Source organism: Schistocerca cancellata, chromosome 1 (genome assembly GCF_023864275.1).
Source record: "Schistocerca cancellata isolate TAMUIC-IGC-003103 chromosome 1, iqSchCanc2.1, whole genome shotgun sequence".
Classification (NCBI taxonomy): Eukaryota; Metazoa; Arthropoda; class Insecta; order Orthoptera; family Acrididae; genus Schistocerca; species Schistocerca cancellata.
In genome coordinates, this window is record NC_064626.1 from 826,792,336 (window position 1) to 826,936,514 (window position 144,179).

A 144,179-nucleotide genomic window follows, 5' to 3' on the forward strand; every position below is an offset into this window, starting at 1 on the left:
GTCATGAATTACCATTAGGAGCAGATATTGGTACAGCAACGTAGGGAGGAACTCGGACTCATAGGATCAAGGACATTCAGCGTGAGCGGCACAAGTTATTGTGATCTGCTTCGCCAACATGTGATCGCTGCTCTACGGGAGAGAGATGCTTTGGAGTCAGCTGTTCTGATGATACTGGATTGTAAGGCGTACCCAGGAGCAGATATAGACTCAGATCACAGTTTAGTAATGATGAAGAGTAGGCTGGGGTTTAAGACACTAGTCAGGAAGAATCAATACTCGAAACGTTCTCTAAGGCTATAGATACTGCGATAAGAAATAGCTCAGTAGGTAGGTCAGTTGAAGAGGAATGGGCATCTCTAAAAAAGGGCCATCACAGAAGGTGGAAACAAAAACAGAGGTACAAAGAAGATAGCTGCGAAGAAGTCGTGGGTAACAGAAGAAATACTTCAATTGATCGGTGAAAGAAGGAAGTACAAAAATATTCATGGAAATTAAGGAATACAGAAATACACGTCACTTTGGAATGAAATAAACAGGAAGTGCAAGGAAGCTAAGACGAAACGGCTGCACGAAGAATGTGAAGAAATCGCAAAAGAAATGATATTCGGAAGGGCTGACTCAGCATACAGGAAAGTCAAAACAACATTCGGTGAAATTAAAGACAAGTATAGTAACATTAAGGGTGCAATAGGAATCTCACTGTTAAACGCATAAACGCAGAGAATAGAGCGGGGAGGTGGAAAGATTACTTTGAAGGCCTCTTTTAGGGCCGGGGAGGGGGGGGGGGAGAAGATTTGTCTGATGTTATAGATGAAGAAACAGGAGTCTATGTAGAAGAAATACGGGATCCAGTGCTAGAGTTATAAGTTAAAAGAAACGACTATTTATGTTGGTATGTAGAGTGTATGAGTCTGGCGATGTATCATATGACGTTCGGAAAAATGTCATCCACACATTTCCGAAGACTACAAGAGCTGACTAGTGCGAGAACTACCGCGCAATAGCTTAACGGCTCATGCATCCAAGAATAATATACAGAAGAATGGCAAAGGAAATTGAAGACTGACGATGATCATTTTGCCTTAGGAAAGGTAAAGGCACCAGAAAGGAATTTCTGAACCAGTTGATAATGCAAGCAAGACTCAAGAAAAATCAAGACACATTAATATGATTTGTCGACCTGGGAAAAGCGTTCGACAATGTAAAATTTTGCAAGATGTTCGAAATTCTGAAGAAATAAGTGGAGAGCTGCAGGGAGAGACGGGTAATATACAGCATGTATAAGAGCCCAGAAAAAATAATAAGACTGACAGACCAAGAACGAAGTGCTCGGGTTAAGAAGGGTGTAAGACAGCGATGTAGTCTGTACATTGAAGTAGCAATGATGAAAAAAAAAGGAAAGATTCAGGAGTGGAATTAAATTTCAAGGTGAAAGGGTATCAATGTTAAGTTTCGCTGATGACTTGCTATCCTTAGTGACAGTGAAGAAGAATTACAGGATGTGTTGAATGGAATGAACAATCTCATGAGTATAGAATATGGACTGAGAGTAAATAGCAGAAAGATGAAAGTAATGAGAAGTAACAGAAATATGAACAGCGAGAAACTTAACCGAAGTCAAAAAGTAGGTGATGTTACGGAATTCTGCTACATAGGCAGCAAAATAACCCAGACGGACGGAGCAAGGAGGACATAAAAAGCAAACTAACTCTGGCAAGAAGAACATTCTTGGTCAAGAGAAGTCTACAAGTATCAAACATAGACCTTAATTTGAGGAAGAAATTTCTGAGAATGTACATTTGGAGTACAGCATTGTACGGTAGTGAAGCATGAACTATGGGAAAACTGGAACAGAAGAGAATGGAATCATTTAAGGTATGGTGCTACAGATGAACGTTGAAAATTAGGTGGACTGATAAAGTAAGGAACGAGGAGGCTCTGCACAGAATCGGAGAGGAAATGAATATACGGAAAACACTGACAAGAGGAAGGGGCAGGATGATAGGACTTCTATCAAGATATCAGGGAATAACTTCCATGGTACTAGAGGGAGATGTAGAGGGTAAAAACTGTAGAGGAAGACAAGGATCGGAATCCACCCAACAAATAATTGAGAACGTAGATTGTAAGTGCTGCTCTGACATGAAGAGGTTGGCAAAGGAAAGGAATTCATGGCGGGCCGCATCGATTCGATCCGAAGGTGATCAAAATAAAGAATAACAAAAAAACCTAATGCATAATGGAGCTACGCCTCACATTCCATAACACATTTAGGGAAAACCGAATCATTGGCCGATCGTTCCAAATTGCGCGGCCACCAAGGTCATCAGATTTAAACCTGTGTGATTTCCTCCTATGGGGTTACCTGCTTTATCAAAAGGACACGCGTTGCATGTTGAAGATGGGCAAAGCTAGGAAGGTGACCGACATTCCATCTGAGACGCTGCGAACAGCAGTAGAGCAATCTCTAGTGAAGTTCCAGGCTGTTGTGGGTACAGATGGTCGTCACATTGATAAACTTCTGTAACCTTGAATGTAAACACGGTACACAACTAACAGTTACGTTACCCTCTTATGTGGAAATTAAAATGTCTTTCTTTCAATGGTTTATTCGTTATTTCTCTTCCACTTCTCCTTACAAATGTTTCACTGTGCTACGATGACACAACTTTCGTTGAGGCCCTCTCGTGTAGCGAAAGGTAACTTATAATCCCGCTGCATTTTTGAAGGTACATTTAGTACTATTTGTAAGTACTGTCTACAAATACAGTTAGAAGTAAATAAGTAATAGTTCGAAACGACATACATGATGCGGCAGTTTTACTGCCTGAGCAATGGGAGTTGTCAGCGACAAAAACGTCGCAAGGGTTTGATGTTACGTATAAAGTTTGTAGAACTCACCCGTGGTGCATGAACTAGTAAGGGCGTAGCAGAGTTGTCACATTTTTTGTACCATTTGACGAGCAGCTAGACTATTTTACTGCGCGAGACGTCCTGTGGTTCACACTTTGCGAATTAGTTGGGATCATTGTGTACACACCCTCCAGAGTATTTGGGTGTACAGGGCATGAGAATAGATTAAAGGTATAGCACAGGTTGTACTGACGAGAGACCTCAACTGTAATTACAGAAGGCACCTTACAGCCAACCGATGTGTTCTCCACAAAGCTACCTTCATTATATAGCTGTCTTGAATGAACTGTGATAGAAGCCTGAACAACATGTGACTGACATACCGGGACATGTGTTGAAACTGTTACTGAAATGGCTAAGTACTAGCCGAAATCTAGATTTGCTTTAACAAAACCTGAAAGACAAGGACGACTGATTGCTGTGCTCCATCATTTTGAAAGGTGTCTAAAGTACCTGACACCATAGGCATATCAGAACAAACTGTTTAAGTGACTTCCACATGCTTGTACTTCTGAAGGAAATTCTGGGTGGAAAATCTTTTTAGTCCAGTGAAAAGGTAATTTGCAGACCTTCCAGAATCGTTCATTATGGTTGGAATATGGTCACTGGAAAAACGTTGGGCAAAGCGCGTTGTCCAAAAACAGGGCTACTTCAAAAATAAGTGATTTGATTATTAAGGTACAACATTTTACAAGTAGAATAACGACTTTAATCTGGTCACTGTAAGTTACTTGTAAATTCCGCAAAAGAAGGTCTAATCTAAGTAGCTGTTTTAGCTGTTTCAGATTTTATTTATTGCCTAAATAAGTAAAACAGACAAATGGAATTGTCCAGATTCAAACTAATTACTTTATGTAGACGAGGCCAGATTGTAGACTGTTAGAAAAGCTAACCTTACCTAGTCATGAAGCTTGTACTATTAAGATACTAATTACACATTATTGTATCAGAAAGCTAAGGATACTACACTGAACTCCTTCGTACATGTACTACCAAAATTCACTGCACATTCATTCTTTATATCTATATTTTTCACCCTCTGCTGCTGGGGGGCTCCGAATTGTACCGTGTAACAGGACGGTGTGTAACGTAACTAAGTCGTTGCGTGAGAAACAGTGTGCTGTAACCGAGCCTCGAATTCGAAGAGTTCGTCCACACTTGGAGTAACCCTTCCCTCCTTTTTCATGACAGTGCTAGGCCACGTACAAGAGCTGCGACATCTGCAGTAAACTGTCACCTTGGATCCACTGTCAACGGTCATCTTCTACAATGTCCTGAGTTGGCTCCATCCGATCTTCATGTGTTTCCAAAACATAAAGAGGATTTGTCTTTGATAGTGACGAAATGTTGCAGGCAGACGTGAGGTCGTGGCTCCATAAAAAAAATCTAACTGTACAGTGACGGCAGGCCTAGTGGCCGAGCAGTTCTAGGCACTACAGGATGGAACCGCGCGACCGCTACGGTCGAATCCTGCCGCGGGCATGGCTGTGTGTGATGTCCTTAGGTTAGTTAGGTTAAAGTAGTTCTAAGTCTAGGGGACAGATGACCTCAGATGTTAAGTCCCATAGTGCTCAGAGCCATTTGAACCATTTTTTCTCCCTTTTGAGTAGAACACACATTTCGTTGCACTAGGTTTCCCTTAAAATCCCCTAACTCCTCTCTGTACTCATTCTCAAGAATGCAGGCACCGTCCCATTGCACAGGCGTACATATCAGCTATCCATTGGCTGCAGTTAGTTTTCCATTTGACACGTCTGCAACTGACCTCAAGAAGACTTCCCATAAAATCTAAGGAAGAAAGCAATGGTAGATTATGTGCTGCGTCATAAGGAATTTTTTAACAGCCTTAAAAAAAGAGTTGCGCGTTCTTGTAGCGCTTACAATTTTGTAAAGTTGTTGCGTGTAGTAAAACAACTTTACAATCAAAGAGCCCTTAAGTGAGTATACTATAGTTTTATGGACGGAAGGATGCGAAAAGAAGGATAGCCTAAATACAATAAGGATGCATACATTTATTTCATTCTGGTGTTGTTACTGTGTAAACAACTAGGAAACGAAATCAATTAAATTAGCTACACTCCTTATGCACTCATAAAGTGTGGATGTATCTGACAACAGCTTTGTATAGTAATGCTCATAGGAAACAGTTGTCGTTGCTACGTGTCGCCCCGTGGCCGAGATGGCTGTGGTGACTACAGGTCATTGTAGTCGAGGGTGCCCTCGGCGAACTTCCTGATGAAGTCGGCGTGTCGTTCCGGCTTCATGATGGACGCCCGCACCGCAGGGTCTTCCTTCATGGCCTCTCCCCAAGCCAGCTGTGAACAAAACGCACATCACAGCGTAACAAGATTTTCTGCAGAGAAACTGTCTTCTATGAAAGGAGACCACTTTGGAGTAAGATAGGTTAAAGTATTCCAAAATTACGTTTTCATATCGCATTTGGAAACAATTTCATTGAATATATAGTGACCGTGATCGAAGAAAAATAATAGTTTTGAAGTTCAAAATGACAATATGGCGTCGCTCTCACACCTCCAACAATGACGTAAATGTTTAAAAAACTTAGTCCATAAACTCTGTGATTTGCATATCTTACTCTCCAGAACGTTTTCCTCTAAAATTTAAAAAAAGAAAAAAATGGCAATGTATTGTTCGATGATGCAGGATCTCCTCAACGTTTTACCAACCATCTTTTGTGTAAAAAACCCTCTCCAATAAACAAATCACTCAAGCGCAAAAGTCCGGAATCACAGGGATAACATATTAGCTAAAAGTTTCAGTTGTGTTCAAAGAACAGTTATACCCAGGCAACAGTTATACCCAGAAAAGCTCTACAATATCTTGAATGCAAAACACCGATTTATCATGATGATAATACTAAGAGGGTGTGCTGAAGAGGAATACCTCCGAATTTTTAATGTGAAAACTCTTTAAAACTTTTTAAATAAACCAAGGTTACTAACATTCCACATCTTTACTCATTATGTCTAACCGTTTATTTCTCAACGTAGTAATCCTGGAGACGAACACATTTCTAGCAATGAGAGACCAGTTTGTTGATGCCATCGCTGTAGAATGTTTGAGTCATACGTTTGTATCTGTACTCCCCATGCCATCGTACGATGTGTGATGGCAGCTACGTGATGTACCAGGATCATCGTTTACCATTCGCCTAAGCTACGCTGAAAGAAAATCTGGTGAGGCCCCCCATGATACTCGCTACACACTACTGAACCTAAATTATCCTAAGGACAAACACACACATCCATGCCCGAGGGAGGACTCGATTCTCCGCCGGGACCAGCCGCACAGTCTATGACTGCAGCAGCGTAGACCGCACGGTTAATCCCGCGCGGCGTTTCGATAGAAATACATTTTTTCATTCGTTATCGGGTATCTTCAGATCACACAGATAAAGCAGATCATCACTCATCAAAACAATGAGAACATCACATTGTCAATGTAAGACTGGTCCGCTTTTAGATTATCGCACTGTATTATAACGGTAGTACAATGCGCGGGATGTTGGAAAAGCCCCAAAGTTTAAGAACATAAATAACATTATAGTGCAAAAAATCGATGTCGTAATAGTATTGCATTTGTACACTTCATGTGCATTGATCATTTTAATTTAAACAATAGTTCTAAAAAGAATAATATTTCTTTCTTTCTTTCCACGTTCATCTGATGTATATACACTCCTGGAAATGGAAAAAAGAACACATTGACACCGGTGTGTCAGACCCACCATACTTGCTCCGGACACTGCGAGAGGGCTGTACAAGCAATGATCACACGCACGGCACAGCGGACACACCAGGAACCGCGGTGTTGGCCGTCGAATGGCGCTAGCTGCGCAGCATTTGTGCACCGCCGCCGTCAGTGTCAGCCAGTTTGCCGTGGCATACGGAGCTCCATCGCAGTCTTTAACACTGGTAGCATGCCGCGACAGCGTGGACGTGAACCGTATGTGCAGTTGACGGACTTTGAGCGAGGGCGTATAGTGGGCATGCGGGAGGCCGGGTGGACGTCCTGCCGAATTGCTCAACACGTGGGGCGTGAGGTCTCCACATTACATCGATGTTGTCGCCAGTGGTCGGCGGAAGGTACACGTGCCCGTCGACCTGGGACCGGACCGCAGCGACGCACGGATGCACGCCAAGGCCGTAGGATCCTACGCAGTGCCGTAGGGGACCGCACCACCACTTCCCAGCAAATTAGGGACACTGTTGCTCCTGGGGTATCGGCGAGGACCATTCGCAACCGTCTCCATGAAGCTGGGCTACGGTCCCGCACACCGTTAGGCCGTCTTCCGCTCACGCCCCAACATCGTGCAGCCCGCCTCCAGTGCTGTCGCGACAGGCGTGAATGGAGGGACGAATGGAGACGTGTCGTCTTCAGTGATGAGAGTCGCTTCTGCCTTGGTGCCAATGATGGTCGTATGCGTGTTTGGCGCCGTGCAGGTGAGCGCCACAATCAGGACTGCATACGACCGAGGCACACAGGGCCAACACCCGGCATCATGGTGTGGGGAGCGATCTCCTACACTGGCCGTACACCACTGGTGATCGTCGGGGGGACACTGAATAGTGCACGGTACATCCAAACCGTCATCGAACCCATCGTTCTACCATTCCTAGACCGGCAAGGGAACTTGCTGTTCCAACAGGACAATGCACGTCCGCATGTATCCCGTGCCACCCAACGTGCTCTAGAAGGTGTAAGTCAACTACCCTGGCCAGCAAGATCTCCGGATCTGTCCCCCATTGAGCATGTTTGGGACTGGATGAAGCGTCGTCTCACGCGGTCTACACGTCCAGCACGAACGCTGGTCCAACTGAGGCGCCATGTGGAAATGGCATGGCAAGCCGTTCCACAGGACTACATCCAGCATCTCTACGATCGTCTCCGTGGGAGAATAGCAGCCTGCATTGCTGCGAAAGGTGGATATACACTGTACTAGTGCCGACATTGTGCATGCTCTGTTGCCTGTGTCTATGTGCCTGTGGTTCTGTCAGTGTGATCATGTGATGTATCTGACCCCAGGAATGTGTCAATAAAGTTTCCCCTTCCTGGGACAATGAATTCACGGTGTTCTTATTTCAATTTCCAGGAGTGTATATCTATCTATTGGTTCTGTCAAATGTAACTTTTCCTACATTATTTCATGTTTATTCCAAATCAGAAACATGTTCTTCATCGGAACATTCACCAAATATTGTAACCATATGAGTTAGACAGTTTCTTTACGCATTTCACACAGAATTTCTTTTTTGTTTTCACGTCTGTACTTCTTGGGCACTTTGTTCATCCTCCTTTCGTGTTTCCTTTGTAGTACACATTTCTGTTTGCAACCACTATTCTTCCTGCTGAAAATCCTTGGTTTTCATTTTAGTGTGTTGCCATATTAGCCACTTTCTGGTACATGGATTGAGGTAGAGATGTCATTTCTGCTCTGTTGTGTATAACTGGTTGGATTAGCTGAACTCTTAGTTCTCGTAGGAATAGTCTTCTGCCATATTATCAGGCTCATTATTTCTGCTAAATATTATTTGAGAACTTACGTCAGAAATATCCAGGATACGAAAAAATATTGCACTGGGCCAGCGTCTTGTTTTTCTTGACGTGGAACTGATGGTGCACATTTCATTTACTGTACCGAAACTTGTTTTTGTGGAATTTTACATTGTGATAATGTCAAGGCTTCTTTTTTTTCTCCTGTGCTGGCGTGGATTTTATTATCGAAGTGCGTAGATAAAAGGAGTTTAAGGTTTCTGTTCTTTTCGTACATACTCGACGACTGTCGAGTGCTTTTGAAATCCAAATAAGCTAACGTTTATTTCACGTTGCTTCATATTCAGAAATTCAGGAGGAAGTTCAGGTTTATTTTTACAAACCGTTGCAGCCAAAGAAGTTTTCTTCAGCAGGAGCTGTTTAGACAAGCTGCAACTAGTAAACCAACTGTCCGCCGTTATATTACGGCCATACCCCTCAGTTCTCTTGCTCAGGCTAGTTACCACATCTTGCGGCGAGTATATCTCCAAAGCATGGGCGCAAGAAGTCCTGGCATCAGAGAATGTTAGAATTTTCAGACCATACTTCGGTGGCTTGCTTGGAATACACTGGCTAAAACTACACTTCCGTTTGAAAGCGACTAACTTTTCATTTACTGAGGTATATTCAGAGACTGTGTAGTTCTTGTTGAAGTTCACCTACAACAGTTAAAATAATTCCGTAATAAATGCAAGCTTATCTATTTTATTTCTGTCTTGCCAGTAAGTTTATGTATTTTCTTTTCATATTGCCTGCTTGAATATCATCGAACAGTATGCATGTCAACAGTAACAGCGACCGCAAACTCATCGTGGTGTGAAATACCTGTTTCATAACCATTTGTTTCCCACATGTACCTAGAGTGATAAAAACTGACCAAAGTAACTCAACAAAAGCCTTAATTTCAGTCTCGTCTGTGTCTTTGGCGCTTCGTTTCAGGGCAAAATTCCACGAAAACTTATTATGAATTCGTAGACATCAGTTCATCCACATATACGTAAGTGCATTATAACGACGTTAGTGTATCCACATTTTTTCGAACATGCCTTCATAAAAAGCAACTGGAAGCATTCTAATATCGATTTCATAACTCTTGCTGCACCTATAATAGCTGTGAGGTGAATTATAGGATTCTGAGGTCGTGTCCTTAAATTTCTTGATGGAGGGTTCTTTATCGATTTCTTCGATTTTTGTCCCCAAGTTCACATTATATTCAAAACTTATTTCATTATCGTCACCATCTGTCTCTTTATCAGTGGCATATTCCAGTTTTCGCACTCATCAAATGATTCTGAATCTGATTTATCTTACGTTTCTTCTGCTTCTACTTCCAATAGTTTCGGTATTCGTCTTTCGTTTTCTTCATACGTACAATCTACACTGTAGATGACTTGTTACTATACAGTGGCAGAAAACAAACCGACTCCAACACTTTTATTTCACTTGGAAAGCAATTAGATTAGCGGTGCTAGAGGATAATGGATTCACTTAAAATAACATGAAATTCGGCAACAGATTTTTTTTAAAAAAAATGGACATTGTGTGTTATTTTGATTTTTGTTTCATTGGGACTGATGTGAGATGTCCTGTACACCTCAGTGTATATTTTTGCCAACTGAACAACAATCATAACTGAAATTTAATATATTCTAATTGAATTATTTACATAACAGTCAGAAAGCTAACAGAGTTTTAAACAATGATGAAAATTTGAAGTAATAATACGAACGATTTTTAATTGTAGGCCCGAGCACATCGAGCCAGCAGTAAATAGTTACGATATGATGTATTTTCGTTTCTGTAGCAGCTGAAGGTGAAACATCACGAGACCATCTAAAACAATATATTCGTCACGCAGTTAATTTTCACACCTTTTACGGCTTTTTTCGCTACTAACTTTTTCTACAATACTTTCGTTAAATAAATGGTGCCTTCTATAAACACGTTAAATAAATTGCAATAAGATGGGGACGTTCTTGTCAGATACTTCTTCTGCTGTAACTCATTTCTGAACACCGATATGTCGGCCGGGGTGGCCGAGCGGTTCTAGGCGCTACAGTCTGGAACCGCGCGACCGCTATGGTCGCAGGTTCGAATCCTGCTTCGGGCATGGATGTGTGTGATGTCCTTAGGTTAGTTAGGTTTAAGCAGTTCTAAGTTTTAGCGGAGTGATGACTTCAGAAGTTAAGTCCCATGGTGCTCAGAGCCATTCGAACACCGATATGTCTACTTCCACTCTTTGTTTTTGTATAAATTGTTAATGAAAGCTATATATCTTTGTCCATTTGTTTCAAACAGTACCATGCAGGTCTTTTCTAGGTCAGTGGGTGTTGCATATGTATTTCTATTGAACTACAGTACTATTTCTAAAAATGTAACGTCTCTATTTATTAGGGTTTCCATAAAATTGATCTTCTCGTAAATGGGGATTAGTCTTAGCTTCAAAACTTTAACATTCTTTTATAAGAAAGTGAGGTGGCCAAGGTTTTACAATTTGAGCAACCACAAGCATTTTTTAAAGGTGCGGTATTTGTTGCACATTTGTTACATTCCACTAATTATCATAGTCGATTCAGGTAATCTCACACAGCTGTTTCACTGGCATTCTTTGACAAATCGTCAGAAGTACCAAGCGTTTCAGATGTTTTGTTGGTGCTGATGAAGATATTGTTGAATTGAAGGTCCGACTAATTTGCTTTCCATTTCTACGATACTTGTGTGAGCTTAAACATATGCAATACTTCGCTATATGATAACTTTCTATGTATTGTTTTCATTTTGTGTGTCACTTTTAAACATCAACGAGAACTTAGTGTGACTGCCTATTCTTCTGTCTTCGACAGCTCTTGTTATCACAGGTGGCGAAAATGAGTGGAGCTTTTTTCACTTTCCGGTCGTGGTAAAAGTTAGCAAGGCTCCGGGATTTCAATCTAATCTCCTGTTCAGTGTCCGACCGTGTCAGGCTTCAGCGAAGTTCCCACTTGCAGCAGGTCCCTGATTTGTTTGGATACTGGGAAAGGTTGGAGGATATCGCAACAGAAAGGAGAGTAGCATAATTATTAGTTTATTCTGAAAGCAGAATCCATCCAATGATAATATATTTAGCCGAGGGCGGCATTCACAGATGTTATGCATGAAAAATGACAGACCATATGTACTGAAGCCTTAGCAGTAGAGTAGAGTAGTGTGACGGATGGGAAGATTCCGGTGAATCTAACCAAATGGCTGGCGGCTTTGGTTTGCGGTTGTGGCACGAGTTACTTGGTCTCGCCGAGGGAATGAAGCGGCGATCGCATACTAACGACACTGATGCGTTCTGTTCACTGTAATGGGCAGCTAAGCTGTTGCTAACAGCAAGACGCTAGCCGCCTGTAACAACATGTGTCCGCAAAGGTAAGAAAATTGCAGCTGCCGGTCCAGCCGAAAGCTCACAGTGAATGGCCGGGACAAGGCGTCGGCAATACATTTCATTTCATGGCTTGGTCTGCTCCACACTCCTGTAGGATTCCTACTTCAAACATACGGTCCAGTGATGTTCATGTGACTACCGTCAATGTTCGACGTCAAAGTGCAATAAACACTCACAGATGGCAGCACTAGCAGCGTGTCAGAGGGGGCGGGGCAGGGGGCACTCGGAAAACAGTGTAGTCGTCGTAGTAATGCGAAAACGGAGAGATCTATCTGATGTTCAAAAGGGCTTGGTCATTAGCTTTTGGACCAAGGGCAGATACATTTCCGATATGGCTAAGTTTGAAAACAGTTCGCGTGCCACGGTTACGGTACACAAAGCGTGGCAAAATGGCGCTATCCAAAACCGGCGCTGAGGTAACGGTGGTGCATCACAGTCTGTAGATGGCAGGGATGTGCACAGGCGGACGGACGTACAGCTGTTGAGCAACTAATAGATAATATGAACCAAGGGGCTACCAACGGTGTCTCCTCAACGGCCGTTCAGTGTGTTGCTCCGTATGGGCCTCCGCAGCAGGATTCTGGTTTATGCACCCATGATGACTGCTGTTCATCACTGACGATACCGCAACTGGACGACCACTGAGTGGCAACAGGTGGCTTTTCCAGATGAATCACGTGTTACGCTCCAACGGACAGTTGGCCGTTTTCGTGTACGGCGTGAAACATCTGACAGCTGTAAGTAGGCTGTTTAGGTCTTCTTATTGGTAACGCCACGTAGCGCTCTGTATGAATATCACTGGCTGTGCTGTGTGCAGTCTGTGGCTAGTTTGCATTGTTGTCTGCCATTGTAGTGTTGGGCAGCTGGATGTTAACAGCGCGTAGCGTTGCGCAGTTGGAGGTGAGCCGCCAGCAGTGGCGGATGTGGGGAGAGAAATGGCGGAGATTTGAAATTTGTAAGACTGGATGTCATGAACTGCTACGTATATTATGATTTTTCAACACTATTAAGGTAAATACATTGTTTGTTCTCTATTAAAATCTTTCATTTGCTAACTATGCCTATCAGTAGTTACTGCCTTCCGTAGTTTGAATCTTTTATTTAGCTGGCAGTAGTGGCGCTCGCTGTACTGCAGTAGTTCGAGTAACGAAGATTTTTGTGAGGTAAGTGATTTGTGAAAGGCATAGGTTAATGTTAGTCAGGGCCATTCTTTTGTAGGGTTGTAGGGATTATTGAAAGTCGATTGCGTTGCGCTAAAAATATTGTGTGTCACTTTAGTGAATGTTTGAGTACGTTCAGTTTTGATCAGCTGTTTGAAAAGCCAATAATGTAAGAGGTTTATCAGCACGGTAATTCATAAATTTTTCTAAGGGGACGTTTCACAGCAAACATCCTGCAACAATAGTCGGAAGAGTCTAAGCCGGAGGTCATTCTCTGGCTGATCTCGCCATTCTGAAAAGCACGATGGATCAACCCAAGTACGCATCTATGCCTGGGGACCATTCCCACCCCTACACGGAGTTTGCTTTTCCTCGACATCCTGGCATCTATATGCAGGACAATGCAACGTGTCACACAGTTCACAGTGTACGTGCGATGTTCGAAGAGCACCAGTTTACCGTACTTGCCGTACTCCACTGGATGTACTACTCGGATGTAAACCCATTCGAGAATCTGTATGACCACCTCGATCGGGCTGTTCGCGGCATGGATTCTCACCGAGAAGACTAGCGCAGCTGGTGACAGCAGTGGGCTCATCCCTGTTGCTACTTCCAGAACCTCGGTGACACTCTTCTTCCACGTCTTGCAGCGATCCACGCAGCAAAAGGTGGTTAAACAAGCTTTCGAAACGTGGTCACATTAATGTGACTGGGCAGTGAACGAGGGAGAGCAGTGACCAGGGCCTTCCTGCAGAGACACAGCGGTTGACCATGTCTTTTTGTCGACACAGGTTTCCTTTTCTGGCTGAGCTCCAACCGTCAGAAAGGTGGTTCCAATGGTACTCCTAAGCGTTCATCAGGATAGAGGAAGATTGTTTAAAATTTGGTCTGTCGTTTTGAGTAAATTATCAACTCCTCTCTAAATGACATCAGCCGAAATCTGTTTTCAGATGTTTGTTGCTCAGTATGTTAGGAGTCATTATCGTAAAGTTTTTTTCTCTCGAAAACTTGGTTGATAGTTTAACCCGCGACTGTAATTTCTAGGAAATTGAAATAAAACTCATAGCGAAATTATGGATACACCGGTAAGTTTTTCACCATTAAATGCTCCTGGATCTGTCACCTAATCGATTGCTTATTATTTCCTATTTGACTCTTTCTTTGTTTGCGACCTTGTGCGTCCGTAGACTCGTGCATATCGTCACGTAACGATACCGGAAAGGTCAGTTGTGTTACATACGGTGCTACAAGTTCGACATTTAAATTTTGGTGATTCAATAATTTTTCGGCAGCCTTGTATATTCCTGCTTTTCTCGTTACTTTAGGTGATTACTTATCTGGCTCAGCTTGTTAATTTTTTCATGTCGCTGTTGTTGATCGATTGGCTCTTAATTTTTTTGAATCTGTTCCCACTCGATATAATTAATACGAGAAATTGAGTCTACGGCTGATATCGAGATTGTTTTCAGTATGTTTCGTCACTCACCAGTTGTGGAAACTCCTCTGTGGGGAATTTGAGCTGCGGGTACATGGTCCGTATGGCCTCGCAGCGCTCTGCCCACGGCCATATCATATAGTCCAGCATGCCAGGGCGTTCCCCTGAAAGACAAGTGTGCTCTTTAGAACGGTATATGTACAGCGAAAATGACCAGTAAAAGTGGAACAGATGTACTACACAGTTTACAGCTAGAAAACTTAGCGAATTCGTTACTGTGTAACTGGGAGCGCTTAATTTCTAAAATTTTAGACGCCAGAACGCGCCTCTTGAAGTATACAACTTCTGATCCCCTCCGAGCCATAAAAATCTTAGTTTGACACACATTTAGTACCTTGCTCCACGTTCTTTCCCGTCGCATCAGCTTGATCAACGATTGTTACGTTCGCCGGTGCGGGCGTAGTGGAAAATTATAGTTACGTTGTAATGTAATACACTAATACACGTGTACTATTTTAGATAAACAATGCCGATGTGTTCCAGTGACTTGTAGAAAAAAGGACATTCCTTGAGAAGTAACTGCCGGCCGGAGTGGCCGAGCGGTTAAAGGCGCTACAGTCTGGAACCAAACAACCGCTACGGTCGCAGGTTCGAATCCTGCCTCGGGCATGGATGTGTGTGATGTCCTTAGGTTAGTTAGGTTTAAGTAGTTCTAAGTTCTAGGGGACTTACGACCACAGCAGTTGCGTCCCATAGTGCTCAGAGCCATTTGAGAAGTAACTACAGTGCTGGTAGAATTCACAACGAGTCGCCGGGTAGAACGTTTGGGGTTTACAATTTTTGCAATGAGCAATTTTATTTATTACGGCAATACGTTTTGGAAAGGTTACTACTGTAGTCACAGAACTTAGTTCAGAAAAGTCTGCACTCTAAATCCTATTAAACAGTAATTCCTTCTAACTTCATAATAAAATTATCAGGAAAGTTAACCTCATATTGTTTTGCCTGCTAACTGTTACTATTATCCAGAACCGTTTTGTTCTGTTTATCAGGAGACCCACCTGGATCCAGAGTGATTCGCCAATCAGTGTATTACCGAAGTGATTAGTTAAAAATTCTGTCTTTCTTGTGGCTCGTTTCATTTCAGTTTTCGGTTACATGATATATTCAACGACCTCACATATTTACAGACAGAAAGACATATCAGTGTCAGATTGCAGCATATACAGCACACAATTAATGAAATATTATCATTGCTCTTGATTCCTCCCGTGTTGTGCTGCGACTTGGATGTGACATCATGCGCAGAGAACACTACGTGGCGCATCTGTCAGTGTGATGAGTTCTAAGTTATCTTTAATTGTTCTTCTTCGAATACAGTCGTCTTTTAGTTTTGTTCTCGTGATCTCGCTACTCCGTACCACAGCCGTGCGCAAACGTACTCATCTTGACTCCGTATCCAGGCAAGGTGATGCTGTAAGAGTGTGCGTCACTTCACTACCTACAAGTGTTAAATCACGGACGCGTCTTCAAAGATACTCTTCTTTATTTGCGAATTTAGATTTTCTCGGCGAATCTCGATGATGGGGTCTTCTCGGTTTATAAGCCGAGTCAAGGCGTCATCCTGCGGGAACATTTCAACAAGTTTCCTACTTCTGATCTTCAAGCGAAGACACAAATAGGAAACTTGTTGCAATGTTGGCGCACAACGACCCTTTGACTCAGCTGAGAACCCGCGAAGACTTCATCAAGTCTCCTTTATTTTTCCAACTATTTACATCAATTATGAAGACAGATCAAACAAACACATTGATCAATATGTCCGACCACATCAAACTCGAGTTAGGATCGAAGATTTACAGTCTTCATTTGTCTTGAGTGTTTACACCGTAGTATATCCGTTTTCTCTGAGGTGTTCATGACACCTCCAGGGGGCGTCACCACCAAATAAACGCCCACGCTCATGAAAGTGCTATCGCGCTCATCACGCCGCGCCCTGCTCCTGCGGTGTTACGTCACTGCAGACGCACCATCTGCACAGATTACAGATTGGAGTGCGCACAGTGGCTTGAACCAACTACATAAAATGTTTATGAGAGACACGACCATCTTTCACCAGCACGAGCATTTTCAGTAGAACATAGGTCATTGCCGCGAGTAACCCATGATACACTACATATTCCCCCACTGAAACGAAAGACGTCATGCAAAACTCCTTTAACACACTCGCTACAATTGAATGTACCATACGTGGTATCCTATTACAATTTTTTATCCGTATCATTTATCCTTACTAAATAAATGGAATGTTTTCTTTAAATGTTCATATATGATTATTTATTTTGGCTCGAAGAGTTAACATGAAAGTTGTCTCTAGTTGTTAAGCATAAAATGGTGTTCGTGCTCTGTCGTTACACATTGCGAAACATTATGCTCTTAATGATAAGAGCGTGGGATGTGTTTTCTTCATTTAAATTGAAGTACATTGTTAGTTAACATGCTTAATTTCATCCTTAATTGCCCACATCTTATATTTGCATACGTAAATGTACACAGCAGTTTACCACCCATTGGTATCTGGGTAAGTTTGTTTGCTCCCAGTTAGTTTGGATACTACTTCAACAAAGTGATCAATTGTCATACAACACGTCTTCTTCGACCTCAGTAATTAAGTTCAGCCCTTTCTATCGGCAGATACTGTACAACCATTTTTTCTTTCGGATGAAGTGTCCCCCATTCATTCCCTGCTAAAATCGGTTTATGTTATCCCTCTGTGGATTCACCTGACCGAAGGACTAGGACTCTCTATTTGATATACCTATCCCCAGACTCCTCTACACATGCGGTACAAGCCATTTCTTTCTTGAATGCACCTAACCTCAGGCGTAGGAGAGCCTCTCTATACGCCTGCCTACCCATTTCAAGTCACTCAACCAACCCAAAGCAGGATGCACTTCACCCTATACAATCTGTCTGCACAATACCTCAGTTTCATTTCTCACATCCTGATAGGAACGGGTTCCTTCACTTCTCACGTGTCTTTACCCCAGGTTTAAAGCATATAGCACCAACTTCTTGTACAAAATTCCTTTAACCTACACATTTGTTACTGTACAAAGACACACCTGCGTTAACTTTGGCTGACGATATTACCACGTCCATTTCCTTTTCCACCACTATGTTTGTATTCAAAATTATCTAAGCCAACAAATACTACTCAAGTTCCACAAGACATAACAAAGCGAGGACTAAAACTGCCATTTTCATTCTTTGAAGCCTCAACGAATTTTATATGATGATAAAATCTGCTAAAGTAGTCGAGAAAACTCCAGTGTCACTTATTTTATAAAACACTTGTTAAATGCTTTACGGTTTTCCTTCGTTACTTCATTGTTCTGTTCCACAAATAATCTAAACCATTTCGGTGCTTCCGCTGACATTTTTATTGTCCACACAGGCATAGGCTACAATTTAATTTGTCCAGTTAGGAGTTCAGTTAGTTTCTTCACTAGGAAACATCAATAACTATTCCTGTAAATTCCTGTACACACAAAAAGAGACTAATTAAAAAAAAAACTACTGTCGCAAGGTCCACCAGCTGCTATCCCGTCGTTACTCTTCCTCGCCAACCCGGCCCAACTCTTCCGTGGCGTAACTGATACGTAGGTGCGTGTCGCTTGAATAATGTTTTGTATACACGCACAACCGTTGTTTTAATTAGTGTAGACGACCACGATTATTTATTTTTGGTTATGAAACTTTCCGATTTTCTTCTTGTTATTTAGAATATTGTTACCTTGTTTTCGTTAGATAGCTTTATTGGGCACTACACAGCGTGTTCTCACTCGAAGCGCGAAAGGATAGGCATGCATATTCAAATACAGAGATACGTAAACAGGAAGAATACGACGTTGCAGTCGGCAACGCCAAGTGTCTGTCGCAGTTTTTAGAATGGTTACTGCTGCTACAATGGCAGGTTATCAAGATTTAAGTGCGTTTCAACGTGGAGTTATAGTCGGCACACGAGCGAAAGGACACAGCATCTCCCAGGTAGCGATGAAGTTCGGATTTTCTCGTACGACCTTTTCACGAGAGTGCCGTGAATATCAAGAATCCGGTAAAACATCAAATCTTCGACATTGCTGCGGTCGGAAAAAGATCCTGCTAGAACGGAACCAACGACGACCCAGAGAATCGTTCAACGTGACACAAATGCAGCCCTTCCGCATATTGCTACAGATTTCAATGCTGGGTCATCAAGAAGTGTCAGCGCGCGAACCATTCAACGAAACATTAACAATATGGGCTTTCGGAACCCGAAGGCCTACTCGTGTACCCTCGATGACTGCGCGATACAAAACTTTACGCCTCGCCTGGGCCCGTCAACTGCGACATTGGACTGCTGATGACTGGAAACGTGTTGCCTGGTTGGACGAGTCTCGTTTCAAATTGTATCGAGCGGGTGGACGTGTATGGGTATGGAGGCAATCCTGTGAATCCATGGACTCTGCATGTCAGCAGGGGACTGTTGAAGCTGGTGGAGGCCTTGTAATGGTGTGGGGCTTGTGCAGTTGGAGTGATGTGGGACCTGTCTAGATGCAACTCTGACAGGTGACATGTACGTAAGCATCCGTTTTGATCAGCTGCTTCCGTTCATGGCCATTGTGCATTTCTACCGACTTGGGAAATTCCAACAGGACAATGCAACACCCCCACACGTCCAGAATTGCTACAGTGGCTTCAGGAACACTCTTCCGATTTTAAAAAATTCCACTGACCACCAGATTCCCCAGATATGAACATTATTGAGCGTATCTGGGATGCCTTGCAACGTACTGTTCAGAAGAGATTCAAATGGTCCAAATGGATCTGAGCACTATGGGACTTAACATCTATGGTCATCAGTCCCCTAGAACTTAGAACTACTTAAACCTAACTAACCTAAGGACAGCACACAACACCCAGCCATCACGAGGCAGAGAAAATCCCTGACCCCGCCGGGAATCGAACCCGGGAACCCGGGCGTGGGAAGCGAGAACGTTACCGCACGACCACGAGATGCGGGCTTTCAGAAGAGATCTCCACCCTCTCGTACTATTATGGATTTATGGACAGCCCTTCAGATATTATAGTGTCAGTTCCCTCCAGCACTACTTGAGACATTAATCGAGTCCACGCTACGTCGTGTTGCGGCACTTCTGCTTGCTTGCGGGGGAGCTTCACGATATTAGGCAGGTGTACAAGTTTCATTGGCTCTTCAGTGTGAATTTCGATGCTGATTCTTGAGTTGTTTCTGCCAACGAAGGATTTCTTCGAAATAATTCAAAAAATTTTACCAAATATCTCTCCTTTTCAGCACCACAGTTTTTCCGTCCTTCAGTAAGGTTGCCGAATACTGCGTTTCCTCCCGTGTGTGTGTGCGGTGATTTGGGTGTGACATCATGAGTAGTGAATACTACGTGGCGCATCGGTCAGTGCGTTGTGGTCTAAGCTACGAGTACCTTTGATTGTTCTTCTTCCAGTACGGTTGCCTTTTTGCTTTGTTCCTCGCGGTCTGGCTACTAGGTACCATGGCCGTGCGAGAACATATTCCTCTAGTCTTCGTATCCAGGCAGAGTGATTCTGTAAGAGAGTGACTCACTACTTCCAACAGCTAAATCACGAACACTTTTTCAAAGATCCTCTTCTTTATTTCCGAATTTAGACTTTCTCGTCGAATCTCGATGATGAAGTCTTCTCTAGCTATAAGCCGAGTCAAGGCGTCGTCCTACGGCAACGTTTCAACAAGTTCCTACTTGTGATCTTCAGGCGAAGACAAGTAGAAAGTTGTTGAAACGTTGCCGCAGAGCGACGCCTTGACTCGGCTGAGAACCCGCGAATACTTCACCGACTCCTCTTTAATGTTCCAACTATTTGCATCAATTGTGAAGACAGTTCGAAATATCTGCAACTCATAAACTCAAACACATCGATGAATACGTCCGACCACATCGAACTCGACTTAGCACCAAAGATTTACAATCTTCATTTGTCTTCAGCTTTTACATTGTAGCATATCCGTCTTCTAAGAGGTGTTAATGACACCTTCAATTTGCGTCACCAGGGCATTAACGTCAACGTCCAGTAAGTACTATGGCGGTCACCACGCCGTGCCTTCTCCCTGCAGTGTTACGTCACTGAGACGTACCATCTGCACAGATCACTAATCGGATTGTTGCCGCTACATATAATGTTTATAAGAAACACAGCCATCTTTCGCCAGCGTGAGCGTCCTTAGTGGAATATATGTCATTGTCATGAATAACCCATGTTACACCGCACTCTAAAATCATTTCTTGAGGCGTTAAAGACTCCGCCACTCACTGCTACACATTAAGAATGCAACACCACCAACGGAAGAAAATAAGAACATTTTACTTATAATATGTGTACAGTATAATAGGGAGACTACTTGATTAAATTTTTGGATGATTTGGGAGTAAACAGAGAGCGAAATTTAGTACACAGAACCGCCGCCTCTGGCACCAAAAATATCTCCAGCCTGGCTGCACAAATAGTCTAATTGCGCGTGGGTGACAGAAACGAGCACAACATTCCTCGTTTTTCACCCGCCAGAATTCAGAAATCGTAGTGGCTTGCTAGTGATGGCGTGAAAGTCTCTCGCATACCAATTGGCGGCTTTCCTCAGTAGTTGCGAGATCTGGATAACGTGCTGGCCGCAGCAACAGTCTCACACGCTCTGTATCCAGCTAGGCCAGGCATCATTGGCAACATTCAGTCTTGCGTCATCTTGTTTAAATACAATAGCAGAGAGAGAGAGAGAGAGAGAGAGAGAGAGAGAGAGAGAGAGAGTACGACGAGCGGCCTTTATCACGTCTAAAATGTGACGGCTGCTGAATAAATTGCTGGCTAAGAGACCCAAAGGTGATCGTGCAGAATACCCAATGGCCCACAAGCTGCTGCTTGGGGCCCCAGGCTGAGATATGCTCCAGAGGCGCCACAATTGTAATATATATATACAGGAGGTTTAACTCTATTAATAGCGACCGTTTGGGGCACCAGGCTCACAAGTTCGCCGAACTGCAAGATTTGTATACAGTGCATATCACAATTAGTACTGAAAACTGACACGGGTGGAAGTGTACTACGGGAAAATGGGGAGGGGTGGGAGTGCAAAGCAATAAGCTGTTTGCTTGGAAAAAAGGCTCTCGAAGTGGTCCTGCGAGTGGTACTCCGTAGTGCAACATCAAGTTCGAGGCTGGTATGACGGTGACATATGCAATCTGGCAATGTTCGCTCTCCTCAGAGCCACCACGCGTGGATACGTCTGTTGTGTTGCTGTACGCAGAACCGGCACTCGTCTGAACAGAAGGCGTGGTGCTTTTCCGGTGTTCGTCGCTGTTGACGGGTGTCACAATGTCGGCGCGACTCTCTCCGTTGGTCCTCAGCTCGTGATCTAGTGGCTAGCGTTGCTGCCTCTGGATGACGGGATCCCGGGTTCGATTCCCGGCCGGGTTGGGGATTTTCTCTGCCCGGGGACTGGGTGTTTGTGTTGTTCTCATCACTTCATCATCATCATCATCATCATCATTCGTGGCAGTGGCTGGACTGGACTGCAGAAAAAAATTTGACTGTGTATACATTGGGAATTTGTACGGGCGCTGACGAACGTGCAGTTGAGCGCCGCCCAAACTAAACATCATCATCTCTCTCCGCTGCCGCGTCAAGAGAATCCGCAACTATGGTCGCCATGTTCACAGTCCTTGGTGCTCCAGACGTCGTCGTACTGTCTGCGTGGACACTTGTCTTGTCAGCCCATTTCCTGATTCAAGTTTCGTGTGGTTCCTGTGCGATTCCCAACAGTCAAGTGAATCACATGTCTGTCTTCTCGGACGCTTTGTGCATGGAATAGATAAAATCCTGAATGACACTGAACATGGCCCTCTTCAACCGATCGATTCCGTATTCACACGGGAGCCTAAAGCTCGTGACCAAAGCGAGGAGCAATACTGTCTGTTCATAAACAATATTCTCGATAGGCTACGATCGTGCCGTCGTCGAATTCCGACACATGCTGGTAGACGCTTCTTTTTCTTGCTCCAAGCATAACAAACTTCCCATGAACAGCCAAAATTCATATGCGACTTCTGAACATGAAAGCCACTGCGTGATCTTATATACAGAATGTAGGCGACATTGAACCTGCCTGCTGCGTGCATTTCCACTGATATGCTAACTGTTAACATATCCAGCAAATACAGGGTGTAACGATTACAAGTGCCGATATTTCTGTTGGTAACTGAGGACGGTCTACTAAATAACATTACGTCAGTATTCACATCATTTGAATACTAATAATTACAAGTCGGATCTTTTTAGGTTGGGTAGTATTTGCATGTACAAGTGGCAAGACTAAGCCATTAATACCATTCATACTTATTTTCACTTGGGCAGCAGGTCAGGTGTTGAAACGCTGATACTTGGCCGCAAAATGGTTACTCTAGGCTGACAGGTGTAGTCTACTTAGTGGTGCAGCTACAGCCATGCAGAAAACATTAGGTCGTAAGGTTTGTGACATTTTTTGTGGGAAAACTGTTTGACGCAAGGAAAATAATGTGTGTGTACATATTAATGTAAAACATAAAAAAATCTGCATTTATATTTCCTTGCACACTATCTTCATGGTGATGCAGCTTTAATAACTAGTGACCTACATCAGGTCTTTCTAATAAAGACTAGTGTAAAATAATATATACAAATTTCACTAGTTTCAAACGAAACGAAGTCTGGGCGGCGTGGTCTAAAGTGCCTTGCCACGGTTCGCGCGGCTCCCTCCGTCGGAGGTTTGACTCCTCCCTCGGCCATGAGTGTGTTTGTGTTGTCCTTAGCGTAAGTAGTTTAAGTTAGATTAAGTGGTGTGCAAGCCTAGGGACTGATGAACAGAAGTTTGGTCTCATAGGAACTCACTATAAATTTCCAAAAAAATTAACTTTAGAGTGAGATGTAAGTCAGTTTCAGAACTTCCAGTTCTAATACTGTCCTCATTACGTTGTAACATACAAGAGAAAGAAGACGACGATCTCCAATAATGACACACTCGCAGTTGGAGGTTAGACTCCAGTGAAAGCATTAAGGGGAATGGTGGAAGTTCTTATCGTTAATTCGTGGCCAGGCAATTTTCGCTATGAAACTTCGGCTAGACTTCTTGCAGTCATACCACAAACAACTGGGGAAAGCAGGTAGAATGTTAACTTTGTGAATCTTCGTTATTAAAACATTATAAGTGCTCACAAGCCACGAGTTCATTTTTCATGGCTGGAAGTGTCAAATAGTGTCTCCTCATATAAAGGAAATTGAGTTACATGTCACACAAATCCATAATTTTAAAACTCAAAAAGTGTGAATTTCAAAAGAATTATTTAGAATTACTTATTGTCAACCTGTAGGTCGAAGACTTATACCCCAGTTGCAAAATTTTTCTATTAAATAGCAAAATCATATCTCAGTCAAATATCCTATTAGGTATGATTTTCAGGAGAAAGGAAAAATTTTAAAGTAGGAAGAAAGAGAGTGTAAATGGGAACGTTCAGTATGCCACGTTACTTTAATAATTTGAAAATTGTGGAAAATCTGGCACGATGGAAGTTTCATTCAATTTTTATAACACATAGTGTAAGTCCTGTGGAAACGTCCATACTTCGTCCACCTCGCTATTAAGGGATATTAATGTATCTTCTATGTTTGACGAATGCCCTTTATTGGTGCAACGTCATTAATATGTTTCTTTTAAAGTTGTGATGACACAGAAGAAATGGGAAGTAAGACGGAAGAAAAGTCTGTATTACTTTGCAAACGAAGTTAAGCCCAAAATGGTAGATTGCCAACGATTTGACTAGAAGAATTATTCATCAGTTATAAATCAACACTTTTAAAGGAATATGATGTAGAAACAATCAAATTATCACACTATCACAGTATCTATTTTCCCAATATTAAATTGAACAAAAAATTATTTTAATAAGATTTTAAGTTTTCTACATGATGTCAAAAATAAATTCTTTAGTGTTACCACATGTATCAGACACAAGTAGTAGATGTAAATGTCGAAGCTCATTTAACTACCCCAAAATGACAGGTTTAGTGTTCTATCCGAGTAAGCATATGTTGCGACGTTTATCGGTAGTTTAGTCGACTAAAAGATTGTCATTACGTCTATTTCTACATGAGGAGTGCCGTTCGTTTCATGAGAAAAGCGTTGCTACAAATCAGTTTCTAAGGGTATCGGAGTTGAACAGATTGAACAGAATATATAATCTGTCTTTCTACAGTTGTTGTGGAAACAGAAATTCTTGCTTTTTGTATACTCACAGGCTCTTTGTCTGATAGATGTATCGAGTTCGTCCATTTGCATCATCTGAACAGAAAACTTTATCCGTCAAGCTGTAACTACCCGTTGGAGTGCAATATAGACTATCGACTGCAACTGAGATACAATGTGTATGTTTCACCATCAGCTCCGCAGAATGCCGATTTAAATGCTTGTTATTGTATGTAGAAGAATTAAAAAGCCAAACCAACCTTAAACGACCATTCGCTGGTAAGACGGTTTGTAGCTTGACTGTAGCCTAGGATATGTTACAAAATGGAGTCACCAACAATTTGTAAATGCATAATTATCAATCAACATAAGGATTGTCACTTTCACAACAGATATTCTCGTAACACTTTCCACGAGCTTGTCAGACGTTTTGGCGTCACCCGACATCGGCTGTTCTCCTTGATACCGCTTGTACCACTCGTAAAAATCCGTCTGCACTCCACAGCGTTCGGAGATGGCACTAGTGTGCCTTCGGTGAAGAAACGTTTCAGGAGCTTGTGGGGTATATTGTTTTTTAGATATTTCCTTTCCATCCTTTTACTTATGCATCGCTGAATTAAGAAAACAGATGAAGAATACAGGGCTACAGTTGTAAATTAGTCTTTATGCCTTTCGTTTAAAATGAATGGTGAGTTATGAGCTCATCGAGAAGTACATAAAAAAAAAAGAAACTGCACAACGCCCGATGCGAGAAGCTCGACAGAACATTCTGATACTGTAGCGGATGTAAGTCATCCCATGGCGTACTTTCGAAAAACATTTTTGCGTATAATATAGTCAAAAAGGAAACATATTATCATTAATTTGTTACATCTGTACTTCCAGGTAGAAATATACTTTGCAGCAAATCATCAGATTCCTCATACGCGGAGACCATTGTGCGAAGTGAAGGGTGGTCCCGCGAATGTGTGGCGTGTTGGATGTTCTTTTGTGTCGCATTGTTCATTATTACTTTTCTTTGCTTCATGATCCGTACAGAAACACTTTTTATGGGTGCTGAAAACTCAGAAAAAATTTCTCTTTCAGCCTCCCGCGAGTCAAACACATTTATAATCATTGTGGCCCTTGTGTGAAGACATTCGTTGCCCTCCCGCTGTTGTTTGACGAATGTTACACATACACTCCTGGAAATGGAAAAAAGAACACATTGACACCGGTGTGTCATACCCACCATACTTGCTCCGGACACTGCGAGAGGGCTGTACAAGCAATGATCACACGCACGGCACAGCGGACACACCAGGAACCGCGGTGTTGGCCGTCGAATGGCGCTAGCTGCGCAGCATTTGTGCACCGCCGCCGTCAGTGTCAGCCAGTTTGCCGTGGCATACGGAGCTCCATCGCAGTCTTTAACACTGGTAGCATGCCGCGACAGCGTGGACGTGAACCGTATGTGCAGTTGACGGACTTTGAGCGAGGGCGTATAGTGGGTATGCGAGAGGCCGGGTGGACGTACCGCCGAATTGCTCAACACGTGGGGCGTGAGGTCTCCACAGTACATCGATGTTGTCGCCAGTGGTCGGCGGAAGGTGCACGTGCCCGTCGACCTGGGACCGGACCGCAGCGACGCACGGATGCACGCCAAGACCGTAGGATCCTACGCAGTGCCGTAGGGGACCGCACCGCCACTTCCCAGCAAATTAGGGACACTGTTGCTCCTGGGGTATCGGCGAGGACCATTCGCAACCGTCTCCATGAAGCTGGGCTACGGTCCCGCACACCGTTAGGCCGTCTTCCGCTCACGCCCCAACATCGTGCAGCCCGCCTCCAGTGGTGTCGCGACAGGCGTGAATGGAGGGACGAATGGAGACGTGTCGTCTTCAGCGATGAGAGTCGCTTCTGCCTTGGTGCCAATGATGGTCGTATGCGTGTTTGGCGCCGTGCAGGTGAGCGCCACAATCAGGACTGCATACGACCGAGGCACACAGGACCAACACCCGGCATCATGGTGTGGGGAGCGATCTCCTACACTGGCCGTACATCCAAACCGTCATCGAACCCATCGTTCTACCATTCCTAGACCGGCAAGGGAACTTGCTGTTCCAACAGGACAATGCACGTCCGCATGTATCCCGTGCCACCCAACGTGCTCTAGAAGGTGTAAGTCAACTACCCTGGCCAGCAAGATCTCCGGATCTGTCCCCCATTGAGCATGTTTGGGACTGGATGAAGCGTCGTCTCACGCGGTCTGCACGTCCAGCACGAACGCTGGTCCAACTGAGGCGCCAGGTGGAAATGGCATGGCAAGCCGTTCCACAGGACTACATCCAGCATCTCTACGATCGTCTCCATGGGAGAATAGCAGCCTGCATTGCTGCGAAAGGTGGATATACACTGTACTAGTGCCGACATTGTGCATGCTCTGTTGCCTGTGTCTATGTGCCTGTGGTTCTGTCAGTGTGATCATGTGATGTATCTGACCCCAGGAATGTGTCAATAAAGTTTCCCCTTCCTGGGACAATGAATTCACGGTGTTCTTATTTCAATTTCCAGGAGTGTATTTGACCAGTAATCCAATGTGTAACACGATTCGTATACTTCACATGCCAAGTAGGTCATCGACTTTATTCCGTACCCACATAAAGAAACACATTTACACTTACCCTAGCCCTCACATTGTTTTGTCTACGACATATCTTCCCAGAACTGAATTAAAAACACTTCCCATCTACAGGTTCTGGCAAAGTTGTCGATTGGTGTCCCTTTGTCTAAGGAACTTGAAACTCCCCTCGCAAACATTTCCAATTGGGTTTCAGCCTGTCCCGGTAGCAACTCGTCTGGTTCTTGACTTAAAAGTCACTGTCTCTTCAATGTGTCAATGCTCTAACTTTTAGGGATGGGACATGAAAAGTTTAAAAAAATTAACATATCCCAAATACACACATATTTTAGTGTTACTGGATGGTGGGCTGTGGGACCACAGTTCAAATTTCACGACACGAAATAATTTTTCCATTTAGTATTTCTCATTTCTTCCAGAAGTTATGGATACTAAATGGAAAAATTACCTGTCACGTTTGAACTAACGTCTGACAGCACGGCAACCAGCAATCCAGACAGATCCGCGACACTGCATGCAACGCCACTGGTCGCATTGCTCCCTCTTCTGGAGAAACACCAACTTGATGTTTCAGAAAGTCTCACTGAAGGTGATTGCAGCACCCTGGATCTGAATCATGTCAGTTATCATCTGTATGGAAGCGCTAGCGGATCCTCTCATTCCGGTCGTATTGTCAAAACCCCTTCACTATGAGGAGCGTCGAAGATAGTACTTCCAATTGTAACTTCGCTTCTCTAAAGCGGGTCTTCAGATTCGTGGGAAAGAGGCCCCCATCGTGGTACCGCGACTCAGGCCTGTAGTCAGGTTTCATACGGAGGATATGGACAACTTCTCTGCGAATTTGTCTTACTGTGGATGGCTCATTTACTTCGGCTTCATCTGTAACGTTCGGCAAGCAATGAAGGATACGAAACGTTCCGAAGCAGCACTTTAGTAACTTTTCCGATTGTCTCAGTTTTTGAAAAGGCGTACAATTCCGTACTAAGTCTCCCGGGCTATACCAGCTTAGCCAGCGATTGGCATTGTGGTGCTCTTGCCTTTCTCCTGGGCATGCAGGGTCCGTTTGAGAGGCGTCCTGCTTCTTTGATGCATCAGGTGTTCCAATTAGTCATATTGAGTATCGTCCGGTAGAAACGGAAACAATCTATCTATCTACTGTCTCTCGGACTCGTGACCATGGAGCATGTGCAATTTTCGCATCATAACAGTGAGGCTGTTAATGCAGTGAATAGCGTTGGAAGGTACTGGAGAGTTTAAAGTTCAAGTAATTAGGGCATGTTAGGTCTAGATGAGGGGCATTATATCCTGTTAGTGCTGCTGGAATACAGTTACACTCTCTTTCCAAATTATTAAAATGTTGGTTTGCTGAGAGAATTGCTTATGATATTAGTATTTAAATGATGAAACACTTTTTACTGTGCCTATTTTCTTTTGTGACAGAAATGTTATTTTTCTAATGTGTCAATTATTTCATTTCCAACAACTCAGCTTTCGTGTATGCTTTCATACGATGAACTTCTGACAACTGTATGGACGAGCGGAACATGTGGTTTGATAATGATTTAGTACTTTGTGGTTCTGATCTTAGCACAACTATTCAGTGTTATAAAAGTAATAACTGTTACAAATACCACTCATTAGCACTGATTGCAGTTACTATGTTTATCATTGTGCATACGAGCGGACTCTGCTAATGTGTGAAGTAGTGCTGGAGGGAACTGACACCATGAATCCTACAGGGCTATCCATAAATCCGCAAGAGTACGAGGGGGTGGAGATCTCTTCTGAACAGCACGTTGCAAGGTATGCCAGATGTGCTCAATAATGTTCATGTCTGCGGAGTTTGGTGGTCAGCGGATGTGTTCAAACTCACAATAACGTTTCTGGAGCCACTCCGTATCAATTCTGTGCGTGTAGAATGTCGGATTTTACTGCTGGACTTGCCCAGTCCGTCGGAATGTACAGTAAACATTAATGGGTGCAGGTGATCAGACGGGATGCTTGCGTACGTGTCACCTGTCAGAGTTCCATATCACTCCAACTGCACACTCCCCACACTATTACAGAGCCTCCACGAGCTTCAACAGTCCCCTGCTGACATGCAGGGTCTGTGGATTCATGAGGTTGTCTCCATATGCGTACACGTCCACCCGCTCGATACAATTTGAAACGAGACCTGTCCGACCAGGCGACATGTTTCTAGTAATTTCCAATGTCAGTGTTGATGGGCCCAGACGAGGCGTAAAGCTTTGTGCCGTGCAGTCATCAAGGGTAAACGATAGGGCCTTCGGCTCCGAAAGCCCACATCAATGATGTTTCGTTGAATGGTTCGCACGCTGACGCTTGTTGATGGCCCAGCATTCAAATCTGCAGCAATTTCCGGAGGGTTGCGCTTCTGTCACGTTGAATGATTCTCTTCAGTGGTCGTTGGTCCCGTTCCTGCAGGATCTTTTTCCGACCACAGCAACGTCGGGGACTTCATGTTTTACCGGATTCCTGATGTTCACTGTACACTCGTGAAATGGTTGTACGGGAAAATCACCACTTCATCGCTACCTCGGAAATGCTGTGTCCCATCGCTAGTGCGCCCACTATAACACCACGTTCAAACGCACTTAAATCTTGATAATCTGCCATTGTAGCAGCTGCAACCAGTCTAAAAACTGCACCAGACACATTGAAAGTCTACCCCTTGTTTGTTAAGCCGATTAATTTTCATGTAAGAAGTATCTTCCTTTAATATAAGCGGGCGCAGTGCTCCATAGTTCCCATTTCTTCCGCTATGTGTCTGATTCTTTCAATTAGGCCCGATAAATTGAGATGTGGGTAATCAAACCCGCTAGAAAAGATAGTATTCTAATTTAAAAATAAAGCAACGGATAACGCAACATCGGTGAACGGCCATGGAACAATACGTGCACATTAAGGACGGTAAGACTTTCTTTTTCTGATACAATGAATTCAGTTAGTCGCATGAAGTGCATAATGCATACAATGGATATGCCTGGATTGAAAATTCATAGAATGTAGCCATTATCTCAGTGGTATGGATGAAGGATACTAAATAACACTAAGAGAGAAATTCAATCATCATTCTGATTTATTTCGGTAATATTTAACAAAACTGTTACTCTCTGTGACAAAACATTTAAGAAAACTATTACTCCTTGTGACAAAACATACATGAAATCTATTCACTGTCTCTTGCATCTCGTCATACCAGAAACATAGACAACACTTAGTCGCCAGTTACATCTACTAATGATTAAAATGGGTGAAAATGAACGTTACTGAATGGTAGCCTCTTAAAACGATTTAGTTATTGTCACACCTATCTATTACTTGTGTTACTACACATGCAGTACCATGCAGATATGTTCATGCTGAAACCGCCTATTATGCAACCTCAATGCAAAGTGAGCAAACCAGCCCAGGCTTCATGACTCCACATTATTCATACTATGATTAACGAATGGCAAATCCAGTGACCTACCGTTATAAATGCTGGCAACACGTGGCCAAGTTCGACAACAAAGAAACGAGTAAAATAAACCGTTGAATCATGAAAAATTTATATTGCTTATATCCAGAACGAAACTATGCAACAAAGGAAACATTAATGAACCTATCCGCTATTGACCTAAGAACAAGAACCGTTGGTTCATGCCCTCAATCACCTCGCGCCTAAGTCCGCTAGTTGAAACACATTAATCTGAAAAATTTCTACAAATAAAATATCGCTGAACGTTTCCCGGTATTAATTCACAACCGAACATGCTTCATAACAAATGCTACCCCATAATCAGTGTTACTTTTCTCAGCAATAATGACGAGCGCCGCACCCCTGCGTCCGTCTCGTTCAATCGGCGGTCCCAGACTGTCCTAACATGGCGCGTTCCAGGACCAACCGCCAACCGTTCAAAAAAACTGGTGGTGAGAACCAACCTCACAAACTCTGCCCTGTTCATCCCCACTATGTTTGAAATCACGAACACTCTACCGAATCTGCTCACGTTGTAATGCTGGTGCTAAACTACCCTATTGCTACCATCTTTGACTAACCCATATTACTATATATTCCATGCATAATTACGTTTATCCATCCACATACATCATGGGATCAAAGGATGAGAGAGGAAGCATTCTTGAATCCAGAGGTTAATTAGCTAGACGAAACATTGAAAGGACGCTCTCAGCGTAAAATGAATTATTAAACATGTAGAAATTAATCAGTCAGTAAAGTGAAGCGTAAACCTGTGACGTTTCAACATGTTGTCTTATATAGGCGTTCCCGACGGCAGCGCCGTATTCTGCCTGTTTACGTATCTCTGTATTTGATTACGCAAGCCTACGCCAGTTCTTTGGCGTTTCAGTGCCAGCCAGTGACGCAAGCAACATGCCACACTGCATGGAGTACGTCTCATATTTATATTAGCCTATGAGAGTATTTCAAAATATAAGTTATTTATAATTGTGGCCACATAACTTTTAATGACTGCTGCAGACATTCCATGTGACACACATACAAGACACTACTTTTCAGCATAATAACCAAGTCTCTGTGAACACTGATCGGAATGTTTTACGAATCGTTCAGTTTTCTCGACGATATATTTCGCTCTTTCACCTCAGAGCTTTTTGAGAACTCCTTTGTGAAAGTCTTCATCGTGGGAATATCTGCAGTTGCTGCTAATCAGTTCCTCGACTGCATGGACATTGTCGTCTGTACCTTAAATGTATTCGCAATTGCGAATAATGACAACCATCAGCTGTAGAATGAAATGACGACAGTAAAAATTTGTGCCGGTGCGGGACGCGAACCCGGATTTCTCCTCTTATCGCGAGCGGTCGCCTTAATATTTGGCTGTCCGTGCACGACTCGGGGCCGAACCCAAACTTCCATACTTCGTCAAACATACGTCTATGACCTGGACTCGTACATAGGTTATGTATATTCCCATACAGACGTTGTACTTGAAAGTTGCTTGCCTGGTATCGGCAGAGAAATACGATATTTTAGTGCCTATGTTATTGTGATTACGATGCAAAGTTCTTTTCGACACACGTGCATGGTTGACGACATATGGAAGTTTGGGTATGGCCGTGAGTCATGCATGGATAGCCGAATGGTATTACCGGCTCGGTACCTCAGCGTGTTCGGTCAAGTCCTTTGTGGAAAAAAAAGAACAAAAAACAAAAACCGATGGACTTCAATGGATGTCATGTGACGTCCGCTACGACGAAATACAACGAACCGTAACGAACAAAATGCAATGCAAAAAAGAAAAAAACAAAAACGGTAAGGCGACCACTCACCATAAGTGGGAAATCCGTGTTCGAGTCCTGGTCCAGCACATTCCATTCTACAACTGATGTGTGCCATTATTCGCAATTGCGAATACATTTTATGCATTTCATAACGGCTGTAGTCGCCGCAGTGTCTGTTCCTTTGGACATGGATGTATGGAATGATGACATGCATGCATGCATGTCCAAAAGAACTTTGCATCGAAATCAGTATAACACAGGCACTGCAATATCGTATTGTCGTCTGTGATCGATTTCGATGGTGCTCAAGCTTAGCATCACCCACGTTTGTGCGACCTCGATCATATTGTAGGTACCATTTCACTACAGATGAATGCGACACTGCGTTTTGGCGAAATTCCGCCTCAATTTCACGGTGAATCTGTGTGCACGAATACTTCAACTTTTGAGCACGTTTCCAGTTGCCACGCCATTCAGTCCCTCATTGTGATGCAACTGTTATCCATACTGCAGCAGAACTGTGTCTACAGGAAAACCGCAACACGTACTCTCTTCTGACGATGCATCGCAGTTGTTGCGCGATGGTCTTACCTGGAGACGACATGGGTAATTCACTTTATGATGTCTAGGCTCCTGATTTTCGCCTCAACTAGCTTCACTGATACACGAACGTGACGCTACCATGTCTTATCCAAAGAGGCGTGCACGTAGATAAGTTGCTATCGATGCTGCTGTGCCTCGCGTCGCTCTTTGGAGCTGGAGTTAGCAGGATGCATGACACGTCTCACACCAGGCTCTTTGGTTTACAGCGGCCAGTCGGACGCTTGCCACGAGAATTAGTTTGGCATCGCGTGAGCACAGTTACAATTGCGTCTGTCTTGGCACTGGTCGGCTATGGTTGGCTATGCGGTTGTCAGTTGCGGTGTTCACATCTGCTGGTGAGATCGCTACGTGCTTTTGGCTCAATCAGCACGCTCGAAGTATAATAGACTGCAGCCACGTAACACGAACTTGCTTTCTGATGTCATGGTTAAGAGCGGTAAATCTTTTACTTTCATTGCCATTCTGTATGAAAATGGAACTTCGTTCTTTGCGGACAAGTCTGAGTCGTGTGCCCACATGGACTAGGATATCCATGGCTTCTATTTCCAGCCATCATTGTACTAGATACTAAACCGCGCTCCCATTCAGTAACAAGTCAGCTCGATTCTTTGACAACATTATTTTATGTATATTATTTCTGTTTTGATAAAGTTAGATCTATCGTTTAGACCTTTATCGCAGAGGATCAATGTCGAAACAATAGTTCTAATTACATCCAAACAAAAGTAAACCTTTCAGTTGCACGGCGCGTTGATCCTTAGTTTCATTAATAGTGAGTGTAGAGTCCAAACGCTATAGGGAAATAAATGTAATTTCTGAAATGAGAGTGGCAAACTTAAGTTACCTTTATTTTATTGCCACTCATCAATACCCACAACCACAAATGCTGGCAACTGACTGTCAACCTTTACCGCCGTATTTAATTGCCACAAAATCTACATTTTATTAAAACAAGCAATGATAATCACACAATAGCCTATTTATTAAAACCAGTAATGACAATCGCATGATAGCCTATTGGGACATCATCAGTTTCATCACAGCTAGTTTATATTTGTCATACATTTAAATTAATATTTTACTTGCTACGTCAGCATAAACTGGTAAAACTAGTGACGACGATAATTAGAATTAAATATTTATTTTCGAGAAAACCACCAGCGATCTGCAACTCTTAAACAGTGGTCGCTGCGCCCAACAGAGCCCCTGGGTGGTCCGGAGGGTCTCTGGGGCCTCTAGCGATACGTAACAGAGGGTGCAACGCAGGAGCCCCCTAGTCTGTTCCACTAACGAATAAGTGCTTTTATTATGCTTGTCCCCCCCATGAACCATGGACCTTGCCGTTGGTGGGGAGGCTTGCGTGCCTCAGCGATACAGATGGCCGTACCGTAGGTGCAACCACAACGGAGGGGTATCTGTTGAGAGGCCAGACAAACATGTGGTTCCTCAAGAGGGGCAGCAGCCTTTTCAGTAGTTGCAGGGGCAACAGTCTGGATGATTGACTGATCTGGCCTTGTAACATTAACCAAAACGGCCTTGCTGTGCTGGTACTGCGAACGGCTGAAAGCAAGGGGAAACTACAGCCGTAATTTTTCCCGAGGACATGCAGCTCTACTGTATGATTAAATGATGATGGCGTCCTCTTGGGTAAAATATTCCGGAGGTAAAATAGTCCCCCATTCGGATCTCCGGGCGGGGACTACTCAGGAGGACGTCGTTATCGGGAGAAAGAAAACTGGCGTTCTACGGATCGGAGCGTGGAATGTCAGATCCCTTAATCGGGCAGGTAGGTTAGAAAATTTAAAAAGGGAAATGGATAGGTTAAAGTTAGATATAGTGGGAATCAGTGAAGTTCGGTGGCAGGAGGAACAAGACTTTTGGTCAGGTGATTACAGGGTTATAAATACAAAATCAAATAGGGGTAATGCAGGAGTAGGTTTAATAATGAATAAAAAAATAGGAGTGCGGGTTAGCTACTACAAACAGCATAGTGAACGCATTATTGTGGCCAAGATAGACACAAAGCCCATGCCTACTACAGTAGTACAAGTTTATATGCCAACTACCTCTGCAGATGATGAAGAAATAGATGAAATGTATGACGAGATAAAAGAAATTATTCAGGTAGTGAAGGGAGACGAAAATTTAATAGTCATGGGTGACTGGAATTCGTCAGTAGGAAAAGGGAGAGAAGGAAACATAGTAGGTGAATATGCATTGGGGGGAAAGAATGAAAGAGGGAGCCGCCTTGTAGAATTTTGCACAGAGCATAACTTAATCATAGCCAACACTTGGTTCAAGAATCATAAAAGAAGGTTGTATACCTGGAAGAAACCTGGAGATACTAAAAGGTATCAGATAGACTATATAATGGTAAGACAGAGATTTAGGAACCAGGTTTTAAATTGTAAGACATTTCCTGGGGCAGATGTGGATTCTGACCACAATCTATTGGTTATGAACTGCAGATTGAAACTGAAGAAACTGCAAAAAGGTGGGAATTTAAGGAGATGGGACCTGGATAAACTGAAAAAACCAGAGGTTGTACAGAGTTTCAGGGAGAGCATAAGGGAACAATTGACAGGAATGGGGGAAAGAAATACAGTAGAAGAAGAATGGGTAGCTCTGAAGGATGAAGTAGTGAAGGCAGCAGAGGATCAAGTAGGTAAAAAGACGAGGGCTAATAGAAATCCTTGGGTGACAGAAGAAATATTGAATTTAATTGATGAAAGGAGAAAATATAAAAATGCAGTAAATGAAGCAGGCAAAAAGGAATACAAACGTCTCAAAAATGATATCGACAGGAAGTGCAAAATGGCTAAGCAGGGATGGCTAGAGGACAAATGTAAGGATGTAGAGGCTTGTCTCACTAGGGGTAAGTTAGATATTGCCTACAGGAAAATTAAAGAGACCTTTGGAGAGAAGAGAACCACTTGTATGAATATCAAGAGCTCAGATGGCAACCCAGTTCTAAGCAAAGAAGGGAAGGCAGAAAGGTGGAAGGAGTATATAGAGGGTTTATACAAGGGCGATGTACTTGAGGACAATATTATGGAAATGGAAGAGGATGTAGATGAACACGAAATGGGAGATAAGATACTGCGTGAAGAGTTTGATAGAGCACTGAAAGACCTGAGTCGAAACAAGGCCCCGGGAGTAGACAACATTCCATTTGAACTACTGATGGCCTCGGGAGAGCCAGTCATGACAAAACTCTACCATCTGGTGAGCACGATGTATGAGACAGGCGAAATACCCTCAGACTTCAAGAAGAATATAATAATTCCAATCCCAAAGAAAGCAGGTGTTGACAGATGTGAAAATTACCGAACTATCAGTTTAATAAGTCACAGCTGCAAAATACTAACGCGAATTCTTTACAGACGAATGGAAAAACTGGTAGAAGCCGACCTCGGGGAAGATCAGTTTGGATTCCGTAGAAATGTTGGAACACGTGAGGCAATACTGACCTTAAGACTTACCTTAGAAGAAAGATTAAGAAAAGGCAAACCTACGTTTCTAGCATTTGTAGACTTAGAGAAAGCTTTTGACAATGTTAATTGGAATACTCTCTTTCAAATTCTGAAGGTGGCAGGGGTAAAATACAGGGAGCGAAAGGCTATTTACAATTTGTACAGAAACCAGACGGCAGTTATAAGAGTCGTGGGGCATGAAAGGGAAGCAGTGGTTGGGAAAGGAGTAAGACAGGGTTGTAGCCTCTCCCCGATGTTATTCAATCTGTATATTGAGCAAGCAGTAAAGGAAACAAAAGAAAAATTCGGAGTAGGTATTAAAATTCATGGAGAAGAAGTAAAAACTTTGAGGTTCGCCGATGACATTGTAATTCTGTCAGAGACAGCAAAGGACTTGGAAGAGCAGTTGAACGGAATGGACAGTGTCTTGAAAGGAGGATATAAGATGAACATCAACAAAAGCAAAACGAGGATAATGGAATGTAGTCGAATTAAGTCGGGTGATGCTGAGGGAATTAGATTAGGAAATGAGACACTTAAAGTAGTAAAGGAGTTTTGCTATTTAGGGAGAAAAATAACCGATGATGGTCGAAGTAGAGAGGATATAAAATGTAGACTGGCAATGGCAAGGAAAGCGTTTCTCAAGAAGAGGAATTTGTTAACATCGAGTATAGATTTAAGTGTCAGGAAGTCGTTTCTGAAAGTATTTGTATGGAGTGTAGCCATGTATGGAAGTGAAACATGGACGATAACTAGTTTGGACAAGAAGAGAATAGAAGCTTTCGAAATGTGGTGCTACAGAAGAATGCTGAAGATAAGGTGGGTAGATCACGTAACTAATGAGGAGGTACTGAATAGGATTGGGGAGAAGAGAAGTTTGTGGCACAACTTGACTAGAAGAAGGGTTCGGTTGGTAGGACATGTTTTGAGGCATCAAGGGATCACAAATTTAGCATTGGAGGGCAGTGTGGAGGGTAAAAATCGTAGAGGGAGACCAAGAGATGAATACACTAAGCAGATTCAGAAGGATGTAGGTTGCAGTAGATACTGGGAGATGAAGAAGCTTGCACAGGATAGAGTAGCATGGAGAGCTGCATCAAACCAGTCTCAGGACTGAAGACCACAACAACAACATTATGCTTGTAGCAAAAGTGTAGGTGCAGCACGTGTTACTTAATTGGCTCTTTTGTGGCAAGCGAGGTCAACACATAAATTACCTCCGGAAGAGGGCAGGTGCTAGAACAATTCAAAAATCGAGAACCTCGGCCACGAACACGTACTAGAGTGACCATATGGTTCAACGTGTTGGTCTGCCAGATTCGATGGGCGAAATACGTCTCGGACAGAAAGAAGGTCGTTAGTTTCGATTGTGTCTGCCAGCCCTATTGCAGCCTCATCTCCATCCAGCCAACTTGGGTTGGTTAGCGGTTTTAGTTAAACATTTTACAATAAGTAACAACAAGGAAAATTTATACTTTGACAGTAAAACTACAATAACTGCCGTTAAACGTAATCTGATTTTCATATTGACGCAAAATCGCGTTAATAATGATAAAGGAATATGCTCGTGTGTTTCCTTTAACCCTCTCTCAACACATATATCATTATCAGTAGCTTACTGACCCACATCCGTATGCTGTATTTGGTGTGGTCAGTGTAAAACATGGAGAATTAGCAATGGTCGACAGTTTATTGTGATGTAAGATCCGTTTCAGTACCCAGTGTCAGAAATGTTTGATTAATGTGTCCAAACTAGCGCATCTCTAGTATTATTGCTAACTCCGTTCACTGAATCTGCGATGGTAGACAAGTACAATGTGATGTGTCAGTCTTGAACAACTTAAAACACTAAAGAAATGATGAAATTGTAAAGCAGTCGAAAATCCGTTTACAAGGTCCACATCGTGCCATTCAAAAAAAGAGCGCAGAGTGAGGAAGGTTGTTATAACTGGCTCTGGTACTTGTAGTCGATTGCTTCCCTTCCACTGTTATGGTAAAACAATACTGACCTGCTTGTTTGACTCTTATTTCTCGAATATTATCTTAGTGGTCCTTACGTGCCATGTTTGTTGGCAGCAATAGATTCGTTTTGCAGTCAGCTTCAAATGCCGGTTCTCTGAATTTTCTGAGTAGCGTTTCTAGAAATGAATGTCATCTTCCATCCAGGGATTCGCATTTCAGTTCCCGAAGCATCTCCTTAACACTTACGCGCTGTTCGAACCTACCGCTAAAAAATCTAGCAGCCCGTAAGGTGTGGTAGGGAAGACGAAAAATCCGTTTTTTGTTAACTTCTAACATTGATCCAGTTTCCATACCACTAAATATTTACTGCACTCTAAGCTTGGGTCATATGCCATTTGATAATACGCTGTTAGTACTTGTTCTCCTTGCCTGTCCTGATGCATAACAGACAGTAAAGCTTTTCAGATCAGCAAAACGAAAGACATAGAACTCTATCCGGAACTGTAAGTGGTGCGATTCAGAATTCACTGAGCAGTATATACTACGGAAGACATTGCCTGTATGCGATATGCCAAGGCCAGATAAGCGTGAAGAAAACAATGTTAGGGTTTTCGACTTGAGAAAAGAGATCGAGTACAATTAAGTGACCATATCGACTGGGTGTGAGGAAAACTTCACAGAAAATTTTCAGGCAAGAGATGTGAAGTTTTTCGACGCATTAAGACGAGACAGAGTATGTAGGAACATGTAAGACTTATCACTTACATGAGACCGATTGTAATTTTTTCTTTCTGGTACCGTTCAAAAACCCTCACTCTCTCAGGTTATACTAGTCGAAGGACAGATGCTGTGTAATTGGATGATTCAGTTTAGTCAGTGGTATAGTAAACTGGAGTTAATGAATTCTAAATGTAATACAAGTTAATCCTGCAGAAGAGAAGGCAAAAAGTGTAAAAGCTCTTTATACTCGTCTGTTCGTAATACTGTTGTTTTTTTTTATGTTCGCACCACTTGCAGGTCGCTCACCTAAATAAAATCTTAACAGGTTGACACACGTATATGTCATTTTATGTATTGAGTGGAAAAGAAACATTTTGTACCTCGAAGTGTCATCTACAGCAAAGAAGCACCATAAACCTAAACGGATTAATCAAGCTCTTTCACTATCGAATACGGGCCAGGCGCAGCACTCACCTCCGAAGAACTTGTGTCCGTTCTCGGCGAGTTTGTCCTCGAAGGGCCGCATGGCTGCCGCTACAGTGGGCACCACCTCCATCACTGTCTGGGGCTCGGTGGCCCTCATGCACTGCACGTATGGCATGTAGACCTGTGCAAATACAGGGAAGCATGTCAGTGGTCGAGTCTCAACAAGTGTTCTGTGAGCTGATTAAACCACGAGAAACATCTTTCGTTGCGTCCTTTTCCAAGGATAAAACTAACGCATTCATATGAAAATAGGACAATAGGAGAAATGTTCTCACGCCGGAGCAATATCCCTCAAACCGCCACCTGCCCATTCCACTCAGACTTCATGTGGTTTCCTTCAATCATTCAGGCAGATTCTGAGAGAACTGCATCATCAAAGTCACAGATCTTTGCCCACGTGAGACAGTATCTGTATTCCGATACATAACAGACATAAAAGTAAATATTCGTAACACAATTTTCAGAACGATTTTTCATCAAGGCTGGAAAGAATTGGAGCGATGAATGGTTTAGCAGGCACAACGATGATACACAACATGCGAGTACTAGAGATACATTCGGCACATTTATCTTGAATTCTACACTGGCTCCCAACATAGAATATCATTGTTTTAAACAGCTAATCACTTGTAGTCGTCTAAACAATCAAGGATTAAAACAAGGTTGAACAATTTGCATTCTTTCATCAGAGATATACTTATAAAAGTTGATTTCTACTGATACGGGATTCTCTGTTCACCTATAGCCTGCACTCCCTTCCCCCTCCTTCAAATACCACAGATACTACAATCATTGACAAAGTCATGGATAACTCCCGAGAACAGAGTTACCTGTTGTCTCATCATCAAAACCAGCCACCTGAGGAATGTTACACCACATAATGAGTTAAAAAAGACTATATCATACTCAAGTTGTATAAATAAAAAAATACATTTGTTTGATTTTTATCGTACCTCGAAATATAGCTATCACTCTTTTAAATTTGGGAGTTATTTGGGTTACACACAGTCTGCGAAACTCGGGTGTTATCTACTCTCTTATAAGGATTCGACAGTTACCGGCACATTAATTAGCTACGTTTTTACATGTCCCATATATCATCCGAACGATATCATTTACTGAAATGATTTAGAGCGGGTCAGTTTATAGGAGGTCTGTATTTGATTAACGTTAACATTAATGAACAAATTATTGTTTAGTCCTACTCATGCAACTGAACTCAAAATCTAGGGAGTTTATACAAGCTACTGGTTTCTTCACAAAAATTTATTCATGGAATAAGAGTCGTCCAGGATAATTGATTTTAAGTTAGTTTAAAAAGTTGCTTTACTAGCTGTCAGACTTTTATGTTATTGGAAAATGATCAAAAATTTTTGTTATTGTATAATGGACTCGTTTTTGAGCTAATGACAGATTTAAAAATGGGTAATAAAGGTTATTTTAACACTTTTTATTAGGTCACTTTCTTGTCTGTTCCATACAAACTTTGCAATTGATTTTAAACTCATTTCCCAATAAGCTAGAGACCTGAGACTTTCAACGTAGGTCACAGCTGGGTGACAATGAAATATTGACTCACTTTCTGCTCTGAGGTGTACCACTGCTATTTCCCCCTTTTCTTGTTCCATTTAAGTGTTTCACGGTAAGAATGGTTGCTGGTAAGTCCATGTGTGAGCTCGATTCTCTCTAAATTTTACCTTCGGGGTCTTTTACCACATGTCACCGTTGTAATCTCATCAAAATGTTTCAAATCGATTGAAAAATTTGACACACACAGGACAAAAAAGCAGAAAATAATTATATAAATAAAAATTTGTCATATAACACGTTTTTAAAACGAACTGAAAAGTATAATTTCTTCTAACTCATAGAGGTAGTCCTGAAAATTTGTTCTTGTGAATTTTTAATATCTATGGAAATACTTTTGGAATTTAGAACGAGAAACTTGGGAAGCATGCAGTACATAATTGAAGTTCATTTCATTACTGTTACCTATTGCATGCGCCTCACGGTTTTCTTTTTAAATTCTAGTAGAATTTTCACAGCTATTGAAAGTACACAAGTACAAATTTTCAGGACCACCTGAATGGTGTTAGGAATCTATATGAGGCTAGGAGAAATCATTTTATACTTTTTAGTCCGTTTTTAAAACATGTCATATTAAAATGTTTCTTATTTACACGACTTCGTCTAGTGCTGTAGTTTTGGAGGTCGCTATTCTTCTTGAATTATGGTAGATTATTTATGATGACTCTCATTAGAGCATATATGTATTTCGATGGTGCATTTAAAAGTTCAAAGTCCTTGGAGATGTACCTACTTGACGGTCGCGAGTGAACACCATATATTATTAACACTCGCATTTGTGCAATCGGTACTTTCTTTCTATGGTAAGTGACCAGTTATCCCAAAAACTTAGTCCATACGGCTTTATTGAGTGGAAATAAGCAAAATATGTCAGGGGGTTGATTTGTTTATCCCCAAACCCAGCAATTACGCGAAGAGCAAATCGGCTGTACAGTTTAGTAATATGCTTCTTCCAGATCAAGTTTTCATTAATATGTACACCCAAAAGGTTTGAAGCATTCTGCCCTCTTTACTGTCTCCTGTGCATGTGCTACGTCAATTGTTGGCATGTTTGCAGAACTTAATATAATGTCACAGAATACAGGTTTTCAAGGCCGCTATTTGCATTATTGGTGATATTTGTTTTATTGGCATAAGTCCAAGGTCCAAGGCATCGTCAGAAGCGCAGCCAACTCAGAAAGTTATTACAGTTTAAAGCAAGCATAGCAAGCCGAACTTGTTGTGCTTGTTTGAATCTGCAACAGTTTTGCGTGCTGTTAAAGATTCTGACGAAGTCTCCTGCTTGGGCAGACGGAACTTTAGGCATAGAGTTATGCCTTGGACCACGGACTTAAGCGCGTAACACAAATATTAACAATGTTGAGTAGTGTGTACTTTCTCAAAATATAGAGGTAGTCCATTTTCAGAGAACCAGTTTTTGAGTAGGATGAACCACAAAAGTACTAGCCGTTTTCATTAAACGTAACTAAGCAAGTACGGAATATTTTTAAGCGATAGGTGCTAGGGGAAGATGGAGACAATTCATTAACCTCTAACGTGCTAGATTACCATAGGTGTTAAAACTTTTCAAGGACTAAAACACAAACATCATGGAAAGATGAAATTAGTAAGAGTTTACCGAAGCCACATGAAACATTGTCGATAAATTTTGCTTTCTATTAATCTAGTAGAATTAGTCGACGAAGAGCCAGTACATTAGAGAGTTATAATACATCAGTTTTTAACTATCTTTTGCCAGTGTACCTAACTTACCTTTAAATACAATTAAGTTGTGAATAAAGTAATTTGTATTCTCGGCGCAACAAACGTCTTGCGACAGATTAATCGAGCGTACTTCACTACTACATTTATTTTTTATATTGAAGAGACTAATTTTTTGTAAGGTATTTGGTCTTCGCCCTAAGGCGGTCTTTGGAAATTTTATATTTATTAGGATTTTATTCCTTGCTAAAAGGAATGGACATGTCATCGGATGAAATTTTACTGCACGGGTGTACATATCGGATGGTTATAATTAAACTTTCCGTATTTTAAACGTAGTAACACGGAAACTAATTACCGTAGGAGGACCAAATTCGGTAGCATTAATGTTAAGAATATGAGGAAGATAAATAATGCAGAATCAATTCAATTGAAACACTTTTAATGTACTGCTACGGTACATCACACCATTACATACCGGTACCATTTCTGCTGCAAAAGAGGATCAATATGGCGCTCATCACTGTCCATAATAGACTGAAAGAGCAGGACTGCAATCTGCACAGCAGAACGAAGCATGTCCGTAGGTATGCTGGCTACCTCTTTTAATATGCTGCCCAACAGATCAGCACATGTGTGGATGTTCCCCTGGTAAACCCTGTCCTTCAGGTAGCCCCACAACCAGAAATCACACGGAGTGAGATCAGATGATCACGTCGGCCAAGCATCTGGAAACGATCGGCTCACAACTCGATCGTTTTCAAATGTGTTTCGGAGGAGCAGGTGAACTTCACGAACGGTGGGGCCCCATCTTGCATGAAAACTGTTGAGTTCAATGGGTCTCTCTGTAGGGCGGATATGATACGCTGGCGAAGCACATCGCAGCAACGCTGGCCAGTCACACTGCACGTCTTTGGTCCTCGAGCGCCAACTTGTTAAAAAAAAATAAAAGGACCATTGATGAACGTAGCCATGAAGCCACACCATACTGTGACCCGTTCACCCATGCACAGTGACTGGAGCTGAAGATCCCCATAGTCGGCAATTCTGTGTGTCCACCTCACCCGTCGGAGGTAAACGAACTTCGTCTATCCATAGGATGTTCAAGGGCCAGCCCTCGTCAACTTCAATCCTTGTGAGAAAGTTGAGCCGCGCGGGATCAGCCGAGCGGTCTAGGGGGGTTCAGGCATGGACTGTGCGGCTGGTCCCGGCGGAGGTTCGAGTCCTCCCTGCGGCATGGGTGTGTGTGTTTGTCCTTAGGATAATTTAGGTTAAGTGGTGTGTACGCTTAGGGACTTATGACCTTAGCAGTTAAGTCCCATAAGATTTCACACACATTTGAACATTTTTAGAAAGTTGAGGGCGAAGTCAGCACCTCATTGTGCGTCCTATGGTGCAAGCTGCTGTACGATATGGATCCAGCATCTTCCGTACAGTGGTCCACGGGATGTTCAACTGTCGTGACACAGCATCCGCACTGCATGACGATCGGGAATTGCGCGCAGCGTTGTCTGCCATAGCAACAGCGATATCATCAACCACCTGTGATGCAACCTGTCGTCGACCTCTTCCCGGAGCGACGCAAAGTTCTCCAGTTGGTTCGAACTTCATCATGCTCCGCGCAGCAGTTGGAGAAAAAGGACACTTCCGTAATCCTTTCAGCCGGCGATATTCTCGAAGTGCAGCTGCAGTGTTACTGTTGTTTTAATAATAGAGCTTCACCAATAATGCGTTGCTCCTTTCGTCCAAGCTTATGTTGACACGTCAACAAGTGCGTCTGTTCAGGTGTGTGAGACTATGAACCACGATGACTGATCACGGCACCTGGTGGCAATAACTGGAATTGGACGGCGACGCTGTGACGCATGGAAATCATGCACCCATACCCTGGACATTAATGCTATCAAGTTTGGTACTTACACGGTAATTAGTTTCCGTGTTATGACGTGTTAAGTAGGGAAAGTTTAGTTATAACAACCCAATACGTTGACAAAAGATGCTACAAAACAGTTGTAGCGGAAGCTGAAATCTATATCGACCTGGGGCGTTTTTCTCAAAAGCTGTAAACCAAAATAAGTGCCGGCAGCCACGGAAGAGAAAAACACCATTCAGGCAACCAGTAAGACGGTATAAAACCTTGTAAGTACACATGATCACTTCTTTATCTTTCTTTGAAAAGTTTGGATTTTGTCTTTTAGGCAGTTTAATCAAGGCTCTGTAATATATTTGTTCCATCACTATGGAAACATACTGCAGGTAAATACTTGGTCAAAGTACCTTTCAAAACCACAACAGTTTGACAGAAATGTGCACATCAAAATTATCAGCGAAACTGGATAAAATGTTATCGTAAAAAAAAGGCCGTAAGGTCGATAGCTTTAGTAGTAAAATGAAAAGAAGAAATCAATATACGGGGTGATAAATAAATTAACTTAATAATTCGAACCTCACTTTCTACGCCCTACCTTTCATATTAGGGAAACATTTAAGAATCTGTGTTGATTGTAGCGCAGTCATTAAGGCAATAGACTCGTATCCACAAGACCTGGGATTCACCAATGCAACTCGTTTACATTGCATAAAGCAAACCGGCGTGATGGGTCCTTTGAAGACGCCAGGATCGATTATTTATCCCTTCCCTGTCCAGGCTGAACTTTTACTCAATCCCTAACGATCCCATGTTGTTGGACAGTATGTTAAACCATATGAAACTTCCTGGCAGATTAAAACTGCCAGGAAGTTTCATAACAGCGTACACTCCGCTGCAGAGTGAAAATCTAATTCTGGAAACATCCCCCAGGCTGTGGCTAAGCCATGTCTCCGCAATATCCTTTCTTTCAAGAGTGCTAGTTCTGCAAGGTTCCCAGGAGAGCTTCTGTAAAGTTTGGAAGGTAGGAGACGAGGTACTGGCGGAAGTAAAGCTGTGAGGACGGGGCGTGAGTAGTGCTTGGGTAGCTCAGTTGGTAGAGCACTTGCCCGCGAAAGGCAAAGGTCCCGAGTTCGAGTCTCGGTCCGGCACACAGTTTTAATCTACCAGGAAGTTACATAACAGCGCACACTCCACTGTAGGGTGAAAATCTCATTATGTTAAACCATAATTCTCTTGTCTGAGGTTCAATTACTTCATCTGACCATATCGGGTGTGGTCTAATGATAAAAAGCTTGAATTTTCGCAATGGCGCACTGGTTAAAAACAATTACAGACGCTTCAGAAACGAAACATGTATACATTGCAACAGTATTTTCATACGGCACACATTACTTGTCTTTAAAAATCTTCTGCTAATCTCGTGTGAGCTCTGTGATAATGAGGATAGAACTCTTACCATGTCAGTTTGCTACTTATTGATGTATTATTTGATGCGGAATTTTCGGAAGAAACAGGCATATTTAATATGATTATTGCTAATTTTTGTATTTCAGTTACGACACATTAGAGAACATAACTGTTGCGCTGTCCTGGGAGATGGTAATACAAAAATATGCTGGTTGATTAACATTTCGGCGCGTCACCTTCACAACGTGATAACGTCTTGTAACTGGTTAAACGATAACGAATTGCGAGCTTAAGCATTTCGAAGTAATACTTGTTGAATTATGTAAGATAATGCAAAATATGTAAGCCATTTAAGTAAACTGTTACTATTCGAAAACTAAGCATATCTACCAATCATTTGATCTTTTTAAGAGGCATTCACGTCGGCAGATTTGAGCAATTAAGTGATTTGGACGGAAAACCCATTTCTACTTTTTAATTTTTGATTAATTTGTATAGATCTGCTGCTTGGGAAGTAAGGCATACCTTAAGGTTTTAGTTATTCAAACAATTATTCTATACAATGAAGTTTTATATTCTTGGTACTTCTGTTTTGTGGGAAACAGGCCGTGGCCTGAGGCCTGGTTCTGTACCCGTTGTTTTGTCTCCTAATGCTGGAGACGTACTCAGAGGCTATAAAGTCGTATAAAGTAAATTTTCACACTTCAACAAACCTGACAGCATATTTATGAGTTTAATTTTGGAAATTATTACTAACAGGTGGAACCGAAGTCAGAGAAACATACCTTAGGTCACGGCCTAGTGTCGATTATCGAGAAATCACCGAGGATATTATTATATAATTTACTTTGACTAGCATGGAGTGCTGCATCAAACCAGTCTTCGGAGTGAAGACAACAACAACAATTTAACTTAATAACGTTTTTTCAGAGAAATGTTATTTTTTCAGGTAATCAATAATTTCTACACTAATATTGCTTACTGACTAAAGTTATTTACATCCTACCTTAATTACTTACCAGTTAATATTTTCGTGAGTTCTTTGGTTACTTCGACTGCTACGGTCGCAGGTTCGAATCCTGCCTCGGGCATGGGTGTGTGTGATGTCCTTAGGTTAGTTAGGTTTAAGTAGTTCTAAGTTCTAGGGGACTTATGACCTAAGATGTTGAGTCCCATAGTGCTCAGAGCCATTTGAACCATTTTTTGGTTACTTCAGTTTCCTGCAGCCTTGGTTACACGAATGTTCGAAGGGTTCAAATGGCTCTAAGAGCAATGGGACTTAACATCTGAGGTCATCAGTCCCCTGGACTTCGAATTACTTAAACCTAACTAACCTAAGCACATCACACACATCCATGACCGAGGCAGGATTCAAACCTGCGGCTGTAGCAGCAGCGCGGTTCCGGACTGAAGCGCCTAGAACTGCTCGGCCACAGCGGCCGACTACATGCATGTAATAATAATAATAATAATAATAATCATAATCATAATCATAATAACAAAAGTAAACCCCACTTAAAGCATTGCCGCGCGGGATTAGCCGAGCGGTCTGAGGCGCTGCAGTCATGGACTGTGCGGCTGGTCCCCCCTCGGTCATGGATGTGTGTATTTGTCCTTAGGATAATTTAGGTTAAGTATTGTGTAAGCTTAGGGACTGATGACCTTAGCAGTTAAGTCTCATAAGATTTCACACACATTTTTGAACTTAACGCATTAGATCTTAAGCCTGTTTCCACTGGTCGGCTCTTGACTACAAGGCAGTGCGAGGAGCGATCTTTGATCATGGGACATGTGGTCAGCATGTCGCCAGTCTCTGCGGCCGTTATTGGATGTAAATAAATCCTGATGATTCCGCTGTTTCTTGTTCAAGCAGCACCTTTCATTGTCTCATAGGGTTGCGTGGACCCCATGCCAGACCTTCCTAACAATAATCTGAAGACGTACTGGGAATCGAACCCAAGTCCTTCCGTACCGAAGCCAGCGACGCTAACCATATTTTGTCTGCTTTCTTTCGATCTTTTTGTTCGTGGTAAAGTCTTCAGTGGTTCCTTGTGGATGCCACGAGAGTGGTCTCGATGAGAGGTTCACTCAGAATCTTTTATTACAGAGTATGGCCAGTTTTCAGACCGAACCCTCTGAGCTACCGTGCCTGCGCCTTTCCCCATGTACCCGTATGAGTCACGTAACCCGTAACACACCTTTTATTTCGTAAAAGGTTACAAATGTAATGTCTAGAGGCTCGTGTTTTTTGTGCGTTTATTATTTTTAGCCCTGGTATCAACGGAGATATTAAACTAAGTACATTTTTCAAATAGGAGTGAATACTTTTTACGACTGGACTCGATAGCTCTTCAGAAGAAAATTACTGTGATATAGGGTTTCTTAATGTTGGCGTTGAAACCTGTAACAAAAAATTCGAGAAATGTCTCAGAATTTGAGAGCACGGTGGCCGGAATCGGTATTATCTGTGCAAACACCGCCAAGTAGAATCTCAACACATTTGCCTGTTTACTTGTCTGCACTGCATGCCGCTTATTTCTGCTTCAGTATTCGTTGTGTGCAGAGATTACACCAATGAGAAGAAGTTAGATGTACTATTTTTATGAGGTGAATGTAAATGCGGAACAGAGCTATCTATCCGGACCACCAATGTCGGACGCGCCAGGCAATTGCACGAATTATTAAGATGCTAGTGCGGACAACCCCCCATGAACCATGGACCTTGCCGTTGGTGGGGAGGCTTGCGTGCCTCAGCGATACAGATGGCCGTACCGTAGGTGCAACCACAACGGAGGGGTATCTGTTGAGAGGCCAGACAAACGTGTGGTTCCTGAAGAGGGGCAGCAGCCTTTTCAGTAGTTGCAGGGGCAACAATCTGGATGATTGACTGATCTGGCCTTGTAACATTAACCAAAACGGCATTGCTGTGCTGGTACTGCGAACGGCTGAAAGCAAGGGGAAACTACAGCCGTAATTTTTCCCGAGGACATGCAGCTCTACTGTATGATTAAATGATGATGGCGTCCTCTTGGGTAAAATATTCCGGAGGTAAAATAGTCCCCCATTCGGATCACCGGGCGGGGACTACTCAGGAGGACGTCGTTATCAGGAGAAAGAAAACTGGCGTTCTACGGATCGGAGCGTGGAATGTCAGATCCCTTAATCGGGCAGGTAGGTTAGAAAATTTAAAAAGGGAAATGGATAGGTTAAAGTTAGATATAGTGGGAATTAGTGAAGTTCGGTGGCAGGAGGAACAAGACTTTTGGTCAGGTGATTACAGGGTTATAAATACAAAATCAAACAGGGGTAATGCAGGAGTAGGTTTAATAATGAATAAAAAAAATAGGAGTGCGGGTTAGCTACTACAAACAGCATAGTGAACGCATTATTGTGGCCAAGATAGACACAAAGCCCATGCCTATTACAGTAGTACAAGTTTATATGCCAACTACCTCTGCAGATGATGAAGAAATTGATGAAATGTATGATGAAATAAAAGAAATTATTCAGATAGTGAAAGGAGACGAAAATTTAATAGTCATGGGTGACTGGAATTCGAGTGTAGGAAAAGGGAGAGAAGGAAACGTAGTAGGTGAATATGGATTGGGGGTAAGAAATGAAAGTGGAAGCCGCCTGGTAGAATTTTGCACAGAGCACAACTTAATCATAGCCAACACTTGGTTCAAGAATCATAAAAGAAGGTTGTATACTTGGAAGAATCCTGGAGATACTAAAAGGTATCAGATAGATTATATAATGGTAAGACAGAGATTTAGGAAACAGGTTTTAAATTGCAAGACATTTCCAGGGGCAGATGTGGAGTCTGACCACAATCTATTGGTTATGACCTGTAGATTAAAACTGAAGAAACTGCAAAAAGGTGGGAATTTAAGGAGATGGGACCTGGATAAACTGAAAGAACCAGAGGTTGTACAGAGTTTCAGGGAGAGCATAAGGGTACAATTGACAGGAATGGGGGAAAGAAATACAGTAGAAGAAGAATGGGTAGCTCTGAGGGATGAAGTAGTGAAGGCAGCAGAGGATCAAGTAGGTAAAAAGACAAGGGCTAATAGAAATCCTTGGGTAACAGAAGAAATATTGAATTTAATTGATGAAAGGAGAAAATATAAAAATGCAGTAAATGAAGCAGGCAAAAAGGAATACAAACGTCTCAAAAATGAGATCGATAGGAAGTGCAAAATGGCTAAGCAGGGATGGCTAGAGGACAAATGTAAAGATGTAGAGGCTTGTCTCACTAGGGGTAAGATAGATACTGCCTACAGGAAAATTAAAGAGACCTTTGGAGAGAAGAGAATCACTTGTATGAATGTCAAGAGCTCAGATGGCAACCCAGTTCTAAGCAAAGAAGGGAAGGCAGAAAGGTGGAAGGAGTATATAGAGGGTTTATACAAGGGCGATGTACTTGAGGACAATATTATGGAAATGGAAGAGGATGTAGATGAAGACGAAATGGGAGATAAAATACTGCGTGAAGAGTTTGACAGAGCACTGAAAGACCTGAGTCGAAACAAGGCCCCGGGAGTAGACAACATTCCATTTGAACTACTGACGGCCTCGGGAGAGCCAGTCATGACAAAACTCTACCATCTGGTGAGCACGATGTATGAGACAGGCGAAATACCCTCAGACTTCAAGAAGAATATAATAATTCCAATCCCAAAGAAAGCAGGTGTTGACAGATGTGAAAATTACCGAACTATCAGTTTAATAAGTCACAGCTGCAAAATACTAACGCGAATTCTTTACAGACGAATGGAAAAACTGGTAGAAGCCGACCTCGGGGAAGATCAGTTTGGATTCCGTAGAAATGTTGGAACACGTGAGGCAATACTGACCTTACGACTTATCTTAGAAGAAAGATTAAGAAAAGGCAAACCTACGTTTCTAGCATTTGTAGACTTAGAGATAGCTTTTGACAATGTTAACTGGAATACTCTCTTTCAAATTCTGAAGGTGGCAGGGGTAAAATACAGGGAGCGAAAGGCTATTTACAGTTTGTACAGAAACCAGACGGCAGTTATAAGAGTCGAGGGGCATGAAAGGGAAGCAGTGGTTGGGAAAGGAGTAAGACAGGGTTGTAGCCTCTCCCCGATGTTATTCAATCTGTATATTGAGCAAGCAGTAAAGGAAACAAAAGAAAAATTCGGAGTAGGTATTAAAATTCATGGAGAAGAAGTAAAAACTTTGAGGTTCGCCGATGACATTGTAATTCTGTCAGAGACAGCAAAGGACTTGGAAGAGCAGTTGAACGGAATGGACAGTGTCTTGAAAGGAGGATATCAGATGAACATCAACAAAAGCAAAACGAGGATAATGGAATGTAGTCAAATTAAGTCGGGTGATGCTGAGGGAATTAGATTAGGAAATGAGACACTTAAAGTAGTAAAGGAGTTTTGCTATTTAGGGAGTAAAATAACCGATGATGGTCGAAGTAGAGAAGATATAAAATGTAGACTGGCAATGGCATTGAAAGCGTTTCTCAAGAAGAGGAATCTGTTAACATCGAGTATAGATTTAAGTGTCAGGAAGTCGTTTCTGAAAGTATTTGTATGGAGTGTAGCCATGTATGGAAGTGAAACATGGACGATAACTAGTTTGGACAAGAAGAGAATAGAAGCTTTCGAAATGTGGTGCTACAGAAGAATGTTGAAGATAAGGTGGGTAGATCACGTAACTAATGAGGAGGTATTGAATAGGTTTGGGGAGAAGAGAAGTTTGTGGCACAACTTGACTAGAAGAAGGGATCGGTTGGTAGGACATGTTTTGAGGCATCAAGGGATCACAAATTTAGCATTGGAGGGCAGTGTGGAGGGTAAAAATCGTAGAGGGAGACCAAGAGATGAATACACTAAGCAGATTCAGAAGGATGTATGTTGCAGTAGATACTGGGAGATGAAGAAGCTTGCACAGGATAGAGTAGCATGGAGAGCTGCATCAAACCAGTCTGAGGACTGAAGACCACAACAACAACAACAACAGTGCGGACAGGCTGCTTGAACGTCAAAACGATGACAAGAAAGAAGGCTGCAACTAACAGAGAACACGAGCTCTTCTGACTATGACGCTAATGAATCCGCGCAGTAGTACGGCACATATTTCCAAGGAATGTGGAATCAGCCACACGAGTGTCATTCGCATCCTACATCGAAAGAATTTATATTTCTATTATCTTACTACCACAGGCACTCGTCGATCGTGATTTACAACGTCGTACAGAATTTTGTCGGTTTTCCCTTCAGCAACTGAGAGACGACCCTACGTTTTTCCGACGTGTGCACTTTACCGATGAAGCAACGTTTACTGAAAACGCTAATGGAAATTTGCATAACGTACGCTAACGGGCAGCCGAAAATCCATACCAGCTTCGTCAGGTGCAACATCAGCGGCCGCGGAGCGTGAGCGTATGATGCAGAGTCATAGGATATTACATTGTGGGACGTCACTTCATCTCAGGCGTTCTAAATGGAGATTCGTGCGCACTCTTTCTGACGAACTCTCTGCCGGTTCTTCTAGAAGAGGTACCACTGGGTATGTGACAGTGTATGTGGCTGCAACACGACCGTTGTCCAGCTCACTCGTCCCGTGTTGCGAAGCAAATACTGAATGAGAACATTGCTGGACTCTGGATGGGACGAAATTCTGTTGTAAAATGGCCTACGAGATCACCCGATTTGACCCCTCTCGATTTATTTCTTTGCGGAGAACTCAAAGATGCAGTCTGTGACAAAGCCCCAGTTCGCCAGAAGATATTTGTCGTCGAATCACCAGTGCATGCTCCACCATATTATCCACTATAACTATATCTGTTCATTGTTCTTTCGAATGGCGATTGCAAATGAGCCTTTCAATCCATGGTCAACAGTATGCAAACATGTCCTTAGTAAAAGATGATTTTTTTTCTTGGAACAGAAAATTTGTATTATGTGATTTTGCTGGTTGCCAAATCATTGTTAGTAAATTTTTTATGTCATTTACGTGTGTGCGAAACTGCACTGCAGTGTCATATAAGTCGGCAGCGTGTATAGCACGTAGCTGGTACCACTGTCATTACGCGCTTACGCTCAGCATGAAACGACGTTTCATTAAGAAGAATATTTACCTTACAGCGTACAGGTGGTCATCAAAGTATTTTTAATGAAATGTTTAGTTCAACGAACGTATCCCATATGATACAATTATATAATTTAGAACAGTGTAGGTAGAGACAGTTATCTGACAGCATGTATTGTACCTCTGTGAAGTACACAGCCACGTACAGGGAAAGAGACGTCAAATATTCCTTCTGACATTTAGATATTTAATACAGTAGTTGCTTTTTGCAGCGTATAATACCACTTTGTTTTTGAAGAATGAACAGTTGATTTCTCTGTTTCATCTCACGTAAATCTGAAAGGATAAACAAATGTGAAATTTCCTTAGCCCTTTGTGATATGCTGCACTCTAGCCTATGTTGTATTTCCATATACAGTATTCGTAGGTGAAACAGCATCTAGGTCGTAAGTTGGCCCAAGGGGAAATAAAGCTTTATTCTCGTGGCGCAGGTCTACCTTACGGTGTACAACTACGCAGCCTGATCCGGGAAGCCTGCTTGGCAGTGTTTGCACCGCAAATGCCCTTTCCGACTACCGTGCCTTCACGTTCTAGGACATTTCTCGAGTTTTTTACGACAGGTTTCAACGTCAACATTAACAAACGCTATATCACTACAATTATCTTCTCAAGAGCTATAGAATGCTGTTATAAACAGTATACGGTTCCATTAAAAAAAAAGTACTTGCTTCAGTATCTCTGAGCCAAGGCTGCCTCATGCTATGCACTGGATTAAACATCCGTTGCGATTCTGTGTTTAGTCTTCTACGGTTATCGCGATTATGCTGTTATCCTCTCCTTCCGCAGGTGGCAGTAGCGGTGCGTATCGATATCCGCACCTTGGACTATCTTTGACCTGGCGCTTACGGTTTCCGGCTGGGCGGTGTGCGACCAGTCGGTCGGTTGGCGTAGAGCAGCGAGGATTTCTCCGCAGGACGTAGTTTAGCCGGGGATGCTGGCAGTGTCGGAGTGTGTGGGGCTGTTCCCATTGCTACGAGGTACCGACTCTGGACACGAAAATTCAGTTTTGATTTAATCTACCAGCAACTCAAAACTGTTCACATTTTGTAGTTGTAGTTCGTTGTCGGCTGTTGGGATATTCCCGCGAGCAATAACGTGGTTTTCAAGTTGGAAAATTCTAGCCACACACCGGTGAAGTTCCACTTTATTTGGTTATTTGAATTGAAGTGCACCAGCGTAATCTTTTGCCTTGTGGCCGTTAACGTCCCGGTTACCTGCCCTGGCCGTTGATGTAAATTTCAGGCAGTGTAGTTTCCTCATCGTGTTGTTGAGGTCCAGCAAGGTTCGTAGTTTGACAGCTCCATGTATGACTGGTTGTGGGCGCCAATATCTTCTACGTTGTTCCATTGAACTCCCTGTTGTGCCCTAGTCAGGTGAAGTGGAAGTTACCTTGTCGGTGGGTCCGTTGACTGTTGGTAGGTTGAGCTGTCGCCGGATTGTGAACGGTTGGCCCGACTGCCTGTCTCACCTAAGCGGGAGTTAGTGTTTGAAGTCCAGGCCGACCCTCGAACATCTGAGTGCCCTTGGGTGTACTGCCTTTTTTTATTTGTTCTTGTTGTTTGTACATGTATGGCTTCTAGCCGATTTTTTTTAAAATTAAGGTTGTTTTGCCCTTAAGGCGTAAGATTATTTAGGCCTGCAGCCTAATTTAAAGAACTGTTTCACGTAAGACCTTTGGCATTTTAAAGGTTTTAGTGTTGTTGTATTTTAAGTGTTGGGCCATCAGCCGATGTTGAGTTTGAGTTGTTTTGCTCTTCATGCATTCAGCCTAGTTCAAGAAACTGTTTCATGTGAGGCCTTTGGCATTTTAAAATGTTTAATGTTGTTGATTTTAAGTGTTGAGCCTTCAGCCGATTTTGAGTTTGAGTTTTGCTCTTAAGGCCTTCAGCCGAAATTAAAGAAGTGTTTCACGTAAGGCCTTTGGTATTTAAAAAAAATTAATGCTATGGAGTTTTACGTGTTAGGCCTTCAGCCAATCTGAATTTAACTTGTTTGCTCTTGAAGTGTCTCATTCTTTGGACCTTCAGCCTAAATAAACTGTTGTAAGATAAGGCTTGCTTTTTAAATTTATGATTATGCTTGAATTTTAAGTTATTGGCCTTCAGCCGTTTTTAAATTAAAGTGGCTTTCCCAAGGATTAAAGCTGTGTGTTTAAAAAAATTTTTTTTGGGCTCTTGTAATGTATTATCAAATAATAAAGTTGTATGTTAGAGTGTAACTGACAGTCCCTTATTTTGACCCCTTTCCACAATTCAAACTACCTGTCCTGTCTTGCAGGTTAAGCAGGGCATCTCAATCTCTGTTGATACTAGAGTTATAAAAATTAATCAAACAACCAAACTAAGGCATATGTACCCATGGACGTTCTAGTATTTGTGGAAAATCTCGTTTTGATATTTGCAACTGTTCACGAAGTAAAAGGGATGTTACGTCTTACGTGTCTCACCATATATGGGGCCGTGGCCTGGAATATACATGTAATGATGGGAGTAGGCTAAATGCACTACAGTGTCGAAAATTATGCGGTAAGCAGAAATCTTGCTGATACCTCTGACAGTAGAATACATGACCATTACTGTTGTTGCTAAGGTCGTAGGGGTTGGTAACTATCAGAAGTGGTAGTACGAGGGTTGACTGAAAAGTAATGCCTCCGCCTTCGTAACTCTTCAACAGTTGGCAGCATTGGTATGCGGCAGGCACTGGCTTGTTCCGTAGCCTCTTCTCTACAGCTCCAGTTGGCGGGAAGCCTTAGCATTGTGCTGTTACAGTGTAAAGTATGAAACCCTGCGTAGACGGTCGGTCAATGCCATTTAAGCAACGTGCAGTCGTTAAATTCTTGACAGCAGAGGGTGTCACCCCAAAGGAGATTCAGCAGGGAATGTTCAAGTGTTCAAGTGTGGGTGAAATGGTTCAAAATTCAAATGGCTCTGAGTACTGTGGGACTTAACTGCTGTGGTCATCAGTCCCCTAGAACTTAGAACTACTTAAACCTAACTAACCTAAGGACATCACACACATTCATGCCCGAGGCAGGATTCGAACCTGCGACCATAGCGGCCGCGCGGTTCCAGACTGTAGCGCCTAGAACCTCTCGGCCACTCCGGCCGACGTGGGTGAAATCTTATGGGACTTAACTGCTAAGGTCTTCAGTACCTAAGCTTATAAACTACTTAACCTAAATTATCCTAAGGACAAACACACACACCCGTGCCCGAGGGAGGACTCGAACCTCCGCCGGGACCAGCCGCACAGTCCATGACTGCAGCGCCTTAGACCGAGCAGGGAAGGTAGGTAGTTTATGGTGACTGTGTTGATGTGAGTACTGTACGTCGTTGGGCGAGTAAGTTTAAAGATGTTGAGGCGGGAACATCCGACCTGCGTGACAAACAAATAGTTGGACGTCCTGTGACCGCAACCACCGAGTTTCACAAACAAAATGTTGACAGATAGATTCAGAACGATCGTCGTATCACTCAGAGAGAAACTGCAAGCACATTCGGCATTTCACAAGAACGTGTGGGTCGCATTATTGCTTTGCTTAGCTATCGGAAGATCTGTGCACGATAGGTACCCCGGATGCTGACTCCTGAAGTGAAAGCACACAGACTTGAAATTTGCCAGGAACTCTTCTCGCGTAACGAGAATGAAGATGACGCCTTTCTCCATTGTCATGAGACATCATTATACTTCTTCCATGACGGCTTCAGAAAACTTGTTCATCGTTGGTCAACGTTGGCAGAAATGTATCCAATTGGCTGGTGATTATGTGAAAAAGTTAATATTGGTAATTAAAGCTCACATTCTAAGGATTATTTCTGCGTTTGATTTATTAAAATATTCCCATGCAAACCCAATTAACAAAGCTGGAGGCATTACTTTTCATTCAACCCTTGTACGAATCAAAACAATAAAACAATGTCCAGTAAATATGAGTTCCAAAATACGGACCTCAAGAGCTATGAGCATTTGTTCATCTTCGCTAATCTGAAACACACAGCTCATTTACTGAACACGTTACTATGGCTCTTAAAGAGATTTTCACGACATAGCGGGTGTAATTATTTAATACCCAGGTACGATAACACACATTGAGCCATGGAAACAGACACTTGATAATGTCATCTTGAGGAATATTTGCCACACTTGCAACACATGCTAGGTCACTTAATCAAGACTGCAAGCTGGTTGCTTGTATGAAAGTAATACATTTCCCCACTGCATGCTAATTGTGGTCTATGGGTGATAAATGAGAGGAAATGGCCAACGAGAACGACAGTGCGGGATCTCGAAATATCCTGCTGGAATATGCTACTTGATACACTGGTCATGAAATGTATGACAACAGCGTTTACTATCCTTGCCACCTAGCGGCATCATTCCAGGAGTTGGAGGGGCATATGGTGTCGAGAACTGCTGCTTCCTGTGGTCTTTCGCCAGATCGTCTACGGATACATTAATATCGAACTAAAGGACACAAAAAGAAGCGTTATTCATTGCTGAACACCACAGTAATGCTAGTAAATGTCTCAGTTGAATCGCTAAGTACCACTAAGTCTCTGTTGCACGTGGTGTGGTGTCAGCAATAAACGATAGAAAGCAACTCCAGATCTCAACACAGTTAACAGTTTGTTTTCTCAACGGTTTGTGGTGGTGCTGTCAGTAATCTTTTCTCGAATTTCAGGTGTTGACATTTGTCTGAGAGCCATAACCAATCTAAGCATCTCAGAATCTTCTCGTGGTGTAGCCACTCTGGAAGGATGCCTCTCTGTTTTACTGAGTTCAGTTCTTGACTACTCGTTCTGCAGTCATTGCACTACATTAAACTCTATGTGGGATCTTTTGGTATGGTTCTCTCATGTCACTCATGTTAATGATTCCATCTTTCTAAAAATTCTGAAGTTGGTGATAAACTGAACTTGCACATCCTCTCAGCATGTAGTCTTTCGATCTCCGCTTAAAAATTCCCAGCAATTTTTGATACATGAAACTCCATGTAGTTACGTCATATTTCATTTCTAGGAATGCCTTCTGCCTGTGCTGCAAATAAATGGTACAAGTACAAAATTTCAGTCAACATATCACACAGACACGGAAATACCAAAGTATTATTCATGAAATAATTTATACTGCTTCAGTCACTTTTTAACTGATGTTTTGTTAGTACAACGTGTTTCAGTGGCAAGCTGCCATCATCAGCTGCATTGCAGTTGGATATACATTACATTAATCTGAAATTTGATTACATTTGTTTGCTGTGTGTGTTAGTGAGATGATGTATCGATAAACAATAATGTACAGAAAGATACATGTATTTTAGTGTGTACATTATGTGATTTTCATGTTTAGATCATTTCATTAATGCGTTTATTTCCATTTTTTAAAGCTTTAGTTATCTGAGGCAAAGAGCACAGTGACAATCACGTCACAAAAATGGTTCAAATGGCTCTGAGCACTATGGGACTTACCATCTGATGTCATCAGTCCCCTAGAACTTAGAACTACTTAAACCTAACTAAGCAAACACGTCACAGTTTAACACTTTCACGTATAGGCGTTTACATAATTCCAGAGAGGCTTAACTGTTAACATAAACTAGTTTCAACTGCTAAGATTGTAATATACAGTGAAAATGAAACCTTTTTTTCTCCGTTCAAGGCACTATACATGGTAGTGTGTTACTAAATAATAAGCTAGAAGTAACAACATTACTTTCTTCAAAAACTTCTTCAATGTTGAGTACTTATTTTATTCAAAATATTGTCTTTAACAATAAAAACTGTCTGTACTAACTAATCATGTTATCTGATACGTACTATTAAACAAATGTATCGACGCAGAAAATGTTTAATCTTCATTGTACATTACTATGTTAGATGTATCTGTCCTTTGGAAGGACAGATACATCTACGTGTGAAAATGTTAAGCTGTGACGTGTTGTCACTTTGTTCTGTGTGTCACACAACTAAATTTCCAACAAAGTGTAAGTAAATGCATTAATGAAATGATCTAACCATTCAAATCACATAATGTAGACACTAAAATATGAGTATCTTTGCCGGCCGGTGTGGCCGTGCGGTTCTAAGCGCTTCAGTTTGGAACCGCGTGACTGCTACGGTCGCAGGTTCGAATCCTGCCTCGGGCATGGATGTGTGTGATGTCCTTAGGTTAGTTAGGTTTAAGTAGTTCTAAGTTCTAGGGGACTGATGACCTGAGTAGTTGAGTCCCATAGTGCTCAGAGCCATGAGTATCTTTCTGTACAAAATATTATTTTGCCACACAACCTCTCTAGCAAATGAATGTAATCACACTTCAGATTAATGTAATGTACGTGTAACTAGAATGCACCTGATTTTTGCAGCGTGCTGCCGAAACGCGTCGAGCTGATTAAATATTAGTAAAAATTGACTGAAACAGTAGAAATTGTTTCATTATTTCATAAATTTTCAGTAAAGTCGCAATCTTCTAAACATTCCGTATAACATTGAAGTAATAGTTTGGCAGCGTCAGATCGAAGTGTTCATGGTGTAACATCTTGCATTTTTGGATAGCACGTGGTTCGCGCTTGGCTGTCTCGTTACGGAGTAGACAAACCTTTTCAAACTGGTCGAGCAGCAGCTTGTGGCGCGCCTTAGTTTCCGGGTCGGCTGGCCACAAAGGGGGCTCCGGGAACTTGGAATCCAGGTACTCTGCGATGTCGAGCGACTCGATGACCACCCTGCCCCTGCCGACCTCCAGGGCGGGCACCTTGGCCTCTGGGTGCACAGACGAGTACCACTCGGGCTTGTTCTGCAGGTTGATGTCCACCTCGTCGTAGGAGATGCCCTTGGCGGCCAGCACGAGCCGCGGTCGCTGAGCGTACGGGCAGAACAGCATCGAGTACAGCCGCACCTTGCCCGCCTGCAGTGGCGCCGGCCGCGGGTCACCTGCGCGCAGCACAGTCCTCGGTTCGGCACACAGTAACTCTTCACAGTCTCACGTGAACAACAAAATCCCATAACAAATGTAAAACACAAAATCACTTAAATACCGGGTGGCTACAATCAAACCTTCCCTACTTAATACCTTACAACACGGAAGCTAATTAATGTGCGAGGACCAAACTTTGTAGCATTAATGTCAAGGACATAGGGAAGAGAAATACTGCAGAATCAGTTCAGTTGAAACCTTCCTAATGTGCTGCTGTGCTTCATCATACCATTACATAACGGTACCATTACTGCTACAAAAGGGGATCAATATGGCGCCCTTCAATGTCCAGAATAGTCTGAAAGAGCAGGATTGCATTCTGCACAGCAGAACAAAGCATGTCCGTAGGTATGCTGGCTACCTCTCTTGATATGCTGCGCTCGAGAACAGCACCTGCTCTCCTGTCCTTCAGGTAGCTCCTCAACCCGAAATCACACGGAGTGAGATCAGGTGACCGTGCCGGCCAAGCAATTGGAAACGATCGGCTGATAATTTGATCGTTTTCAAATATGTTTCGGAGAAGCGGGTGGGCTTCACGAGTGATGACCGATGGGGCCCCGTCTTGCATGGAAACTGTTAAGTTCAATGCGTCTCTCTCCTGTAGGTTGGGTATGAACTACTGGCGAAGCATGTGGTAGTAACCCTGGCCAGTCATACTGCACGTTTTTAGTCCTTGAGTGCCAACCTTTTCAGAGAAGAATGTGTTGTTGTTGTGGTCTTCAGTCCTGAGACTGGTTTGATGCAGCTTTCCATGGTACTCTACCCTGTGCAAGCGTCTTCATCTCCCAGTAATTACAGCAAACTACATCGTTCTGAATCTGCTTAGTGTATTCATCTCTACCATTTTTACCCTCCATGCTGCCCTACAATGCTAAATTTGTGATCCCTTGATGCCTCAGAACATGTCCTACCAACCGGTCGCTTCTTCTAGTCAAGTTGTGCCACAAACTCCTCTTCTCCCCAACTCTATTCAACACCTCCTCATTAGTTATGTGATCTACCCATCTAACCTTCAGCATTCTTCTGTAGCACCACATTTCGAAATCTTCTATTCTCTTCTTGTCCAAACTATTTATCGTCTATGTTTCACTTCCATACATGGCTACACTCTATACAAATACTTTCAGAAACGACTTCCTGACACTTAAATCTATACTCGATGTTAACAAATTTCTCTTCTTCAGAAACGCTTTCCTTGCCATTGCCAGTCTACATTTTATATCCTCTCTACTTCAACCATCATCAGTTATTTGCTCCCCACATAGCAAAACTCCTTTACTACTTTAAGTGTCTCATTTCCTAATCTAATTCCCTCAGCATCGCCCGACTTAATTCTAATACCTTCCATTATCCTCGTTTTGCTATTGTTGATGTTCATCTTATATCCTCCTTTCAAGACACTGTCCATTCCGTTCAACTGCTCTTCCAAGTCCTTTGCTGTCTCTGATAGAATAACAATGTCATCGGCGTACCTCAAAGTTTTTATTTCTTCTCCATGGATTTTAATACCTACTCCGAATTTTTCTTTTGTTTCCTTTACTGGTTGCTCAATATACAGATTGAATAACATCGGGCATAGGCTACAACCCTGTCTCACTCCCTTCCCAACCACTGCTTCCCTTTCATGCCCATGGACTCTTGTAACTACAATCTGGTTTCTGTACAAATTGTAAATAGCCTTTCGGTCCCTGTATTTTACCCCTGCTAACTTTAGAATTTGAAAGAAAGTATTCCAGTCAACAAAAGAGACTGGGCCTATAATTAAAGTAGCCCTGAAGCCACACCATACGGTGACAAGATCACCATACAGAGGAACTTCATGTGCAGTGACTGGAGGTGAAGAGCCCCACATTCGGAAATTCTGTGTATTCACTTCACCCATCACAGAAAACTGAGTTTCGTCTGTCCGTAGGATGGTCCAGGGCCAGCCCTCGTCAACTTCAATCCTTGCGAGAAAGTGGGGAGCGAAGTCAACACGTCGTTGAGCGTCCTGTGGTGTAAGCTGCTGCACGATATGGATCTTGTACGGATACCAGCTGAGAATGGTTCGAAGCACCTTCCGAACAGTGGAACACGGGATGTTCAACTGTCCTGACACAGCGCGCACTGCCTGACGATCGGGAATTGCGCGCAGCGTTGTCTGCCATAGCAACAGCGATTTCATCAACCACCAGCGGTGCAACAGGTCGTCGGCCTCCTCCCGAAGCGACGCCCAGTTCTCCAGTTGGTTCGAATTTCTTCATCATGCTCCGCACAGCAGTTGGAGGATGAAGACCCTTCCGTAAGTCTATCAGCTGGCGATATTCTCAAAGTGGAGCTGCAGCATTACTGTTTTTTTTTTTTTAATAATAGAACCTCACCTATAGTGCCCTGCTCCTTTTGGCCAAGCTCATGTTGACACGTCAACAAGTGTAGTGTGACTGGTCACGCATGTGAGACAGTGAATCACGATTATTGAGCAAGGCACTTGCTGGCCATAGCTGGAACTGGACGGTGTCGCCGTGACACATGGAAATCATACACCCCATACGCTGGACATTAATGCTACTAAGTTTGGTACTCGTTCGGTAATTAGTTTCCGTGTTATAACATCTTAAGTAGGGAAATTTTAGTTAAAACCACCCAGTATAGGAATTACCGTGAGAGAATTACTAAACTGACAAAGTCAGTCAAACTTAAAAATGCGGACTAGATGAGCTCTGCGATACGTAGGAACATCCTATCATTCTGGCACGAACACAGATCGTCTTTCGGTGGGAACAAGCTCACGGGGATGAAGCCCCTCTCTAGGGCTTGGCCGACTTCTTCTCGTCCATCTTGTTAGGAGAAGTTAATTTTATCTGGACTGTAGAACACAGTGTTTCAAGCCATTATCATCAATTAAGCAGTGAGCCCAACAACTTTGCTCTCACCGTAGCGAACCACTGACGGGACGCCATTTTCTGTTCCAGTGTCAGTTTTATCAGCGCTTACATTTTAACGTGTATTTGCCATCTCACCTACACGAGGAATTTTATTCATCATAGCACCATGTCGTAGAGGCTTAAAATTCTACCATGGACACCTGTTCTCCCAGAAACTCATACCAAAAGGCATGTTTGATTTTACATTCTTTGTTTTTGCTTTTTAACTAGTGTTACAGACTCGCTAACATTATTCAATATAGTTTTACCCAAGTACTGATGGTACTTACGCTCCTCAGCGTCAGCTAACGTCAACACCCACGTAGTGTTTTCCCTAAAAAGCGATCAGTTTCAAGTCACGATATGGGCGTTTATGATCTTAGCCTAGAGCCACCACGAACAGATGTATTAAGACGATGACTAAAAGTGTTTTATGTAAACAATCAGTCCTCACAAACGTAAAAAACATTAGAGGGGAGAGCCTAGAGCCCCGACCAACAGATATCCTAAAACGATGACGAAGTGGTTTATGTAAAGATTCAGTCGCTGCAGACTTGAAAAACGTAATAGTGGAGAGTGTTGTACCGAAAGGATAGTGTACCTAGAGAAAGAAGTTTTTTGGTCTGTACTTCAGTCTAGTGACTGATTTTAGAATCACACGAAGGAATGCGCACTAGAGAGCGCCATGAGCAGTTTCCATCATTTTCTACAGTTTTTGTTATTGCTAGAAATGTGACAGTGTTTTGCGCAGCATTTGTAAATATTTCGATGACTATACATTTTACTGCTGTTTAAAATATTAAAGTTAGTTGGTATACATTGTTATATCTTCAGTTACAGAATTTTATGGCAAGTGCAATTCTATATCCAAAATGAGATTTTCGCTCTGCAGCGGAGTGAGCGCTGATATGAAACTTCCTGGTAGATTAAACCTGTGTGTCGGACCGAGACTCAAACTCAGGACCTTTGTCTTTTGCGGGCAAGTCCTCTACCATCTGCTAGGGTAGCTCAGATGGTAGAGCACTTGCCCGCGAAAGGCAAACGTCTCGAGTTGGAGCATCGGTCCGGCATACAGTTTTAATCTGCCAGGAAGTTACAATTCTACATATTTTTAAAACCAACTTCGTGGGCCATGCAGCACTTTGTTCCTTGAAGTAGAAAGAGGTCTTTTACCATCAGGCATGAGAGATTTGCAAATTCAATTTCGTTAATGTATTAAAATATCTTTAAAACTAAAATTTGTGATAGTTTCCAATTGCTTCACTTTCAAAGCGTCTTTAACTTGTAACTGGTTAACTTTGGCTTAATTTGATTCCACCTACTTATTATTGGTGTGTAGCAGAGCAATAATGTAAAATACAGACGACTAAATACAGTACTCACAAGATTTTCTTCATTGTAATGCTTTTAAATTTCAATAGAATAGTTGGTTTTAGGTGTATGTCCATGTAGTACCTTGGAATATGTTTTACGTTTGGAAAGACCTTAATTTTGTAAAGAAATCTTTTTAATTTCAGAAAATTCTGCAGCATTAAAAAGTCAATGCTACCATTAAAAATGGAATAACAAAATACATTTAAATTCCATTGCAAAGTTAACTAGAGGTGGGAGTCTGAAAAGTACCGCAAGATACAACCCTCTTCCCTAATCATTATTAGTGGTGTTGGATAACGTGCATATGCTCAACAAAGTCCTTCTCAGTTTCCTTACAGAACTCTTGACAGTTCTTTACTACAGGAGCAGAAACTTTTGTGCCTCACCTGGAAAAGAACATAATTCAAACTCCTCTACATGCAACGTACAAGAACTGGTCACGAAATTTCCGTCTTATATCACTCTTCTCAGAACTACACAGAGCTACATCAGAAATAAAACATAATGAACTGCCTGGAATTAAATTGCCTTCTCTGCGGCAAATATCTCAGATTTCGGCAACATCAAATTCACACTTCGTCTTTTCTCAACGTGAAAAAGGACGATCAGAGTTTTCCATCCACGAATCGGTCTTAGAGATAGGAACTGGAATTGGACTAGCGTGGGAAAGAAATTCGGCCGTGTCCTCAACCGCCCCAAACGATTTATGGAAACGACACGTAAATCACATCCGCTACACTCGATTGCAAATCGAACCGCCTCTCTCGCTCTATAAAGTAGAAAATGAAATCTGGCTCCCTCTGCTGTACACAAGTCTTTACATAATGTAAAGAGAGAGGCGTTACGCAAATGCTTCTACATAAGAGGGGTTAGTTTTTGATTATAGGTCACTACATCAGAAAAATGTAGACTGGGAGGAGGGAAATTGATCTATAATTTGGAATGGTTTACTCACATCCCGTTTTTCAGATGACCAACATAGCACTTTTCAGTCTATTAGCATAGACTGCTTCAGTTATCGAATTATTGTACCGATGAATAAGAGGCGGTCTTTTCAAGTCCATTCGAGATATTAAAACTCCACTGTGGCGTCATAGCTAGAAGATATGTCACTCAGTAGGTAACTAGAGTGACCAGACGTCCCAGTTTTCATATAAGTGTCCTGGTGTCCCGAGAAAATCATTCAGAACACATAAAAAGGCTATTCGGAAAGTGAGGAACGGTCGGTCGCGGAATGGAAACCACCGTGAAAATCCGACGAGGCTTTTCGCAGGCGTTTTGGACAGTGTCTCTGGTACGCCCGTCGATCACATCACGACACTCTTTTCAGTTGTGAGCGCACTGTGAGCGAGTAAAGGTGCCTGGAACAACAATTTCTCCAGCCAAGTAGGAGGGCCCGCTGAGAGGCTTCGCCTTAATGAATGCAGCCCACCTAACACAACTGCCACGCACTTCTTTCTTCATGGCAATTCTCAGCCACACTCTGCAGAGGCAGTGAAGACACTCCTGCAGCCTTTTCGATGGGAAGTGTTCGATCACCCAAAACACAGCCCTAATTGGCTGGTCCTGAGTATTATCTCTGTTCACATGAAACGCTGGATACGAAGACAACACTTGGGCGCAAACTATGGGCTATAGACCAGCGTAGAGAATTATTGGAAAGCAAAGGCGGCTGCCTTCTATGACGATGGTGTTGGAAATTTGGTATAACGCTCCGACAAATGTCTAGGTCGGAGCGGCGACTATGCAGAGAAGTACCTGGAAGGTGTAGCTAAATGTGCAAAGAAAACAGTTTTGATTTTCACTGTGGTTTTCATTTCGCGACCAATCGTTCCACACTTTCCGAACAACACTCGTAACTGTCCCGGTTTTTAATCAAGAAGTAATAACACGTGCAATAATATTTCTCATTTAATTAAATATTTGTGAAAAAGAAGGTTCCTAGAATTAGAACGTTATAGAAACATATATTTTCACAATACCCTCTACAAGTCTACCTCATTTGGTTTGACTTGACTTATGCCTAAAGAAAGAGTAAGAGATATGTTGAAGAGAAATGCAGGTAATATCTATACCCGCCTTTAACTTACCGGCATTTCGCTTTGTAGCCCTCGAAACAAGTAAAACCAAAGCTGAAGGAAGCATAAAGGAGCATCACTCAAACCATTTCTCCTAATGGGACTGCGACCATATCGAAGTTAATTTTGTCAAGAGTGTGAGTGATGCGGTGCGTGTTAGTAGTGTTTATTGAATATTGTTTGGGTTATACGTATGCTTGCCCTAACAATCTGCAATCATACTAAATCTGAAATTTTATTATGAAATGTATAATTTGTATCTGATCGTTCATTAGTATTATATACACAGCTTTTAGAATTAACAAATTGCACCTGAGTAGCTAGTAAGTGACTAAACATTGCAGAAAATATATCCAGGCTGTTACAGTAAAAAATTTATCAACCTTTTTTCATTTCAGAAGAAAAGAATTTTATTTACGTGTAATGTACCTACATGTTCATTTCCAATTCACGAAATGAAGATACATTCTTTCTATGTGTTTCCCAGCTATTATCAATTCCAAAATATCTCGAAAACTGACAAGAATGGTAAGCTAAGTATAGCAATAAACTTAGGTGTAAAGTATAACCACAAGTGTCCTGGTTCTTTTATCTTTGAAATCTGACCAGCCTATAGCTAACTAATGATTTTTGTAATTTTTTAGAAGTAATATTTTAGAAACTAATGTCTGCTACTGGTGTACGGAGTGTCTGTTGCAGTAAATCTACGTTTATATGATTTATTAATTAGTATTTAAACTTCGTAATAACTAAATGCTCTAACTCACTTTTGTAAAATAGTTGAAGACATTTTTGGTTTATCACAAGAGTTACGCGCACACACACACACACACACACACACACACACACACACAAGCGTGTGCAAGCCAAGTGCTTGTAACATTCACTTCAATTACTTCAGCTTCCATAAGATAATGAACGACTTAAGCATCCTATCTGCTTTTAAGTCGTCCAGTACCGAATAAAGCACCTGAAATGCTTTCTTCAGGCAACTTTCATCAGCGGATATACATTTCAGGAAACTGATGTCACTTGGCTGCATTAGAACAATTTATCAAATTGCTACCGTTTTTGGTCACTGACCATCTGTTTGCTTATAATATAGATGGTACACGTTCAACGGTAATTCTACTTATCTTTCTCTCTTCTTAGTGTACTTTTTAGCCTTTATGTTACGGCATTGTGACATTATACCATCATGACAGATCATATGTATTTTGTTATCGTTTTATTAATGCATTTTACTCTGATACTGTTTTATATACTCCACATCACATTCTTGGGCTCATTACACTCTGTCGTTCTTCATCTCCCCCCCCCCCCCCCCAGAAACAAGTGGGATATTGTACTATACTTTTTATAGGATTCCTTTGGATAAATGTATGGTTTATCGGAGTTGAGGCGTCTCGGCCTCTGCTGTGGATAGTTATTTAAGAGCGTTAATGGGTTATAGTACTGAAAACTGTTTTCGTATTTTTGATTTTATATTTTTAAGCCGTCCATTTACTGGTCACACACTTCATCCCATTCAATACAACTTTTAATTACCTGAACCTGATTACCCTGTTTCTAACTTGGTTTTGAATAATTTTATAAGCTCGCTAGTTATTTGTCTAATGTCCAACTGTTCTCACACATGTATTCCATGTAATTCCTGTTTGACTACAGTTTAGATGTGTGTGCTGCTTTATTTTAGCCACCCATATGGACATTAAATAATGTTTTTGTTTACAGGTCTCTTGGATACTATCACTAAGGAACACTTTATTAAGCTATTGAATTGTAGCAGTGCGTACCGTGCATTGTTTAAAACTGCTTTTCATATTTCCATGTTGATGTTGCTTCTCAGTAATATACTGGGAACTGTAATAAAATTTATTTGATCCTATGCTCCTGTCTGTTAGGACACTAGATACACTGAATTATGCATTGTAGCTAGGACTCTCGCATTCTTGTTTTAATTTTGGTTCAAAAATTTTTGTTATAAGTTACTTTAATTGCATTTTTATCAGGTAATGCTTCTTGAACAGATAGCAGAAAAACTGTTTTTGTTAATTGATGCTGATTGTTTTTGTTTATTTTTCACTTACACTCCTGGAAATGGAAAAAAGAACACATTGACACCGGTGTGTCAGACCCACCATACTTGCTCCGGACACTGCGAGAGGGCTGTACAAGCAATGATCACGCGCACGGCACAGCGGACACACCAGGAACCGCGGTGTTGGCCGTCGAATGGCGCTAGCTGCGCAGCATTTGTGCACCGCCGCCGTCAGTGTCAGCCAGTTTGCCGTGGCATACGGAGCTCCATCGCAGTCTTTAACACTGGTAGCATGCCGCGACAGCGTGGACGTGAACCGTATGTGCAGTTGACGGACTTTGAGCGAGGGCTTATAGTGGGCATGCGGGAGGCCGGGTGGACGTACCGCCGAATTGCTCAACACGTGGGGCGTGAGGTCTCCACAGTACATCGATGTTGTCGCCAGTGGTCGGCGGAAGGTGCACGTGCCCGTCGACCTGGGACCGGACCGCAGCGACGCACGGATGCACGCCAAGACCGTAGGATCCTACGCAGTGCCGTAGGGGACCGCACCGCCACTTCCCAGCAAATTAGGGACACTGTTGCTCCTGGGGTATCGGCGAGGACCATTCGCAACCGTCTCCATGAAGCTGGGCTACGGTCCCGCACACCGTTAGGCCGTCTTCCGCTCATGCCCCAACATCGTGCAGCCCGCCTCCAGTGGTGTCGCGACAGGCGTGAATGGAGGGACGATTGGAGACGTGTCGTCTTCAGCGATGAGAGTCGCTTCTGCCTTGGTGCCAATGATGGTCGTATGCGTGTTTGGCGCCGTGCAGGTGAGCGCCACAATCAGGACTGCATACGACCGAGGCACACAGGGCCAACACCCGGCATCATGGTGTGGGGAGCGATCTCCTACACTGGCCGTACACCACTGGTGATCGTCGAGGGGACACTGAATAGTGCACGGTACATCCAAACCGTCATCGAACCCATCGTTCTACCATTCCTAGACCGGCAAGGGAACTTGCTGTTCCAACAGGACAATGCACGTCCGCATGTATCCCGTGCCACCCAACGTGCTCTAGAAGGTGTAAGTCAACTACCCTGGCCAGCAAGATCTCCGGATCTATCCCCCATTGAGCATGTTTGGGACTGGATGAAGCGTCGTCTCACGCGTTCTGCACGTCCAGCACGAACGCTGGTCCAACTGAGGCGCCAGGTGGAAATGGCATGGCAAGCCGTTCCACAGGACTACATCCAGCATCTCTACGATCGTCTCCATGGGAGAATAGCAGCCTGCATTGCTGCGAAAGGTGGATATACACTGTACTAGTGCCGACATTGTGCATGCTCTGTTGCCTGTGTCTATGTGCCTGTGGTTCTGTCAGTGTGATCATGTGATGTATCTGACCCCAGGAATGTGTCAATAAAGTTTCCCCTTCCTGGGACAATCAATTCACGGTGTTCTTAGTTCAATTTCCAGGAGTGTATGACTATACTACGGTTGTTGTATTTATGGTTGTTGTATCTTAAAATTATCTTTGTAAGCCATGATTTAAATCGACTGGTCGTCTTCTTGGTATTGTCTTTGAAGTTACACGTTCTTTGGCTTCTCATGCTACGTCCTGACTACACGTGGCCAGTTTCGCGTTCTGTGTGCACGAGACAGGTTGCTGATGTTTGGAAAGTATTGTTCCGCTATATTATTACTCATGAAACTGACAGTTAATACGATCGGATGGTTCAGAATGATTGATATGATTGCAGTAGCAAATTTTTCGTAAGTTATAAAAAAATGGAAATTTGTGGTAAGGTCTTATGGGACCAAACTGCTGAGGTCATCGGTCCCTAAGCTTACACACTACTTAGTCTAGCTTAAACTGACTTACGCTAAGGACAACACACACATCCACGCCCGAGGGAGGACTCGCCGGCGGGGGAGGGGGGGGGGGAGCCGTGCTCGTAAGTTATTATTGGACTTCGTGTCCTTACGACGTTTTGCATATTGAGGTTTGGTTGTCATGTCTGTTTTCCAACATTGATTCGGGTGCCATGAATTACCTGTAACAATTAAGTCCCTGACTAGTTCACGGTGTGATGATGTTGAGTGTCACTGTTGGTAGGTTTTTTTTCTCTTTTCTTAAATGAAGGAATTGCATGCCTAGAAGAAATTTACGCATGCATAGTAAATTATTTTTTAAAGTGACCTTCTTACCAGAGGAAATCCATATTTCAGTAAATGGGTCCACAGAATCTTCTGTACTGTGTGCTACCACGTGAATGCTATGACTGTCTCTCTGCCTTACCCAGCTCGCCCTATCATTGTCGCTGCCCCGCTGTATCTCTGCGGCCATGCTGATTCAGCAGCTAAGCCCCCGCGGCTGAGCCGCCCCGAGCTGCGCTTACCCCTGCGCTCCAGGGCTTTGAGCTGCGCCGCACACGCGAACATAGGCAATGCCAAACCACGCCGCAGCCGCCCTTTGTGCACAACGTTGCGTCAGACTCCCATCTCGCACCATCGATCGCATCGCGAGTGGGAGGAACTTCGCTTCTTTGACGAAGTAGCTGCGGGCATCACGCCGAGTTATTTCAGCGATGTAATAAGCTGAGCTACGCACAGCTGCTTATGAAAACAGCAAACTCATTATAGATGCAAATGATTTATACAAACATTACAGGAACTTATAACACGGTGTTATGAGTAACTTATTCGAAGCATCGAATAATAGGTGGTACGTTGATTATGCGCTACACCTCTAAACAGATTGTTACAAATAAATGTTAAGGAAAAGAAAAGGAAACGTTACAGTTCAATTTTCCAAAGACATCAGGGTCCTTATAGGGGGTTGATTAGCTTGGATTGTCCAAGGAAGAGAAAAACTTGGCCATAGGCTTGTTAACGTACTGACATTCACCTGAAGTCATTCAGAGAACACACAGAACATCTAACCACGGGAGGCCAATACGTTGGTATCACGGATTTACTTCACACCCTTAGTAGGCCATCAAAACAGTGCAAGTGAAGGGTGACAATTACTGAACTATATGAAATAAAATGTCATAACTTCTGAACGGTTTGCGTTAGGACGTTTGAACTGCATGGTTGGCCGCGGGGCATGATGGGAATCGTATGCGCATGCGACGAAGCCTACTTTCATTTGGATGGGTTCGTCAATAAGCAAAATTGCCGAATTCGGGGGACCGAGAATCAGCGTTTTGCGATCGAGAAGTCTCTTCACCCTCAACGGGTAATTGTCTGCTGTGTAATGTCCAGCCACGGAATAATCGGTCAGATATTCCTTGACGGCACGGTGACTACTGAACGGTACGTGATGGTTTCGGAAAATGATTTCATCCCCATTAACCAAAGTGACCCTACATTCGACAAGATGTGGCTCATGCAAGACGGAGCTTGACTCGATCGAAGCAGGAGAGTGTCTGATGTCTCTTAGGAGCACTCTGGGGACCACATTCTGGCTCTGGGGTGCCAGAGGCCACTGACAAGAGCCTCCATTGGCCGCATATCCTCCGGATCAGAACACATGCGACTCCTTTTTGTGCGGCTATTTTGAAGTCGCCGGCCGTGGTGGCCAAGCGGTTAAAGGCGCTTCAGTCTGGAACCGCGTGGCCGCTACAGTCGCAGGTTCGAATCCTGCCTCGGGCACGGATGTGTGTGATGTCCTTAGGTTAGTTAGGTTTAAGTAGTTCTAAGTTCTAGGGGACTGATGACCTAAGATGTTAAGTCCCATAGTGCTCAGAGCCATTTTGAAGTCAAGGTGTACAGCAATAACTTCAAAATCATTACTCAGCTGAAAACAGCCATTCAGGAGGTCATCGGCAGCATCAATATTCCGACATTTCAATGTAGAATTTCACTATTCATCTGCGGCACAAAATCGCCAATGATGGCAGGCATATCGAACATGTCGTAACTTCAATCCGTATATCCGCAGTGACGTCGGAGAGGAGGGAGTCACTAGCATTTTTGTGGTACAAATGTAAATTCTGTGACAGTCAAAAAATTTGCACTGGCGGTATCCGCTAGCACAGGCAAAGAGGACATTCCTGGCCAAGAGAAGCCTGCTGGTGTCAAATATAGGGCTTAATCTGAGGAAGAAATTTCTGAGAATGTACGTTTGTAGCACAGCATTGTATAGTCGTGAATTCTCGAGAGTAGGAAAACCGAAACAGCAGAGACTCGATGCGTTTGAAATGCGGTGTTACAGAGGACTGTTGAAGATTAGACGGGTTGTTAAGATAAGGAATGAGGAGTTCTTCGCAGAATCGGTGAAGAAAGTACCATATGGAAAACAACGACGGGAAGAAAGGACAGAGTGATAGGACATGTGTTAAGACATCAGGGGATAATCTCCACGATACTAGAGGGAGCCGTAAAGGCTAAAAACTGTAGGGGAAGGCAGAGCTTTGAATACATCCAACAAATCACTGAGGACGCAGGGCGCATGTCCATAAAGAATTGCTCCTTTGTTTCCATAACTGGCCGCTCAAGTCGGCCGAAGTGGCCGAGCGGTTCTAGGCGCTACAGTCTGGAACCGCGCGACCGCTACGGTCGTAGGTTCGAATCCTGTCTCGGGCAGGGATGTGTGTGATGTCCTTAGGTTAGTTAGGTTTAAGTAGTTCTAAGTTCTAGGGGACTGATGACCTCAGCAGTTAAGTCCCATAGTACTCAGAGCCATTTGATTTGGCCGCTCTAAGCACTTACTGAATAATAATTCCCTTCTCAGTTACTTCCCCCCCTCCCCCCCCCCCCTCCCACGACTCATAGCTCAGTCGGTTTCTCTACAAGTTCTGATAATCTTTCGATCCCTATATTTATAAATGATAACTTCAGAACTGCAAAGAATGTTTTCCAGTCAAGACTGTCAGAAGAATTTTCTAAATCTACAAATGTTATAAATGTAGGTTTATCTTTCTGCAATATAAGATAAATCGTAGGGTCAGTAGAGCCTATCGTGTACCTGCATTTCTCCGTAACCCAAATTCATCTTCCTCCCGGTAGCTTTCTACCAAGTGTTCAATTTCTCTGCAGATGATCTGTTTAGTCTTTTGCTATGAAGACTTATTAAATTACACCTGCCACCTCCTGCCGTGTTTGGTATTGAGATTCAAAATAGATAGCACACAGATTACGATCTCATTAAGTGTGATGCTTCTTTCATTAGGATATTTCCCGAAACACACACACACAAACACACACACACACATATATATATAGATATATCGAATGTCAATCAGTTTAACAAGAATGGTCTTCAGGGAAAAACACCTCTTAATCTTCCGGGCTTACGATAATAAATAACACAAACGTAAGTAATATTTTTAGTATTAGCTGCAAAATTGTGAATGTGGACTCTATTAGAAATTCTGGAGGAATTTTGTTGGGCAGTTTCAGAGGAACTCGTTTCGCCAACGTTATAATTAATACGAACTTCCATTTAATAGATTTAATCAGTGCTTCACACATAATTTCTACTAAAAGTAAATTATTCAGAAACCTTCACTAGAAACCCATTACTAGACTAAATATAAATCTGTGACCTGACTATGTCGACAGTTTACAGAGAAAACGACCATTTCCCAGTAGCATCGCTCTTGCGTTTCCACTTAGCGTTCCTTATAGATGATTACACTAAAGGTCGAGCAGAAATGCACAAAGGCTTTCTAGTACAGTTATGTAACACTTCGACGTTGGTCCTAGCAGTAAGAGTATCCATTTAAATTTCTGACGTTCTGTTAACCACAATCAGACGGAAACTCCACTTGTAATTTTCATTCATCGTCTGCTGGAAGAGATTACTGGCCGCGCAGTATATACCGACGTTGCATAAGAGGTCGGTACTGGAAATTTGTTGAGGGTCACTGTTGGCAACTTCATTACTCCGAGTCAATGATAAATGTATGTCGGAATCACAAAACGATGTGTCGAAGAATAAATACAACCCATTTGTTATTTGAAGCCTCTTTGACTATGCGGTTTGACAATCTTTCATTCTCTGTCAAGTAAACAAATCACGTGCGCGGCGAAATTTTCTCTCTGTCATTGGTTCTCCCCCCCCCCTCCTCCCCCCTCCCCCCACCCTCCCTCACGTTCTAGATTTTTTTCAGTAACTCTAATGCTGACAAAACGTTTGACATCCGGAAATAATCGAGCTAGGGGCACAATATTTATTATATAAAATCACCCACACCACGAAAAAAATTTATCCACACACTACCAATGTAGTGCCGCTTGCCCATTGTCCTCATTCTCGCAGCATTTCACCGATTCACGTAAGAGTTCGAACCTGATGTGCATCCGCACTGAAGAGATTCCACGGGAATCGGTGAAATGCCACGAGTAAGGCGGGTAACGGGCAAGGGGCAATACATTAGTAGTTGAGAATTTTGGGCTGACGGGAGGCGCGCTAGGACGGTCCGTGCAGTTGCGATGACCTGTGTGACCGGATGGCGCAGTGGTCAGAGCATCTGCCTAGTAAGCAGGAGACATGGGTTCGAATACCGCTCCAATACGAATTTTCAACTTTTGTCACTGCTTTAAGGCAGTCCCATTACGCAGCCAATGTGTGGGGTTCCTCTATGTCTAAATATATAGGTCAGACGGGAAGAAACTTCGGGACCCGCTTTAGAGAGCACATGAATGATTCCAGCGCAAAGGTGGCACTAAGCGGGCATTTGCAGAAAACTGGTCACCTTATTATGAACATCCGAAAGAATATGCACGGACTACATTGCGAAAGCAAAGGCAATACTCTTGTTTTGAAAGTAGTCTGGTTTTGTTCTGCTCTAATAAGTTTAACTTGTTCTACCTCGAATGCGCAACAGATCTGTGATTCAAGGGTGTTTTAGCAAATGTTGACTATCTAAACAGATAGGCGTTACTCCTACAGCCCACTTTTTTATCGTAACAGGTCTTTAGCTTCCCAGATTAGCCATTCGCGTTTGTCTACTAATGTGGCATCGTTTTTGTGAAAGACGGAGTTTGTACTACCACTCGTTCTTTATTAATATTTTACATTTTAAATGTGCGCCTGCAGTTTTTTTTATAAACGGGACTCAGTTTTTTATATTCTCTGTTACATATTTTTAATAGTTTACCACATCTACAGACCGAGCGAGGTGGCGAAGTGGTTAGACACTGGACTCGCATTCGGGAGGACGACGGTTCAATCCCGCGTCCGGCCATCCTGATTTAGATTTTCCGTGATTTCACTAAATCGCTCCAGGCAAATGCCGGAATGGTTCCTTTCAAAGGGCACGGTCGACTTCCTTCCTTAATCCGATGAGACCGATGACCTCGCTGTCTGGTCTCCTTCCCCAAAACAACCCAACCTAACCCACATCTACAGCCGAACCTCGTCCTTCATGCCTTCTATAGCGACGGTTTTGTTTTCGTCACTTCTAATTCCACCTGTGAACATCTTCGGCATTGCAGAACGGTCAGGACTGCGTCGACCGCTGTCGCTCAACTACCTTCCTGCACGTGGCACGGTAAGGCTCTTCTCGTTTTTTGGGTTCAGACTTTGAAACTGTCTGGGCACTTTATTAGTCTACAGCTTTGTTTGAACGGTTTGGTTTTCATCCAGGTTTATTTCTGTAGTTTCGACTATATCCTTTATTTTAACTATGGACTACCGCTTTAGCCGCGCGGGGTAGCCGCGCGGTCTAGGGCCACCTTGTCACGGTCCGTGCAGCTCCCTCCGTCGGAGGTTCGAGTCCTCCCTCGGGTATGGCTGCGTGTGTCGTCCATTGCGTAAGTTAGTTTAAGTTAAACTAAGTGGTGTGTAGGCTTAGGGACCGATGACCTCAGCAGTTTGGTCCCATAAGACCTTACCAAAAATTTCCAATTAATACCGCTTTAGGAGCCCTATTAGTTTACAGCTTGACGTAAATGATGGGGAGTGGCTCTAAGGCAGTTAACTTTACTCTATGAGTTGTTAAAAAGAATCTGTGTGAGCACTCTTCAAGTATTCCTGTATAATACTACTTTTCAGTCTCCCTTTATACTTCTGACCATTGTTAAGAATTCTTTGTGAAAAAAAAATCCTTATTAATGTTGTACAGACCACCTGAGGATGCGTCTTCAATTGACTCTAAACCGGTCGCAACTTTTAATAAAAATTATTTTACAGCCACTGAAGATCATTTCATTCAAAATATTTTACACACACTTAAACGTCGATCGTTGCGTAATTTACAAATATTTTGATGTATGATCAATAATTTAGCACGTCCATTACGTGCATCATTTTTAAGAATAGTATTGTCGTGTGACAAAGTAAAAAGCGAAAGGAACGAAATACGGATTTAACGTTCAATCAACGAAGCAAAAGTTCGATTAGGACAAGGACGCGGAAGGATATCGCCATCCTGTCATTCGCTTTAATAGCTGTAGGGAAACCGCAGAAAGCCTAACGGCTGGATGGGTAAATGATTCCGATTCTTCTCGAACGTATTGCGGTCTCTTGTGTTGCCTGGGTTAGCGCCCCTTGATTGTTGACAATTATTAAGCAGACTCATTAAAAGCTTTGGGTGGATATTGGTTTGTCTAAAACAAATAATTTCATGAGAACTCGATACTGCAGTAGTGCATCGATTTGAACGTAAGTTACCCAGGTTGATAAGTTTAAAAAATCTAATGAATGAAACAACATTTTGTTTGTCATTTCCACACATAACTTGCATTATCGCGCAGGATATGCTATCTTGAGTGAAGTACGATGCTATTGATATCAGCGCCATCCCTGAGCCAGGCCGACAGTTTTCCACCTTTTCATCGCATACACTCCTTAAACAAGGCATCTCCGACCAATTATTATTCTGTGAAATCATACTAATTAATTTAAGGGTGCTACATATGGCAGCGAAAGTGTACCAGAATGTTTTTGAGGATCGTCAGTTTCGTACAGGCGGGAACTAAAGGAAAACTGGAGCTTGTGCGATTCACTTAAAATACACATTGCCTTGGCGATGGCGTATCGCGTTGGGATGGACTAAACTACTAATTTCGAATAATAGGTTACAATGCTCCAGATCTAATTACGTAAGAAGTTCCGGGAACCAATTAATTGTTTGATGTGTTTCGGAATGTCTATCTGACCATGGTTTAAATTAACTTAAAACTTCCCGTATCACCCGGCATTTTCCAAGTACACCTTCTCCTGTGATTCTTGACATAGTATTCGCTATTATCAGCTGAAATTTTTGCTAGAACTCACTTAATCTTTCTCCTGTCTTATTCCTAGTACAAAGCACATATTGTCCTGTAACCTTTCCTTCTACTCCTTCCCCTACAACTGCATTCCAGTCCCCCATGAATATTAGATTTGCATATCCATTTATGTAGTAGTGACGCTACGGATTCCAAACGAGGACATCGACTGACATAAGCAATGTTGACAAATGGCTGATATGGCCTGGTGCCTGGGGACGAGCATCTCGGAAATACGTCTTCCTCGAACAGTCTGAGACCTGCTGACATTTCAATCCTGAGTAATCAGGACTTTTATCACTTTTCGAAGTTGTATTTACTTCTGACGACGCGTCATTATTGAAACCACCGGCCGCTGTGGCCGAGCGGTTCTAGGCGCTTCAGTGCGGAACCGCGCGGCTGCTACGGTTGCAGGTTCGAATCCTGCCTCGGGTATGGATGTGTGTGGTGTCCTTAGATTAGTTAGGTTTAAGTAGTTCTAAGTTCTCGGGGACTGATGACCTCAGATGTTACGTCCCATAGTGCTCAGAGCCATTTGAACCATTATTGAAACCAGCTTACTGAATGCTGGTTGCTATAAAGCCGCACACCTAGTCTGGACTCCTGTGTGGTCCTTACTAGACGGGACTGTAAAAATATATCTACGATCTGATGGAGAAGGATATTAACTTTAGCCAAGCTGTACGTGCAGACTGCTGAGTCTCTTAAACGAAAAACGTAAGCTGTTTACACTCTGTCAACCAATGCAACACTTCCTCTTAGAGGCTTTGTAGATTTCATTGTTAGAAATACACTGACCAGGCAGAACATTACGACTATCGACCTATTATCGATATAAACTCGTCCAGGGAATAGCAGAGTCACCTGGCGAGGAACGACTGCTAATCAGGCACACGTACGGTGCATGTAGTGTCAGTGAGCCTGCAGTCCGTGTGTAGAATGGGCAAGGCGTGCGATGTATATGAGTTTCATTGAGGGCATATTGTTATGGACCAGCCACTTGAAACGAGCGTTTCGGAAACTGCACGACTTGTTGGGTGTTCGAGGAGTGTTGTGATGAGTGTCTTCAACACATGGCATGTACAGGGTGGTAGCCAGTCAAGGAATATTTTAGGGAATTGGTTTAAAGAGTTTGTTTCAAAGGCCGAGTAAAATCTCAACAAGATTTCTCCCACAGCAGCTTCGGCAGTGCCTATGTGACACAACTTGCCTGCCTTTCAGAAATGGGGCAGTTCTGTCCAGTTAGAGCTGTTGACAAGAGACGCCTTGAGCCCTCTGCTAGTGAATTCACACCATCGGTTTTAGCCAATAGCGTGCGTGGGATATAGATCACGTATGTGGACGCTGGAACGTTCCGCAGTGCAGAACACAGTTGTCTCTCTCTCTCTCTCTTGTGATCCAGACCTCTAGCAGTGCTGTCGCCAAGGGATCTCGGATCGATTCCATATTCCTAGATTTCCAGAAGGCTTTTGATACCATTCCTCACAATCGACTATTAATCAAGTTGCGTGCACATGGAGTATCGTCTCAGTTGTGTGACTGCATTCGTGATTTCCTCTCAGAGAGGTCACAGTTCATAGTGATAGACGGTAAATCATCGAGCAGAACAGAAGTGATATCTGGCGTTTCAAAAGCTAGTGTCATAGGCCCTCTGCTGTTCCTGATTTATATAAATGATGTAGGTGATAATCTGAGAAGCCCCCTTACCTTATTTGCAGATGACGCTGTAATTTACCGTCTAGTGAAATCATCAGACGATCAATTCCAATTACAAAATGATCTAGAGACAATTTCTGTATGGTGCGAAAAGTGGCAATTAGCACTAAACAAAGAAAATTGCGAGGTCATCCACATGGGTACTAAAAGAAATCCGACATATTTTGGGAATACGATAAATCGCACAAATCTAGGGGCTGTCAATTCGACTAAATACCTAGGAATTACAATTACGAGCAACTTAAATCGGAAAGAGCACGTAGATAATATTGTGGGGAAGGCGAAACAAAGACTGCGTTCTGTTGGCAGAACACTTAGAAGATGCGACAAACCCACTAAAGAGACAGACTACATTACACTTTTCCGTCCTCTGCTGGAATATTGCTGCGCAGTACGGGATCCTTACCATGTAGGATTGATGGAGGACATCGAAAAAGTGCAAAGAAGGGCAGCTCGTTTTGTGTTATCGCGCAATAGGTGTGAGAGTGTCACTGATATGATACGCGAAGTGGGGTGGCAGTCACTGAAACAAAGGCGGTTTTCTTAACGGCGAGATCTATTTACGAAATTGCAGTCACCAACTTTCTCTTCCGAATGCGTAAATATTTTGTTGACACCCACCTACGTAGAGAGAAATGATCATCATAATAAAATAACAGAAATCAGAGCTCGCGCGGAGAGATTTAGGTGTTCCTTTTTCCCACGTGCCATTTGAGAGTGGAGTGGTAGAGGAGCAGTATGCCAGGCACTTAAGTGTGAATTGCAGATGTAGATGTAGATGCAGAACAGACGTCTTTCGTGGGAGGCAGAGCCTCCGGCTCTGCGTTTCACGACCGGCCACCGACGAAAGTTAACATGAACCTCCTCCCTTCCGTTGCCCACTTCAGTTAGTTGTTCGAGCTCCTAGACTGGCCTAAATCTGATAACTTCCGACCCTAGGAACGCCCCTTGTATACAGTACATTCAAATATATTCTCTTTATTTTATCTAGTTTCCTGTTCTGTCATTTAATGGTAGCCCTGGATGCCCACTTACAAGTGCTGACCTACTGTACATTGTCGCCCCTGCCCATGTACAGTGAAACCACGTCCAGGCGTCGTGACGTTGGGCGGTCACCTTCAGTACAAATGTCGAACGTCGTACGCCGGGCGCACTGGTAAAACAGGATGGGCGGCGAACTGTGGTGGAGCTAACATCAGACTTTAATTCTGGGCAGAGTGCAAGTGTGTCTGAACACACAGTGCACCCAACACTCCTAACGATGGGCCTCCGCAGCCGACGACCCATGCATGTGCCAATGTTAACACCACGACATCGGCAACTACGACTGAAATGGGCACGTGACCATCGGCATTGGATATTGGCGCAGTGGCAGAGCGTTGCATGGTCTGATGAATCCCGATACCTTCTTCATCAGGCCGATGGGAGCGCGAGAATTTGTCGTCTACCAGGGAAGCAGCTGCTTGACACATGTACGGCGAGACAGGGATAATCTGGCGGCGGCTCCATTATGCTCTGAGGAACGTTCACGTGGGCATCCATGGGTTCAATGGAGCTCGTGCAAGGCACCATGACAGCCAAGGAGTATCGTACACTGGTCGCAGACCAACTACATCTCTTCACGACGATCATATTTCCCGACGGCAGTGGCATTTTTCAGCAAGATAATACGCCATGTCACCAGCCTTGGAGTGTGGTGGAACACAATCGCGGATTCCAGTTGATTTATTGGTCCCCCAGCTCTCCAAATCCGAACCCGATCGAACACATCTTTGATGTGCCTGAACGTGGTGCCAGTGCTCATCGCCCTTCTCACCGGAATTTAAGGAAATTGAATAAACTTGTTGTAGCTGGGATTCACAGTCATAAAATGTTTTTTGAGGGACTCCATCTTTACGCCAGTGAATGTTTTAAGTTTTTATTACACTATTGCAATTTCGGCCTTAGACCATTATCAAGTGCTGATATTATGGCTTTAAGTCATGTCAACGTAATGTAAAGCTTACATTACGTTGAAATGGCTTAAAGCCATAGTATCAGCACTTGATAATGGCCTTTGTCCGAAATTACAATAGTGTAATAAAAACTTATAACAGTCACTGGCGTAAAGACGATGTCCTTCAAATAAAGATATTCACTTATGTGTGCAGATGTGGTGCAAACTCCGTCTAGCGACCTACCAATTCCTCAGTGTTTCCATGTCACGATGCGTCGTCGCTGTTATTCGTGCCAAAGATGGACATACCGACTATAGGCAGATGGTCATAATGCTCTGGCAGATAAGTGTATATCTTTGGCCGAACGCTTGATATATTCTGCGATGACAGCAATTAAATTTGCTCTAGATATACAAAAATGGATCTTGATAACACCTTGTTAATTCATGTGGTTCCTTCATTTTGTAAGTCTAATAATGATTGCTAATCGACAACATCGAGAACAGTTCCATTATTCGTTTGGTATTAGTCTTTTCTTGTGATGTCTTTCCTTAAAAAAAGAGGTGCATGAAAGAATGGGCAGAGCGGGGTACATAACTGAGTGCCCCGCTTTACCTTTACTAGAGACGAGTATTAACGTGCCTTGTAAATTAGTGGCCAATGGTCCTAACACCAGAGAAATATTGCTGCAAGAAGCTAGTGATTTTACAAAAATAATTCCACAACTTACAGCGTAACGTAACATTGCCATGAAATGGTGGACACGCCTCTATAGCGTAGAAGCAGATCGCGAAAAATCTTCAGAACTGTTGCTTATCCATTTTAAGAAAGAAATTAAACTTACCTTTCTGGAGGAACCGGACGCTCATCTTGTTACGATAAATCAGCCGTGGAGGGACTGATGCAGTTTCTTAGCCACCGACAATGCTTTATAAACTCTGTTTCACTGCGGGTCGCGTTTTCTGACGCTCTGTCATTCAGAACGCCCCAGCCACAAATGACAGGCTGCCGAGCTGAGACGCCAAGCAGGCAGCGTCCAGACTGCTCATATTCGCATCATTACGATTCTGAAAAGGAATAAACACCGTCTACAGGGAAGGTCGGATCACCGAAGCAACTGAATATCAAAACGATTTAGAGCCAAATGGATATCTTTGAACATTTCCAATCTGACACGTTTCGTATCGAATTCATTTCCTGAAATATTTCTTCGGATGTTGATGATGATACGTGCTTCTGTCACGTACTAAAAATGTAAATGTCGTGTGACTAGAACCTCCCGTCGGGTAGACCGTTCGCCGGGTGCAAGTCTTTGGATTTGACGCCACATCGGCGACTTGCGCGTCGATGGGGATGAAACGATGATGATTATGACAACACAACACCCAGTCCCTTAGCGGAGAAAATCTCCGACCAGCGGGGAATCGAACCCGAGCCCTTAGGATTGGCATTCTGCCGCTCTGACCACTCAGCTACCTGGGGCGCACTGTCACGTACTAATGTGTGTGAAATTCTATAGTCCACACTGCCTCTGTAAGGACACGAAGCTGGATTCCAACCTAGTTCAAACCTCCTCCATGCGTTTCTTCCGTCGGTTTCCAATGGTTTCTCGTAAAAACAATATAAAACTAAGTTTTTCCATTCTAATTATATTTTCCTCTATGGGCTATTGAAAAACATGATTTCTAGCACGCTATGAAAGAGAATAAGGCGAATATTGTAGGAATAGAAGGGCTGAGATTAGAAGATAACACGCCCCGATTGTACAAAAGGAAAGAGTGTGGGCGATGAAAACTGTCTTTTTTTAAATTTCCTCTTCCGACTTTAGAAAATTACCAATAGCAACACCATTATTTTCAAAGAGAATGTCACACCTTTTGCACTTGTTCCCAAGCCCAAGGACTTCAGAGAAGTAAATCAGTACCTTATCCAACGAACTACGTAACATCACTGAAGTGTCGCTTAAGAGATCTCTGGTATTAGCGTGGGCCCGCCCGGATATACCTGCGTTAACGTATCTCATCTGGGGTTCAGGGAGTCGCGCCGGCGCTAGATCGAATCCTCCTGGCGGATTTACGACGAGTCATGGTTTGCCGGCCAGCCTGGGTGTGGTCTTTATGCGGTTTTTTATGCAGTTTCCCACATGATGAATAACGGGCTGGTTCCCACGTCCCGCCTGTTACTTGGGTAGCAAACACTTCGAAGACGTTCTCACACTGTTAACACTGATCGCAGAGGTACACAAATTCCATCCCGGGAGGGGAGAAAAGTGGAAAGAGGGGAGGAGGGTGCAGCGGTGGTGAAACGAAGCGAATATGACGACCCTCTAGCACAACCATTGTTAAATCCATTTTGACACGCTGACTACGTGAAGATAACGGATAAGGTCAGGAAAACAAGATCTGTGATATTTCTGTGGCATATCAGTTATCGCTCATTATGACCATTAATTCAGTGAAAAAGTTATTTTAATAATAAAAGTAAAAACATTGATTTCTGTTCGCCGATGCAAACCCTCAATAGATACTACGAAATTGGCACGACCGAACAAAATCGCTTACTGTCCGTGTCATAGTGAATATTTTCCTAGCGCCAAATCCACTAGTGATATAAGGCCATCTGGTCAGCTGACGTGATTACTAAGACCCGAAATTTTTAAGGAATTGATAATAACCAAAGCGCATAAACTATTACATATATAGAAGGTGTTGCACTGAATGTCCTTTAACACAGAAATATTGCCAGCAGTGTGGCGTGATATACTGATTACAGTGGCATGTCTTGCAAGTCACAAATGACTGCATACAAATGCGAAATGCAGTCGAAAGGTGCAGCGGCTAATGCAGTAGACCTGCATTAGAAATATCAGCACGTCAGTTCGAATGGGCGAGAATGACAGGTACCCAACAAGTCATTTTGTGTTGCCTTGGCGTTCTGACTTGTGGAGAACAGGCTGCTACCAAATTACTGCGTATGTGGTAACAGCGGCTGTCTGGCTGTATGCAGAGCTGAACGCATTCTGGAGCACGCAATGTGATCCAATCATGAGCTAATATCCATCCTGTCCGCGTCTATAATTATACCATGCTAACTGATCGATTGCTGTCTGCAGTTGGATAGACTGGTGACATGCATGTCACGGAAACGTCATCATTGTCCAAAAGTATGCTGTGTGGCAGAATGTACTATCTTCGGACGGTACAGCTTCAGCCTGTCTTGCAGTGGTGGCAGCATAATTGCAGAAGCAACACTGATGATCATATTCTCGTAGCCTACGTGGTTGAGTGATAGAGCGAACAGAAGCCAGCTGTAATGGTCTGGCACGACTTTGGGTACTCCACCGGATGCGGAATAGAACGTATTGAGGGCTACATGATCAGAAATCCCTACGTCAGGCAGATATTAGGGCCCGTTGCAGTGGCTCTCCCTCAGGCAACGTGACATGCATTGCTCCTGCAGGGCCATTCCCCGTCGCGGGTGGCGAGCTATGAGCATGCCTTCATTACAGACTAATTAGTAACACTGTTTCACACACAGGCTGAGATATTTCCCTGATCTACGTTGGCAGGCAGTTAGTTTGTCAGGGATCTACAGAAATCACTGATATTCTGTTACTGACTCACACACAAACCGGGTCCAGGTTACATCGCATGGGGGCTCGCACAATACTCATACCATTCCCAAAGTCAGACTTAGTGAAAAAATATTTTATCAACTGTCTATTGTCACGTACGTAATGTGTGGTGTAAACTTCATGTCTCTCACAAGTTTCTATCCTGGTGCTGCAATTTTCACAAACTTTAATGTATCTACCAGGATTCACACTGTACTGAATTCATTCATGTTGTTTTATTTAGCTAAAATTTCTCTACAGATGTCCATTTAGTCATACAGCAGTCTGAGGACGTGAGAAACACTATAAACGCATCATTAATAAATAAAACGATTACTGGCGATCATTTTCCTGAAGCACATCCAAAGGTTACTAACAACTCACTACATAATACCGTATTCAGTTTACCCTCTCTGAAAATTCTTAGGCAAATCGGAAGCCTGGATATCAAGCCCATAGGGGTGCATTTCCTTCAGTATAAGTAAGCGTCATAACAAGGGTGCAAGGTGGAGTTACGTGGTTGGGTCGTTTGGGGGAGGGGATCAAACAGCGAGGTCACCGGTCCCATCGGATTACTGAAGGATGGGGAAGGAAATCGGCCGTGTCCTTTCAATGGAACAATCCCGGCATTTACCTTCAGCGATTTAGGGAAATCACGGAGAACCTAAATCAGGATGGCCGGACGCGGGTTTGAACCATATCAACAACCATAGTGCTCCCGAATGCGAATCCAGTGTGCTAACCACTGCACATCATCTCGTTCGGTGCAGCGTTACTGTTCATGTTTATGTGCACACCAAAAAAAGAATAAAAATATTAAAACGAAAGGTTTCATAATATGACTCATTTTTCCCTAATTTTTATTCTCATAATTGGTAACGTAAAGATGTATATTAAGAAAACCATATCTTATTTGTAAAGAAAAATACAATAATGAAAAATGTATTTGATAAACGTTCTAAGGTTGGATTTAAGGTACCGAAACTTCCAGAAGTCGTAAAGTGGTGAATGTGAAGCCACTGAGAATAAATGAAGGAAGGAGCGCCGCTCTTTTACCATCTTCCTATGTTAACGCCTATTGTCGTTTGGAGATCCAGCTCAGCAAATTGATTCAAGGCACTACCTTGTCTATTAACCATTTATGTTGTGATTTCCACATCTTGAGGCATAATGTAGGTGAGGTTGGCGGCGGATTGTACGGATACGAATGATCGGACACTATTAGTAACCATTCGTTAATTACTTTTCAGTTAAGTGTCCAAACCCCTGAGATATTTATTGCAATCAATTCTCGGATGTATGCAATGTTGGGTCGTGAGCTTCTTAGTAAAATTATCCATTCTTAAGGGGGTTGCCTCCCTGTCGCGGCTCTTCTATTATACTAAGTTGCATCATTTGCAAATTGTTAAATTCTCGCCGCACCTTTGAGAGACCTTTAACTTTTTTAACTCTCCTTGTGAGACATTTTATGTTCTTTCTGTTTCATGTTTGAAAATGTAGAAATTCACAGTACCTGAGAGAAGAGCAACGGAATGAAACCCATGTTAAGAAAATAACAAAAATATTGAAAGAAAAAAATTTTATTGTGTGGTACCATGAAGCTGTAATACATCACGTAAGAAAAAAGAAAAACTAAAGGTAAGCGACACCACTGTCTATTGCCTGCATTGCGCGCGTCACGGTCTTTTCCATTTCTAAATACCGCACTGAACAGTTCATAACTCAAATTAAATGATCGTAAGTTTTACGCTCTAAGACATTAATTTCTCTTAACTGCATTACTGTAAAAGATCGTGACTAATTTGGCAGTTTTTAGGCAGCACGCGGATAAGATGGACCTTGGATGACTTTCTGGTGTTTGAAAAAACAAGCGTCCATCTTGTTCAATAGTAGTTACAAATAATTTTTCTGTGCGTAACCTTAAAAATTGTAACTTATATTGCAACATAATTCAGTTTCGTGCACCACTGATATTTCTATATAATGAACAAAATATGGAAAGACGTACCAATGGATCCTGAAAATCTAATGAATGTTGAATTTAATGCCCATTACCGGCAGTAACATCTATCTGGCAGTAGAGGAATCAAACCGAGTCATTTCTGAAATACATTCACTCACACACAGCATATTTTGAAGAAATTACTAAAACGAGTGAAAATGATCCTTTTACAATGTTATTTAAGAAAACTGAAACAGTGATAAATAAGCAAGACCATGAAATGACCAAGCGAATGAACGAACTTGGCAAAGAAATGGTCACTTGAATTTCGGCGCAAATTAATGTCATCCTTAGCAAACTCAATCAAGAGATGAGAACACAAATTTCCACGAAAATGGACGATTTCCTAGCAGAGGGTGACAAACAGTTTTCCGCACAAATTAATACCACGCTTGGCGAACGTGAGGAGGAGCTGTTACCGCGTATGGACAAGCGTGGCAAACAGTCTGCTGTACAAATTAATACCACTCTTTTCGAGTGAGGTAAGGAATTAGCTAACATTGATAACAGTTTGTGGAGTGTTTCTACCGAAATTTCGGAACATAAGATAGCTTACGAAGACACCGGAAGCACTAAAGAAGTTAACAAGCGACGTACAGTCACTGCAGAAAGCGCAGTCTAAAATAGAAGCCACCGTCCACCAGCTGTCTCAGAGAGTTGAGTTCATTACTTGACCCAGAGGAAGTGGTACGTGTACGCTTAGACGCTCAAGGCCAAAGATTTTCCAACGAATTTATCAAATTGTTGGAAGAAAAAGAGAAAGAGGTGAGCGAAAAGTTAAATACCTACATCTACATATATACTCCGCTAGCCACCAACGGTGTGTGGTGGAGGGCACAATTCGCGCCCTCCCCCCCGCTCTGTTCCAATCACGGATCGTGCGAGGGAAAAACGGCTGTCTGAACGCCTCAGTGCGAGCTTTAATTTCCCTTATCTTTGAATGGTGATCATTGCACGATTTGAAAGTTGGTATTAATAATATATGCTCTACATCCTCGGCTAAGATCAGATTTCGCAGTTTAGTGAGCAGCCCCTTCCGTTTAGCTCGTCGTCTATTTGCAAGTGTGTCCCACTTCCAACTTTCTACGAGATTTCTAACGCTCTCGCGATGGCTAAATGTACCAGTCACGAATCTTGCCGCTCTTCTTTGGACCTTCTCAATCTCTTGAATCAGACCCAACTGGTAAGGGTCCCATACAGACGAACAATACTCTAAGACTGTACGAACTAACGTATTGTAAGCAAATTCCTTTGTTGAAGGACTGCATCGCTTCATGATTCTCATTAAACCGCAATCTAGAATTCACTTGCCCGTTTCTTGTGTAATCTGGTCATTCCATTTGAGATCATTTCGAATAGTCACACCCAGATACTTGACGGACCTTACTGCTTCAAAAGACTGGGCAGTTATTTTGTACTCGTACATAAATGGGATTTTCGCCTTGTTATACGCAGTACTAATATTGAGAGATAACTACCAGTCATTACACCATACATTTATTTTCTGCAAATCCTCATTGATTTGTTCACAACTTTCATGTGATATTACTTTCCTGTAGACTACAGCATCATCGGCAAACAGTCTAATGCCGCTGTCAATACCATCAACCAGATCGTTTACGTAAATCGCAAAAAGCAGCGGACCTTTTGCGCTGCCCTGTGGCACACCTGAAGTTACGCTTGTTTCTGTTGAAGTCACCCCATTCAGGACGACATACTGCTGTCTGTTAGAAAACTTTCTATCCAACCGCGTATGTCATCGGATAGACCGTAAGCGCGCACTTTTTGGTGAAAGCGACAGTGCGGAACTGAATCGAACGCCTTTCGAAAGTAGAGGAATATGGCATCAACCTGGGAGCCGGTATCTAGAGCCTGTTGTATATCATGCACAAAGAGGGCCAGCTGTGTCCGGCATTACCGCTGTTTCCTAAAACCGTGCTGGTTTCTGCAGATGAGCTTCTCAGAGTCTAGAAAGGTCATTATGTCTGAATACAAAATATGTTCCATGATTCTACAACAAATGAATGTCAGCGAAATTGGCCGGTAATTATGTGCATCCGATTTTCTCACCTTTTTATACAGTAGATTGCTGTGACCTGGACCTTCTTCCAGTTCCGTGGAACTTCCCGCTGTTTCAATGATCTCTGATAGACGATGGATAAGAATGGTGCTATATTTGTAGCATAGTCAACATATTATCTTACGGGGATACCGTCTGGGGCAGATGCCTTCCTGGTGTCTAAGGATCTTAACTGTTTTACAATCCCAGATACACTAGGCACTATGTCAGCCAGCCTTGCGTTTGTTCGATAACTGAAAGGGGGAATGGTGCAGCAGTCCTCTACTGTAAACGAGTTTTTGAAAGCTAGGTTTAGAATTTCCGCCTTCCGTTTATCATCATACACACTACCCGTACTGTCAGCAAGAGGTGTTGAATTATTTGTAGCGTTCATAGATTTTACGTACGAACAAAAGTTTTTGGGACTATTTTTAGACTCTGCAGATAAAATATTGCTTTCAAATTCATTAAAAGAATCTCTCATTGGCGTTTTGACAGATACATTCATATCGCATAATTTCAGTTTGTCAGCGGAGCAGTGATTAAGTTCAAAACGACTGTGCAAAATTCTCTGCTTCTCAGCAACTTCCTAATATGTTTTTGTACCAAGGTGGATCCTTTCCCTCCCCTATATTTTTGCTAGGCACATACTTCTCTGGCACGTGGTGGACAATACCGATAAATTCCGAGCAAAGATGTTCAATATCTTTGTGTCTCGTAGTGAACGCTTGGAGCTGACTATGAAGATATTCATTCATGACACCTTTGTTTGCTTTCCAAAACAAGAAAACTCTACGCTGTTTCTTTGGTTTTTTTGCAACTTCCACCGACATAGAAGTCACAACGACATTATGGTCACTAATACCATATTCTAGATTAACTACCTCAAAAAGATCAGGTCTGTTTGTTTCCAAGATATCTAATATGTATCCAGAGATACTGTAGAGCCACTTAATGCAAAGCAACACTCGCATCGGGTGCTGTGGGTGAAACCACTCAAAATGTGGAGGGAATGTAGGTTATCGAGGAGGCGTCTCGAGATAGTCCGCACTACTGTGATAAACACTATGTTCCGATGGAGCATTGGTTAATGCAACTGGTTACTAAACAGAAGGCCCCGGGTTCGGATTCTGATCCGACACACATTTTCACTTGCCGCCGCTGCTTCTACGGGGGTAAGTCAATTATTATCCGCAATTTAGTTATATTTTTGTTTATGTTAGTAGTACTGTCGTTTTACGTTGACGACGCATGCATTGTTATTTGCTGTTATATCTTTGCAATTTTCAAGCTGCTAGGTTAGTTCGTTATTGCTGCCATGCGGTTAATCATGGCTGCTCCGCTGTCTATTTGCATCAAAAATGGTTCAAATGGTTCTGAGCACTATGCGACTTAACTTCTGAGGTCATCAGTCGCCTAGAACTTAGAACTAATTAAACTTAACTAACCTAAGGACATCACACACATCCATGCCCGATGCAGGATTCGAACCTGCGACCGTAGCGGTCGCTCGGCTCCAGACTGCAGCGCCCAGAACCGCACGGCCACTCCGGCCGGCATTTGCATCAAAGAAGAGCAACGTTCAGTGATCCTTTTTTTGTGGTCGGAAGCGTATCAGAGGCCGAAACTCATCGAAGACTTTCGGTACAGTACGGGAACAGTGTTTTGCCACGACGGAGCGTCGAAGAATGGATTGAAAAATTCAGAAATGGTGGCACAAGAGTTACGCACGATGAAGGAGCCGGACGACCGTTTAAAGCCACAAATGAAGAAACCATTGAGCGTTCACGTGAAATGATTCTCTTTGGCAGACGATTAACTATTGACGAAGTGGCACATCGTCTGCAAATCATTCACGGTTCTGCCTACGAAATCATCCACAACAGACTTGGGCTTCATAAAGTTTGTGCAAGATGTGTCCAAAACAACTCACACAGTTGCGTGAACAAACGTGCTTGGACATCTGCAAAAAACATTTGGATCGTTGTGGTAACTAAGGGGACAACTTAGACAGGATCATTACTGGTGACGATACATGGATCCATCATTACGAACCGGAGAATAAACGGCAGAGTATGAAATGGAAACATCCAAATTCGCCGTGCAAGAAATAGTTTAAGACCCAACCAGTCACAGGAAAACTGATGCTTACGGTTTTTTGGTACGCACAAGGTCCAGTACTGGAAGATTATGGGGAAAGGAGCACAACAATAAACAGTGTACGTTACAGTGAGATGCTTATTGCGAGGCTAAAGCCTGAAATTCGAAGCAAACGCTGAGGATTGCTGTCAATAGCTGTTGTGTTGTTGCACGAAAAATGCCCGTCCGCATACTGCTGCCCACACTGTTGAAACGCTAGAAGTAATGGATCATCCTTCATATAGTCCCGATCTTGCCCCTTCTGACTATCACTTGTTTGGTCCACTCAAACAGGCATTAAAGGGCCGTCCATTTGCCTCGGACGAAGGTGTGAAGGAAGCGGTGCATTACTGGCTCGCAGATCAACCGAGAACCTTTTTTTATGAGGGCGTCAGGAAGCTTGTGCAACGATGGACCAAGTGCGTTGAAACGCAAGCAGATTATGTCGTAAAACGATGTTCTTCTAAGTTTCCTATTTGATTATGATAAAATTTTATAACTACTTTGGGGATAATAATTGACTTATCCTCGTACTTTAAGTCCCGATGCAGCTGACACATTAGTTCCTGTCCTTTCCTTTCGTCTCCACTCCACCTTCAGTTCTTCTATTCTTTCTGATATGTCCGAAGGAACAGACACAATGCATTCACACAAAAATTATTTTGCCAAATTACGAAAAACAGTCTGTCTCGTATGACAGGATAAACGTTACGAAAGAAAGTTTAAGTGAAGAAGTTCTCTATAAAGGAAACAATATTTTGTAACATGTCCGAAGCATGAGGAAAAGCTTTAATGACGTCGAAAATAGAAACGTACTTAAGGAATTCTTGAAAGTGTCAATATAAGTTGGAACACAACATTGCATGGTAGTGAAAGCTGGAACAATAGAAAATATGACAGCTCTGATGAGGTGCATTATGAAGCGTTACTCTACACAAGGATGTTAAAAAGTAAATCCACAGATCAATTACATAAGTACTAGAGAGAATAACAGAGAGAAAAAAAATGTGCTCAAACCCTAAGCCTATGAAGGGGTAGATAGGTTGTGGATCTAAATAGCAAAACTCGCAATGGAGGAGGAGGAGGAGGAGGAGGTTACTGTTTAACGCCCCGTCGACAACGAGGTCATTAGAGACGGAGCACAAGTTCGGATTAGGGAAGGATGAGGAATGAAATCGGTCGTCCACTTCCAAAGGAACCATCCCGGCAGTTGCCTGAAGCGATTTACGGAGATCACGGAAAACCTAAATCAGTATGGCCGGACGTGGATTTGAACCGTTGTCCTCCCGATTGCGAGTACAGCGCGCTAACCTCTGCGCAACTTCGCTCCGTAACTGGCAATGGAAAGAAGTGGAGAGTGTGGGAGTGAATGAAGATCAGAATGTATAAAATAGAGTAATAAGAATGAGTTAACAGTTACGAAGATATGAATATCAGTAAGATACCAAAATACTCAGATCATTCATGACGTAAAAGAAATAAAAACAAAAAAGCGTTGATGTTGTACAAAAGTTTTAAGCGTGAAGACGAACGGAATTCAAATTCTTGTATAGATACCGACTTTTTGCGTACGTTGTGTCAACAGAAGTGTGAACTTCACATGGGAAACGCGATGCACGTTCTTGGATTCTTCTAACTATTGTACTGCGGAGATTTTTTTAACGCTTGATGAAATACGCGTCTAAACTCGAACCATTTGTTAATTAATATCTCTTGTTTCTACACTCCACAAGCCACCTTACAAGGTGCGTAGGATCGTACTTCGTGTATCGCTGTCAATCGAGCACTTTCCTGTTCCAGTATAGAATGGTGCGCGGGAAGAACGATTGTAGATAAGCCTCCGAGTGAGCTCTAACACGTACAATTTTAACTTCTTGTTCTATTCCCGACATGTGTGGAATGTGAACTAACACGCTGGTTGATCCTCCTAGGAATGTAAGTTTTCGGTATGTACAAAGCCTCTCTTGTAGCGTCTGCACATACGTGACACTTCCGCACTGACTAAGTAAATCCTTGATGCAGTGCACTGTTCTCCTTAGGATCTTTTGTATTTCCCCTATTAATCGTATCCAGTAAGGGTCAGACATTGAAGAGCTATAATAAAGTGTCAGTCGAATGAGTTTTTGTAAATACCTTCTCTGTGGATGGACTACACTTCCTGACGAATCTTCCAATGAATCTGTCTTGCATTGAACTTACCTACGAATAGTCTTATGAGATCCTTCCAGTTTAAACCATCGGGCCCCTTACTCCCACAAACTTAATTGATGTGTCTGCATCCAGTAATCAGACAATAAAGTGTCACTCTGCCTATTTCTTGTGCAATACGTTACATTTCTTTATGTCGGGGATCAATCCTCAACCCTTGATCTTCCGAGGATTTTTCTCCATTTCGCTACAAAAATGGTTCAAATTGCTCTGAGTACTATGCGACTTAACTTCTGAGGTCATCAGTCTCCTAGAACTTAGAACTAATTAAACCTAACTAACCTAAGGACATGACACACATCCATGCCCGAGGCAGGATTCGAACCTACGACCGTAGCGGTCGCTCGGTTCCAGACTGTAGCGCCTAGAACCGAACGGCCACTCCGGCCGGCATTTCGCTACAATTTCCTAGCGTTGTGATCTCTATATACAACGACAAACAGCCTGGTGGAGTTTCAAGCACTATTCACTAGGTCATTTGTATATTTTATGAACAGTAATGGTCCGATAACACTTTCTTGCGACACGCCCATAGTGTCTGAAGATTCGTCTTCATTAAAAACGAAGTGCTGGGTTATGCTTTGCCGAAAGCTTTTCAGTACAGACACGATGCTGTTCTGATATTCAGTACGTTCTTATTTCATTCGTGAGGCAACGTGGCAGAACTGTATTGCACGCCCACCGGAAGGAATGCGCATCAACCTGACTGCCGGTATGTACTACGTTATGGGTCCTATGAACTAACAGAGCGATTTGGGCATCACATAATCGCTCTTTGTTGAACCCACGTTGATTCGTAGAGAAATGACGTACTAAGCGCCTATGAAATGTTTCCCAAACTTTTATTATAGACAGACTATAATATAAGCTTATTGTTGGTTTGGAGAACAGACTTCATGTTACGGAGAACGTTCTGTTCGAAGACCGTTCTTAAAAACGAGAATCACCTGTTCACTTTTCCAATCATTTGGATCACTTCGTTCCTCCAGCGACTGATGATATGCTGCTGCCGAAAGTGTGTTCCTTCGCACACTCTGTGCATACTGAGGTGACAAAAGTCGTGGGATACCACCTAAAATCGTGTTGGACCTTCTTTTCTCTTCTTTTGTCCGACGTGTTATGGCCTCAAGAAGTCGTAAGTCCCCTGTGGAAATATTGAGCCATACCTCTATAGCCGTCGATAATTGCGAAGGAGTTGTCGGTGCTAGATTTTATACACGAACTGAGCTCTCGATTATGTCCCCAAACTGTTCAGTGGAATTCATACCGGGTGGTCGGGGTGGCCAAGTCATTCGCTAGAACTGTCCAGAATGTTCTTCAAACAAATAGCGAACAACTTTGACTGGGTGACATGACATCGTTGTTTGGGAATATGAGGTCCATGAATTGCTGCAGATTGTCTCCAAGTAATCGAAAATAACCATATACAGTCAATGATCGGTTCAGTTGGACCAGAGGACCCAGTCCATTCCATGTAAACACAGCTTACATGGTTATGGAAAGATCACCAGCTTGCACAGTGCCTTGTTGATAGCTTGGGTCCATGATTTCGTGGGGTCTGCGCCTCACTCGCATTCTTTCATCAGCTGCTACCAACTGCAATCTGGACTCTTCTGACCAGGCCACGATTTTCCAGTCACCTAGGGTTCAACCGATATCGTCACGAGCCCACGTGAGGCATTGCAGACGATGTCGTGCTGTTAGCAAAGGCACCGGCTTCGGTCGTCTGCTACCATAGCACTTTAACGCCACACTTCGCCGCACTGTACTAGCGGATACGTTCACCGTACATCCCATATGGGGACGTTATTTCACGCAATGTTGCTTGTCTGTTAGTACTAACAACTCTACACGGATGTCTCTGATCTCGGTTGTTAAGTGAAGGCCGTCGACCACTGTGTTGCCAGTGGCGAGAGGTAATGTCCGAAGTGTGGTATTCTTGGCTTACTACTGATCATGTGGATCTCGGAATATCGAATTTCCTAACGATTCCCGAAATGAAATGCCCCATGCGTCTACCTCCAACAAGCATTGCAAGCTAAAACTCTGTTAATTCCCGCCAAGCGGCCATAATGACGTCGGAAACCCTTTCACATGAATAACCTGAGTGCAAATGAGAGTTCCGCCAATGCACTGCCCCTTTATACCTTGTGTACGCAATACTACCACCATCCGTGTATGTGCGTATCACTATCCGATGACTTTTGTCACCTCAGTGTAGAATCCTATCGGGTCCTATCAGGTCCAATCACGTTTCGCTTCTTGAGCGATTGTAGTTTTCGTTTTCTATCCCGCGGTTACTTACTTCGGTATCTGCCATATTAGTGTTCGTGCGACGATTGAAAATGAGAAGCACAGTACATTCTTTCTCTCTGAAATAACTTTTGTGATCTCCACGTCACCTTTCTTGTCTGTGAGCTTTGATCCAGTTATTGACTTTGCATAAGACTAAAACTTTTAGGATTTGCTGTCAGATCGACAGTTGGTTTCATTAAGCTCATTTTAACTTCCTCCCATTTTTCCTTATCTTAATGGCTTTGGGTACGTTTAAATCTGTGGTGAAACTGTTTTTGGAGCAGCGTTCAAACACGGCTTTGTTCAGCACATTCTTGTCTATCGTATGCTGCTGTAGATTATCACAAGTAAACGTAGACTACTTGTTCAGGAAACTTGGGTAGTTCAGTTCCTACCAGCATTAATGTTTTGTTAGTATGTTGCTTAATTACGTTACGTTTACAGGGAAATAAATATTTGCTCACATTTCTTTTACTTCATACCATGAAATGTATACCCATATTAGATATATTTTTCAGTATTTTTCAGTAAATTGTAACACGACTTTTCTACATAGATATCCTCCTCTCTGTTACTTAGTCATAAACATAATCTGCAGCAAAACTGAAAATGTCGATGTTTAACTTTATTCAAAATTGTTTGGTTTGTAACGGGAAACAGAGAGGTCTTGTAGCAAAAATAAAAACTGTACGAATTTAACATACAGCGCTAGAAAACGAAATTTCCTCAAAAAAAGGTAAAATTTAAAAAAAAGCGCTTCAGTACTTCGTCAGGATCATACAAGTTATTCATGTTATCCATAAAAAAAAACTAGTAACAGGAAAGTCTTGCCTTTGATCATGATGAAGAACGTTCTATTGAGCACAAAATAACAACACTAGTTATATACATTTTTTGTTTGTGCATGTGAACTGTACTTGCGTCAAAAGTAATTGTTTTGGTTACGTAAAAGGGCAGCCAGTAACGATCAGCTTATTTATATTACTTACAAAATGTATTCTATAATTTGTATGAGTATGAAATACATAGTGGACAACAGTGAACGTTGTGCGGTTCTAATTACGTGCTAAACAAACAAACAAAGAGAAGCCGTTCGCTACCAGTTTCTCTCTTACAAATATATTTTTCTTTGCCTATCAGTACCACAGGTAACCCTACCATCTATTACGTCATTTATATGTTGTACCAAAATTACCTAACCGTCTTTCAAAAGTCTATGAAAATTTGTGTTGTAACTTCTTTTACTCGTTCGTCTCTAAAACATTGTCGTCAGTTAGAAGTTGAGTTATGATGTAGGTTTCCCGTGCTCTCGTCAGAGTAAACGCCCTACAGAATAACAACTTCATACCTTCGGCATTTGTGTGCCACGAAGATGTTGTCCAGAAATCATTCTACCTTAATTACATTTATCACAATGATCTAATAATTATTTGAACTTTGCAAAAACAGACATAATGTCTTGTGGGATACCAGCAATCACTGATTTTAAGTAAAATTATTTGAACATTCTCCGTGACATGAAGTCTGTTCTCGAAAACAAAGTTATTTACGTAATGGGCCGACCGGCTAAACTCCTCTTTAAGTATCATAGTATATTTCGTCTCAACTAATATTAACGCCGCAGCATTTACCTCTTATTACAGGTATGACGTGTTCTACAAAGCCGTTATCAATTTTCGAGATCAAATCTACTCATTTTGTAATCAGGATTCATCTGACTTAAATGACTGAAACTAATTTTAAGCAGAGTTTCATAAATTTCTGATGTTGACTTGTCTAGCTTCTTAATTTTTAAGGGAATCACATATCTTGGTATTTCACCTTCATAGAGAGCGCTAAAACCCAATAAATTTTCATGGCCTTTCTCTCCCTCTCTCTCGCTCTCTCTTTCATCCCAAAAATCTAAAAAAATTTACTGTGTTTCTTCTTGCTCCTTCCGTCCGCTTCTTTTGGTTTTTTCTCTTAGGTCGTTTGTTCAAAATTTCTGTTCTCTGTTTCTTCTATGTATTTCTTCCTGTTATCCCTGGAGACGCTTATTGAGGTCTTCCGCGGCTTTTTTACGCAGTCTATTTTAACTTTATTAAGCTTCACCATTTTAGAAATCTTCTTGATGAATTTTTCTTGTGTCCAGATAATTTTTCCCTTATTTTCCTTGTGTTGTTAGTAATCTTCTGTATCTGTTTGGCAGTTCTTTTGTCGGTCTCTTTACAGTCTGGAACCGCGCAACCGCTGCAGTCGCACGTTCGAATCCTGCCTCGTGCATGGGTGTTTGTGATGTATTTAGGTTAGTTAGGTTTAAGTAGTTCTAAGTTCTAGGGGACTGATGACCACAGCATAGTGCTCAGAGCCATTTGAGCCATTTTGTCGGTCTCTTTATCCATGTCCCCCCTTTCTCAATCAGCCCGTAAATCGTACCTCTGTTGGAATTTCTATTTCTTCAGTTGTTGTTCTTTCCTTAAATGCTGTTCTTTGTGAGGCGCACAAGTCCTTCGTTAGACTACTGCATTAGAGAGTCTTAATTTGGAAGTGACGGAGATACTTCTTTTTCTGTAGTGATTTCTTGCTTTCTATAGTTTTGTGATACTTGCCTCATTGGATGTCGAGTTCAGTTTCCTGTATAATGTCTTCCAGATATCTGAAACTTTCCGCTTGTGTTGTTTTTCGCTTTGATTTAGAGCATTGATGACTAGATTCGAAAAATCCTTCCCTTGTTCTTACATTCAAATTTGCTCCGGCAGTTTTCAAGGAAATCGCTCTCAGGTCTACTTGAAATTCTAAGACTTTCTAGGGGATTTCCAAGTCCGATGTTTCTTATATTGTTTCTGATATTGCGTTGCAACGACTTCGAGTTCATAATGCCTGAAGTGTATCAGGTTCTCTCCACTCTTGTTTGTCCTCTTGTGGATCGTGTATTTTCCCGTTCACTCACTCACTCACTCTCTCTCTCTCTCTCTCTATCTCTCTCTCGCATTAATACACTGGTATCCAAAATTAAAGCGACAAACGGCTGTTTCTCCGTCCCGTGTCTAATTCACGATGTGATCATACAAACTGTCAACAGATGTCCGTATGGTCGCGTTGTGCGCAGAAGATGGCATTCCGGTCAACGGACAACTACGCCAACGATGACGTCAGGGCACCTACCGAACGGCATAGGGTTTGTAGTATAACCCGACATCCACAATCGCTGTGTACACAGTCACAGACGATGCAGTGTGGTTCAAAATGGTTCAAATGGCTCTAAGCACTTTAGGACTTAACATCTGAGGTCATCAGTCCTCTAGACTTAGAAGCACTTAAACCTAACTAACCTAAGGAATTCACGCACATCCATGCCCGACGCAGGATTCGAACCTGCGACCGTAGCAGCAGCGTGGTTCCGGACTGAAGCGCCTAGAACTTCTCGACCACAGCCGCCGGCGATGCATTGTGGCACAGGGAAGACGCCTAGCACACTCTCTGCGATGGAGAGCCATAGGAAGAATAGACACAGGACAGTCGCAAGCTAATTTGGCCCGATGGCTTAATATGAATCGTTCTGATATTTCTTGGATATGGCGACAGTTTAGAGAGACCGAAATTATATCCCGAAGACAATGTCAGGGCCGACCATGTGTGACATCAGATTACGAGGACCGTTATTTCGCTGTAAGGGCACGAGGTACCGCCTTAAGTACTGCATGACAACTGGCGTGTGAGCTCGCAGCATCCACTGGACGTGTTGTACCGAAGCAAATGGTGTACAGAAGGCTTCGCCAGAGTACCCTTTATTATCGGAGACCGACGCTTGTTCACAGAAGGGAACGTCTAGTGTTGAGTCGTCAACATACCATCTGAACAGTCGAACAATGGGGCAAAGTTCTTTTCATAGATGAGTCACGACTGCATCTGGATAGTGATTCTCGACGGGTTCACATCTGGAGGGAACGTGGACCACGATTTCTGGAGCCAAACATTGTGGAAAGGGACCGATATCGAGGAGGATCCCTAATGGTGTGGGCAGGGATTACTTTGACCACTCGAACAGTTATTCGTGAAATTTCGGGGGTGAATCGGCAAGGTTTAACTGGTGTAAGGTGTCGTGACAAGATCTTGGGATCTCCCATGCAGTTGTTGCGAGACGCTTTGGGTCTAGACTTCGCACTAATGTTCGACCTCACCACAGGTTGTTGATGTTTTCTTGGAAACGGAAGATATTGCACACACGGCATATCTTTCTCGCTCTCCCGAGTTTAATCCCATAGAGCATATCCGGGATGCACTTGGGAAACGGTATGCATCACGTCAGCATACACCAACCACACTCCAATGCTTGCGAACAGCTATGCAGGAAGAATGGGCGTTACTGCCTCAATGTGAGACTAACGACATCATTCACAGCATGCCCCGACGTTGTAAGGCCTGTATTGCTGCCAGAAGTGGTCACACGCCATACTGAGCACGTTAACCAGTTGTCCGACTGTGTGCAAGTCTATTAAGTTGCAAAAAAACGAACAACATTTTTTTCTACCGTTATGCATGTTGAAGTTGATTGCATTCCGTGTTCTTTACATTGTCTCTACTATACTATGACCTGTTTATATTGTTTTGTGGCAAAATAATCGCAATCTGGAAAGACTCCTTTTTTTTGTTTTAATCTTTGACACCAGTGTATAAAGCTGTATTATTGCATTATCGGCGATGCGTAACTTCAATTTCAAAGGCAAATAAAGAAAAACCACCGATTGTTTTCTTTTTGGTAAAGATTGATTCATTTATGCCGGAAGAAATTTGAGTTTTCCAGCACCAGTAGACGCAAACACGATATTTTGTTATGTAACCCAAAAATATTTCCAAAGATACACATTTCTCTTATTCTTTACGGTTGCATAGGAAAGTGAGGAACAAATCTCTTTAGCGATCACTCGTTTTCTGCGCATGGTCAGGGCGTATGCCAACACTAAAGTACCCACAGTGGAGATTTCAGTATGAGTGATTAGCAAGTTACAACTGCATAGAAGCGGATTATAGCTTTTCTTTCACATATACCATTCTACAATATTGTCCAATATTTCTCGCTCTTCACTCGTTGAAAGCTTTCCTTACTGGATATATAGTTTCACAAACTACTGACAATTTACACCGAAATAGTGTATAACTGGGCACTTTTGTAACACACAAGTGGAATACTTATGATTCATTTTTTTTCGAACAGTTCAGTGCCACATATTCTGGACAGTTAACAATCAGTATCCAATGCACGTGTACCTAAGACAAGTGATGCTAATAATGGTCGTACTCTCCTACGCTGGCGGAAATCCTTGACATCACAAAACTACCGGAAAGTTCTTTCAACTTGCTGCAGAGTGATAGCCATATAAGAGTGATAGTAGTATATGACAGACCGACATTTTTTATGAAATACACTCCTGGAAATTGAAATAAGAACACCGTGAATTCATTGTCCCAGGAAGGGGAAACTTTATTGACACATTCCTGGGGTCAGATACATCACATGATCACACTGACAGAACCACAGGCACATAGACACAGGCAACAGAGCATGCACAATGTCGGCACTAGTACAGTGTATATCCACCTTTCGCAGCAATGCAGGCTGCTATTCTCCCATGGAGACGATCGTAGAGATGCTGGATGTAGTCCTGTGGAACGGCTTGCCATGCCATTTCCACCTGGCGCCTCAGTTGGACCAGCGTTCGTGCTGGACGTGCAGACCGCGTGAGACGACGCTTCATCCAGTCCCAAACATGCTCAATGGGGGACAGATCCGGAGATCTTGCTGGCCAGGGTAGTTGACTTACACCTTCTAGAGCACGTTGGGTGGCACGGGATACATGCGGACGTGCATTGTCCTGTTGGAACAGCAAGTTCCCTTGCCGGTCTAGGAATGGTAGAACGATGGGTTCGATGACGGTTTGGATGTACCGTGCATTATTCAGTGTCCCCTCGACGATCACCAGTGGTGTACGGCCAGTGTAGGAGATCGCTCCCCACACCCTGATGCCGGGTGTTGGCCCTGTGTGCCTCGGTCGTATGCAGTCCTGATTGTGGCGCTCACCTGCACGGCGCCAAACACGCATACGACCATCATTGGCACCAAGGCAGAAGCGACTCTCATCGCTGAAGACGACACGTCTCCATTCGTCCCTCCATTCACGCCTGTCGCGACACCACTGGAGGCGGGCTGCACGATGTTGGGGCGTGAGCGGAAGACGGCCTAACGGTGTGCGGGACCGTAGCCCAGCTTCATGGAGACGGTTGCGAATGGTCCTCGCCGATACCCCAGGAGCAACAGTGTCCCTAATTTGCTGGGAAGTGGCGGTGCTGTCCCCTACGGCACTGCGTAGGATCCTACGGTCTTGGCGTGCATCCGTGCGTCGCTGCGGTCCGGTCCCAGGTCGACGGGCACGTGCACCTTCCGCCGACCACTGGCGACAACATCGATGTACTGTGGAGACCTCACGCCCCACGTGTTGAGCAATTCGGCGGTACGTCCACCCGGCCTCCCGCATGCCCACTATACGCCCTCGCTCAAAGTCCGTCAACTGCACATACGGTTCACGTCCACGCTGTCGCGGCATGCTACCAGTGTTAAAGACTGCGATGGAGCTCCGTATGCCACGGCAAACTGGCTGACACTGACGGCGGCGGTGCACGAATGCTGCGCAGCTAGCGCCATTTGACGGCCAACACCGCGGTTCCTGGTGTGTCCGCTGTGCCGTGCGTGTGATCATTGCTTGTACAGCCCTCTCGCAGTGTCCGGAGCAAGTATGGTGGGTCTGACACACCGGTGTCTATGTGTTCTTTTTTCCATTTCCAGGAGTGTATGTTTCATCAGATAATGTTCGGTAACTAAACTCACACTTCTGTGCATTAAGTTAAAAGGAGAAAATGTATGAGAGGCATTAGATTTCTAAAAATCATAACAGAAACTTTAGTGTATGTCTCGCTAGACGACTGGAGATACCATTCGTATATGCAAAGCGTTGAACACCACATGAAAACGTCGTTGTCATGATAAAAACTTTCCATCAAATTTAAATCAAATTACATTGTCTGAAAATTTGAAGCTCCTTTTAAATTTTACTTCATACTCCATGCACAATTCGTAAATTTAATTAGAAAGTGAATACACGTTTACATCTTTTCAGTGTATTATTCATGACATGGAAGTAGAAGACCATCACTCACGCATGAAATCCTGAAAACTAGGCTGAAATGATGTTTCTGCTTGCCACTATGGGGGGTACCAGAATCGAGCGGGACGAGTATTTGCCTTTAATGACGTCACACATCCGGCCATCCGAGAATAGACCACTTAAGGGCCTCTTCTGTGGCAAGCAGGTACCTAATAAGTTGCAGGCTCGGTCGTGCAGGATCCGTCAGTATAATTTCGGCATGAAGGCAGAACTGGCAGACACATCTCACACAATCATCAGCTTGTAACCGACGTAAGAGAGACGGAGAGTTCTCTGCCGAACAATGTGATTCTCAACACTCGCATCAGAATGTGAAAACATTTAATTTTCCTTCTTTACAACCTCTGAACACAAACCTCCACGCTTACAGACACCGAGTAGACTGCCAGTGGTTCTGTGGAAACTGGTACTGTACGCTCTAGTTACAAATTACAAAATCTCAATAGTCACAAACTATTGCTAGAATCTGCGTGTGCGGGAAAAATTGCGTATATTCGCATTCATGTTATCCGTTACAGCCAATTTTTCTAGGCTTCGTGTGTAAGATGAAATGTGTTCTTGACCGGTTTTGAATACGGATACCTATGTTTCTCGATCAGTGCCAGTGAGCCGTAGGGACCTTGGTTTGAGTCCCGAACCGGCACACAGTTTCTACATGTCACATACAGTTATTATGATACGTTTAAATTGTATTATGAACTGTTGTAAATTTGTTACTTCACTAATAAACTATAGTATTAACCCTTTCAACTGCTGAGTGCGCTGCTGATGATTCAACAGTGCCCGTAGAATACCTTTCTCGTAGCAGCAATGGATTTTTCCCGTCTGATCAACGACCTTCTGATGCTTTCTTTCTTGGTGGTATGTCTCTAACATCTCACGAATGAAGCTGAGATGAAATTCTGTAAGTGAAGTATTCTTTCCGGTATGAACCTTGTAAATAACCTAAGAGTTCAACACGCACATGCCCAAGGACAGGAAGAACATTTTTTTGCTTCGTTTCAATGTCTCGCAAACACATTTAGTTCAGCTAAGTAGCGTGTTGTATTTATCCACTGCACCCACAGAGCCGGCCGCGGTGGCCGAGCGTTTCTAGGCGCTACAGTCTGGAACCGCGCGACCGCTACGGTCGCAGGTTCGAATCCTGCCTCGGGCATGGATGTGTGTGATGTCCTTAGGTTAGTTAGGTTTAAGTAGTTCTAAGTTCTAGGGGACTGATGACCTCAGAAGTTAAGTCCCATAGTGCTGAGAGCCATTTGAACCATTTTTTGCACCCACAGAATCGTTGTATTCAACACACAATCACATCTGATTTCGTTGCAGCTGTATGGTGTATGGTCAACACACGTACTGTTCGTCTCTTTTGTCATGCCACTTCAAAGCCACCATAGTATCGCTTGATCTAAATTCCATCTCACATCTTTGCAGTTCGGCTTCAAGTTTCGGCGTCGAAACTTCATGCCAACTATACCTACGGTATTTTCTTCTTTCATGCAAGCAGCGGAAGCGAGATGTGTACCAGTTGTCGACATACAGAATGTGTTTCGTTATTGTTGTTGTTCTTGTGATCTTCAGTCCAAAGACTGGTTTGATGTAGCTCTCCATGCTACTCCATCCTGTACAAGCCTCTTCGCCTCCGAGTAATTACTGCAACCTGCATCTTTTTGAATCAGCTTAATGTATTCATTGCTTGGTCTCCCTCTGCGATTTTTACCCCCTACGCTTCTCTCTAGTACTAAATTGGTGATCCCTTGATGTCTCAGAATGTGTCCTACCAACCGATCCCTTCTTCTAGTCAGGTTGTACCACGAATTTCTCCGATCTCTTCTTCTAGTCAGGTTGTACCACGAATTTCTCTGCTCCCCAGTTCTATTCAATACCCCCTCATTAGTTAGTAATCTACCTGTCTAATCTTCAGCAGTCTTCTGTAACACCACGTTTCAAAAGCTTCTATTCTCTTCTTGTCTAAACTGTTTATCGTCTATGTTTCACTTCCATACATGGCTACACTCAATACAAATACTTTCAGAAAGGACTTCCTGACACTTAAATTCATACTCGATGTTAACAAACTTCTCTTTCTCAGAAACACTTTTCTTGCATTGCCAATTTATGTTTTATATCCTCCCTACTTCGACCATCATCAGTTATTTTGCTTCCCAAATATGCAAAACTCATCTACTGCTTTCAGCGTCTCATTTTCTAATCTAATTCCCTTAGCATCACCTGATTTAATTAGACTACATTCCATTATGCTCGTTTTGCTTTTGTTGATGTTCATCTTACATCCTCCTTTCAAGACACTGTCCATTCCGTTCAACTGTTCTTCCAAATCCTTTGCTGTCTCTGACGAAATTACAGTGTCATCGGGAAACAGGGTTTTTATTTCTTCTCTCTGGACTTTAATTCCTACTAAAAGTTTTTCTTTTCTTTCCTTTGCTGCTTGCTGATTATACAGAGTGAATAATATTGGGGATACGCTACAGCCCTATCTCAGTCCCTTCTTCACCATTGCTTCCCTTTCGTGCCCCTCGACTCGAATAACTGGTGTCTGGTTTCTGTACAAATTAGCCTCTCTCTCACTGTATTTTACCCTTGCCATCTTCAGAATTTGAAAGAGTATTCCAGCCAACATTAAGCTTTCTCTAAGTCTACAAATACTATAAATGTAGGTTTGCCTTTCTATAACGCATCTTCTAGAGAAGTCTTAGGGTCGGTATTGCCTCGCGTGTTCCTACATTTCTCTGGAATCCAAGCTGATCTTCCCCGAGGTGGAATTCTACCAGTTTTTCCATTCTTCTGTAAAGGATTCGTTTTAGTATTTTGCAAAAGTGACTTATTAAATTGATAGTTCGGAAATTTTCATACCTGTCATCTCCTGTTATCTTTGGTATTAGAATTATTATATTATTCTTGAAGTCTGAGGGTATTTCGCCTGTCTCAAACATATTGCTCACCGGATGGAAGAGTTTTGTCACTGTTGGCCCTCCCAAGGCTATCAGCAGCTCTAACGGAATGTTGTCTAATCCCGGGGCCTTGTTTCGGCATGTGTTTCATAGCGTGCATTTACTAGGAACATCTCGAAACGTGTGTGTCTGCCGTTACCACGCCAGGCACACTCAGCTCATGTCGCTTATAAAGGGTGCCTCTCCCAAGAGTCGTCAGGCGCGTTTCCTCTGGTATTTTGGCAGATATTTGCCACTTTGTTTTTTGCGTTTGTAGCTGCAGTTAGCCCAAGCAATTATTGATGGTCACGTCTTTCACGCGACTCCCATTGTCAACAGAAAGCGTCGGATTGTTTCCCATTACAAACAATTATTTTAACCAGAATGAGATTTTCACTCTGCAGCGGAGTGTGCGCTGATATGAAACTTCCTGGCAGATTAAAACTGCGTGCCGAACCGAAACTCGAACTCGGGAACTTTGCTCTACCAGCTGAGCTACCTAAGCACGACTCACGCCCCGTCCTCACAGCTTTACTTCTGCCAGTAGAGCACTTGCCCGCGAAAGGCAAAGGTCCCGAGTTCGAGTCTCGGTCCGGCACACAGTTTTAATCTGCCAGGAAGCTTCAATTATTTTTACATCGGAAATTTATAGACCCGTTCGACCGAGTGATCCCCTGTTAGTGTAGTGCGATATTTGTTTTATCGACATGTCTTAACAAGGACTATAAGAGATGAAAATAAATAGCAATCCAGTAGCGACATAGTAGCGCTGGATGCTTAGCGACCGCTGTCAGCGTGGTCCAGGGGGGTGCTGCTGCTGCTGGATTACTGGTTATTCTTCGTGTGTTACTCTCCCTTTTAATACGTATCGATAAAACTAATATCGGACTAAACTAATCTGGGACCGCTCTATGGAATGGGCACGTGAAATTTCGCTTTAAATATCATGTTGTTTGTAATGAGAAAGAAACCGACGCTTACCGTCCGCATTGGGCTGCGCATGAAAGACATATGAGCACTGTTTGTTTGCGCTAACACAGCTACACAATGAAAAACCTAAATCGCAAATATCTGCTGAAACACCAGAGGAAACGCGCCTGGCGAAGGAGGAACATCCTACGGACATCCTTAGCTCTGGAGGCACGACGACTCTGTCCAGACACAGACGTCGCTACCAATTAAAGGGTTAACTGATACATAAAAATGAATCACAAAAGAAGTCCGGGTAATGGCACTAGTACACAGTTTAAAAACAGTTGGGAAGCACATCAAACAGAGCATGTTTGGTGTATGAACAGTTTAATTAAAATGACCTTCGTCACGTTCGGAAATATTGATGTATCCTCATAACATACTAGGTGCACAGTTGACTGTGTCGAAAGGTTTCTTGTAGCTTAACATGTGCTGGGAGTGCGTACACTGCCTGGTTCATCAGGCTTTTTCTTTCTTTGCCTACCAACACATACAGGAAGCTAACTGCTAGACTGATAAAACTGTTTGGTTTGTATTTAGAGCTTCACCACATAGGTTTCTCACAAGTACGTTCAACAATCGAATGTTAATCTCGCAGTGTTAATCTACACTGACTACAGCTTGAAGCTAGAATAGTGAACTCCTTTTGTTACGAAGTTACCTCAACCGATTTAGTTAACCCTTTAGTAATTAATAACGAAATGTACAGAATTGGTAACCAAACCCAAATGTATTTAGTCCCATAGACTTGGTATCAATGTACACCTTTAATACACGATAAAATTTCTGTCTAGATGTGAAGGTGACAACTGTCAGAGTGAAACAGATCTCAGTATTTCGATAACTCACTAGGTTCCTTTCAGACTAAATAAAAAGACTCATTAAGACAACGGAGCTAAGTAAAAATAAGACTATACTCGAAAAGAATATATGCCAGTTCGCCATTCGCCTTGTGAAATAAAGCTACGAGTATATCAACGCCTTTGTTATACTTAAACGGGTAGCGTTGCTCTGAATTTTTCGCGTTATGCCTTATGTACTGTGTCAAGATATTTGTAAATCTGTCGAGTCGTACTGAAAAATAAATGCAATAGGACCCGGGAAGTCAATGAAACATTACTGCGACGAGATTCAGATTTGCACATTTACTCCACCTCATACCGATTTTCATAAATGGATAGATGATAAAAGTTAGTACAAAAGTTACCTTTTTCGCTGTTCAGTTTCATCCTGTTCCACGCCTGGTACAGGAAAGTATGCTGCCTGTGGAACAGCAGACTACGATAGTTGAGTGACCTGGCAGAAGACGGCGCTGCCCTTGTACTGCAGGGAGGGGTGGCCGGCGTTCCTGTCACCTGCGGGCCCTCACGTGGCGGCGGTGTTTACAGGCTGTTTGTAGCCGGCGCTTCCGAGGAACTCGTGGGCGCGTCCACCGTCACGTGCCGCTTCATGGCTGCAGCCGCGTCATCTGAAGCGGCGCCGCCCGTGGCGGCCATCCTTAAAAAAGTACCGCACGTGTCTCACTCACGTGTGCGTGTCTGCCCCCCACGTGCCTCCTTACGATGAGAAGGCGTTTTTGATTCTACGAAATGCTGATGATATGATTCTTCTTCCTCTCTAAAGGTAACGCAATGGGATAATATTTCTTTCACAAGGACTCGCAATGAAGGACCTAATAAATAATTAGTCATAATGCTTTACTGGACATTATTTCTACTCAACTATTAGTCTCAAGAGGCTTGAGTGCAATATGCATTTTATAAAAGAGAACAAGGGGATTTTCTTATCAGGTAGTTTAAATAAGCCAAAGAAGAATCAGCCAGCATAAATTCAGTTCGGGATGAGACTTCACAGGTTAGCAGTATTATTCAAGGGTGTCCACCTACAAAAGTTGTAAAATACACTAGCCAGAAAATCCAGAGAGAAAGATCTCTTAAGGTCTTACGCGCAGCTCATATACCGGTAAGTTTATATTCTATGGCAGCACAGCGAAATGGGACTCTTTTGACACGCGGACGATACACTTTCGATCCTACCTTCTAGTGATTTTTTAATCAGTCTTTTTTAAACTGTTTTAAAAATAACAGATCTTAAAATGGTTCAAATGGCTCTGAACACTATGGGACTTAAGTTCTGAGGTCATCAGTCCCCTAGAACGTAGAACTACTTAAACCTAACGAACCTAAGGACATCACACACATCCATGCCCGAGGCAGGATTCGAACCTGCGACCGTAGCGGTCGCGCGGTTCCAGACTGTAGCGCCTGGAACAGATTTTAAACGAAGTTAATGATAATATTTTTATTATCGGCTAAATCTTAAAGAATTTTATTTTATTCCCGTGAAGACTGCATAAAGATGCAGTCAATGGTGCACCATCAACTGTCTTCGTCCTTCATAAATTGTGCAAAAGTCAAAATATATTTTTTCAATCTTTTTGTAGCAGTATCATTCCGTTACTAGTACATAAAATACAAAATTAATCAATAAAGAGGATATTGTAAAATTTTTTATATAAATAAAACCCTAGCAGAAAATTTGTTACAGTTATAAAACCTTAGCTACCTCCATTAAAAATACATTTGAAATTATTCAACTTTTTAAAAAGAAAATATTAATCGTAATCCCCGTTTTTGCTAATTCGCTGTAACAGTTACTTCAAAAATAAAATAAAATTGTTTGTGATTCAATTGATAATAGTTTAGGTAATTATCCTTCTTTAAAAGTTTTCATGGTTTTTAAAACAACTTTAAAGAACAAAATAAATATTTACCCGTAGAAAGAAGCGAACCGGTATCCCTCGCGTGGTAAGCAATCGTGCTATAGACGCACTAATTTCGCTGTCCTGCCATAGCCCATAAATTGACCGGTACATGAGCCGCGTATAAAGATTTAGAGCCTTTTTCTTGGAATATTCTGGCTAGTGCACTGTACAATTTTTGTGGGTGGACACCCTTGATATATAATCCTAACCTGCGAAGTTTCATCCCGAACTCAATTTCCGAAACCGTAAGGTCCCCTTGTTAGTGGGAAAGGTACACATCGGAATAAAGTTCCGACCCGCCAGACACAATCGGGCAGTACGATTCATCACGGAAAAGTAACAGAATTTCTGTATATTGTTCGAAATGTTGTGGAAGACGTAATTCGAAAGTTTTAGAGAGGAAAAAAAGCTGCTTCCCTACTAACGCAGAAACTACCGTTCAGGAATCTAAAGCGAGCTCTGAAGACACCACAAGTTTTGCATCACAGCTTCACATTAAACCTGCACCGACAGTGTTGTTCATTAGAGTGCGCTGTGTTCCCAGTCGCGAATGGCACAGTGCGTGTAGTGTACGCTGTTTCGTATATCATGCTTAGACCGCACCTACTTTAGAATAACATCTTATGACAAGAAGAGTTCTCAGCACGTGAAGTTATCCTCCGAACTGGTGCGAACCAGGGTGACGTCATTCCAGTTGTTAACTGTCATCGTGAGAAACAAACCATTGCATATCTTGCTGGTTGTAGTCGTCCGTCGTCAGCTACATCAGTCGAAGACAGCTAATCACAAATTGTTGCATAGCAGAATATTAATTAAGTGCCGTCATAATTTTTTTTTTGAACCAGCTGTGCAATGTGGAGTGGAGGGCGCCCGTCGAGTACACAACGGTGGCGTATGTCAACACCCGGAAGATCTGAAGTATAAACAAACAGTTAGGTCGTTGTCTCGGAGTGTGCGAGATAGAACTTCAGGAACACCTGATTCAGCGCTTAGATGAAAGTGCAGAGCAGATACAACGTTAAACATTAGGATAGCCAAGAGCGAAGATAGGTTCCGAAAAGGGGAGCACATTTGGTCGCCAGTATGGAGGGAATCATGTCATCGACCGCTATAAAATCGTCGCCTTCCTTCCACTTACTGTCTGGCCAATCCATCTGCATCATTGATATCAATGGAAGGTGAGCTTCACTAGCTGCAGGATGCCTAGATGAATACGACGAAGTGTCACCAGCCGCTGATCGCTTGGGGTCCACTGCTGCAACTCTTCAGCCGTCCGGTTGTGGAGGGAACTGTAACACTCCAAGATGCATTCATGCCACTCACACCTGTGACTACCCGAAGACGAGGGCCGGGCCAAACTTCCATGGATGAAGAACCGAGAACCGACCCACCCGTTAAGTTTTGCTGTTAAGTTGGGAGAAGCCAACGGCCTTGCCGCAGTGATAAAACCGGTTCCCGTCAGATCGCCGAAGTTAAGCGCTGTCGGGCTGGGCTAGCACGTGGATGGGTGACTATCCGGTCTGCGGAGCGCTGTTGGCAAGCGGGGCACACTCAGCCCTTGTGAGGCAAACTGAGGAGCTACTTGACTGAGAAGTAGAGACTCCGGTCTCGTAAACTGACATGCGGCTGGGAGAGCGATGCGCTGACCACATGCCTCTCCACATCCGCATCCAGTGTCACCTGTGCCTTAGGATGACACGGCGGCCGGTCGGTCGGTGACATCTATGCATCATTGTAAGAAGCAGTGCCTCAGTGGGTGGCTATTCCCTCAAACCGAGTGAATGCGCTAAACAGAACAGTGTGCTATTTATAGCATCAGTCCTGGCGCACGCAGCGGATGTGGACTCTTTATCAGCTCCCGCAATCGCACCGGATGTGAATTATTCTGCTACACGCTCCTAGTAATACTAGGTAGCGTGTTGCTCCAACCCAATTTGAATCGTCGCCGGCGAATGCTGGTTTACAAATCACTTGTCAATGTGGACGGCACTCTTGGTGCTTCGACATCTTCTGGGAAGGGTAAAAAGAACGAAACGAGAGGAGTTGGTAAAACTACTCAATTTGTTCTTATTCATGGACCTACTTTATTTTGTGGTGCGAGGTTTAATTTTTCTTTAATGAAGGTATCTTCTTCCTCTAGTTTGGGTAACGGATGGCTGACTGTAGCTTTCGTTGCTTGTAATAATGCAGGTAGAGCAGGTTTGGAATCCTTTGAAACTAGAGAACTCTTAGCTTACCGTACTATACCTGTTTCTGAGATTATCATTGCTAGTGAGGGTTCCTACCTTTTTCCTCACGGGAGTTTGTCTTTGTCTTGTCGTAGACGTTGTAAGATAAACTCTGGCCTGTTCGGGCGGAGTTTAATTTTAGTTTAGTTGGGAGCAGGGCGCCAGCGCAGCCACCCCTGGGCGGTAAAAGTGCCGCTTTACTGGCAGCATTCTGGAACCTCTTCTCCGGCTGTCCTTTGTGTTGCTGCTGGGTCTACCGCCTACACGCCATCTCGACAACCGGCAACAAGGGCACGCACATTTCTGGGGCCGAGCCTGTGCGCAGCTTCACTCAACGAGAGCGCTGAGGCTCCGACAGACGCCCACAGCCGCGCCAGGCTGCAGCTCGGCGCCGGCCGCTGACTGCCGTACCCTCCTACGAGGGGACCGCAGTACTGACCTCAAGCAATGCGGGGGGCCTGCGCCAGCCAACAGCGAAGCTGGCTCAGCACGGTCACTGTCAGGTCGCACTGGGAACGTAGAGTGATTGTAAAACTCTCTGCAACAAGTGTTAACTGAATGACGACACATTTACACCCAGTGCTACACAGAAGTCTACCGCAGCATCTTCGCTCTACTATCCTACAGCAGTGTAGGATATATGATGTCTGATACCAAAAGATATTCGTAGAAGAGTGTAGAAACAGCATAACTTGTCATATATTATTTCTGTGCTGGATCTTCTGAAATAGTTTTTAGTTCACTTCACACATAGTGAACTGTTAAGAGATATTTTATTATTAACGATTATACATATAGAAACTAATTTTTCCTAGTATTACCGATACTTTGATCAAAACATCAGTCATTATAATGATCATCAATGTTATCATTGTCTCCACCTTCTGTAACTACTCGTACATCATTTTACTCTACCACACGTTTGTAGAAAGGTATCTGGTTTAGTTCACAGCACATTGCAGAAAGTAGGGATACTAAGCCATTTTTCTTTGCCTGTTGCAGATGACTACTATTGGGTAAATCCTTTACTTGAAGCAAAATACGATCGTAGCTTACCTCTCCTCGGATTATTTTGAGTTTGAACGCTGGTGTCACAGCGTATTAAGCATGCAAATCAATCAGTGCTGATGTATGATGAATAGTGAGACATTTAGCTTCATTAATGTGAAAGGTTTTTGATTTTGGAACCGACATTTGACTGAGTTCTTGGCAACTGAGCCAGGAAAAATCAAAATTCAGGATGGAAAGTGTTCCTGCAGTCTCAAGTACACTGCCATGTGCCTCTGGGAGCATTAGGTTCAAGTTTTCGGAGTTTCTTTTCTACAATACTGACTGCAGGCATGTATTAATGACCTGCACAGTGGAAGAACCACTCAATCTTAAATCCATATTGTGATGTAATCACACAAAACAGAAATAAAATACAATTATTTTTGTTTTGAGGTGTACAACTGTCACTAAAGAATCGAATACACTTATTATTATTCGCATCACAGTATGGTTTTCAGACAGACTTGAAAAATGCCACAGACATGAACTAATTTCCTTGGGACCCCTACAAATTTCTCTCTCAAGCCACCTATAAAAATTGTGTCCTGTTTGGTAAAATAATTTTGATGTTCACCTGAATAACTATTCCCAAAACATGACACCATAACTGTCGTGATTAATACGCTCTATTAATTTGTGTCTTTCGTAAAGGCTGATTCTGCATCAAATCAAAGTTGAGCGTTACACTGCCATCTGGAAATTTATCAAGGTTATGAAAACAAGCCTTTGCTTTTAGTTTATGGAAAAGTCTTTCCACAACAAGATGTTTCTTGCTATCGTCATCAGTAGCGGCTTTAAAAATAACTTTGAATGCTAGGGAGTCACTGCAGGTGTCCTGTTTTGTGATGTCAAACCTCAGACTGAATTTTATGATAAAGAACTAAAGAAAATGAAAGAAAAGGCAATTAAAAATTTCCCTTTAGCATGCAGCGATCTTCACAAAAAATTTTACATGTAATATGAATCTAACTTTTTACTGTCAACTCATACTATCATTTCTACTAGATAATTAATTTCTGGCTCATCTGATAATACTTTGCGTAAGTAGATTGTGTTGAAGTTGTACTGCCAACTGCTCTCTCCTACCAAGATAAATTCCACATCTTATGTATGGCAAATTCTCGAGGCAAGTATTTTCTTAATGGTGTCTTTTTTCTCCCCTAGTGCCATTCTCTGCTTTTAAGCCTTGTTACGTGAGCTATTATTTCAGGCTGCAGTTTCTTTATATTGTCACCATGCTTTGCACCACCTCTTGTTTCAAAAAACTGCCGCACCACTGTTCATTTTCTCATCAGCTGCATTCTCAACCTTCCTCTTCTCAAAATTGGAAAAGATTTGGAATGTAGATCTACTAACAGGGACCTTACCCTGAAGAGCCGTTTGTACACTGTAACTTAGCTTCAACATTCTTTGTGATCTTCATTAGGCCTTCTTCGATTAGGGCAGTTCATATCACTGTGCCCTATTAAAGAGGTTCTCTGACTCACGACATCTGTATTGTTCTAATATCTGTTATTTTCAAGTATTGTATCATCTGATACGCAGAATGCGCTGAAAAAGCTATCAGTACGTTTATACTGATCTGAGGTTTTGCGCTTGCAGCAGTATTGTTTTTCCTGTTTCAACACGTTCCGCCACGACGTATTTACAGATATTTTAAGTTTCTTTGACTTTTCTCTAAATTCAGTCACATCGGCATTTTCGTCGGACGTATCAGTTGTTCACTATGCACAATCGTAACAGGAAGCACAAGAATTTTACATAAAGTAACACAACGACAAGCTGAAGGCAGCCATTACTGAAACTGTAATCACGTGATCGCACAGACTGACTGTATTGTCTCACTGCGTTTGTGACGTCACAGCAGTCAGCCAGATCACTACAAGTGAGTTTGCACCTCTTGCTATGAACATTCAAAGGGATTTGGTATGATTTTGTGGAAAACGCTGGATTTTACGGCTTCTAGACAAGAGATTTTCTTCTTTCTGCAAGAAAATATTTACTTTTTAGACCCAGTAAGATATTAGGTAGGGGCTGCCATCTCTAAATAATTATTTTGAATGTTTTGGATTTGGTAACTTTAGGAAACAAACTCCACAAATAAATATAACCTTGACTTTAAATAAACTGCCAGAAAAAAAGTGAAGCATGCAGAAGAGGAGGAGGAAACGAAATAAAACTTTAAAAGTTGACTGCGTATGTGTTGTTATTTCAATGATTACAAAATCAAGTCCAATTCACGAATAACTCGGCAGTATGAGGTCACTTACCAGTACACTGTTGCACCGCCTCTGGTCTCGACACATGCACTAATTCGTATGGGAAGGGCGTCATAAAGCCAATTTTTGCCCTCCATAGGCACGGTGAACCACAATTGTTGTAACTGGTCCTCCTGGGCGCTATAAACTTTCCATGTGTGGACGAGAATTATCCAGTCGAAAAATTCCACCACGATATTGTCACATGAGACTGAGACTGTATGACTACACAGTATATCAAGTATGGTTTACATATGATAATTATTGTACCCACAGGGAATTTTTTTGCTCTGCTCAAAAATTGGTCCATTTGAATTTGGTACTTTTTGAAAACAAGCTCCACATTTGTAATTTAAACCGAATATTATTACAAATAATATGAAAAGTTAGATTTTATTATAGTTGTATTTTTTCCCTACGCCAAAGTAGTCCTTTTGCGGCGGTAAGGAGCGTAGGTTTGGGGGAGTGGAGCATGCTGGTGATTTTACTCGACTAATGTCAATTCATCATTTATTATTAAACATTTCACCATAGACGGCCATAAGACAACTGTCAATAAAAAACAAATTATTCGCCTTACAGCTGGTAGTAAAATATATTTTGCTGCAAACTTTCAAGCACATTATTAAAAACAATACTCCGCCTGATATTTACGCATTCGTTCACAAAAACCGATAACAGAACTGATAAATAACTTCAAAACAAAGAATGTTACTACAAATATTTAAAGTTATAATAACAGCAGCTTCCCAACCAGTAGGGCTTTATCATTAACAATGACGAAAGACATTTACAAGTTTAGCAATTTCTTTGAAAATAAATCTTGGACACGAAACTCTCTAAAAATACGCATGACACATACAGAGCAAGTAGCGTGGCACACAGAACTCCTGACATAACGTTGGCGCAACTGCCGCAGTAATGTTACACAATAAATGGTGGCAACCTTATATCAATAGCTTTCACAAATATCGAACCATCCGTTACACAATATCGGCGCTACCTGCGCAATAAATAGTAAAAGCAGTCAAATGGCGCTTAGCTTTATAAATTAACCTCTCAATAAAACGTCACACTGTCTTAGTGATGCAGGGACACAAAACACAAGCAGTTACAGGCACAAGGAGAAAAAGCCGAACTTAACAGTAATTTTACAACAGGGGACTAACGAGAAAGAATCTTGGCATTAAAGCCCCTCACTTTTACGAGAGACCAATTCACTAACGTACAGAAGCTCATCTGAGGAGGCAGTTTTAAATGAGCCCAGTAGAGGACATAGACATGACGGAGAAACACACAAAAAGTACACTGCTGCAACCAACCACAATGACAACCAAAACAACGCCACTCATACTCTGATGAACCACAATGTCTGCCAAACGATGCCACCAAAATTCACCGAAATACATATCAATGATAATGTCTGCCAAACGACATTGCTTAAGCACTAAGGAACTACGCTTTCCGTACCCACTAGATTTTTGTACCATCACATATCAATAAGAAGGAAAACAGATTAAATAGCCTCTGTCAGAACAGAACTCACGGTGAAGCTCTGTGCGCGGTCAATAATTTAAATTACGACGTTCACTGTCATGGTGACTATTTATCGTCTTGCGAGCACAGCTGAGAGCCACGCTAGCAGAGTCACGTCATAACATTCATCGTTATCAGAACGCCACAGCACAGCATCCACCAGAACGCCAGGGCACCATACTCCTTACACGCCGTCCGGAGTGGCCGAGCGGTTCTAGGCGCTACAGTCGAATCCTGCAACGGGTATGGATGTGTGTGATGTCCTTGTTAGTTAGGTTTAAGTAGTTCTAAGTCCCATAGTGCTCAGAGCCATTTGAACCATTTGAACTCCTTACACGGTAGTGAGAAAGGGAAAAAGACGGACGGCCTGCACTTGCTGCCCATAGCTATCCACTTCCTTGTCCCCAGGCAGACTCTTTGTTTACAATCTGCATCATCTGACGCTGCTTCAATCCCTGCTTGTCTACAGCTAACCCTTGTGAAACAGTACTCACAGCAAGGCTTCTCTGACCGGTAAGGAGAGACGTTCCTGGAAAGGCTCATCTTTAATGAGTGAAAAACTGTCCCATTTCGTTTTCTTCGTCTAAAGGAGTTCTGTCGAATTATTTCAGCGATGCGAGAGCGCTACACACTTGGTGACATAAGATCCTCCCATAGCTTCAGGATGGTTAACCAGGATGTGAGAGTCCTCCAGAGAAAGGAGTGCTTGGAGCATGCAGCGATATTCCGTGAAGGACGCTAACTTTACTGTACGGACACAGGGGTATAGAAATACGGAAACACGGCAAGAAATACATGCTTGGATATGAAGACGAGAGCCAAACCTGCAGTTTGCATTGAGGTATTTGTCCTCGAACGGCGGCTGTGCCATGTCCTCAATATGTTAAGAGTGCCACTCGTGGTCGGAACAGTGTTCTGTGTAACTGTGAGTGCATTGTGTTGGAGCTACGTGAACTCGAACGTGAGCAAATTTTTAGCGTTCCTATGGTGGGTTCTTTCGTAGCCAAGGTAGCCAATGTGTTTGGTGTTTCAAGAGGCACCATACCTAAGATCTGTATTACATACAGGGTATATGGAAAAACATCATCCACTAAGTCATGTTGTTGTTGCTGTGGTCTTCAGTCCAGAGACTGGATTGATGCAGCCCTCCATCCTACTCTATCCTGTGCAAGCTTTTTCATCTCCCAGTACCTACTGCAACCTACATCCTTCTGAATCTGCTTAGTGTATTCATCTCTTGGTCTCCCTCTACAGTTTTTACCCTCCACGCTGCCCTCCAATACTATATTGGTGATCCCTTGATGCCTCAGAATATGCCCTATCAACCGATCCCTTCTTCTAGTCAAGTTGTGTCACAAATTTCTCTTCTCTCCAATTCTATTCAATACCTCCTCATTAGTTATGTGATCTACCCATCTAATCTTCAGCATTCTTCTGTAGCACCACATTTCGAAAGCTTCTATTCTCTTCTGGTCTAAACTATTTATCGTCTACGTTTCACTTCCATTCATGGCTACACTCCATACAAATACTTTCAGAAACGACTTCCTGACACTTAAATCTATACTCGATGTTAACAAATTTTTCTTCTTCAGAAACACTTTCTTTGCCATTGCCAGTCTACATTTATATCCTCTCTACTTCGACCATCGTGAGTTATTTTGCTCACCAAGTAGCAAAACTCATTTACCACTTTAAGCGTCTCATTTCCTAATCTAATTCCCGCAGCATCGCCCGATTTAATTGGACTACATTCCATTATCCTCGTTTTGCTTTTGTTGATGTTCATCTTATATCCTCGTTTCAAGACACTGTTCATTCCGTTCATCTGCTCTTCTAGGTCCTTTGCTGTCTCTGACGGAATCACAGTGTCATCGGCGAACCTCAAAGTGATAAAACAGGTGAAAGAATGTGTTGAGTGATCGTGACGGACGGACATTGAATAGGATTGCGACAAAAAATAAGAGGACGACAGCTCCAAAAATAACTGCATAACTGAATATCGCACTCGCGAAACTTGCCAGAAACAAAACACTAAGGCAGCTCCACAAGCTGCGTATTGAAGGGCGAGCTGGAAAATCCAAACCCACTCATCGGTGATGCAAATGCCCGAAACAGGGAAATGAGGTGCCGAAGTTATAAAACCTGAAGTATGGAGCAATGTAAGAACGTTACTAGATCGGATGAATCTTCTTTCATACTGTTTTCAATTTCTGGACGAGATTACATCTCCGCCTGCAACAGATAACGAGTGGATTGAGTAGCTCGTTGATTGTGGTTGCCGGTCCCAAGCCCGGATAAAGGAGGAGGGTTGGCCTCAGGAAGGGCATCCGGCCAGAAAAAACCTTGCCAAAACCAAAACAATGATGGATAGTTCTCAAAGTAAATGTTCCGGAGTAATAGGCTCCCAATCGTATCTCAGGTGGAGACGTTCTGTGAAGAATCCAAGGAATGAAGTGCAAAATCAGAGTCGGAACTTACTGGAACATTAAAGGGAAAGAGAGATTGTAGAAATGGTGCAAAGAAGGAAGGTAAATATCTTCTGCTTAGAAGAGGCCAGGTGGAAGGGTGACAAAGCCAAACTATTGGCAGAAGGATACAAGTTGTTATATAGCAGTGTAGACAAAGAGCCCAGAAATGGAGTAGGGATTATTGTGAATAAAGATCTGAAAGAGGAAGTCTGTGGAGTGGACAGAATCAATGACAGAATCATGAGCGTAAAACTTACTATCGCAAGAGACGTCATCATCGTTCTGGTGAAGTGTGTATGTACCCCAGACAGGGAGAAGAGAATGAAGAAGAGAAGGACGAATTTTGGAAAATCCTAGATGGAGTAGCAATGGAAATACCAGACAATGAAAGGGTGATAATTGGGGGAGATTTAAATGGACATGTAGGTGAGAGGAGGAGTGGGGAAGACAGAATTCATGGTGGATGGAGCTATGGAGAAGGAAATGCAGCAGCGCACAAGATTGCAGAATACGCTGTATCTTTTGACCTAATGATTGCCAATACCTAATTCAATCGCAGAAGAGAACAACTTATAACGTACAGGAGCGGAGACCATGAAAGTCAGTTAGACTACTTGTTGTCCAGAAGCAAACACATAAAGGAAATACAGAACACCAAGGTTATATACAGTGAAAGTGTGGCTGCGCAACACAAACTCGTAGTGGCCGATTATGGAATGGTAGTGGGGAAAAGACGTAAATGTATCAAGCGAGGAGAACAAAAAATAAAGTGGTGGAAACTGAAAGAAGAGGTGTTGCGAGAAAAATTCAAGGAAGCAGTACTAAGAGAAGTGAAATTACCAAAGGATGTACACGAGTGGTGGAGCTACAATAGCAATTTTATTGCAAAAGCTGGAAAAGACGTACTGGCTGTAACATGAAAGGAGGCGTGGTGATGGAATGAGGAGGTTCAGAAAGCGATAAAAGTGAAGAATGAGGCAAAAAAGCAATGGGACTTAACAAGAAGACAGGAGAATAGGGAAGCCTACAAGACTGCAGAAAAGATGGCAAAAAGAGCAGCGTCAAAAGCAAAGACTGAGGCAATGGAAGAGGCGTATGAGAAGCTGGAAAGAAGACAGGACGGCAGGAAACTCCTACGGATTGCTAAAGCAAGAGATAAGGCGACCAAGCACATAACATGAATGAGGCAGATGAAGGATGAATCAGGTGTAGTATTACACCAACTTGAGAAAATCCTGAATATTTATTTTATTTATTTATTTATTTATTTAACCTGATCAGATTAGGGCCATCAGGCCCTCTCTTACATCGGACCAGTGTTCCACACATGCAGCATTTCACACATCAGAGTTACATCATGAACATAGTTTAAAAGAGAAAATTAGCTTACTCTAGTGACAATATGAATAAAGAGTAGTGACTAAGACCTAATAAAATAAATGCGGAAGTATTTTTACAACAGATGCTATACATACAGATTATGATAAAAGCAATAATAATAACAGTAAAACAAAAAATCAAATAATAATGATAAACAAGACTAAGATCTAATAAAGTAAATGCTGGCAGTATTTTTACATCAGGTGCTATACATACAGATTATGGTGAAAGAAATAATAATAACAGTAAAAAAAAAACAAATAATAATGGCAAACATGAGAAAGATTGGCAATAGTAATGAAGGTTTGTGCAGATGTACATTAATATCTTGGTGTGTAAAGTAGATGTTTACTAGTATAGCGAGTTTTGGGTAAGGGAGGTTTAAGGAGGGGGAAAGAGGGAAGTAATGAGGTGAAGTGCACTCATGTACAGAGGAAGGCACTACTGTTGCTTAAGTAGATACGTCGTTAACCGTTTTTTGAAGCCGGTCATGTTTTTAAGTTCTCTAAGATAACGAGGGAGGTTATTCCAGAGTCGGGTTCCCGCTACTGTAAAGGACTTGGAGAAGGTGACTGAGCGATGCAGTGGAACGGAGAGGATTTCATTATAACGGGATCGTGTGTTTCTGTCATGTTGATCCGACATGAGCGTTAGGGACGAGGAGAGATATGAGGGACAGTGTACATTTATAAGGCAGTAGATGAGACAGAGTGTATTGAAATCTCTGCGTTTGTCTGCACGCAGCCAGGACAATTTTGCATATGCTGGTGAAATGTGATCAAAAAGTCGAACGTCACAGATATATCGGACGCAGGCATTCGTGACCAGTTCTAGGCTTCGGGAATTTTCCTGAGAGAGGCCTTGTAGGATAATATCGCTGTAGTCAATGATTGGGAGTATAAGCGTTTGTACTAATTTCTTTTTCAGATCGAAAGGGAAGAGTTTTTTATATTTTTGTAGGACATGAAGGGATGCTGATGCTTTTTTGCACACTGCAGTTACGTGCTCTGTCCAATTTAGATTTTCATCTATTATTACTCCCAAACTCTTTGCTGAGGGAGAGAAGTTAATATTTGTTCCATTTAGGATAAGAGGTGGTACGGATTCCCGATGTTTTGGGCTAATGAGCTTAGAGTGACCAACAAGTACCGCTTGGGTTTTAGATGGGTTTAGTTTTAGACCTATTTCCTGTGCCCATTTTGACAGTGCATCGAGGTCAGTATTGAAATTTTCAATAGCTTTCTTGAGATTGCTTGATTTCGCACTTAGATACAATTGAAGGTCATCAGCATACATATGGTATTTGCAATAGGTCAGGACCGATGACACATCATTGACATAAAGAGAGAAGAGTATAGGACCTAATACTGAGCCTTGGGGAATGCCTGACACTACCTGCCGCCATTGTGATTTTATATTCCCAGACAGGACGCGTTGCTGACGAGACGTCATGTATGAGCGAAACCATTGCACTGCGCTTGGTGAGAAATTTAGACCGCTAAGTTTGGCTAGTAAGATGTCAAAGTCGACAGTATCAAATGCTTTGCTGAAATCTAAGAAGCAAATGATAGTCGCTTCTTGTCTGTCCATGGCAAGTTTCAGGTCATCTGTCACCTTTATCAGAGCGGACGTTGTGCTTAGATGTTTACGGAAACCTGATTGGTATTCGTCTAGTAGGTTGTTAGTAGTTAGGTAGTTGGTGAGCTGGTCATGAATTATATATGCTAAGGCCTTTGATAGTGCAGGAAGAAGGCAGATGGGGCGGTAGTCAGAGGGTGCTGTGGCGATGTCCTTTTTAGGCAGTGGCTTAATTTGTCCCAGTTTCCAGGCTTCAGGGAAAACACTTGTGATTAATTAATCGTTGAAAATGTCTGTTATAGAGGGCAGTAGTTGGTCAATAATAAGTTTTACCATCTGGATAGTGATACCATCATGTCCAGTAGATGCTGATCTAATCCGCATTATGGCTTTCTTGACAGTACTGCAAGTGACGTGCTGTAGATAGAATTTTTCTTTGCTACTGTCGTTCATCCCCATGAAGTAATCAATGATTCTCTGTTTTCTTTGCGGATCAATTTTGGTTGTAGGTAATGTGAAGAATCGGTTTAGTTCTTCAGCTGGGACCATGGGATTTTCTGCAAATTTTATTTTGCCTAAACCGAGACTACGGAGATTTTTCCACAGGATAGCTGGTCTACATCTATTGTCAGCTAATGTACGGGCATGTCTGAGTTTAGCGTTTCTCACGGCTTGACTGACTTTGTTTCGTTTCTGCTTGTATACAGCATGATTTTCAGTTGTAGGGTGTATCTTGTATGCTCGATGTGCAGCATCTCTGAGATTCATGAGCTGTTTTAGTTCATCAGTCAGACAAGGTGCAGGTTGCCTTTTTACTTTTCTAGTCTTTATTGGAGCATGTTTGTCATATAGTTGAGTAATTTTGTTAATGAAATCCTGGAGTTTGTCGTTTATGTCCATGAGGGGAGTAGAGGTCATCCCCCAAACTATTTATTGTGCCTCAGTTTCGAGTTCAGGCAAATTTATGCGTTTGAGGTCTCGGTATGTAGACAGTTTTTGTTTCTTTCTAGGGCATTCTAGTGAATACGTCATGGAAATGATGTCATGGGCAGACATGCCAGGCGCAGATATTTGAGAGGTGCGGATTATTCTGTTCGGAGATTTCGTTGCGAATATATCTATGAAAGTGTGACTGTTAGTCGTGTGATGAGTAGGTGCCAGCTGAAGTAGCGTCATATTTGAGGAAGAAAGCATCCTCTTAAATTTCCCAGTGGAAGGACTATTGCACAGAAAATTAATGTTAGTGACACCTGCTATAATTACATGTTCATATGACGATTCGAGACTAGAGAGGGCATTTTCGAAGCAGGCGAACCCACCTACTTTAGGAGGTTTGTAAAGGACACATATTAAGCACTTTCTGTTAAGTGATTTGATCTCTATGAACATATATTCCACTTGTTTATCTACATTGTTGTCGGATGTGTGTAGTACTGTAGGTGACAAATCAGAGCGTATGTACGCCCCTACTCCGCCCCCTCGTCTGTTGCATCTGTCGTGCCTGAGAAAGATATAGCCATCTAGGTTTACGGAAGTTGTAGGAATACTTGGTTTGAGCCAAGTCTCTGACAAAAGTATTACGTGTATATCAGCAGTTTGAAATGTACATTTGAACTCGTCGAAGTGAGCTGGCAGAGACTGGACATTTGCATGTGCAATATGCAGCTTGGTGCGTTCTAGGTGGTGGGAGTACTTTGAAAGGATATTGAATGAGGAAAATGTACGAGAGAAGTATGAGGATGGAGATATAAATGAAGGAATGGCCCAAAGAATAAGTAGGGAAGAAGTCTAACACACAATGAATAAAATGAAAAATGGGAAGACCCTAGGAGCAGACCACATCCCAATAGAAGCGTGGAAAAGTCTGGGAGAACAGAGAACTGATGTTCACTGGGATCTAATGCAGAAGATCTGGAAAGGAGAAAGAATGCCGCATGCATGGAGGAGCAGTACACTGGTTCCCATATATGAGGGGAAAGGGGATATCCAAAACTGTGGCAATTATAGAAGTATAAAACTGATGTCTCACACGATGAAGATCTGGGAAAGGATAATTGAGAAGAGGTTGCGTCTAGAAAGTGAAGTATGTGAAGAACAGATTGGGCTTATGCCAGGAAGAGGAACAACCGACGCCATATTTGCAGTAAGGCAACTGATGGCGGGGCACAGAGAAGTACAAGCCTTCCTGCATGTGGCCTTTATCTGAGAAAGCATATGACAGAGTGCTGTAGCAAGAGATCTGGAGATGTCTGAGAAGTAAATGCCTGCCAGAAAAATGTTTCAGAGTGGCAGAAGACTTGTATGAAGGCGCAATGACACAAGTCAGGAGCAGTGCAGGTGCAACAAAGGCATTTCCAGTGAGAGTAGGACTACATCAGGGATTTGCTCTCAGCCCATATCTCTTTGACCTTGTCATGGATGTTGTAGTCAAAGATGTGAAAAAAGAAAAAAAGAGGCACCTTGGAGCATAGTGTTTGCCGATGATGTTGTAATCTGCGAACCCACCCACGAGGCACTTCAAGACAATCTTGAACAGTGGATAAAAGCTCTACAGGAAAGGAGAATGAGAATTAGCAGGATGAAAACAATATGTATACAAAGGATGCCAAAGACCTATATATTAACCTACAAGGATAACAACTGACGCTGGTCAAGACATTTAAATACCTAGGCTATTACATGCAAAGTGATGGAGGACTCGAGGCCAAAATACAGCACAGGATAAATAGTGGAGGAAGAACTGGAGGAAACTGAGCGGACTACTGTGTGATAAGAAAGTTAGCTGCAGAATGAAAGGAAAGCTTTCTGTGGTGAGGCCTGCGATGCTGTATAGCGCAGAAACTTGGCCAATTACAAAAGCCCAAGAGAAAAAGATGGAAGTAGCAGAAATGATAATGTTAAGATGGATGAGTGGGGTGATAGACTAGGGAATGGGTATATCAGGGGAACAGTGAAAGTGGGGCCCATAGGGAAGAAGATCCAAGAAAGTAGGCTGATATGGTATGGACATGTGCAGAAAAGAGGGAAGTACTACGTGGGGAGAAGAATGGAAGACCCAGAAATCGAAGGACCAAGGAGAAGAGGAGGACCGAAACTGAGATAAAAGGACAAGGTAGCAGGGAACCTACTGGAGAAAGGATGGCTCAGAGGCAAAGCACTGGATAGACATTTATGGAGTAGAAGGATCCAGAAAAGCAGCGCCGACCCGACACGACGTGGGAAAAGGCTGAGATGATGATGATGATGATGATGATGATGAATACATCTCACGGGTGAAATGTTCAGTGGTTTAGTGATGATTTGGGAAACCATATCGTGGTATTCCATGGGCCCAATGTGTATTCTGCAAGGCCGCACTGCTGTCAAAGATTAGGCGGCAATTTTGGCTGAACAGATCCATCGCAAGGTAAAAAGTTTGTTCCCCAACGCTGATGCTGTATTCTAAGACGACAGGGCCCCTGTTCACACAACTCGCATCATCCAGGATCGATTTTGTGAACACGAGGATGAATAATTAATCTTCGCATCTCCCCTGTTCTTCACAGTCATCAGATCTCAATGTTACTGAGACTTTGTGGTCTCGTGATAGCTATCCACCTCCGTCGTAGTTACAGGAACTTGCCGTTATGTTTCTGGAAGAATGGCATAAGATTTTGTTGAAAACCATCCAGGACCTGTGTTTACCTTTTCAAAGACGACAGGAATCTGTTTTGAATGCGAACGGTTTTCCTAAAGCGTATTAGGCATGGTAATGTGTCTTGTTTCGGTGTCTCCATGTTTTCGTCCACCCTCTGTAAGCAGTTGAATTATAGTCACCTGGTTACCTCATTCACTCCAGGACCACGCGCTATTCCGTAGCAGAACTTTTTCTTCATACCAAATATAAGTGGTAATGAATATCTTATTTTGCTTTATCAGTCTTCCGATTGGCTTTGTGTGGATCGACACAACGCCCTTTCTTGTGGCTATCTGTTGATCTCTGAGGAGCAGCTACGTCCAGCGTCCGGAATTCTGTACACCGTATTCCAATCTATGACTTTCAAAAGCTTTTGCCCAGTTCGGCTCCCATTAGTACCATCGAATTTATTCCATGATAGCTTTATACATCTATAACAACATCTATATGTATTTCCACATGTTAATACATCTACTTATTGTCAGCGTTTTCCACATATTCGTTTCTTCGACGATTCTGCGACATCATATCAGCATCCATCTATAACATCACATCTGAAATTCGTCAGTTTTTTCCGGTTGTCGTACATCCATGATAAACTTCCACATAATACTGTGCTCTATACAAACCTTATCATTAATTTTAATTAATTTCTTCCTTATATTAAGACCAATGCACGATACAAATAGGCCACTTTTAACGAGGAAGGATCTCTTGGCCTGTAGGAATTTGTTTCTGACACGCAAGTCGTTGCGTCCCTATGGAGTTACTTTTCTTGCATGACGGCAGAATGCCTTCACTTCGACTGCTATATGGTCCCCCACTTTTAATGTTAACTTTGTCGCTCGTCTCATTTCCGCTACTCGTCTGTACTTTCGCCCTTGTTTGGTGTAGTCTCAATCTGTCTTCTGTATTCACAAGACTTATCATTCCAATCAACATATCTTGTAATTATTCCTGAGTTTTAATCTCATTTCTAAGCCTTTATTTTATTTCCGACTTTGCTTCTTCCACTATGAAGGATAAAAAGTAGAGTAGTAACTTCGTGGCAGGTTAAAACTGTATGCCGGACCGTGGCTCGAACCAACACCTTTGCCTTCTATGGTCAAGTGCTCCACTGACAACTATACAGTCGCCACTTCCAAGTCGTCACATCTGTACCTTCACCGGTGCCTCACCTCATTCTAGCTGCTGAGTTACGCCCCGCTACTGGTGTCGTCGACGTGCACGTCATCGCACTACTGTGTCCAAAAGTATTTTGAACGTTGGAGCGAAGAGTGGCACTGGAACACATGTCACAAAGAATAAGCTCAAAATGATTTGCCTCTACCTCTATCCTTGTGTTTTTATAGGCTGTAATTTTAATTTTGCTATTAGTAACTCCTTCCATTTCTCATCGAAGCTACACTCTTGTGATCTTCGATAATTCCCTCTTGTTTCTTGTACATATTGTGAATTATCAATCTTTCTCTACAGTGTAAACGTTTCTTCCTAAGTAATGAACACACTTTATCCCATTTACATTTTTGTAACCTGCTCATTTCTATGAACATTTTTAGAAGGTTACTATCAACAGCCGCTAAGTACCGTATAAAATGTATTTTGAACCATCAAACACCATGCAATATACAAATAGTAAATGTATACATTTAGTATTCGTATGTCCTGTGTCATATATATATACATCCATGACATGCACTACACAATTTAAGTGATGACTGATGCAATATGGTGGATTAAACCATTTTAACCCTTCATACGTGAAGATGGTCCAAGACCGTAACCGGCAGATGTTAGGATGTAACATAAAAACAGTTGATGGTTCAAACATGCATTTTGCACAGTTTCTATGAAACTGCCACGATTTTTGTTAATTTTTGCTTCCATTATCAAGAGTAGCATTAGACCGGCCTCTCGCCTATACCTTGGCTGAAACGAATCTGATCATCATGTAACTATTCCTCAATTTCCTCATAAATTCCAATATTTGTTATTCTGGTGAGCAGGTTGTATGAGCTATCAAGTTGATTCTACGACAGGTGTCACATTTATCTGCACTTGCTATCTTCAGTATTAGGTGGCTTTATACTATTCTGAAATCGCGATCTCCTATTTCATAGTTTCCACGCCCAATTTTTAATAATTATTTGGTTTCCATTCCTCCACTGTTTCTAGAATTTCTGCTGTATTGTTATCAATTCTTTTGCCATGTTTGATTATACGGAGCTGGATCAAACTACCAGTCTAACACTGGGTTCGACAACAATTTCATGTTCTATCAGACCATAATGTTCCTCCCCTCGCTGATTACCTCAAGGTACTCTGTGAAGCTATCTTTTAATTATTTATTTATTTATTGTTCCGTGGGACCACATTAAGGAGAAGTCTCCATGGTCATGGAACGAGACAATACATGAAATTATAACACGATTATAGAAACAGATAAAATGAAATATAAAAACATATTCAGGCGACAAGTCGTAAGTTTAAATAAAGAAAACCAACAATGTAACACTGGAATTTGCTTAATTTTTTAGCTCTTCCAGGAACTCCTCGACAGAATAGAAGGAGTGAGCCATGAGGAAACTATTCAGTTTAGACTTAAAAGTGTTTGGGCTACTGCTAAGATTTTTGAGTTCTTGTGGTAGCTTATTGAAAATGGATGCAGCAGAATACCGCACTCCTTTCTGCACAAGAGTCAAGGAAGTGCATTCCACATGCAGATTTGATTTCTGCCTAGTATTAACTGAGTGAAAGCTGCTAACTCTTGGGAATAAGCTAATATTGCTAACAACAAACGACATTAAAGAAAATATATACTGTGAGGGCAATGTCAAAATTCCCAGACTATTGAATAGGGGTCGACAAGAGGTTTTCAAACTTAAGCCACACATAGCTCGAACAGCTCGTTTCTGAGCCAAAAATAACCTTTTTGAATCAGAAGAATTACCCCAAAAAATAATACCATACGACATAAGCGTATGAAAATATGCGAAGTAGACTACTTTTCGTGTTGAAATGTCACTTATTTCAGATACTGTTCTAATGGTAAATAAAGCAGCATTTAGTTTCTGAACAAGATCCTGAACATGGGCTTTCCACAACAGTTTACTATCTATCCGAACGCCTAGGAACTTGAACTGTTCGTCTCGCTTATAATATGCCCATTCTGTCAGATCAAAATATCAGTTCTTGTTGAATTGTGAGTTAGAAACTGTAAGAACTGAGTCTTACTGTGATTTAGCATCAAATTATTTTCCACAAGCCACGCACTTATTTCATGAACTACGTTATTTTATAATGTTTCAATATTACACATAAGATCCTTCACTACCAAGCTGGTGTCATCAGCAAACAGAAATATTTTTGAATCACCTGTAATACTAGAAGGCATATCATTTATATAAATAAGAAACAGCAGTGGCCCCAGCACCGATCCTTGGGTAACGCCCCACTTAACAGTGCCCCATTGGGACTGAACATCACTACCACTCTCAATATTGCGGAGAATTACCTTCTGCTTTCTGTTCTTAAAGTAAGAGGCGAACCAATTGTAAGCTACTCGCCTTACTCCATAATGATCCTACTTCTGCAGTAATATTTTGTGGTCAACACATTCAAAAGCCTTCGTTAAATCAAAGAAAACACCTAACGTTCGCAATCTTTTATTTAATCCGTCCAAAACCTCAAAGAGAAAAGAGAATATAGCATTTTCAGTTGTTAAGCCATTTCTAAAACCAAACTGTACATTTGACAGCAAATTACGTGAATTTAAATGCTCCAGTAACCTTGTATACACAACCCTCTCGATAACTTTAGCAAACACCGATGGCATAGAAATAGGTCTATAATTGTCAACATTATCCCTGTCTCCCTTTTTATAAAGATATTCTTATCCCTTTAGTCAGCCACCCAGGCTGCCTGTTTCTGCTAGTACCCTGTTTTGAACGTTCTAACGGAAAGCAACTTTCAAAGAGCACAAGAAAAGTCTTGAGGAAAGCACTATATTTATCGCCTACTGTATCAGCACTATAAACATCTTGCCAGTCTTGTTCCTTGATAAGGTTTACAAAGGTCTCTACAGCAACTGGATCAGCTTTCCTAAAACGTTGATATTTATCATGTGTTGCAGCATAAAAATCTTTTAGAGTTAAAATTTGCGCATCATGATCTGAAAGGCCATTCACCTTTTTGCTAACAGAGTGCCCTTCTAGTAATGAGGAATGAACAAAAATATTGTCTATGGTTGTTCTACTGTTCCCTTGCACTCTCGTTGGAAAGAATACGGTTTGCATAAGATTATATGAATTAAGGAGGTCTACCAGCATCCTATTCCTTGCACAATCACTTATACAATTAATATTGAAGTCACCACATATAACTAACTTTTTGTATTTCCTATAAAGTGAACCAAGAACCTCCTCTAGCTTTAGCAAAAATGTTGTGAAATCGGAGTCTGGGGATCTATAAATAACAACAGTAAGAAGTTTAGCTCCACTAAATTTAACCACACCTGCACAACATTCAAACACCTTTTTAGTGCAGTACTTTGAAACATCAATTGACTCAAATGGGATACCGTTTTTCACAACCATGGCTACTCCCCCACACCGCAAAGAGCTCCTAGAAAAGCTGCCAGCCAACCTGTATCCTGGTAAAGGAAGCCTCTGAATTATCTCCTTAGTTAAGAATTGTTCAGATATACCAATAATTTCAGAGTCAAGTTCACTAACTTTATCTCTAATACCTTGTATATTTTGATGAAATATACTAATTCCCTCATTAATCGGATACCTAAGCTTTGTAGAAAGTGGTTTCTTTGTTAGAGAGACTTCCCTTAAGCAGGAATACCTATCAGCTGTCTTCAATCTGTGGTGTCACAGCCAGACACCACACTTGCTAGGTGGTAGCCTTTAAATCGGCCGCGGTCCGCTAGTATACGTCGGACCCGCGTGTCGCCACTGTCAGTGATTGCAGACCGAGCGCCGCCACACAGCAGGTCTAGAGAGACGTCCTAGCACTCGCCCCAGTTGTACAGCCGACGTTAATAGCAATGGTTCACTGACAAATTACGCTCTCATTTGCCGAGACGATAGTTAGCATAGCCTTCAGCTACGTCATTTTCTACGACCTAGCAAGGCGCCATTATCAATGGATATTTATCTTGTGAAGCATGTACAGTCAAGAGAGATGTTCACCAATTGTGGATTAAAGTTAAGTATTATACCAGTTACCTCCTGTTTTGCTAGTCTTAATTCTCTGACCTGTTCCAGACCTCACGCCAGCCTGCGTGAGCTTAAACCCGTGCCTTTCGGCTTCCTCTGAACTCCGTGAATTGGCTCCTGCCAATTCACAACATTGGCGACGAGCTAAATCGCGTTCGTATTGATCCTGCTAATTTACTTGTGTCATGGCTTCGCCACAATCTCCAGATGTACTGTCCGAATTTCATCGCTTGCAGAATCAGGAGACTCAGGCCTTATTGGATGCCCTTGGACAGCTCGTCCAGGGTCAACGTGCACTGCAAAACGAAGCGGCAGCCGCCGCTTCACAGCTACTGCAGCCACAACACGCAGTTGCACCACCTTTTCGTCCTTTTGATGCGGCACTGGAAAGCTGGACGGAGTGGTCACGCCAATTTGGATTCCATCTCGCCGACTACAGAATTCAAGGTAATGAGCGGCAGCCTTTTCTCCTTTCCGCTGTAGGCGTCCAAACGTACCATGTGATAGTGAAATTATTTCACTGACGCGATGTAGCAACTCTGTCCTACGAAGAAATTTTGTCTGCATTAGATGCCTATTTCAAAGAATCAGTCAATGTAGTTGCGAAAAGGTATACCTTCTTTCGTACAAAACGTATGGCCGGTCAGACTAATCGGGAGTGGGTTGCAACTTTGCAATGCCTAACTAGGGATTGTGCTTTTGAGTGTGAATGTGGCCTCTCTTATTCGGATACTATGGTACGTGATGCAATTGCACAGAACATTTCTGATGTTCGTATAAGGGAACAGATTTTGAAACTAGTCAATCCCTCCCTTCAACAAGTGATGGACATATTGGATCGGCAAGACACACTTGACTTTGCTCAGGAATCATTTGAAACTTCGCCACCAGTGTGTCACGTTAACCGGCCCGCCGGGCGAGCTGCACAGAACAGTAAACAGTCCTCGCGCCCGGCCGCGCCAAAGCCGCCTGGCTCTCAGCATGGAGTCCCGCGCCAGCAAGCACATGCAGTGAAATCATGCCCGCAGTGTGCTACTAGACATTCGCGTGAAAATTGCCCATCACACCAGGCTATTTGCTTTTTCTGTAATACAAAAGGACATGTTCAAAGTGTTTGCCAAAAAAAGCTCAGATCGGACACTCACAACCATTCCAGGCACTTTGCTTCGTGCCAGAATCGAACCAGGAATACTCGGGCTCGTGAACCTTCATCAATGGAAATTCATGTAGTTCATGCCACTCAGCCCAGTGCTACTCTCTCTAATAGTGACTGTGTTCGTCCCACAAAAAGTGTGCGTCGACATCGACGGAAATCCCTTCATGTCGCAAGTGATTCTGTACTAGTGTTTGTTCACGTTGCACGAGACAGTCGTTCTTGTCGTCAGCAGGACAATAAACTTTCTGTAGACTTGGACTTTAATGGCACAGTGATACCGTTCCAGCTCGATACTGGAGCTGCAGTTTCACTAATCAATACAGACACGTACAAACAACTGGGCACACCTCCGTCGTGTGCCGCAAATGTTAAGTTACATAGTTATTCAGGACAAGCTATCCCTGTGTTAGGACAATGCAGCGTTCTTGCAACATACAGGGGACAAACAAAACTTGTGTCATTTTACGTCCTTCGTTCTTCTTCTGCAGTGAACTTGTTTGGTTTAGATTTATTTCAGTTGTTTAACTTGTCTATAGTCAATCAGGTCCTATCAGTGAACCAGACTGTGCCTTCAGCCAGTGTTTCTCGTCTATGTGAAGAATTTGCAGACATTTTTGCACCGGGCCTCGGTTGCGCTAAGAACTATGAAGCACATTTGGAACTGAAAGTCAACACGCAAACGAAATTTTTCAGGGCGCGCAATGTTCCCCACGCATTGCGTGATGAGGTCGCACGAACATTACACGATTTGGAATCACAAAGTGTAATTGAGCGTGTGCAGGCTTCTCTCTGGGCTTCACCCTTAGTAATTTTGCAAAAACCTTCCGGAAAATTGAAACTTTGCGCCGACTTCAAGGTAACAGTGAATCCACAAATAGTGACTGCAACTTTTCCTTTACCCCGCCCAAAGATCTTTTTGACAAACTGTGCCTGGGTAAATATTTTTCGAAGTTGGACCTAGCAGATGCATACTTGCAAATACCGGTGGACAAAGAATCCCAGCGCGTTTTGGTGGTTAACACGCATCTTGGTTTGTATCGATTCAAAAGACTGCCATTCGGGTGTGCATCCGCCCCTGCATTGTTTCAGCAATCTTTACAAACTGTTTGTGCGTCGGTCCCTACTGCAGCAAACTATCTGGACGATATTGTGATCTCCGGAAAGACGGAAGAAGAACATTTAGCCAATCTCAGAACATTATTTCAGGTCTTGCGACAAATTGGTCTTCGCTTGCGGAAGGACAGATGTGTGTTTTTTGTTCGTGACTTACCCTATTTGGGACATGTAATCAATGCCCAAGGCATACATCCCAGTCCCGAGCACCTCCGTGCCATACAAGACTTGCCTTCGCCGCAGAATTTGAAGCAGCTACAGAGTGTGCTGGGAAAAATCAATTACTGTAACAGATATGTGCGCCACGCCTCTTCCATTTCAGCTCCACTTCATCGCTTACGCCGTAAAGGTGTTCCGTTCGTTTGGACGACGGAATGCGAACGCGCCTTTCGCCAATTGAAATCGGCGTTGCTTTCCACTACTGGCCTTACGCCATTCGATCCCCAGAAACCCCTTTTGTTGATGGTAGATGCATCGGATTTCGTGATTGGTGCTGTGCTTGCGCACAAAGATGGATCGCATGATCGCCCTATTGCCTTTGCTTCCAAATTGCTCTCGTCTGCGCAAAGAAATTATTCACAGATAGAGAAAGAAGCTTTGGCTCTCGTATTTGGTGTTACTAAGTTTCATGATTTCTTGTATGGTCGTCACTTTACCATCATCACAGACCATAAACCCCTGACGTCGCTTTTTCATACGAACAAGCCTGTACCTCCACGTACAGCACAGAAATTCATTCGCTGGTCTATTTTCCTCTCGCAGTACCGCTACGATATCTTGTATCGGTCCACTGCTAAGCACGGAAACGCCGATGCGTTGTCCCGTTTGCCTGTTGCTGAGGATAGAGCATTCGATTCCTCTGAACTTGCTTGCATGTTCATTGATTAGGAAACTGATGACGTGGTCGAATCGTTTCCGATTGATTTTCGTCGTGTAGCTACAGCCACAGCTGCTGACCTTGTCCTTGCTACCGTTTTGTGTTTTGTTGCTATGCAATGGCCCTTGTCAAAGTCACGGATCGAGGATCCGCTGGTTCGCCGATTTTTTTTTTTTTTTTTTTGCTCACAAGGAGAGACTTTTTGTACGACGTGGTGTTTTGCTGTTGTGTTCTGATAATGATCAGTCCAGGATCGTGGTCCCACGCTCGTTGCAGTCCTCTGTCTTACGGCTTCTCCACCAAGGACATTGGGGTATAGTGAGAACGCAACAACTTGCTCGTCAGCACTGTACTTGGTTCGGAATCGATGCTGCGATTACGAATATGTGCTCTTCTTGCATAACGTGTGCCGAACAACAATCCGCACCACCGTGGAAATTCTTTGCATGGCCAAAAGCCACTTCCGCTTGGCAACGCTTACACATCGATTTTGCTGGTCCATTCTGGAATGCTCGATGGTTGGTTGTTGTCGATTCATTCAGTACTTTTCCTTCTGTTGTCCGGATGTCTTCCACGACGTCTTCTGCCACCATCCAAGCGTTATCTGCTATCTTTTGTATTGAAGGTCTTCCACAGACTATTGTTTCCGACAATGGCCCACAATTCATGTCCGCAGAATTTCAGTCATTCTGCAAGGTCAATGGTATTCAACATCTGACGTCCGCGCCGTTTTCGCCACAGTCAAACGGTGCCGCTGAACGATTGGTCCGGACTTTCAAGTCACAGATGTTGAAGTTGAAAGAGTCGCATTCTCGGGAGGACGCGTTATTGCTCTTTTTGTCCTCGTATCGCTCTCAGCCCCGAGAAGGTCGCTCGATGGCTGAGTTGCTTCACGGTCGCCCTCATCGAACCTTGATGTCTTTGCTACATCCGCCGCATCAGGTTCCAGTGCAGCGGCAGACACCTGCTTTTGCCCCAGGCGACGTAGGATACTATCGCAACTATCGCGGTTCACGGCGTTGGCTCGCAGGGCGCATTCTTCGCTGCCTCGGCCGCGCTATATATCTGGTTTTGGGGGCCTCTGGTGAGGTGTGTCGGCATCTCAATCAGCTGCGCCTCTGTTGTCACACGGGTTCTGCCGCTCCCCGTCTGCTTTCAGCGACGGTGCCGTCCGGTCAGCGCCCTAGGGACCCATCTACTGGCCCGCCTCATCCCCAGGTGTTACCGACGCTGCCTTCCATTTCGCCCCATGGCGACGCGCCGCCGCCGCCGCCGCCGCCGCCTGTTCTCCCGCCGGCGACGCCCGCAGTGGACGTTTCGCTGCAACCGCCGGGCGCCTCCCTGCGTCACGCGCCGCCGATCGCTTCCCGTGACCAGTTGCCCTCCGCCATGGAACTCTTGCCCGCTCCGGACCATCTGTCGTCTTCGCCCGTCGGGTGCTCCGGCTCGATGGAGGTCGACCTTCGGCCCCTCCTGATTCTATACGGGCGCATACACCGCATGTTGGCGTGCACCCTGGACTAGGTTTTCAGGCGTTTCCTAGCTCCCCTCGGACCCAATGGCAGGGTGCGGGTGGCACAGCCTCGCCTGTTGTTAGGCTCCCCACCTCGTTGCATACGTCAACATGGGGTCCTCCCACGGCGGGCGGAAGCCTTATAACACAACCGTCCGCCGATTTGCGGGGGAGGAATGTGGTGTCACCGCCAGACACCACACTTGCTAGGTGGTAGCCTTTAAATCGGCCGCGGTCCACTAGTATACGTCGGACCCGCGTGTCGCCACTATCGGTGATTGCAGACCGAGCGCCGCCACACAGCAGGTCTAGAGAGACGTCCTAGCACTCGCCCAAGTTGTACAGCCGACGTTAATAGCAATGGTTCACTGACAAATTACGCTCTCATTTGCCGAGACGATAGTTAGCATAGCCTTCAGCTACGTCATTTTCTACGACCTAGTAAGGCGCCATTATCAATGGATATTTATCTTGTGAAGCATGTACAGTCAAGAGAGATGTTCACCGATTGTGGATTAAAGTTAAGTATTCTACCAGTTACCTCCTGTTTTGCTAGTCTTGTTTCTCTGACATGTTCCAGACCTCACGCCAGCCTGCGTGAGCTTAAACATGTGCTTTCCGGCTTCCTCCAAACTCCGTGAATTGGCTCCTGCCAATTCACAACACAATCTAAAAAAGGTACAGCTCTAACACCCACAACTACCGGAATTTTTCCATGAGTGATCCCACCACTCTCACCTATGCTGTCACCTATAAGCTTTGCCAACCTCCCCTTTCCATACCTGTTGAGGTGCAGGCCATGTCTAGTGAAACCCTCCTGCTGATAGACTCCACCGACACCACTGAAATGTGACTCATGCCTTCTGTCATCAGTGCACCCCCAAGTCTCATGTTATTAGGCCAGACGGCTGTATTAAGATGAGGCCGGTCGTGGCGCTGAAACAGTTCCACGAAATGCACATTCGTGTTGCCAGTCTGAGTGGCTATCTTTTCCAGGTCACCATCTTTGTCATTCCTCCCATCCCTGTCAATACTATTACCCCCCACCCACAATCACTACCTGATCCTCTTTAGTAAAATCCCTACATAACCCCCCTATGTTAAGTCACCTGAGCCAATCCTGCATTAGGCTTCACAATGCTGGTGAGCTGGTACTCACTCCCCAACACTTCCTGCAACTGCTGGCCTACACCTCTACCATGAGAACTACCTAACAGCAGAACCTTCTTCTTTTTCTTAGACTTTGCAATTGTCCTAGCCACCGTAACTGCTGAGGTCTGCTGCATACTTACTACATCTACAGCTACTAGAATTCCTCTCCACTAGACTCTGACAGTTGGTCATATCTATTACAAACACCAATAGTAAAACTATCTGAAAATCTCCTTCTCCTAGCAGATCTCTTGCCAACAGCCAGCTCCCACTCCCCAACCCCCTTCTCCCTCCTCGTCCTATCTAGCTCCTCCTGTGCGTTTTTCAACTGCACCTGAAGGGCACAGATCTTAAGCTTCTGCTCCTCTATCAACTTACTCTTGCTACATAACCTGCAGTTCCAGGAGAGGATCTCACCAGAATGCGCACTGGCTCCCCCACTGCATTCCCCACAGTGAAAATATTTCGAACAAGTCTCACACCGCAATCCACTACTCACGAACCTACCACAAAGCCCATACTTCTCACTCATGGTAAAATTTTACAGTTATTGAAACAAGAAAACAACTTTATCTATGTTCCGCTACTACAATAAGAAGATGTTAAAAACTGACTACAATAATCACAAACTTGCTCTACAAGGGAAGTAACTACTATTATAGACAGTATTAATCAACAACAAATGAGAATATAACAAAATACCAACACAGAAAGAAAATCAAACGTCTAATGACACAGTAACGAAACTGAAAGCAGTTCGCAAAAATTTCTTCTGAAATTATTTCACCAAAAAACACCAAGAACGCCGGTTGAAGACTACTAAAGTGCCTAAATAAACTACTATACACAAACAATTAATTAGTACTTAGCTTTCGATGCGCCGTTACAGCTGCAACTGGTCAGCGCGGAATGTAAACACGGGTAAGAGGTTAAGTTGATCGATACGAAACACTCCAAATATCAGGTCACAACACAAGAAAGGCAGAGGTGAATGAAGAAACCACTAATAAGTCACTTATATAGTAAATATTATCACAAAAACCGTTAAAATGTATATCTGAAACCTAAAAACATATGAAAACTTAGAGAGCGATCTCACACGCAGTCACGCGCTTATGACGTCACGAATTGTAGAATTCGTTTTGCACTCTGAATGTTGACGCGTTTGCTTTTAAATACATCAAAAGTTTATCCAAGTTCCATCTATGCTGGTCTGTCCTCCTGACGGGCCTTTCCTTTTCGATTTCTTCACTTTTTTTCTAGTCATTTCGCTTTTAGCTTCCTTCACTTCCTATTGATGTCATTTCTAAGTGGCCTTTATTGCTGTATCCTTTTAATTCGCAGTATATTTTTACATAGCCGTTTTTCAGCGGTTGATTAAATTATTAAGTCTTTTAAAGACCATCTCTTTACAGTAACCTTTCTTATATCTGCGTATATTTGCCTGTCCAATCCGTGATTGCTTTTTTCTAGCTATTTCCTTTCCTCTTCATCTGAGTTACTTACCGCAGTAATCAGTATCTCTCACAGAACTTCGAACGGACATCATCATTCCGCAGCACATCAATATCACAGTGCGTTGTACATAAAATTTTCCAGACTATTCTTTTAAATTCCTGTCTACTTTTCAAAATTATTAAATTCGGGTATGAGTCTGTATCTGTTCATGGGCACATCTTACAATCCAGTATCTCATTCCGGAATCTGTCATATCATGAAGTAACCCAGCTGGTACTTTCCAGTATCTCCTCGTCTTTTCCAAGTAGATTTCTTCCTCTTGTGACTTCGAAAAATGTATTTGGTATTGCCACCTGAAATGTATTGCAGAACTTAAAGGATCTTCCTTCTCTGTCCTTTCTATTGCTGAACCTGTATTGTCCCTGTACTCAGCTTGAAGGTATTCCTTTTCGTACTATAGCTTTCCAATCCTCATGATTATTTGTGTCCCATCTCTGCATAAACACTGAATTGTCCCTCCAGTTTCATCGTATACTGTCTTCAACTTGTTGTCTTCTGCCTGTGACATCGACAATGATGTCTATACTAAGTTCCATGAGGATGTTAAAGAGCACTTTATTATGAGTGTTTTGTGGTTAGTTTTAACGAGGTTCACTTGAGAATAATCGCACGCTCGAAACTAGCTAGTAGTGCTTAATAACGTCCACAATGAAACTGCCTGATCAAAATGATATCATTTAAATTCATCCAAGATGGCGGGCTGGCCAAGAAGAAATCAACTGAACTGTAATTGTTGGCGGTGATTTGGTTTCGATTTAGACGCGAATAATTGTATTGATGAACCGTTTGCAGTTACTCACTAATTAGCTTGCTTCCTGTACACAACGAATTTTACTCTCATTATACAGTTTTCTGCATCTGTTGATATTATCCTATAATCGTCTGCCATAATTCTTTATCGTCTTTTTATTTCACTTCACTGATCCCTGCTACATATAGGTTTAGTCTTCTTATTTCCCAATTCCGATATTCTAGCTTTCCTAATAAATTCATACTGATATTCCACGCTCCAACTCTTAGAACGTTACTTTTCGTTGGATTTCCTGTCTTTTCTCATGGTCAGTTCTCCGTTGGCAGTCTCTCCCGGACATCCGAATGGGGAACTATCCGGATTTTTTTGCAATGGAGAGGTCTACATGACACTATTTCATTTAGAGTCCATATTTTCTTTGTATTCGCCTCTTGTGTCTTAATGCAATAATCCCCTCATTTGTTTTCTGTACCGACCTGCTATTGACACTTCAGCTTACAGGTACAGTTCCCCAGCGCCGTTTTGACAAAATCGTAGGCACTGTGAGGATGATTGTATATTACCGGATTCTTTGGTTGTCATAGCTGATTAGTTTTATTCAAAATACAAGCAGTAGTTGGTAACGAACCCAGTACTCAGTACATTTTGATTGTTAGTCAAAGCTGCTACCCCTTTTTTTTTAATCTGGTTTTGTTGGCTTCTGTTCGTTGCGTCTGCTCGGGGCGGACGTCGTAAGACATCCGTTTAAGTTCGTTGATGATCGCTTAACTCAGTTTTTTTATTACAGAGGGCACGTAACCCTCTGACCGAACACGCTGAGCTACCGTGCCGGCCCCCTAGACCACGGTCTCCATCATAAAAACAGATGGGTGATTGATCTTGAGCGATGTAAGCTGTTTCTCTCACAGTTCTGTTTTTTGATTTACGCGGTGCATTTTGAGTTTGATATATGGGTCTACTTCTGTATGCCGTTGAGAGTGAAGTTCTCTGTTGACCTCAAGTTAGGTGACATAGTGGTAAACGTAACTGATAAGTCTGCTGGAGAATTGGCGTCGCATAATGGCCTCTTAATGCTCTCTGCTGTTTCACTGAGAGGTTTCTCGAAAATTCAGTTGTCTAGGGGTAGACGTGTCGTTAAATAATAACCTTCTTCTCTTCCTTTGAAAAATCTTTGTGAATCAATAAACATCCCCAATCTTGTTTCTGGGATGTTTGAGATACCACGTCAGTTTGGCAATCTTAGAATTTCGAGTGCCTGCAGCCATTTACTATTTAACAGCATGTCTTTATTTCTGCTCTATCATGGCTTGTGTGATAACGTATCAGATTCCCAATATGAAGTTTTTCATCGCTGCAAGATATCTGTAAGCCAACAGTGAGAGTCAACATACTTTCTCACTCGAAAGCTTTTATGTTGTTTGCTCATTCCACGCACACACTTGGCGAAGCAGATGCCAAATGTAATACTGCGCTATCAGTTGGCTGGCTCGCTATCTTGTTCCAACAGCGGCATCGCCTAGTCTGTAGGACCTTGTTATAGGTTTTCATGATTGCATCCCTTCCCTTATATGTCATTACATATAGTCTTTCATACCTTTATCTTCATTTCCAAGTTGTTACTTATTTTCAAACATATTTTTGTGGATCCTGTCGGACGTCTACTCATCTGTTGTATGGGTTCGTGTGAGAATGCTGGTAAGGAGTGCTTTTATGAATATTATAGATGTTTATGAAAAACTAGACATGACATTAAAATGAACGTGTCGTGAGTAGTCGAGAGTGGCAAATGCGACAGCAACTGTCGCAGTGCGCCCCCTTTGAGAATAGACACACAAGTCGCCCAGTGTGGCGCCACCTGAAAAGGGTTGTAAATCGGGGGCGCAACTTTCCCAAGTGGAGACTCCCTATCATCAACACCACACGATTATCACTACCATTCCCGTAGTTGTCAACCGAACGTAATTTCGGTACCCTAATGAGTCACCGAAGCACTACCATCTGTTAGTCTGAGGTAGCTGCTGTTTACAGACTCATCAGCTCGAAGAAATATAAATTTCTTAAGTCAGGAGCTGATTGTCCTCCAACGGTATCTGTAGCTACGCTGCCAGCAGTGCTTTCCACAAGTGCTGAATTGTGTCCAGAAGAGAATAAACACGGCGACTGACGTGTTCAGCTGAGTTAATACAGGATGTCCCAACTATCTCTATCAAAACTGTAGAGACAGTAGAAATACAAACTGAGAAGTGTGAGATATAAAGCTAATGTTCTGTAATGGATACTTCACTCCGAAAGAAATGAAATGCTTGTGAGAGTTAACTACTTATCTTTCGTAACAAACTACTTTCTGCATAATGTATGGTGAAAAACAATACAAAGTCGTCAGTGACATGTCGGTGATGGAGTAATCAACTTTTTACTGGTCATGGCTAGTTCTTGAATGCAGGACACAAACAGCTTAGAGGAATACAGGTATGCATTTAGTGTACGGTGCTGCAGGATGTAGAACACTTCCTACTGATTTTATTTCTAAGCAGCCTATACTGGTGCCATACAACTTCGTTCTTAATATTCTTATACAGGGCGTCTGGGCTAGAGATACACAAAAACGTTTGTTTCTGTGGCCCCTGTGGGAGCGGTAAGTAGCAATTGTAGTGGATTCTTCCCTTATTCTTACTAGCTCCCGAAATAATTTTGTTAGTAGCCTCTCATGGGATAGTAGGCTTGTACCTTCAGAGTGTGCAACCCTGTCTCTCGTGTGTCTTTAAAAAGAAAACATTGGTGATGCCCTTCTTTGTATACGTTTAATGTCTCCTACAAATTCTGTCTCACACACATGACCAATATTTTAGGATGTGTCATATGTGCTTTTTGTGTGCAATCTCCTTCGTTTCGTGTTTGATTGGATTGGATGATGTTCCCGGTATGCTAAATACTAAATGAACTCTTCACATGCTTTACGTACGATTAAGCGTATGGTGATTTTCTGTTTCAAATACATGGAAATTGTTGTACCCAGCGATCTGTGTGAACTTACTGATTCCATTTGTGGCTCATTAATAATGCGAAACTGGATACCACATTTTTGTTTAATGAAGTATACTATTTCGCATCTAAGAATATTTAGAGCGAGTTGACAAGTTTTGCACCACTTTGAGACCTAATTAACACGTCTCTATATGTGTTCAGCTTTTTCATACAATACTTGTTTGACAACTGCATCGTCTGCATAAAGTCTGAACTACTGCCATTATTGTTTACCAGGAGAACAATATATCAAATTAACATCAAGGTGCCCAAGACACTTTTCCGGTGGCAGCTCTGTGGTTACGTGTGCGTATGTCGGTGACTCTCCATCCAACTAACACACTGACCTACCAACAAAACCTCGATCCAAATTTCGTTTGATGCTCTGGCTAAGCCATGTCTCCGCAATATCCTTTCTGTCAGGAGTGCTAGTTCTGCAAGGTTCGCAGGAGAGCTTCTGTAAAGTTTGGAAGATAGGAGACGAGATACTGGCAGAAGTAAAGCTGTGAGTACCGGGCGTGAGTCGTGCTTCGGTAGCTCAGATGGTAGAGCGCTTGCCCGCGAAAGTCAAAGTTCCCGAGTTCGAGTCTCGGTCGGGCACACAGTTTTAATCTGCCAGGAAGTTTCATATCAGCGCACACTCCGCTGCAGAGTGAAAATCTCATTGTGGAAACATCCCCAGGCTGTGGCTAAGCCATGTCTCCGCAATATCCTTTCTTTCAGGAGTGCTAGTTCTGCAAGGTTCGCAGGAGAGCTTCTGTAAAGTTTGGAAGGTAGGAGACGAGATACTGGCAGAAGTAAAGCTGTGAGTACCGGGCGTGAGTCGTGCTTCGGTAGCTCAGATGGTAGAGCGCTTGCCCGCGAAAGGCAAAGGTCCCGAGTTCGAGTCTCGGTTGGGCACACAGTTTTAATCTGCCAGGAAGTTTCACTGTATCTACCTGATTGCATTGACTCTTGTTGCCCTGCAGGTTGTCATGTGAGAAAAGTTTAAGTTTGGTTTCGTAAGAGCGGTGTTTTCGGTATCTGTGCTACTTGACATGGAGGAGATCTTTCTGTCCGAGATACACCATTACATTTAAGCTCAGAATATGTTCCAAGGTTCTACAGCAGATAAATGTCAATGATTTTGAACGGTAGTTCTGTAGATCTGTCTTGTTATCTTTCTCGTAGATTGGTTGATTGCTTTCCGACTAGTGAACGTAGTTCTTTATTCGCGTGATCTACCGTGTATTATTCTTAAAGCTGAACTAACTTACACCATATTCTGTGATTCCGTTCGGGCCCTTGAGTTTTGTTCAGTTTTAACGATTTAGTTGTCTTCAATGCCACAGACACCAATATCAATATCACTCATCTTTGCAGTGGAACGAGAATTAAAGTATGTCAATAGATTTGTAGCTTCCTACGTAAAGGAAAATTTCAATATAAAGTTAAGAATTTCTCTCTATTCTTTGTTACCCTCAATTTCGGTGCCTCCCTCATCAGTTAGTGTAGGACTACTAATGGTGCCACTTGACAGCCTTTACGTATTACGGGAATTTCCTTAGATTTTATGAGAGGTCTGTGATAAGATGCTGACATGGTAGTCGTTGATGCCCTTATTACAGGCAAACGCGTTTCATTTGTTACGTC

General features: G+C 42.8%; 1 protein-coding gene across 1 annotated transcript; it reads right to left on the reverse strand.

The window, feature by feature from the left end:
* Positions 1-4,928: 4,928 nt before the first annotated feature.
* Positions 4,929-82,797, reverse strand: LOC126162405 (pyrimidodiazepine synthase-like). The gene is made up of 5 exons (XM_049918903.1): positions 82,690-82,797; positions 60,211-60,542; positions 39,912-40,044; positions 14,525-14,637; positions 4,929-5,231 (listed from the first exon to the last, which is right to left on the reverse strand). The coding sequence occupies exons 1-5, from the start codon at positions 82,712-82,714 to the stop codon at positions 5,109-5,111; spliced, it is 726 nt and encodes a 241-aa protein (XP_049774860.1). The 5' UTR covers positions 82,715-82,797; the 3' UTR covers positions 4,929-5,108.
* Positions 82,798-144,179: the final 61,382 nt, after the last annotated feature.

What these genes read in the sequence shown, in the direction of transcription:
- LOC126162405 (XM_049918903.1), bottom strand. Translation starts at nt 82,714, where the DNA reads ATGAGCGTCCGGTTCCTCCAGAAAG. An exon ending in TGCTCGACCAGTTTGAAAAG is followed by an intron (nt 40,045 to 60,210) that starts GTTTGTCTACTC and finishes GTATTTGCACAG; the next exon opens with GTCTACATGCCATACGTGCA. An exon ending in CGGACACAAGTTCTTCGGAG is followed by an intron (nt 14,638 to 39,911) that starts GTGAGTGCTGCG and finishes CTTGTCTTTCAG; the next exon opens with GGGAACGCCCTGGCATGCTG.